The sequence below is a fragment of the Pipistrellus kuhlii genome, unplaced genomic scaffold (assembly GCF_014108245.1).
Source record: "Pipistrellus kuhlii isolate mPipKuh1 unplaced genomic scaffold, mPipKuh1.p scaffold_m20_p_1, whole genome shotgun sequence".
NCBI lineage: Eukaryota > Metazoa > Chordata > Mammalia > Chiroptera > Vespertilionidae > Pipistrellus > Pipistrellus kuhlii.
In genome coordinates this window covers 25,721,341-25,843,236 of record NW_023425404.1, presented here as the reverse complement: position 1 = coordinate 25,843,236, position 121,896 = coordinate 25,721,341, and the positions used below count along the sequence as shown (strand labels likewise).

Here is a 121,896-nt window from a genome sequence, read left to right as displayed (position 1 = left end):
TTTTTCTTCTTTCATATTGGGCTAATATCTCTTGTATCTGAACCCAGGTCAGAGTTCTGGGCCCCTAGTTGCCAGGAGACTTGACCCTGGCATGAACATCATCCTGAGCAGTGTGATGCTGGGTCCATGCTCGGAGGGATCCATGCTGTCCTGATTGCTCTTGCTCACTTGCAAGGGGAAGGCATTTCATGTGTTTGTGACTTTTTACTGCAGGCCTCAAATGAGATTTAAAATGGATGTTTAAAGATTAACAGCTTATCAGATATGTGGTTTGCAAATATTTTCTCACATTCATTAGGCTGCCTCTTCAGTCTGTTGTTCCTTTCTTTCTTTTCTTTTCTTTTCTTTTCTTTTCTTTTCTTTTCTTTTCTTTTCTTTTCTTTTCTTTTTTTTTTAATATGGCTTCTTCGATTTTGGAGAGAGAGAAAGGAATGGAAGGGTAAGAGAAAGAGAGAGAAAGAGAGAGAGAGAAACACTGATTGGCTGCCTCCTGCAAGCCCCTACTGGGAGATCACTCACAACCCTGGCATGTGCCCTGACTGGGAATTGAACTGGTGATCTTTTGGTACACAGGATGATGCTCAACGGACTGGGTGACACTAGCCAGACTGTCAGTTGTTTCTTTTGCTATGCAGAACCTTATAGGCTTGATGTAAACCTGCTTATCTGTTTTTGCTTTTGTTGCCTGTGTTTTGGGTCTCATAGTCAAGAAATCATTGGTAAGTCCAGGAGCGTTCTTACTATGGTTTTTTTCCCTTTTTTTCTTTTTCTACTTTTACAGTTTCTGGTCTTATGTTTAAGTCTTCAGTCCTTATTTTGAGTTGAGTTGATAAAGTAGGGACCCAATTTCACTTTTTTTTGCAAGTGGATATTCAGCTTTTCTGGCATCATTTATAGAAGAGCTTATCTTCTCCACATTGTGTGTTCTTGTCACTTGTCAGAGATCAATGCGCTGCATATGCTTGGGTTTGCTTTTGGACAGAATGCATAACACTGAAAGTGTAGAAATCATGTAAGGGAAGAAAGAGGGTTGTATTCCAACTTGACAAAATGGAGGTCAGTGCCACAAGTAATAATTTAGGAATGAGTCGGCAGGACTTTTGAGGTGATATCAAACTTCAAACTTTAACATTCATAACTATTACTTATTAAAAGATGATTATTCTCAGTATACTCTTCCTCCCCCCCCCCCCCCCCCCCCCCCCGCCCGCCCCAATTCAGTCCAGGAGGTTTGATGTGGATCACAAGTAATTTCTGAACTACACTTTGAGAAATGTTGGCAAAAATGTGGCAGGTGCTGCATGTCTTTGCTTTTTTTAGATTATTCTAATATAATTGCTTTAAAAACTATGTGGCTTTACTAAGGGTCAATTTATAATCCATTCAATTATATAAAAGCCAGACCCCCAAATCTCTTTGAAATAAGCTTTTATCTACCTTGGATTCTCTGTGAAGCTGCTGAGGGACGATGGCCTTAGATTCCTAGAAGTCCTGCTGTTGAAGCAGAGAAAGCCTGAAAGTTAGACTCTTAAAATCTTTAGAAGGTCTCTCTTCAAAGATCTATGAGATACCACTTTAAATCTCCTTTACTTTTTAATAAAAGGTCTTAGAGCTCTATCCTAGATTTTATTTCTGTTCCAAAGCCACTTGAGAATTGTTTGTCACCTACAGTAGGTTCCTACAACCGATGGGACAAGATTAATCACAAGATTTATGAAAAGAAACTAAAAAAAACATTTAGGGATCATTCAAACTTGAAGCTTTGTGATGCTTTAGCTATTGATTTGAATTCCCTTTAATCCAAACATTTTTTCTCTCTTCCAGAGATATCTGTTATTTCTCTTTTCTCAATACTAAATCACTTTTGACAAAAGTCTTTATAGAACTACTCAGTGGAGCATGAATGCTTGGATCTGGGTTTTTTACTAATGTTTTGTGTGTTTTTTTGTTTTGTTTTTTTTAAATCTTGACATTATATCCTCTATTGTCAGGCTAGAAGCTGAAAAGAGTTTGTTGCTGTTGATCTTTGTGCTCCTGTAATCTTAGTTGCTTTTCAATCTCCTGAACCATGGAAATTCAGGTTCTCATTAACAGTCTTAATGTACTCAGAAAATAAAGTTATGAAAGAGTAAAATTTAAAGTCAAAGAAGAAAAAAAGTAATAAATTTTTTTTTTCCTTTCTTTGGCCTTTAGCTGACAGTTGAAATCTCATTTCTTTCCTGGCAGTTTCACAGGAGGTGGATTCTGACAAACCATGGCAGGAGCTTCTAAGCATGATGAATAATTCTTGGTTAGCATTTAAAAACACATTTCATTGCTTCTGCAAATCCTGCTCTTCTTCATTGTCCTTGAGAAGTTAGAAGAACTGATTCATAAAAATAAAACACAAGACTAGTGATATTCTTACCTCTTATTTGGTTGAAAGTAGTACCAATGGAGGTTTTGAGAGAGGGTATTGTTTTACTTCATTTGTTTCTGACCCGAAATGAAATGAATGTTAATCTTGAGTTCTACTCTGTGATTGGTGCTGTGGGCCACGTCTATCTGCAAACAGATCTTTTGACAATTGTTGATGTCATTTCCCAAGCACAATAGAAAATGAGCCTGATATTCAACACTTAGAGGACCAAGATCCCTCATTAACAAACCCTCATTGAGTAATGATTTTTTATGAGATGCTGAAGAATACTGAGCCTTTTCTATGTTTTGAAAGTAAGCTCACACTCATTATGCTAACAAAAAATAAACTACTCTCTGGATTAAATGTGCAAATGTAATTTTTGGTCAGGTAAGGAGATGAATGCTTGGTTGGCATGACACATCATAAATTAAAACAAAAAAATGAAATTTAAACAATAGAGCATTGAAAGCAAACATGATGGATTTGGATTTGGATTAGGTGATTTTTGTGACCTCTTCAAGATCTAACATAAGGTTTCCATAATGCTGGAAAAATTAAAATTGATGAGAATTCACACACACACACACACACACACACACACACACACACACACATACACACACACCCATATCCTGGAGAATATGGGAAAATCTGAGCAGAGTATAAGTGAGCTGAAACATGAGTTACTTGGGGCTTTCCCTTCTACTTGCCAAAGAAGCATAACTGTCCTCAAAGGCATGTAAGTCACTGAAGATGATGTTTGTAAGGATAAGTGAATGAATGAAAGGGCAAACCATTGTTACTATCAACATTCCTCCCTGGGATGCAACATAAGTTTGGATGTCATCAAGGATATATTTTGGCAGGGAGAGAGGGAAGTAGATTTAGCTTGACATAAACAATATCCAGTCCTCAGCAAATTTACTGAATGCTGTCAATGTCTCAGGAGAGTAATTGGGTGACTAACTGTCCCAGTTTGCCTAGGACTGAATGGTTTTCTAGGATGTGAGACTTTGAATGATAAACCTGGAAAAATCTTGGACAAATTGATACAAGTTGGTCACCCGAGTTATGAGAGAACTAAGCAGAGGTCAAATTGCCTTGGCAGTACAGATCATCACCCCAATTAGTAGTTATATCTCTTCTCTTAGTACCTTGAGTAGTTGATTCAAAGTAAATATTATATCTTATAGAAGAGCACCCATTGTCTGTCTCTCATTTGTCACCCAATTGGGTCTTTGACAGCCATTCCAATCATTCTATGGTGTCAGCTACTTCTAGTGAATAATTTGGGCCTTAGCCCATTGCATCACTCTTTTTGCTGTGAAACGAGTTCCTTTGTCAGAACGATATTGTCTGGGATTCCGTGACAGAGAATAGGCATTCAGTAAGTTCATAGATGGTGGTGATGGCAGGAGCTTTGTAGGCAGGGAAGGCGAATCCATATTTAGAATGAGTTTCTATTCCAGTGAAGACCAATCACTGCTCCCTCCATGATTGAAGGTATTTAATAAAACCAACCCGCCTTTTGATGGCTGCTATTCTGCCTAGGAAATGGTGTGTACCAGGGTTCAATGTAGGTTTCTCCTGTTGGCAGGCTGAGTACTTAGCAGTGGTGGCAGCTCGGTTAGTTGTGGTAAGAAGAATCCCTGTGTTTGAATTCCTGCCTAACTTCCATATCTGCTGCTATGGTCACTTTGTTCATGAGCTCAATGAACAAATTGCAGGTTGGCCAAGGAAAGAGGTTGGAATACCCACAGTGGCTCATCTTGCCCAACTGATTATAGAGAACTGCAATCATGCCCAAGATGAGCATTCACATAGGAAAAAAATTTCCTCACATTCTGTGTCTATTATTAAGTGGGCACATCCACATGTCTCTTTTCTAAACTTTCTTATTAGTTATTTAATTTTGTATCTTTTAAAAATATATTTTATTGATTTTTTACAGAGAGGAAGGGAAAGGGATAGAGAGTTAGAAACATCCATGAGAGAGAAACATCGATCAGCTGCCTCCTGCACACCCTCTACTAGGGATGTGCCCACAACCATGGTACATGCCCTCAACTGGAATGAAACCCAGGACCCTTCAGTCTGCAGGCTGACGCTCTGTCCTCTGAGCCAAAGCGGTTAGGGCTTGTACCTTTTAAGTACCTGACCATCAAGCCTAATTGTTAGCTCATGAATTTGTAGACCTAAATATATGGCTATATCTTCTTCTAGGCCACGTAAACAGCTAGATTTATTTCCCTCTATAGTCCTTCAGGGCCATCCGTGACTAGGATTGTGATTCTACATCAGTTTGCTCTCAGCAATTTGCATTTCTAAACCAGGCTCACGTTTTTTCTTTCTTGATCAGATTGAATTCTTATGAGACTATAGGTGTACGTGAAGGGGAGGTGGCACTGAAACTCATTTTGTGCCTTCAGAACCTGCTCAAGGTAGATCTTCCATAAATCGTATCTTTTTGATGATGACCATCTTTCCCACACCCAAGTTTCTGGGTTGATGGGTCAGATTACACTCAGTTCATGATGGGCAGCTCAGGTCACCAGGTCATTTGGTGTTCTTTGGTCAGGCACTTGATCTTGATTAGGACGCAGTGACATTCAGCATATCCCCAAACCTAGAAAGCTGCACTACGATTCTCCTATTGAGACTTGCCAGAGGCTTCATACAGTGTTTTCACTTTCTATAGATGCCTCCAGCCCATCGTTGAATCTGCTGGATGATAAGGCTCAATTGATAACAGGGTGCACAAGCCACGACCTGCTTCAGAGTTCTTTCTTGTTCTGGGTCCCACTCAACATGAGCAGCCTAACAAGTTAGTCATTAAATGGGTTAGAATAGTATATGCTTTAAATGAGTTAGAATAGTATATGCTGCTTCCAGATGCCATTGAGGACTAACTTTATGTATCAACTTGTCTAGGACATAGTACGCAGATATTTGGTCTAACATTATTCTAGACGTTTCTGTGAAGGTATTTTTTTTTTGAAGAGGAGATTAACATTGAACTCAGCAGACTTTGGGAAAAGCAGATTATCCTTCACAATGTAGTGGACCTCATTTGAAGGCCTTAATAGAGAAACTTCGACCTCCCCAGAAGAATAGGGAATTCTGCCAGCAGATTGCCTTGGGACTTGAACTGCAACACTTCCCTGGGTCCCCTGTCTGCCTGCTCACCCATAAGATTTTGGACTTGCCAGCCTCCACAATCACATGAATTAAGAAATCAGAAATTTGCCAAAACCGGTTTGGCTCAGTGGATAGAGTGTCGGTCTGTGGACTGAAAGGTCCCAGCTTTGATTCCGGTCAAGGGTATGTACCTTGGTTGTGGGGACATCCCTAGTGTGCAGGAGGCAGCTGATCGATGTTTCTAACTTTCTATCCCTCTTTTTTCCTCTCTATATATATAAAAAAAAAAAAAGCAATAAAATATATTTAAAAAAAATGAAATCAGAAATTTGTTAAAACAAACAAACAAACAAACAACAAATAAATAAATAAAATCTCTCAATACATATATATCCTATTGGTTCTGTTTCTCTGGAGAATGCTGACTACTAGAGATGCCTTTTTCTTAGCGGTAGGTGTTGCAAATTGCAGCAATTCGGCCTTCACTAGGGGATACACGTGATAAAACCAGAGAGGGACTGCAAAGTGAGAAAATAAAAGGTACAAGGCTGATACCCTGAGAAACATCACCAAAAAAGAGACATAAAGAGAAAATAAAGTCACAAGGAGACTGAGAAGGAGCTTTAAGCTAGAGAGAAGGAAAAGACAAGAGAGTGGGCAAAAAGAGCCCGGTGGGTGTGATCACTGAAGTCAAGGAAACTGAAGCATGTCAAGAAGTTATTAGTGGTGTCATATGACAGAGAGGTTCTGCCAGATAGACTGAGCAGCTGCACTGCAGTTAGCAGCAGGAGATCATTGACTTCCACTAGAGGACCGGTGTATGACAATTGTGCAGTGGGGGTGGGAGGGTGGTTCCTCAGGCTGGCCTGTGCTGTCGGGGGAGGTGGGTTGCTCGCCAGCAGGCCCCGTCCCCCCTCACCCCCCCATCACTACTGCCTCCCTCTCAGGGGGCAGACACTCAACACAGGAGCTGCCCCCAACCTCCTGTGTTGAGCATCTGCCCCTTGGTGGTCAGCGTGTGTCATAGCAACTGGGCCGTTCTGTTGATTTGCATATTAGGGTTTTATTATATAGGATGAGGAGTGTTTCAGAATCAAACTGTGGGTGCAGAAGCGGTTCTAGAAGAAAGAGGAGTGAGTGAATGGATAGTGTGAATAAGTAGCCAAATGAGTGCTTCTTACCTAACTAATCAATCGACCAACCCAAAACCTGGCTTGGCAGGAGATGGGGTAAATGGTGGTCTGGAGTTTGAACACATCTTTCCCCCTCTCCTTTAAGTGGAGGGGGCCCTACATGCATTAATTGGCTACTAGAGAAGAAAGGTTGAAGATGGAGACAGAAAGGGCATGGCTGATGGAGCAAGGTCTCCGAGGAGGCTGGGAGTGCTGACATCCACATCTCTGTGTCATGAGAGCTGGCATCCAGAGGAATTATTCTACAGCCTTTACAGAATAATGATTTGTAATGGAGCTTGCAATCTGCTTACCTTTTCTCATAAACATTAAATTTCCAAAACAATATATATTGGAATACTAAATGATGGCTTTTAAAAATTGTTGGCCCTGATCAAAGAAAATTGGTAAATTGGAGACATAGTCAGAAATAAATGGAACGAAGCCTGGGAAAGATTAATTACAGGACTGTCATATTACGGGGAGAAAAACACAGGGCAAGGACTGGGTGGGATCTAAGAGTTATCATTTGTTGCTGAATATGAGTCAACAAATATCAGTGTGGTTTAAAAAGCAAGCACCATTCTGGAGGACAAGCATTTTAAAATGCACGCTTTATGTTCAAACACCTAACATGATGCCACGCCTTTGCAAGTATTGCTGACCTGGTTTGATTTGTTGCTACTGATCTGCCCTCACCAGGGCTCATGAGCTAATTTTAAAATCAGAAGAAATTAAATGTTAAAAAACAGGACATTACCTAAATTTTTTGCATGTTCCTTCATTTGGTATTTGCATTCATAACTATAGAAAAATATGCACATATTTTTTAAAATGGAAAAAGAAAATGTAACATACTTATCTCTAAATGTGAGTCTACAGATAATTTTATGTATGTGTGTGCATATAAATACATATATAATTTTACTTTCTCCTATTTATTTTTATTTGCCAATTAGCATCCATTTAAAAATGTGCCCAAGATTGAGGATAGAACATAGAGTTACACAACAGTGAGGGATAGTAAACATTTAAACACTGAAGTAGATGTTTGAGGAAGGATGTTGAGTTAATATGTAAGGTTTTTAGCAGTAAGAGTTCTTTCTTCCTAGCTGGTGGAGGGTAAAAGTGGTTTGGCCTGAGGTGAGAGGAAAGATGTCAACTCTCCCTTTTTATAATGCTGTACAAGAAGGTTATAAACTAGCCTGAAGATATGTGGGGGGGAGTCTGGTAAAGTAGAAGAAGGATGGATTTTGGAGTTTCAGACTCAGCTCTCCCACTTACTAGCGATTTGGCCTAGGCAAGTAACTTGATTTTCTGACCCTGTTTTCACAGTGGTAGATGGACATAATTACATCTCACTTGATTGTTGTTAGAATCAGCAATTATATACAATTGGTGAATAGCTACTATGGGTGTCATTATTCAGATATAATTGGGTTTAATAATGTCTTATTTAATATTTATATTGAGTAAGAACTGGTAATGCTATTATTAAAATGTTGAAAAATACATGATCTCATTTAATCTCACACTAACCCTTAGAGCTACGTCCTCTTATCCTCAGTTAATCAGAGTGGAAACTAAAGCTCCTAAAAGTGAAGTGACTTTTCCAAAGTCACACAGCCAGAAGGGAGTGGAGCTGGGGAGCAAAACCAGGTGCAGTGATTGCAAATTCAATATTTAACAAAATCCTTGTAAGAAGTGTATGAAATCATGAAATCAAGAATCAAAGACGCTGTAAAGGTTGTTTCTTCCAATTGCTAAGTTTACTAGGACAAAATGTACATATTTCAACACTAAATTCTTTTTCTATTAGAAAAGTTTACAAGATGCTGGCTGGCAGCTGATTTAATATTGCTGATTTAATTTAGTGTTATAAATCAGCTAATGACAAAGAAAGATATCATGAGTAAGTGAAACCTATATAAATAAAAACTCACATTTTAATTGTTTGTATACCTAAGGTTAAAACAGATCTGGGTTCAGGTGCTGGTTGTTGAACTCTGTGTCCTTGAGCTAGTACCTTTTTCAGTGTGAGTCTAGAACTAGCCTTTAGGGTTATTTTGACGATTGTGTAAGCTAGCGTACATTCAACACCCACACAACGTAACTGCACGATAAATGTTGGCTCCTCTTTCCTCATTAAATTCACCAGTTTTCAATCTTTGAGCAGCCTTGGAAGATGTGAGGCATGATGGGAGACATGGCGATGGTTCCAATAATATTAAGTTATACCACGAAATAGCTTTGCCTCCTTACCCGTTCCTGACCAGATTTCCTTTGAAAGGCCCCAATGATGTTTTAGGATTGCATGGGCAAAATGGAAACTCCTCTCCACAGGAACAGGACTAATGCTTCTTGCCGCTATTTAGAAGTGGAATAAAGCTGCAAACAATGTATCCCCCCAAACCCCACAAAGATTATATGGGGTCATAAATTCAAACATATTTCACTGGGTGATTTTTCTGCTCCATGTGGTAACTGACTGGGGTTACTTGGTGGTATTTAGCTTGTGGTGTGTATGGACTGGGGTACTGGAAGCCTTCATTCATACATCAGGCACCTCGGTAAGGGCTGCTGGAAGGCTGGGCCCAGCTGGGTCTCTCGTCCTCCCCCTGTAGTAATCTCAGGGTCTTTCCACAGGAGCTCTCAGCAGGGGAGTTAGACTTCTCGAACGGTAGCTCAGGGTTCTAAGATCAACGATTCCAAGCCTGGGCCCAGGACGTGGCAGTGTTACTTGTGATATATCCTATTGGACAAAGCAGACACAGAGCTCTCTCCCAGATTCAAGAGGAGGGAACAAGAATCCCACCACTTTGTGCAAAGAATGGCCAATAATTTGTCTTCATCCTTAAGCTGTGATGAAAACACTTGAATGTCATATGCTTAAAGAGACTACCTGTTCACGGGGACACAATGCAGACCTCTAATAAGCAGTTATTGTTAGAATAGCTGGCTTATTGTTAGGTCTGCAACTGCAGATATTTCTTTCCCCCTCCATTATTTGGGGGACCTGGACTCTTCCTTTTACTTTCAGATCTGTGATTTGTTTCTATCATACTTGCATCTCTGCCATCCTGGGGGTGCAGGAGATGTAATATGTTACTCACACATTACTCACCACTTCTGGGAAGTCTTCCCTGAACAAAACAGGAATAGCCAGCTTTCTATCTGCTAGAGAGATGTGTACTGTGTGTCTTTAAAACACTTCCAAAATTCAGGGAAAAGAGGATTGTTAAACACTAGGAGTCAGAAGGCAGTCTCCAGTAAATTGCACTTTGGTAGATTAAAAAAAAGAGAGAGAAAAAGAGGAGGTCCAAGATGGCAGTGGCCCAATAGGTTTAATTATCAATGGACATAGAGGGAGAAATCCACAGTATATCGATATAATAATTGTACAAGGTTTTAATGTCCTACTCACCTCAAGGAATAGATCATCTGGACAGAAAATTAATAAGAAAATAATGGCCTTAATTGTCACATTAGACCAGATTGATTTAGTTGACATTTAGAGAATATTTTATCCAAAAACTGCAGGATAGATACATATTTAATTTAATTTAAAAAATGTTTTTATTGATTTCTGAGAGGAGGAGAGAGGGAGAAAGAGATAGAAACATCAATGATGAGAGAGAATACGGCCCCCACTGGGGGTTGAGCCCATAATGGGCATGTGCCCTGACCAGAAATTGTATTGTGACCTCCTGTTCCATAGGTCGATACTCAACCACTGAGCCACATAGCCGGGAGGCAGTAAAACTTTTTGACATTGCTCTAAGCAACATATTTTTGGATATGTCTCCTCAGGCCAGCAAAATAAATAAATAAATAAATAAATAAAAGGACTACATCAAACTAAAAAAATTTGCACAGGGAAGGAAACCATCAACAAAGCCAAAAGACAGCTTACCAAATGCAGAGAAGGTATTCACCAATGATACATTTAGTAAGGGGTTAATACCCGAAATATATAAGGAATTCATACAACTTAATGTTGAAAAACAAATAATCCAATTAAAAATGGGCAGAGGACCTGAATAGCCATTTCTCCAAAGAGGACATACAGATGGCCCACAGATATATAAAAAGATGCTGACCATCACTAATCATCAAGGAAATGCAAATTAAAACTACACTGAGATATCACCCATCAGAATGGCCATCCACAATAAATCAATTAATAGCAAGTGTTGGTGAGACTGTGCAGAAAAGAGAACCCTCATACACTGTTGGTGAGATTATAAGCTGGGGCAGCCACTATGGAAAACAGTATGAATATTCCTAAAAAAAAAAAAATTAAAAGTAGAGCTACCATAGGATCCAACAATTTCACTTTTGATATTTATTCAAAGAAAATAAAACCACTAATTTGAAAATATATATGTACCCCTATATTCATTGCACCATTACTAGATGTCCATCAATAGATGAATGGATAAAGATATGCTATTAATTTAATTTTTTTTTTGAAAATCTGGGCCTATTTTATTTTTAAAAAATTTCTTTATTGATTAAGGTATCACATATTTGTTCTCATCCCCCCATTCCCATCCCCCATCCCTATTAATTTAATTTAAAAAAATGTTTTTAAAAATGTACTTATTGATTTCAGAGAGGAGGAATTACCAGTGGAATATTATTCATGAATAAAAAAAGAATGAAATATTGCCATTTGAGATAATATGGATGGACCTAGAGAGTTTATGCTGAGTGAAGTCAGACACAGACAAATATTGTGATTTCACTCATATGTGGACTCTAAAAAAGAAAAACAAATGAATAAATAAAACAAAATAGAAACAGACCCATAGATAGAGAACAAGCTGATGGTTGCCAAAGGCGAGGGCCATGGTGAGGGTAGGGGGTGCTTAAAAAATAAGAGGACTTGAATAAAAGAGAGAAGAGAAAGGAGAGGGGAGAGAGAGGGATAGACAGAGACAGAGACACCAGCCATCTTTAGGTAATAGAATTACACTTTGTAGTTTCAAAATTTTTTATTTCTTTGTTGTTACAACTGGAGGTACCTCAAATGCTGGGAGTGCTAATCCTTTTAGCAGGTTAGTTGCAGGTTTCAGTAACATTGGAGAATAGTGAGCAGCAACCAAGGTTAATTACTTAATGGGCTAATTATATATGTTAATTATAGCCATTGATATTATATTATACTATATTACAAAACTTAAAGGGTACGTCTTAATTCCTAATAGGGCTTACCTTGCATGATAATTCTAGCAAGTCTTTTTGATGTGAATAAACAGATCACTTCCCTTTCAGAATTCAAAGTTCAATCACTCAGGAAAGCTGAAATAGCTGATAAATACTCTTCTTTTGTTTCAAATAATGGAACAGAAAAATAATGGTCCTTGACTATAGAAATAGTATATTTAGGGTAAACATATCCCTAAACTCCACTTAATGTACCCACATATTACTGTCTCTAAAGTATCACTGAAGTTTTACTGAAGTCAGGAAAATGATAGAAAGTTTTATTCTAAACTAAAACCTGCTTTAGTGCTAACCAGAGGAAATAAGATGTTTGTACGCTAATCAAGAGTTCTTAAACTCCACTATAGAAATGATACATTGCCCTTTTTGTATTAAGAGACTAATGGCATCGCTCTTCCATAAAGCTGTGTCCTCTGGCACAGGCTCAGGGACAGCAGTGGCTTAGAGATAAATTGCTTTGAGGGTATTGGAAGCACTGAGGTGCTGAGTAACCCTACTGAGAAAGGAAAAAGAGGACGCTTCTGGAGTTAAAATAAGACCGAATGCCTGTTTGGAGAACATAGTGGATGAAGGCTATTGGAATTCTCAAAAACTCAGGCTACCACAATCTGTTCAGTTTTCATCTGTTCTTTGGAATTGCGCTAGAAAGCTAAGACAATATAAGAATACAAATGTACGCGTTTAGCCAGGGAATTCTCTGTTGGTGTAGAAATTGCTCTGCTGCTCATCCCTCAAGGACTTGCTCCAGTTCCTTCTTGGTCAGGATGCAAGGGGAGGTGTGAGTGACGACTCTTGGTTTTATATGTATCTCTTATTCACCTCTCACAGAATTGGAATCATTTCCAGCTCTCGTAACTTCTGAGGAGACCTTGCAGTATTTTGTGTATGTTCTGGGCAGTGCCTGGAATTCTGCGAGAGGTAAGTAAAGTGATGATGAGTAACAACACATCTTTGCCAGTGGACCAGCAAGGTCGCTGCCCTCCTTTCAGCAAAGAGCAAACTTATTAGCAGGGACTCGGGCCAACTTTTCCTCTTCGCTGCAGCTTCTAGTTTTACTTATTTATTTACTTATTTATTTATTATCCCGGCCTAAAGAAAGCCCCATCAGCTAGCAGCGTCATAAATTTGCACACAATTTATTTGGGTCGGTTTTTTTTTGTTTTTTTTTTTTTGTTTTTTTTTTTTGAAGCTGAGGTTGCCTGAAGGCTAATTCAAAGAGGAACGCAAGGTTTCGTTTTGATTTCTGGAGAGGAATCTGGGATGGGTGCGGTGAAATCGAGGACTATTTGCTTAAGGTTACAAAAAAATAAAAAGTCACCTAGTGTGGAGGTTCCCATAAGATGAAACCAGCTTTGGGGGAAGGAGAGAGAGAGAGACGGAGAAAGAGAGAAAGAGGAGAGGGGGAGGGGTAAGAAGGGGGAAAGAGAGAGAGAGAGAAAGAGGGAGGGAAGAAGGGAGAGAGAGAGAGAGAGAGAGAGAGAGAGGGAGGGAGGGAGGGGGGGAGGGAAGAGGGAGGGAGGGAGGGGGGGAGGAGAGAGAGAGAGAGGGAGGGGGGAGAGGAGAGGAGAGAGAGGGAGGGGGGGAGATGAGGAGAGGAGAGAGGGAGGGGGAGGGAGAGGAGAGAGGGGAGAGAGAGAGGAGGAGAGAGAGAAGGGGGGGCGGGGTGGGAGAGGGGGAGAGAGAGAGAGAGAGGGAGGGAGGGAGGGAGAGAGAGAGAGAGAAAGAGAGCGAGAGAGCGAGCAAGCAGGGCTGAGGAATGAAGGAGGTGCGGCGGAGCTCCAACCCCGAGCTCCCACCCCACCTGCTGCGGAACGTTATCTCGGGAGGGGGGGGGGGAGGGGAAACAGCCCCGGCATCCCGAGCAGCCCCGCGCGGGGCCTCACCCGAGCGCGCGGGGGGCCCGGTCGGCGGGCGCCTGTCCCTTTAAGGGGCCGGTCTCCGGGCTCCGCCGGCCCAGACGCCCGGACGTGCCGGGGCCGCCCCGCCCCGTGCCGGGCGGCGCGACGGCACCTGAGCAACTGCGGCGGCGGCACCTCGGAGCTGGCGATCGGGCTGTCGTGCCGGCGCCGCCGCGTCCTCCCGGCCTCCTCCCCCCGGCGCGCAGGGTAAGGGCGAGCAGGCGGCGTCGGGTCGGGTCGGGGCGCCGGCCGCGGGGACCGACCTCGGGGTGAGGGCGGCGCCGGCCGCGGGGCCCCGGGCGGGAGGGCCGCACCGGTTGGGGGGCGCGGCCGCGGGGCCCGAACACAGCCCGCCGCCCGCCGGGTAGGCCTCGGGCGCCCACTCCCGCCTGCCGGACTCCGGCTGGGGCCGGGCCTCCGCGGCGGCGGGCTCCCCGGGCGGTTCGGCCTCACGGGCCGCTCCCGGCCCGACCCGGGCTCCGCCGCGGCGCCTGCGAGCGCGGCCCAGGTCCCCCCCGAGGACGTCTCTCGAGGGCGAGGTCGGCGGGAGAGGGCCCCGGGGTGACGGAGGCGCCTATTTTTAGCCGGGCCTGCGGCCCCCGGGAAGGCAGGCGGATGACGGCCGCCGGGCCGGCGGACGGAGGGAGCGCGTCCCTGGGCCGGATGGGCCACGCGTGCGCCATGCTGGAATTCCAGCCTCGCCGCCTCCTGGGCGCCGAGCGGCGGCCCTCGCCCCTCCCGCGGCCCCTTCCCGCCGCCCCGTGCGCGCCCCCGGGGGTGGCGGGGGCCGGCTGGGGCGGGGGAAGCCCCGGGAGGGGAGAGTTTGGGGGAAAAAGTCTGCAGATCGCCCTCGAGACCCAGGGAAGTTATCCCTTCCTCTCCTGGAGGGGTGTGTCTTCCTCGCCGCTTTCCCCCTCCCCCTTCGGCTCCCAACAATGAGATTTTTGGCGTTGGGGATCCGGGCGGAAAACCCGGCTGGCAGCCCGGAACAGCCTCTCGGTAATCGGATACCTGGTGCGGGCTGTGCAGCCCGGCGCGGCGGGCGGGCCGGCCGTCGTGCAGGAGCCCGTGGCCCCCAGGTTCGGTTCCAGGCTGGGGCTGTGTGAGCTTAGCCATCCATCCCTGCTGGGAGGAAAGAGTCCAAACTCGTGGTTGGGCCTCTACTCGAAAAGGAATTCCTTAACTGCAGGTATTTGAATAAGCGCTGCTTAAAAAAAAAAAAAAAAAAAAAAAAAAAAGCTGCAGTTGAAGTTATCTGTTCCAAGTTGTGGGTGCTGAAGATGTGTTTGAAAAAATGTGGACACTCATAGCCTGCTCGAGATGAACACACTGGCGTGAACTAAACGCTGCGTTGTGTAGGAATGGACTCGAAGAGTGTGAGTTCTTGCTAATTAGGTGTCACTTGCTCTCCCTGCCTCACCTTGCGGGGCGCTCGGCAAGCCCGTGTCTCCCGTCTGGCTAAAAGCAGCTGCTGATGAGACCGGAGTGATCCTCCCAAGAATAACCCTGGAGTATTCACCGAGCGCTTTTAACCAAGATTTGCTCATTCAATCTGTATTTCCGGTCTGCATGCTTTGCTATAGGTTTTCATGTTGTGCTCTCTTGACAAGAAGGGGCTCCCTTTTGTTCAAGGATTTAGCAAGAAATAGTGGGGGTTTATTGTTTGTAGATTCTAAGAACGATTACTCCCCTCCCCCAACATTAACTTAGAAATGTCTCTTCCGATTTTGCAGCATCAACAATTATAACAGTACTCTGTTAGGTGAGCTTAGGAAATGAGATGTTCTATTTACTCTAACTTTCTGAGACTCACTCTGAAGCGTATAACAAAGCTTAGGGAAAAACTTTCTTAAATGTATTAAGCATTTTTAAATTATAAAGGCTATTCAGTATTATTAACCCTGATGACTCAGGGTCGACATTATGAAGAGCCATTAATACATGATTTTGGTTCTAATTTAATTTTTTCTGTATCCCCCTTTAATATCAGTAGTCTGTTCTTCTTGGTATGTTTTCTCTGCTCTTTCACCCCAAACCTCCTTCTCGTTTGTAAGTGTTAATCTGATTTTAGTAGGGAGGACATTTTAATAACTAGATGCTAAATAACAGTCTGTGGCTTTTCTAAAGGACGTGAGGATTTTTTGAGGCTTAACTTCTAAAGGACCCGTGTTTTAGAATTGTTACTATCATTAAGTTCTTAACTTGATTTTTATTTGAAACATGTGGAATATGTATTTTTAAAAATATGTATTGATTTTAGAGAGAGAGAGGAAGGGAGAGGGCTAGAGATATAGACTAGAAACATCACTGAGAGAGAAACATGGATTGACTTCCTCCTGCCCATGCATCCTGACTGGAATTGAACTGGGAACCTCCTGGTTCATGTGTCGACACTCAACCACTGTGAGCCACACTGGCCAGACTAATTGGTTTGATGTTAAAAAGATAAGAGGCAAAATATACTTTTAGCACTAAGAATACTTTACTTAGTAGAGACTCCAATGGGAAATATAGTGTTGTTCTTAGGAGATGTGTAAGAAATGTTCAACTCTTTTTTAAAGATAAAATTAGTATTTTACATATCACCTTAACTACTATGGGCTGATTAGGAACACCTAGCCTTAAATCTGGTCTCAACAAAGTGGTTTGTACTAATCACTCCCCTCCTTACACTCCCCTCCTTTCAGGGCATTGCTTCTTTTGGTTTCTCTTCTTACTAATTGCTTTGCTAATACTGTCTTTATGATTTCTCTTTTCTTAAGGTTGAAATGTTTAGTCCTTGGTTCACTTTTTTTTAATACTTCTCTGGTGATCTCATCGCATGTTATAGCTTTTAATACCTATATGCTTATGGCTGCCATTTTTATATCTCCAGTTCAGACTTCCCTCCTGCACTCCAGACAACCTGCTCCACATTGGATGTTAAGTATAGGAAACCCTTGATTTTGTGGACCTCAATATAAAGGACTTTGGATTTATCACACAAAATTTCTGGTTCGGATGTGATATGTGAAAATTAATACACTGTTAATTTTTAAGTGCTTTTAACCAAGATTTGCTCATTAACTTAACAGGTTTTTTTTGTTACTAAGTTATTTTAAACAAATTTTAGTGAATAGGCCATGTGAAAAAACAGCGTAATAATTTCACCAATATAAATAAATATTATAGTCTACATATTTAATTCCAAGAATCACTGCTTATAAACAATGATGGGTAACAATTAGCACATGATCACACTGCATAGTGCATGCTAATTGGTTCTATTGTCTCCTGGCTTCACTTTCTGATGCAGTTTTTTTTTTTTTTTTTAATATATATTTTATTGATTTTTCACAGAGAGGAAGAGAGAGGGATAGGAAGTTAGAAACATCGATGAGAGAGAATCATCGATCAGCTGCCTCTTTCACACCCCCTACTGGGGATGTGCCCGCAACCAAGGTACATGCCCTTAACCGGAATCGAACCCGGGACCTTTCAGTCCGCAGGCCAAACCGGTCCCAGCCTGATGCAGTTTTAAGTGATGTTTCCTTCTGTGCTAAGTCACACCACAATCATGACTCTCGGTGACTGGTGAATGCACCCATTTCCTGGACCTATTCAGTATAAATTTAAAATTAAGTAAAAAATATAGAAAACTTTTCTGTGAAATTAAAATTTCATACATACTTAGTTTTAATTACACAAATGTGTCACATAAGTAAAAACAGGTAAACAAACCTAATGGACTTTTGGTTTTAATGGACTCCCCTTGCCTGAATTAGTCCTTTATCTTGAGGTTTTACTGTAGTCAACTAAACTTCCATTTTCCTTTTTAAACCTGCCACAAGTGCAATCTGACTTACTCATTTGATGCTGTTCCATCCAACATTCAGGCAAAAAACCTGTTGAAGTATCCCTGACTTATCTCTTTCACACATGGCATTCTGACTGTCTCATTTTAAAAATGTATTCAGAATTAAATCACTTCTTATCTCCTCCACTGCTCACTAAGCTGGTCCAAGCCATTCTTATCACTTGCCTGGATTTCTGCAGTTAGTCTTCCAACTGGTCTCCCTGCTTCTACCTACACTGGCTCCCTACAGTCTTTTTCAACATAGTAACCAGATCATATCACTTCTCTTCAAAACCCTGTAGGGCCTTTCCATATGCAGAGTAAAAGATGAAGTCTGTATGGCCTACAAAGCCTTCCAGAGCTGGGCATTCCTACTTTCCCCAGAAACCCTTACCTGTCTTAATTTAGCTGCTACTCTTCCCCCTGCTCGTTTCACTCCAGTCCAACTAATTGTCTTAGGGCCTTTCCACTGACTGCTTCCCCTCCTTGGACCATTTCCCCCCCTAGGATATTTGCATGGCTGACTCTCATGTCTCCTTCAAATCTTTGCTTTTCAAATGGTCTATTTTTTAAAAAAATATATTTTATTGATTTTTTACAGAGAGGAAGAGAGAGGGATAGAGTTAGAAACATCGATGAGAGAGAATCATCGACCAGCTGCTTCTTGCACACCCCCTACTGGGGATGTGCCCGCAACCAAGGTACATGCCCTTGACCGGAATCAAACCCGGACCTTTCAGTTTGCAGGCCGACGCTCTATCCACTGAGCCAAACCTGTTTTGGCTCAAATGGTCTATCTTACTTTACTATTTTATTTAAAGCTGCATTCCCCTACATATGATCTATATCTTGCTCTATTTTCTTCATAGCACTTGCCACCTTCCAACAAACTATGTAAATTCTATTTGATTGTATTTATTGTTCCTTCTCTCTGCCCCAAACACATATTATAATGTAACCTCTATGCTGGCAGGACTTTTTGTCTGATTTGTTTATTGAGTGTTTAGGGCAGTGCTTGACACATAGCATGTGCTCAATAAAGATTTGTTAATGACAAATGAAATCCTTATCCTGCAGTTCCTTACTGTGATGGATATCTCATTCTTGGACACATGTAGTTTTCAGTTTGCTCATATAGTTTTCAACTTCAGTTAGTCAAAGAGCAGGAGAAAAGTGGTATTGGAGCTTTTGGGGATCCCTTGGTGGACGGAATGATGTTAGAGTGTGATGGAAACCTTTTCCCCAGCCCTGTGTGGTTAGGTTACTTAAAGCAGGAACTGAAAGTATCTATGCCTTATATATTTTATTTTAACTTAAAACACTTTTATTTGTCTTATTTTTTGGCTCAATCTTTTGTCTTTGAATTGGGAGTTGGGGGTGTCTTCTGATCTTTTTCTGTAAACCACAAGAGGCCCAGTGTATGAAAATTCATGCACTGGAGTGGGGGAGGTCCCTCAGCCCAGCCTGCCCCCTCTCACAGTTTGGGAGCCCTCAAGGGCAGGAGGCGACCCAGTGATCAGAGGAAGACGATGCCCCTGTCACACCTATGCTGCTGCCACTGCTGGCAATACAAGCCTTGGCCAGCCCTGGTTACCTGAGCCTTGGGTGGTCCTGGGTGGCTGGGCAGCCGACATCTGAGGCTTTCCTGTGCCTTGGGCATCGGCTAGGCAGCTGCCATCTGAGGCTTGCCTGTGCCTCGCTGTGCGCCGCCAAATTGTGGCTGGGGGTGCAAACCATATTTGAGGGCGTGACAATCAATTAACATATTCTCTCCTCATTGGCTATGGGCACCGCCATCTTTGTGACGGCGTGATGGTCAATTTGTATGTTACTTCTTTATTAGATAGGATACCCTAAAAGCATTGTTGATGATTTCTACTATTGGTTTCTTTAAAGGGGAATGAAAATGTGGCCACTAGAAACTTTTCAAGTTCAAAGTCAAGTCATTCTAGATTTTTCTACTTCATCAAGGCCTCCCAAAGGATTTAATTTAGTTTTCATAGCAATAACAGCTCTTGTCTTTAAATTCTCATATTTAATGGATTTATAAAAATAAATGATTACAGCCTGGTTGGTGTGCTCAGTAGATGAGTGTCAGCCCATGCATCAAGAGGTTGCTGGTTCAATTGATCAGGGCACATGCCCTGGGCTCTTTCCTCAGTACAGGGTGTGCAGGAGGCAGCCCATCAATGTTTCTCCCTTATTAATGTTTCTCCCTTATTGATGTTTCTATATAGCTCCTTCTCCCTCCCTCTCTCTCTAAAATCAATAAAAACACACATAAAAATAAATAAATGACTACACAGGAGAATAAACTGCTAGCCAGAATCATTAGCTTTTTGTAGACACCAGACCATGTGTTTCTTCCTAGGGAGAAATGTCATTTAATTCAGTGAGGTTTTTTAAAGAGGCTTCCATATGGAATAGGCTTTATAGGAGCAATAAGATCCTAGCTGCCTGTCATTACTAGAGGAGAATGTCACTTATCTACATTTCTTTATTTTCACTCTGAGTAACACCTGTAACTAGTTATCAGAATTTACATGATTTTCATATATATATATATATATATATATATATATATATATACACACACACACATATATATGTATTTATTTTATTTTTTATTATTATTTTTTAAAATATATTTTATTGAGTTTTTACAGAGAGGAGGAGAGAGGGATAGAAAGCTAGAAACATCGATGAGAGAGAAACATCGATCAGCGGCCTCTTGCACACCCCCTACTGGTGATGTGCCCACAACCAAGGTACATGCCCATGACCGGAATCAAACATGGGACTCTTCAGTCCTCAGGCCGACACTCTTATCTATTCACAGAGCCAAACCGGTTTCGGCGATTTTCATATGTATTGATATATATTGTCTTTCAAGAGTCTTAATGTTCTACATGCTCCCTGGAAAATGTGGGGCAGTTATTTATTCTTGCACACAAGTCATTTAAATTGTCAAGGAAACAGTCTTGAAATAAGCTGGAAGTTATTAGTTATTAGGCTTAGACCTTATTAAACCTAAGATTTTTATGCAAGTTTCTTACTGCTCAATTCTTTAATTATATAATGTATGATATAGTGAAAAGAGTGTAGGTGCCAAGGAGTCTGAAGAGCTTGGGTTAGAATTTGGCTTTGCTAATTATTGCCACTGAAAATATGTGTGAATTTACCTATCTTACTTAACTGGCCTGAGGTTCATTTGCCTTGCTTATGTTATCTTACTTAGTAGTTGCTACATAAGTGATGGGTTACATTAGAGTGCTTATTTGCTGTAAGGTTCTGTAAATACTTTATGTACAGTATCATATTTAATTCTCTCAACCTTATGGCATAGATACTATTTGGTGGAATAAAGTGCTAGCAGTTTGAATGGGCTCAACTCTCTAAAAGGAGTAATGAACCACCTCTGTTTTTTTTCACTAAGAGTGTAGTACTTTTAGTTATATCCATTGTATTGATAGTATCAATAGTTAATGCCACTTTATTTCCACATATAGTAGTATTCATGAATATTGTACAATAAAAGTACATATAAAGTATTAATGGTGGCTATTTGGGGGAAAAATGGATGTCTTAAGTTTTTTTCCTCCTATAGCATCTTTTCACATTGAAAAATGGAAGGATGTGTTTCACTTGTTCTAATTACCACACATTTTTCTTCCACAGTGTATTTGAACTGTACCTGATAAGGTAATCAAATATGTGATTTAAACAAATAACCTGATTAGATTTATAGATCAGGTTAGATCTGAAATACTATTTGAAAGAGCAGAGGTTTTGTATATTTAGTTTTTATAAGACTAAGGTTTCTTCTTTTTTTCTTTTAGGCTTTATAGGATCACATTAACAAAAGCATGATGGAGTTTTATGAGTCAACATATTTTATTGTTCTTATTCCTTCAGTAGTTATTACAGTAATTTTCCTCTTCTTCTGGCTTTTCATGAAAGAAACATTATATGATGAAGTTCTTGCAAAACAGAAGAGAGAACAAAAGCTTATTCCTACCAAGCCAGATAAAAAGAAGGCAGAAAAGAAAAAGAATAAAAAGAAAGAAATTCAGAATGGGAATCTTCATGAATCCGATTCTGAGAGTGTACCCCGGGACTTTAAGTTATCTGATGCCTTGGCTGTAGAAGATGAGCAACTTGTACCTGTTCCACTGAATGTGGTTGAAACTTCTAATAGTGTTAGAGAAAGAAAAAAGAAGGAAAAGAAACACAAGCCAGTTCTAGAAGAACAGGTCACCAAAGAAAGTGATGTATCAAAGATTCCAAGCAAAAAAGTAGAACCTGTCCCAGTTTCTAAACAGCCCACCCCCGCCTCTGAAGCAACTGCCTCAAAGAAGAAACCAGGACAGAAGAAGCCTAAAAATGGAAGCGGTATTATAAGCTATTTAACTTTATTAGATGATAGTATTTTTAATAACTTTAGAGCTTGAAATGTACACCTAATAATGTATTAGAGGTGCATATAAAATGTTAAATGCTGAGTCTGAAATGAAATCATTATCCTTTTTACTGTGTGTTTGCCTTCATTAACATTAATTGCTGATAGAAATAATTGGTATTGATTATAAAACAACATTTTTTTTTTTTAAATATATTTTATTGATTTTGTACAGAGAGGAAGGGAGAGAGATAGAGAGTTAGAAACATCGATGAGAGAGAGTCATCGATCAGCTGCCTCTTGCACACCCCCTACTAGGGATATGCCCGCAACCAAGGTACATGCCCCTGACCGGAATCGAATCCGGGACCTTTCAGTCCCCAAGCCGATGCTCTATCCATTGAGCCAAACCGGTTTCGGCTGATTATAAAACAACATTTAAAATTAAACTTCACATTACAAATATTGGAAAGACCTTTAATAGAAACATAAAATCAAACTGTTTTACTAACACTACAAGGGATCTGTAAGTACCAACAATTAGAAATTTACTAAGTTCAACCAATGCTGTCTAATCAGTGTGATAAGAATTAAAGATAAGATAAATCAGATATCTCTTTTAACCCTTGAATGATTTTGCAAATATTTAGTAGACATCTGTTTTATGGTAGGCATTATACTAGATACCAAGACTACAGAGATGAATTGTGCATTTTCAAGGTATTTACATGCTAGCTGTAGATAGAAACATCTATGTATATAAAGGCCTAAGTGACCGTTTGATCATTCAACTTCCAGGGGGCAGACGCTCAATACACAGGCATGGAAACATGGAAAAGACTGATGAATCTCAGAAAGAAGGGGGGAGGAGGATGGGAGGGAGGGCAGGAAGAAATTAACCAAAGATTTTATATGCATACTAGAGGCCTGTTGCATGGATTTGTGCTCCAGTGGGATTCCTTGGCCTGGCCTGTGGGGATCAGGCTGAAACCGGCCTGGTGCTTGGATTTGTATACCAGTTGGGTCCCTTGGCCTGGACAGTCCCGACATCCCCCGAGGGATCCCAGATTGCGAGAGGGTCCAGTCCAGACTGAGGGACCCCACTGGTGTATGTGTCCGTGTACTGGGCCTTTAGTAAATATTATAAAATAAAAAGTTATCTATAATGACCTATGTATATCTAAACCAATGTAGGAGTTCTGTATCAGCCAATTAGTTCATATACTTACTGAAATTAATCTAAAAGGTTGAGTAAGGACTAGCTAGTTTATTTGGGTGGCTGGGAAGGGGTGGGGATTACGTATTACAAGAAGAGGGAAGAAGGACATATAAGCCAATAATAAAATGTGATTTTTATAAGAGATGTGTAAAGTATGGAAGAACAGAGGTCTAAACAAGTATTTATGGAGACGGGGGTGGGGGGAAGCTTTGCAGAGGAGAGAGTGCCTAAGCTGGGTCTTCAGGGTGAATTATGTCACCAAGCAAATAGTGGGGTCTTTTTCCATACTGGCAGAATATTATGTGTAAAGGCATAAAGGCATAAGAATACCGTCTATTGCCCTGTCCGGTTACTTAATGGTTAGAGTAGGGGTGTCGAACTCAATCAGAGAAGGGGCCAAAATCTAAAATCCAGCCTAAATCGCGGGCCGAATGGTTTACTGAACAGTCATAAACTGTCATTGTGATGAAAACGCAGCGGAGTGCAGTGATGACAGCGCGGTGCGGGCCACATTGCAAGGCCTGGCGGGACGGATTTGGCCCGTGGGCCTTGTGTTTGACACATGTGGGTTAGAGCATCGGCCCAAGCATGGAAGTGTCAAGAGTTTGATTCCTTGTCAAGGACACATACCTGGGTTGCAGGTTCAGTAACTGTCCCCAGTCAGGGTATGTGTGGAAGACAACCAGTTGATGTGTCTCTCACATTAATGTTTCTCTCCTTACCCTCCCACTCCTTGCATCCTACTTGATGAAATTAATGAAAAAAAAAGATATCCTCACGATAAAAAGAATGCAGTGTATTGTTGAACCATGAAGTATGAGGTGTAGGGAGTGGTAGGAAACAAAGCTGAAAAGGTATGCAGTGATTAGTTCATGATGGTTTTTCTATACTGTGTTAAGGAACTGGGATGTTATAGTTTAGCCATTGTTGAAGACTTTCAGGCAGGTTAGTTTACACGGTCAGCTTTATGTTTTAGAAAGACATCTTTGGCCAAACGAGAGTACAAATTACATGGGACAGTATTTGATATCAAAGAGATTACTTTCCAAAGTTAAGTTGAGGAAATGAGCTATAGTAGTCACAGAAGAAATGATAGATTAGGAATGACTGAAAAACGGATTATAAAAGCAGCAGCAAGTACTGGAATTCTTAATGAAATTAAAGAGCAAGTGTAACAAAGAAGCTACAATGAAAAGTTATTAGTGAAAGTTACATATCAGAGCTTACATATGAGTGATAAAGCATTCTATGAATTATTTATTAATGTATCTTTTCTGATTATTTTTCTTTATTTTTAATATGATTTCTCATTTATTTTTAATAAAGATGATCAGGATAAAAAGGTGGAAACTCCTATGGCACCTTCGAAAAAGCAAGAATCATTACCCCTCCACCAAGAGACTAAACAAGAAAGTGGATCAGGAAAGAAGAAAGTTTCATCAAAGAAGCAAAAGACAGAACATGGTAAAATGTGTAGATATATTTTTTATAAATACTAATTCTATAGCAGTACGCTATGATAAGGACCCTAGAAACCTCACATACTCTTTAATTTCCAGCTGAATGTATACTATCGTATAATAGCTTTGATACTAATGCATGTCCAGGATTCTCTTTGGCCTTGTGGCTTTGTAGTACTTTGACAGATAGGCAGGGCATAAGTTTGTTATAAAGAAGTATTTATAGTTTAAATATATTCTCATTCTTAACTAAGTTTTGGAAATAGTGAAATGGCATATAAACTCTATAGAAGAAAAGGATTCCTGAGATATACTTTTTAATACCACTTAAGGATTATGCTTGACAACATTAGCTTGATCTGTCATTACTTTATATTCCCAATTATTTCCTAAATATAATTTGCATGTATATATGGGAAGTATCCAATTAAATGTGGTGGTGCAATTTTTTTTTTTTTGAATCTAAGAAAACAATCCTCATTACAATAAAAACAAGAATCCTAAGAAATAAAAGTAGGGGAGAAATAAGGAACTTTTGTAATAATATGAACAAGAAAGATTTATTGAAAAAAAGAAATAAAGAAATAAAAGTAACCACAAGGTGAAAGGTCTATACTAAGAAAATTATAAGGTACTGAAAAAAATATATAAATAGAGGCATATACCATGCTCATGGACAAAAAGAATGCACGTCATTTAAATATCCATCTTTCGAAAGACATCTACAGATTCAGTGCAATTACTATCCAGATACCAATGGCATATTTCACAGAATGAAACAAACAATTCAAAATTGTATATAAAACCACAAAACACCCCGAACAGACCCAGCAATCTTGATTTTGTTAAAAAAAGAACAAAGTTGAAGATATTATGCTACCTGATATCAAATATACTATAAGTCTAAAGTAATCAAAGCAAATATCGGGTCTAGTAATAATTAATGTCGTTTCTAAACATTCGTTTAAAATCTTGCTTGGCGTTGACTTGTATTGACATAACCTTCAAACACGTGGTATCTACAGAACGTGTGAAGTGCAATTAACAAGTTTTGCTTGAAAAATTTGTGTTTGGTTTGGTTTTTGTTGCAAAACTAGGGCTAAGAAGATGGCGGATGAAGAGCATATTCGGCACTGCATGCTTTATGAGTTCCAATTAGGAAGAAAAGCAAGTGAGGCTGCAAAAAACATCTGTAGTGCTCTTGGTCAAGATGCAGTTAGCGCCAGAAAATGCCAGCATTGGTTTGAGAAATTTCGCGAGGGAAATTTTTCGTTAGATGACAAGAGTGGTCAAGGCCGTGTGTCCAATTTTGATCAAGAAGCTCTTCAAGCTCTTTTGGTGCAAAATCCTCAAATTACCCAACAAGAGCTTGTGACAACTTTAAATTGTTCACAAAAAACAATTTCCAATCAATTGCGTGCACTTGGCAAAGTCCAAAAGTTTGGAAAATGGGTTCCTCATGAGTTGACCGACAACAACTGTAATCAAAGAGTCACAATTTGCAGTTCGCTCCTCTCTCGTCAAAACCGTTTGCCGTTTTTAGAGCAAATTGTTACCGAAGATGAACAATGCGTGCTGTATGTTAATTTGAAAAGGCGGCCTCAATGGTTGGACAAAAATGAGGCTCCGCAGCCCACACCAAAACCTGACTTGCATGCGAAAAAAGTGATGTTGTGTGTTTGGTGGAATTTTAAAGGAATTCTTCATTATGAACTTTTACCATCTAACCAAACCATTACAAGTGCAGTGTATAGTGCCCAATTGGAAAGGTTAGCCCAAGCTTTAAGAGAAAAAGAACCCGCACTGATTAATCGGAAGGGCGTAATTCTTCACCACGATAACGCACGACCGCATACTGCAAGAATCACTGCTGAAAAATTGCGCCAGTTGGAATGGGAAGTTCTCCCTCAACCTGCATATTCTCCTGATATTGCCCCTTCTGATTACCATTTGTTTCGTTCTTTGCAAAACTTTCTTCTTGGAAAAAATTTAATAATGAAGAATGCTCAAAAATGCATTGACCGAATTTTTTGCATCAAAATCACAAGAATTTTACAACAGAGGGATTAAAATGCTTCCTGAGCATTGGGCACAAGTAGTAGAAAACAACGACAACTATATTGTTGATTAAATTTTGTTGTATTGTTTAAATAAATTAGATTTAAAAAAGTATTAGAAAACGACATTATTACTAGACCTAATAGATCAACCAACCTCATCCAGACCCCACACAAGGCACTCACAGATCAACACCCCAGCACTATACTAACTCAACACATCCAGATCTAAGCCTTCATCACTTGATTCAGCAGACCCTCAAGTTCCCCCAAAAGTTTCCAGCCATGTCTGAGAAGCAGCCCTGGGGCATGGGCAGGCGAGGAGCTAGCTGCTTTGGGCCTGGCCTCTGTTGCTCTGTTCCGATCCACAATCAGCTGCCTGGGTCTGGCCGCTGCCACTCCGGGCCTGGCTGCTCCGGGCTTGGCTGCTGCTGCTCTGGGCCTGGCTGCTCCCAACCTGCTGCTCTGGGTCCGGCTGCTCCGGGTCCGGCCGCTCCGGGTCTGGCCGCTCCCAGCCTGGCTGCTGCTGCTCCGGGCCTGGCTGTTCCCGACCCGGCTGCTCCGGACCTCTGGTGGTGCAATTTTTATATGTTTAGAATTATTCAGGAGAAACTTAACTATGAAATTTATGTAGTTTAAACAGTGATTATTTTTAAAATATTTTTTTAATTGATTTTTTACAGAGAGGAAGAGAGAGAGATAGAGTTAGAAACATCAATGAAAGAGAATCATCAACAAGCTGCCTCTTGCACACCCCCTACTGGGGATGTGCCCGCAACCAAGGTATATGCCCTTGACAGGAATCAAACCCGGGACCTTTCAGTCAGCAGGCCGAAGCTCTATCCATTGAGCCAAACCGGTTTCGGCTAAACAGTGATTTTTAAGTAATGGGCTGTGGTATCAACTAGTGCTGCAAAATAGTAAAATTGGAAAAGGAAAAAATTAAGTTCTATTGTTTACATTAAAATTACAACACATACCAAGCAATCAAGTATAGAAAAATATGCAAAAATATTTCATAACATTAAACATTATGTTTTAAATAAAAGAACTATGCATGCCCAGTTTTTTTCAAAAAGGTAGGAATATAGAGAGATTCCCATATAAATGTGGAAGTTGGTATCTCTGACCAACAGACACCACACTTTACTGTTCATACTCATAGAGTTCTTCACATTAATACAAAGTAAGAGGCTTTCTTTCTCCACTTAAAAAAATTATATATTTTTTATATTTTATATATAATACTTTATATATATACATATATATATATATATATATATAATATATATATATATATTTGATTTCAGAGAAGAAGGGAGAGGGAGAGGGAATATTTGATTAGCTACCTCCTGCACTCTTCCTACTGGGGATTGAGCCTGCAACCCAGTCATGTGTCCTTGACTGGAATCAAACTGCGATCTTCTCAGTCACCAGGCTGACGCTCTATCCACTGAGCCAAACCGGCTATGTCTCTTCCTCCACTTTTTATGTTGTTCTGAAAGTTTTAACCAATGTAGTAAGATGTGCCATAGAAATTGGAGGCATACCTATTAGAAGTGAGAAGGAAGGAACAATGACTGATTTTTGTACTTAGCAAGTCAAAGGAACTCAATTAGGAATTATCACATATTCAACAAAGAACCAACATAAAGAAAAATTTAAGTTTTTCCTGAGCACTAATTAAATGTAAATGGATCCTTAAAACAAGAAAAATGAGAACCAGCTAAAATGTAAAGGAAGTATAAAAGAAGTTTTCAGATACTATTAGAAATAGATATGCTGCAGAGTTTTAGATAATTTAAATGTTTACTCTACTATGAAATAATATTGAACTGGCACTGTGTTTTGACTTTTTAAATGATAAAATAGGAATTTAAAGCCAAATTAGAGATTTGAAAATAACTGCATTTATCATTAAATGTAAATGTGCTTACATTATATTTAATTACTGCTGTAAAAAAATACTAATTATAATTTTTTTGAATCTAAATTGCAGTTTTGGTGGATGAACCTCTTATTCATGCAACTACTTATATTCCTTTGATGGATAATGCAAACTCAAATCCTATGGTGAAGAGAGAGGTTATTGATCTGATTAAACCTGACCAAGTTGAAGGAATCCAGAAAATGGGGACTAAAAAACTGAGGGTGGAACCTGACAAAGGTAACATACAGAATGATGCAATCTATTGTATTGAAAAAAACACATTTTTTAGGTCTGATGGAATTGAGTACATTTTCTCATAGAAGCAATGAATTTCAAAAGACTAATAGAATACTGTAGTAAAGGATTAATGGTATCAATAGTTTTCTAGTCTAACCTCAGTTTTTGGACACTGGCTTTGATTTGTGCAAGGACTCACTATTTTGATGACTGGTGATCTTTTCCCTTTTATGATTGTCTTATTCAAAATTTCTGTGCTAATTCACAACCATCTTTTATTTTTATTATTATTATTTTTTACTTTATTGTTGAAAGTATTGCAGCTGTCTCCCTGTTTCCCCCCATTGACATTTTCCCCCATCTACTCCCATGCCTTACCCCCTAACCCCCAGGCCGTCATCACACTATTTTCTATGTCCATGAGTTACACGTATATGCATACAAGTTCTTTGGTTAATTTCTTTTATTTTTTGGTTAATTTCTTAATAGACTAATTTTTTAAGAGTAGTTTTAGGTTTATAGTCAAGTTGAGTGGAAAGTACCGAGTACTTTCACCTTGGCCCCACACATGCACACAGTGCCTGTTTAAACTTAATAATGTAGCTGAAACACTAAAAGCCCTGGGCTTTTTTGGGTCTAATAGGTGGCAGTTGCTTTTAGGAAGAGTAAGTTGATGCCTAATATTAGAGCACTCAAGGAGTTGAGATGGGTAAGCCAGATGTCTGATATATGAATTTTTCTAAATTTGGGGATTTCTTGTATTTGAAAAATCAGATTTCCTTTTAATATCCTCGATCTTATTTCCTCACCTGTAAAATTTGGTTTATATGTCACAAGAATTAAGGTTAAATGAGAATATTTGTGAACAAATCTAGTATAGATGCTTTCACATTCTAGAGACTTGAGTGATTGTTTTTAAAGTGAGGGCATATTGGCAGCTTAGCATTAAATTTTTGAATTTAAATGTAGTCTTGGTAGATGAACCAAGTGTTGTACAGTTTGAGCAAATTGTCAGTTAATGTAATTCATTATTCTATATTATATTAAAGATCCTTAAACACTTGCTCTCTCTTGTCTAGAGTATTTTTGTTTGACTTGCAATATAAGTCTGTTTTGTCTTGGTTATTTTCTGGGTTAAGAATTTTTGATGCTTTACTGAAGTTGCTGTGTCTTTTAAATGCCAACTGTTATTTTGTTTTTAGAAAATGCTGAAATGAAATTTAAAGATTTTATTCTGTCCTTGAAGACTATGGTATTTTCTGAAGATGAGGCTCTTTGTGTTGTAGACCTGCTAAAGGAGAAGTCTGGCATGATACAGGAAGCTTTAAAGAAGGTAAGCATATTTTTGGTTATGAGCATATGTGGAAGCAGTGATTAGAAGTTCACCAAGCAAACTTTTGCTAGAGCAATAAGTTATCATCTACTTCCATTCTTCATACCCCAAAGCTTATGGCCACATTTAGAAGTTCTAGAATGCCCTTAGGAGTTATTTCATATACCCCTACTAATCAGTATACTTAGTTTAGTCAGATGTCTGAGTCATTTAATGTTTTGATAAAAGCAAATTGCTTATAGGTAAGATGGTTTATCTCACTTTTAAGTCTTTTGGCTCTTGGCTATTTTTGGATAGCATATAGGGAATATTTTTGTGACTGAAGATAGCACCATTCAAAGAACCTGGGAACCTGTTGCCTGTGAATGCGTATAATACCGTTTTCCCCCGAAAATAAGACATCCTCCGAAAATAAGACCTACTTACAGGTTTCCTTCTGAGTGAAATATAAGGCATCCCCCCGAAAATAAGGCCCTCCTAGGCTAAACATGAGAGATTTGGTCCACTGATTCTGAAAGAAATGGAGTCACAAGAAATTCACCAGGAAATTCAGGAATTGGATTGTTATGATGATGTTCCAGAAGATGATGACATGATTGTCATTGAATAAATGAGTAAATTCTTGATACTGTAGGATTCAAAGTTTGTCTGGTTTGTGTTGAGAACTACCGTACTACCGTACTGTATACAGGTAATAAATTTCCTTTATTTTCATTTAACAATAAATGTGTACCGTATTCTTCATGGAAAAATAAGACATCCCCTGAAAATAAGATCTAGCGCATCTTTGGGAGCAAAAATTAATATAAGACACTGTCTTATTTTCGGGGAAACAGGGTATTACCCTTGTAAAATAAATTATTTGGATAGTGGAATCATTGCTATGACTAAAGTAAGAAAACAACAACACAAAAACTAAAATTTGTGGAGTTAATATTTAATTTCTTATGAGTCTTGCTCACTATATTATGTGTACTATGTCATACTGGCAAAGGTGACAACATGTGTAACATAAGGACACAATTTCTGGTCAGTATTAGATGTAGCCTTAATTGTTCTAAACACGCACACACACACATTACACCCCCTACCCTCCAAAAAAACACTATCTGCTTTAAAACCTTAAGTGGCTTCCATATTTTCTTAAACACCCCCCCACCCCCAACACACCCCATCCAAGTTATCACCTCTCACCTGATTGTCTTCATAGTCTCCTAGGTGATGTTCCTGCCTTCCCTGTTAGTCCTCTAATTTATTTTTTCAAAACAACTGGAAGGTGACCTTTATAAAGCCTTAGGTGCCTTTCTCTTTGCACTTAGAATATAACCCAAATTCCTTAGCAGGACTTCGTCTCTCTCTCTCTCTCTAACCTTACTTCATGGCATTTTCTCCATCACTAACTACATTTTACCATTCTGGGTCTCTTCTGGTTCCTCTAGAGCAGGGATGGGGAATGTCCAGCCAGAAATATTTTGATTTGGCCCTGCCAAGGCATTAGGATGTGTTTGATCAAATATACAGGCTAATTTTAAGTTGATAATTTTGTATGGCCTGTGAATGATGTTCTAAATATACAATGGCCCTTGACGGAAAAAAGGTCCCCCTTGCTCTAGAGCAGTGGTTCTCAACCTTTCTAATGCCTCGATGCTTTAATACAGTTCCTCATGTTGTGGTGACCCCCAACCATAAAATTATTTTCATTGCTACTTCATAACTGTAATTTTGCTACTGTTAATGAATCGTAATGTAAGTATCTGTGTTTTCTGATGGTCTTAGGCTCTACAGCAGTGGTTCTCAACCTGTGGACCCCAACCCACAGGTTGAGACCACTAGCAGGGTCTTCTAATTTGAGAGGAATTTATTCTAAGGAGGAATTTATCTTGTTTTGCTGTTGAGTAACTGGATAGATTGTGTGACAATGGTATTTGTGAACACTTGCAGAGGAAGAGAGAGTAGAGGATTGCTTTTTTTAGGAACTTGTTTTAGGTATCCTTTGGATCATTAAATATATAGAATCATTTCACAATTGAATATATGTTAGTTTTTCTGGAGTTGAAAAAGGATTTTAATGGAAGTGATTTAGGCAAGTAATCTACTATTACCAATACATATGGTGGATGTATGTTAGACCAGAGAGGATATGAAGAGTGGTAAGAAAGTTAAAGAATGAGAAACATTAACATTTAAAGGGCAGGGAAAGCTACTACAAAGCAGGTGAAGGAGAAATACCAGGAGTCAGTGGAATCATAGGTTTTTAGGGAAGATTGAAACTTTAGGGGCTGGGAAGAGAGATTGCATAATTAGAGAGGAGGTATTATGTTGTGTGTGTGGGTGCACTTGACTTGTGTTTAATCTATAAGATACTTGTACTGTATATTTAGAGTGTAGGTTAAAATCCTGGCCCTGGAATCACATTTCCTGCATTCAAATCTGGGCTCTGCCATGTTGAATTTTGTAGCCTTAAATAGGTTACTTAACCTTGGTGCCTCAGTTTTCCCATCTCTTAAATGGGAATGATAATCAGGTTTTGAGAATTAAATGTGATAATATGTAGTAGGTGCTTAGAGTTCTTAGTGTATAGTAATTGCTCAAAATATGTTAACTGTTAATATGATTACCGTAAAAAAATCTTAAAGATTTATTTGATTATTTTAGTTAATAGGTTAGTAGTTTCCTAATATTGGCCTTTAAATACTCTTGCCTCAATAATATAATTTTTCAACTTTAAATTATTAACCGTTTTGGCCCAATGTTATATAATAGGAAATCTGCTTACTGAAGTTTTTTCCTACCTTCTCTCTTCTTTCTTAGCTTTTGTTAATTATAGCATTTCTTTATCAGGTACTTCTAATATTTATTGTTTCTTTTGTGACTATAATTTTCATGTTTGTTTTAGTTTTAATTCTACAGTTTAATGATGGGTTCAAAGCTTGATACCAGTTCTTTTGCCATAGCTTCTGTATTCATCTCTTGGTTGGCTGAAGTTGTTTTTCCTGGAATTTCTTCAAGAAGGGCTCATGGAAACTATATTTCCCAAATTCTGGCAAGTTAAATGCTTCTTTGTCATCTTTATACTTGAATGATGATTTAGTGGGGTACAATGTTTCTAGATGTCACTTTCTTTCCTTTAGAAATTTTCATATTTGCTTTGCTATTCTCTACATTCAAATTGCTGGATACAGATCTGAGATCTGCCTGAATTTTGCATTCTTTTCATGTATTTTTGTTGAACTACACTCACAATAAAAACATCCTTTGGGCAATCAACCAAGTGTTTATTATTTATTGGATTTTTCCAGTATATGCCCTACTGTACAAACATCCAGGGATTCAGTTTCTTTGAAGTTTAGCAATAATTTTACTATAATATGTCTGAGCATTGACTCCTTTATTAATATTACTTGGGATAAAGCATATCTTTTCAATAATGAGATTCAGTGTCCCTAAAAAATAAGTAAAATAATGAGTATCAATTAAGCATATGCTGGATTTTTGTTGTCTTTATCGTTCATATTTTAATTCTAAAATAAAGCTTTTGGTTTATTTGCTTTTTATTTACTTCACCTTGTACTCTATGTCTCTTATTGTATTTTTAGCAATCTTTCTTTTTCTGTTTGTTGCTTCTATTTGGATTATATTTCTGAGATGGTGTTACTTTTACTTCTGCTTTGGGTTTTGCCAGCACATATTTTATCTTATTCTGTGGTCTGGTCTTTTCTCTGAGCTCTTTCTCTGAGCTCTGTTCTTTGCTCTTATTTTTCCAGAAATGACTGTTATACTAGATTTTTAAAAATCATGGTGATATTTTTTAATTACAATTTTTGTCTACTCTTTGACAATCTTTTTCTGGTGATTTTTCTTCTTGCCATTTGTTTTTTCTTATTATTTTCCTTTCTTTTTTTATTGTATTTTGTATAGACCCTATTTTATTTATTTTTGATCAATACTCCTGTTCCACTGAAGGATGTTCTTGTTGGGGGCGGTGTGTGTAATTGAGTTCTTTTAGCCTTTCCTTTTCCCAGATAAAATCTTCATTATAGAGAGTTTCACTAGAGAAGCTTGGTCAAACTCCCTTGACCATGCTTCACTGTAGCTGCTCTGAGTAAAGTTTGTATGATTTCTTCTTCATTTTATTTTTATTTTATTCTGCTTCTTGAGACCTTCTTCCAAGAAAATTTCTACCTTCTATCTTTATACTTGTTCCTGATGTCAAATGGGAGATTATTGCTTTTACTTCTCAGGACATGCCTATTAACTTCAGAGAACTAAGCACCCATGGCACTTCTGTAGTTTTGGGTATATTCTGACAGGGTTGTTGGAACACCTGTGTTTGATTTCCACTGCTTTTGGCAATCTTTCCTGATATTACAGATGACTTTGACATCACAAATGACTTTCATTTGGGTGCATTTTGGTTTCATATTATTCTTTTGATCTTTTAGGAGGAGGAGGGAGAAGTGGCTATATTGACTCACGTTTAAAAACTGGAAGACCTATATAATTCTTTGTAAAAATATGTTTTTTGATTAATATGTATTCTATTATATGCGTCAGAATATATACTGATACAGTGACTTTTCTGAATGATATTTTACTGACTACTAGTTGGCAGTCATCTACTTATATGTATTAATGAACTCTGCATTGGCCTAAGAACACTTTTGATCTGGATATTTCATTTTCATAATTTTCATTAGCTTGTGTTAACTACTACTAATACTGTATTGATTTCTCAATTATAGTTAAGTAAAGGAGAATTGACTGTACTTGTACATCAGCTTCAAGAGAAAGATAAATTACTTGCTGCTGTGAAGGAAGATGCTGCTGCTATGAAAGATCGGTGCAAGCAGTTAACCCAGGTGAAGTCATTCTTGCATTTAGAGTGTATACTTTTTTTTTTTAAGCAAAGGCTATTTTATCTATTTATTTATTTTAGAAAGAAGAAGGGAGAGAGAGAGAGAGAGAGAGAGAGAGAGAGAGAGAGAGAGAGAGAGAGAAAGAGAGAGAAACATCGATGTGAGAGAGAAACATCAATCGTTGCTTCCCACAGATGCCTGACCAGATTCAAATCTGAAACTTGAGTATGTGCCCTGGCTGGAAATTGAACCCCCCTTTCAGTGTGCAGGATGATGCTCCAACCAGCTGAGCCACAGCAGCCAAGGCTAAAGGATACAGTTTTTGAATCAGGATTAATGAAGGATTTTAGAAATTGTCCACAATTCCAGAGTTAATTATTTGTGTAAAAGCCATTTTCATTTAATGTTTGGTGGTGGTGCTGGTGTCTTACTCTTTTGTGTTATTTATAGCCTACAGCTGAATTATGAATTTAAATTAACAGTACTTATAGATATCCTAATTTCAAAATAATGGCAGCATTTGGACATTGTTCAATTGGATCTGACTTACGTTATTCTCTATAGAAGCACAAAACTCAGTGTGATTTTGTTTAAATTATAAAAATTTATAATTTTTAATCATTGAAGTTCTTCAAGCTCTGGAAATTTTACCCTGCGAGGTAAAGAAAGGCCTTTAAAAATTCATGCTAAATGATACAAACTTCTAGATGTAAAGTACAGCATGGTGACTACAGTTAATAATACTATATGTGTATTTGAAAGATTCTAGGAGAATAGATCTTAATAGTTCTTAAAATATTTTCCAACTGTGGTGTTGATATTAACTAGTTTTATTTTTCAATATATACAAATAGTGAATCATGTGTTGTAAACCTGAAACTAATGTAATATTCTTTGTCAATTAAATCTCAAAAAAAATTATGTAGACTGAGAACATAATTGAAAGTCAATAGAAAATGGGGATTCATTCCTTTTGAAATACTATTTCTCATTTTGGGAATTAAGTACAGTAGAGTAAAATGAAGTTTATTTCTGCATCATTCACAGAACTTCTTCATGACATTATGAGAATGGCCTTATTTGAATATAAAATTCTTTATGTGAATTTGAAGTAAATATGTCATTGGAAAAACTTGACCAGATTAAGATTAATTAAAGTTGTCACTAAAATATAATAATTTGTTTAAGATTAAAAACTTCAGTTTTATGTTACCATATTTTTTTTACTATATTTTAAGATTAGAAACTTCAGTATAGTTTTATGTTGCTATATTTTTCTGACTCAATTTAAAAAATTAAAAAAGGTAACTACTTTTTGGTTATTCATTGAGCTGTACACTTCAGATGTGAATACTTTTTTCTAAGTGCTTTATGTATTTCTTTTAACAATTTCTAATGTAAATGAATTAACTCTTGGGCAACCATAAATTACATAAAAACCTTAAATTTTGTTAGTTTCTTACAACAGGGCATGGGCTGATCATAACTGCAGATAACTTTCAAATTGTTTCACTTTCTTTCTTTTTTTTTTTTTTTAAATATATTTTATTGATTTTGTACAGAGAGAGAGAGATAGAGAGTTAGAAACATCGATGAGAGAGAGTCATCGATCAAGCTGCCTCTTGCACACCCCCTACTGGAGATATGCCCGCAACCAACGTACATGCCCTTGACCGGAATCGAACCCGGGACCTCTCAGTCCCCAAGCCGACGCTCTATCCATTGAGCCAAACCGGTTTCGGCTCACTTTCTTTTACTTTGATAATTAATATTTGTTCTAGAAGTTCATAATATTTGCAACATAAAATGAAACCACCCTTTTAAGATTTGACTTAGGAAGTTAATACCACTTTGCTTTCTGATTTTTACTTTTCCCTTATTCCAAACTTCCATTTTGCTATAAACATACCAATCTCTTTCCCTAGGAAAGAGGCTTCTTTTTTCCTCTTCTATGCTATTTTTTCCAGTCCTTTTTTTTGTACCTTAAAAGAGAGCTACTACCTACAAATTATAGAGAACTGTTTTTCTTTTTTCTTCTTTTAATGTATTGATTGATTTTAGAGGGAGAGAGATAGAAGCAGCAATTTGTTGTTGCACCCACTTATGCATTCATTGTTTCTCCTTGTGTGCCCTGACTGGAGATTGAACTCACAGCTTTGGTATTGGAACGATGTCCTAACAACTGAGTTACCTGACCAGGGGAACTGTTTTGCTTTTAAAATGTTCTTTCTTATCAAGTTAGAAGGTAGGATTTATTTTAGGTTCAGCTCTAACTCTTAGACCAAAAAGTGCATTTGAAATAAGAATTAACAGAATACTGTTTATGAGGGAATTGGTGTAAAAGGTGAAATTCAGATGACAGTGGTTTTTTTTAACCTTTTTTTTAAAATTTAAAATATATTTTGTTGATTTTTTACAGAGAGGAGGAGAGAGGGATAGAGAGCTGGAAATGTCGATGAGAGAGAAACATCGACCAGCTGCCTCCTGCACACCCCCTACTGGGCATGTGCTCGCAACCAGTGTACATGCCTTTGACCGGAATCGAACCTGGGACCTTTCAGTCCATAGAACGACGCTCTGCCACTGAGTCAAACCGGTTTCGGCTTTTTTTTTTAACCTTCTTAAAGTACTTATTTCAGAATTCATGATTATTTTACTGACATCATTTTTACTGATGTTAAAATGTTTTTTTTATTAGAATTTTATGTACTTACATTTTTAATAACACATTTTTCATAATATTTTTTCTGGTTTACTCTTCTAGGAAATGATGACAGAGAAAGAAAGAAGCAATGTGGTTATAGGAAGAATGAAAGATCGGATTGGAACATTAGAAAAGGAACATAATGTATTTCAAAACAAAATGCATGTCAGTTATCAGGAGACTCAACAGATGCAGATGAAGGTATATCTTCATTCTTTGTAAACAAAGTGAAGTATTTGCATTGATTTAATTAAATTAAGTACCTAATATGGTAAGGCTCTATGCTGGGTCATGGTATAGTGGCTAGTTAAACTGGCTGCTGCCTTAAGTAAACAACTTTTGTATGTGAGGATGAGGTAGGGAGCTGGAAGCTGACAAGTAAATCATTATAATAGTGGTGTAAGCATTGGGTGCTTTGGAAAATGGAGATGGGAGATGGGAAAGAGAAAGAATGATAAAGAAGACTTGTTAGAAATGATATTCAGACGTTGAATCTTTTGAAACAATTAGGCATGGTCAGCTACTAGTAAGAAGATGAAGGAGTAGGCACTTGGTATAAGAGGTTTTTACTTTGTGTGATTCCTTAGTCATATCTCTAGAGAGGATAATTCATTGGGCCTATATTGGGGCTACTAGAGCTTTTTAATTAGTGTACTCCAGTGTTTCCAATAAAGAATGTTTGGAGATAACAGTTTTTAAGAAATAAAACTTAAATTATTTGGGAGTCAGGGCTGGAATGTAGAAGGGAAGAACTAGAGGACTAAATAGAGGTCCTGACTTAAAGCGCCTTGTATAACTGAAGATTAGGGAGCTGGTGAAATTTAGCAAACTAGAAGTGTTGATGCCGGAGGAATTAAAGGGCCAGACTTCCCAGACACAGGTGGGCGTGAGGCTCTGGGCATGCCACTAAAAGAAGCATTTTCAGAAGCCCCCATGGGAGGATGAAATGTGGAAGGTTTTATTGGGGTAGAGTTATATTTTCTAATTGCAATATCCCATTTCCCCCATGCCAGTCCTGGAAGAGGGGCAGCTGAGAGTTCAGCAGAATCAGAAACAAGGCCAGTGTCCAAAGTTTCTGTTCAACGTTGCAGCCGGTTGTGGTTGAGCATTCAGACCAAATACATTACATTAGTCCATGTGTGGAATCCAGCATGGCCTTGTGCCATGTGGGTACAGCATAGCCTCCTACAGCTAGAGTCCCCAGAGGGCTGGCGTGTGTGTGCGTGTGTGTGTGTGTGTGTGTGTGTGTGTGTGTGTGTGTGTGAGAGAGAGAGAGAGAGAGAGAGAGAGAGAGAGAGAGAGAGAGAGAGAGAGAGGGAGGAAGGGCTGAGCTTTCTTTGTTTAGAAGTTTATATATTTAGATTTTCCGAGCTTGCAGTAGCCACGCTCATCTTGGTCACGAGTTGTTTTCAGGTGTGATTGACAGGCAAGTATTTTTCCATTCACTTAGATCTTACTGGGAATGTGTCTAAACTACCTTTCTCTAGTCTTTTCCCCAGTCAGTGAGCTGGGAACAAACTTGGAGTATTAAGTGCAGCTTTTTGCAAAGCTGAACAAATGTCATGTCTGTACTACTATACTATTCGATTTCCCCTTTCATTCCTTTTATGTTGAATAACAATCAGGTTATTAAAATGGCATCAGTGTTATAATATTAGTATTTTAAATTATTACTCTGACAGTATTGTGAAGAATGGAACAAAGGATAGATCTTTTGGAAAGCTTTGGCAGGAAACCAAGAGAACAGAGTCCTGAAATCAGATGTTGACAATGGAAAGATGAGTTTGAGTCATTTGAAAGAGTAGATAGAGCTTAGTGAAGGAGAGAGGAGGAGAGAAATGATAATGAAGGATAATCCTACAGTTTTGGTTTTGTCTCTTGTTCTTTTTTTCACTTGTCTTCTAGCATTTAAGAAAGTTCAGTTCTTACTGTATATATATATATTTTCTCTGTATTATCCATTTTCATGATTCCAATTAGGTCTAGTTCAGCGATTTTTTTTTTTGTGTGTGTCTTATTTTTGAGATTTAAATATCATCTTTATTGCTAATAAAGAGGGTTTTGGAGAACATGGTTTGGGTCTACTTGCCAAGTGGGCTTATAATACCCTTTTAATTGAACTTCCTGAACCATTAATTTTTTGAAATTATTTTCATTGCTGGCCGATGCTTCAGTTTGGAAGCTCTTATCATCACCTATCTAAAATCATGCTCTTTTGATCAGGTTGTTTTTGTTTTTCAATATTTTGAGGCATTATTATTACTCTTCAGACTTTGACTTTTCTCCCTTGCTCAGTCTACAGTTTATTCTTAAAACCTTAATAGATACTGTATTTCTTGTTACTCTTGCATTTAATTCTTAGACATTACCTTAGTTTAGTATTTCATACTGTTGCCAGAGGAAATGGGGTCCTTTCACAGAGTTGCAAGAAAAGCATTTCGGGAGACCCATGCATGGGAGGATAAGATACAGTGGTAAGGTTTTTTGGGATAGAAATAGAAGGCCGCCCCCAGGTTCCTGATACCTCATTGCCAACCGTCCCCCTGTGAAAAAAGTTCAGCCTTGTCTTCATCAAAACCCAGGAAAATAGCTAATATCCAGAAATTTTGTACGATTTGTTTAGTCCATGTCAAAACTTAGTTCAGTTCAGCTTCTGTCCCTGTCTAGCTTGCATAGTCTGTTCCTGTCTGCACTCCATTTGGCGCTGTGTTGCTTTACCCAGGCTAGCACTTGGTGCCTGCGATTAGAGTGCCCGTGGCTGGCTGGCCTCCTGCCGGTGGCTGCTATGCCCACATGGCTGCTGTGGAGAGAGAATGCATGAGCACATGAATGAATGTATGGTATGGGATGAGAGAAAGAGACAGACAGATTGAGAGAGAAAGAGAGAGATTGCCTTTAAGCTCCGATTGTCTTATCCCTGATTTAGGAAGGACCAGGTACTCTTTCAAACCAACCCCTGTTGGTCTGGATCCTCCCCTAACTGATCCATTTTTTTAGTTCTTGCCTGTTTCTGTGTGTCTTCTCCAATCAGATCCTTTTTCCAGGTAAGGTAGCTCCTCTCCTTTATGGTCTCCATCTTGGCTCCTGTGCATGCCTGAAAGTGGAAAGACCTTCCATTGTACCATCGTGGCTTCTACTGGGCATGTGCCCAAGAGAGGAATTTCTTCTTTGTTGTTTTAGTCCTTCCCTCTTTAGTTTGGGAGAGTGTGCCAATTATATCCAGCGGAGATTGGAAGCCAGTCCTTCCTCCCTATATGGAGCAAGGAGGGGTGTTAATCCTGTTGGTGGGGCAATACTCTGATCCCCTGGGGAGCCTATGAATGCTGCAACTTCCTAGTTAAGCAGGTTTATTGTCTAATTTAGCTTCCTCTTACATTAGGCTTCTCAATGTCTGATTCCCTTGGCTCTCTTTCTTTATTAATAACTAGCTACCTACACTAACAATTCTAACATATTTGTAGCAACTTCTTAATAGGTCTCTAATTTCTGTGCTAACAGGATTAGTACCACATTTATTTTTATAAAATAATATTTGGATCACATTGCTAATGTGCAATTTTTAAAAAATATATTTTTATTGATTTCAGAGAGAAGGAAGAGGTAGAGAGAGATAGAAACATCCATGATGAGAGAGAATCCTGGATCAGCTGCCTCCTGCAAATCCCCCATGGAGAATCGAGCCCACAACCTGGGCATGTGCCCTTGACTGGAATCGAACCCGGGACCTTTCAGTTTGCAGGCCGACGCTTTATCCACTGAACAAAACCATCTAGGGCTATACTGCAAATATTCAACTTATTCTTCACAGCTATCAAAGTACACATGTTTCTTATGGTGTTACACTAATAGTGGAATAGTACAAAAGAAGTGAGTGACTGTTATCAGGTTATTACCCCGTCCACTGCTGCTTTTATGCTTTCATTTGGTCCAATCCTCCATCTTCCCATCCTCTAGTCATTTGAATATTCTTTTCTGTAAGTCAGGTTATGGAAGAACTGATTTTTCCAGCCCCAAGTGATACTTTCTTCTTAATTGCTACTTAATGTTGATTTAAAAATTAGCTAGGTACTTACAGCATCATCTTTTATTGAGGATGAAAGGTGTCGAAGTGATTCATCTTATTTTTTTAATTTGATTGCTTATAGATAGCATGATATATAGATTCCATATAATAAATTCTCTGAAAAATAGAAACATACATTTTAATTTTTCTTAATTAAATAGATCTATTAAAATTATTAAGATTATTTCACATATTAAAGTAAGATATGTCCTTTTGGAGATGTAAGAGTCAATGTTCTTTATCTTTTGATTCTATAAATAATTATTTTAGCAAATACTTTTGTGTAATGAATTTGCCATATATTTGGCTATGGCTCAATTTGCAATTTAGTATAAGTGTACTGAACATATTTTCAACTTCAAAACTTGATTAATAAAATTAAAAAAAAATATTGTGTACATAAAATTGACATAGGATTAAGACAGGCTTAATTCTGTATGAGTCTGGGGTAGGAAAGATATTTTAAATAATTTTTAGTTCTGAAATAGCATCTCTGTGTACTTATTTTGCATTTCAAATATGATAGCAGCTAGCATCTACTTACATTTAAAAAAATATTCTTAATTGATTTCAGAGGGAAAGGTATAGGAAGAGTGTGAGATAGAAACATCAATGATGAGAGAGAATCACTGATTGGCTGCCTCCTACATGCCCCCCACTGGAGACTGAGCCTACAACTCAGGCATGTGCCCTTGACCAGAATTGAATCCGGGATTCTTCAGTCCACAGGACAACACTCTATCCACTGAGCCAAATTGGTTAGGGCTACTTGCATTCTTTTTAAAAAATATATTGTAGTTTTATTGATTTCAGAGAGGAAGTGAGAGTGAGAGATAGAAACATCAATGATGAAAGAGAATCATTGATCAGATGCCTCTTGCATGCCCTCTACTGGGGATTGAGCCCCCAACCTGGACATGTGATCATGATCAGACTTGAACCCAGAACCCTTCAGTCTATAGGCCAACACACCATCCACTGAGCCAAACTGGCCAGAGCTCCTTGCATTCTTGGATTTCTGTGACAGTTGGTATTTGCTTTGCATTCATCACTATCAAAATGTAATTCATCTTTTAAATCCTACATAATATAGAGCTAATATGCTAATTAGACTGAACAGCAGAATGACCATCTGGACGACTTTCTGGATGACCTTCCGGACAACCTTCTAGACGAAGCCAGGGCTGCAAGGGCCCGCTGAGGCTGTGGGGAGCTGTGAGGGCCCGCTGAGGCTGTGGGGAGCTGTGAGGGCCAGCCGAGGCTGTGGGGAGCTGTGCGGGCCCGCAAAGGCAGCAGGGTCTGAGGGCCAAGCTCTTTCCATGAATTTTGTGCATCAGGCCTCTAGTTTCTCTATATTTATTCTTAATGCTTTTTACGTTCTCTTAACAATAAAGTGTCTTTTAAAAGTTAGCTCTGGCAGCCCTAGCCAGTTTGGCTCAGTGGATAGAGTGTCGGCTTGCTAATCAAAGGGTCTTGGGTTTGATTCTTTCTGTTCAAGGACACGTATCTTAGTTGCAGGCTCCTCTCTGGTCCGGGCCCTGGTGGGGGCTTGTGCAGGAGGCAATCAATTGATGTGTTTCTCTCACATTATTGTTTCTTCTTTCCCTCTCTCTTCCACTCTCTCTAAAAATGAATGGAAAAGTATCCTCAGGTGAGGATTAAAAAGAAAAAAGTTAGCTTTGGCAGTCATTGTTTTCTTCATCTTATGTTTGTAAAATAATTTTAGTTCCAGCAAGTTCGTGAGCAGATGGAAGCAGAGATAGCTCACTTGAAGCAGGAAAATGGCATATTGAGAGATGCTGTCAGCAACACTACAAACCAACTAGAAAACAAGTATGTTTCCAATGCTTTATTTTTAATTGAATGGCAGAGTCTATTTTTGAATCTTCAAAGTGATGTTGGATAGTGATTGGTTAGACTTTTTTTTTTTTATATTTGTTTATAAAATCAGTTAATTTTAAAAAACAATTCTCTTGCTCTGTGAAATACCTCTTCTGCTAAACTACATGATAAATACTATACCTCCAATGGAATGGTATATTAATTTATGAGACTGAAGTTTTAAACCACCTGTCCCCCTTAACAGTAGTTATCAAATTTCATAATTCTGAAGAGCATCTAGGCATGTTATTTGAAAAAGCACATTCTTGAGTCTGATCCCTAAAAGATTATGATTTGATGCTCTAAGGTGGAACCCATGAGTATACATATTAAGTCATATTCCACTGATAGTTACATAGTTGGCTCTGATACTTTGAGAAACAGTGCATTAGAGAAGACTAGTAGCATCCTTACTCAGACTAAATCCTAACTTTGATTTTAATACATTTTTCAGAATATCAGTTTGAGGGTGACACTTGACTATGCTTATGAGTGTGGTCATTTTCTTGATTATATTATAGTAATTTTAGAATTTGTATAATTGTCATCAGAATGATTCAGAGGTTACACTCAATATGTTTTGTTTTGAAATATATTTTATTAAGTTTTTACAGAGAGGAAGGGAGAGAGATAGAGAGCTAGAAATGTCGATGAGAGAGAAACATCGACCAGCTGCCTCTTGCACACCCCTTACTGGGGATGTGCCCATAACCAATGTACATGCCCTTGACCGGAATCAAACCTGGGACCTTTCAGTCCGCAGACCGACGCTCTACCACTGAGCCAAACCGGTTTCGGCACACTCAATATGTTTTGCTTATTCTTTATATGAGTCAGTAAAAATGTGAGGTTCCTAATCTAGTTACTGTTTTCAGGCAGTCTGCTGAACTGAATAAACTGCGCCAGGATTATGCTAGATTGGTGAATGAGCTGACTGAGAAAACAGGAAAATTGCAGCAAGAGGAAGTTCAAAAGAAGAATGCTGAGCAAGCAGTTACTCAGCTGAAGGTGATATATTTCCACCCAAATTTATCATTTCATAAATAATGTACACATTCAATTCAGTGTTCTAAATGGATATAAAGGGTTGAGATATGTAGTTTGAGGCTGAATGGGACCTGTAGTACTCTGCCTATATACATGTGTATGCACTTATGTAAGAACTAAATATAGGCTTAAGTTTGAAGATATGAAAAATGAAATGAGCTGATTTATAGGTACCAGGTGTACCAGTTAATTCGGATTTTGTAATCAAAGAAAACATAGTCTGTACTAATAATAGAGGAATATGCAAATTGCCAGGATGCCATAACATCGGATGACCATTCAGCAGGGTGGGCGGGGCTGTGGGGCCATGGGGTGGGACTCTGGCATGATTTTGTTCCACCCAGGCAGACTCCCCTGTTTCCCCGCAGCCGAATCCCGATGTGGACCTGGGTTTTACTAAACTTTACTGGAGCTGCTCCCCGGACCCCTATTCCCTGCCCCAGACTGCGCTGTCCACAGCAGGGCACCCTGATAGCCTCCTGACAAACAGGCAGTGGGTGAGAACCAAGTAGGGTGGGGGTGGCAGGGAGCCATCGAGGGGTGGGCCTGTTGGAGCCAAATTCTCGGGGGTCTGAGGAGAGTGCCTGACGAATTCTGACTGGAAAGAAGGAAGGGGAAGCGGCCACGGGGACCTCTTCCATTCTCTCTGTACGGACACCCTGCCCCAGCCCCTGTACCCCTCGGGAGGGTGGGGAGGCTGACCGGACTGAGAGAAGACATAGCTGCAGGAGTAGCCACAGCCCACACCTTGAACTTCTGATCTTTTCCCCTGCCACCCCTTGTCACCCCTGCTAGGGGTGCCCACAACATTGAGAATTAGAGACTTGGTGCACGAAATTTGTGCATGGGGGCGGGGGGGTAGTAGTGACCCTCAGCTCAACCTGCACCTTCTCCAATCTGGGACCCCTTGAGGGATGTCCGAAACCTAAAAGGGCAGTCGGACATCCCTCTCACAATCCAGGACTGCTGGCTCCCAACCCCTCATCTGCTTGCCTGCCTGATTGCCCCTAACTGCTTCTGTCTGCCAGCCTAATCACCCCCGAACCTCTCCCCTGCCAGCCTGATCAACACCTAACTGCTCCCCTGCTGGCCCAATTGCCCCTAACTGCGCTCCCCTGCTGGCCATCTTGTGGCGGCCACCTTGAGTCCACATGGGGGCAGTCATCTTTGACCACATGGAGGGCAGTCACCTTGTGTGTTGGAGTGATGGTCAATTTGCATATTACCTCTTTATTCTTTAAGATTAAATAGGATTTGTCTTACTGGTGTGTATATTGTTGGCATTTACACATATGGAAGCTTGTTCTCTGGATATAAATAAGTAGATAATGACACTAAAGATTAAAGTGTTGTGCTATACTTCAAATTACAAATTAGGTACCTACTGAAATTTAGCAATAAAGATACCATCTTATCTTTGGAAAGCCTATTAGCTCACGGAAGCTTAATAGAAAACAGATTAAAGTTGAGAGGATCAGATATATACAAAGTAGCTAATAATGATCCACCAGCACAAATATTGTTTTGAAATAATTCTGTATACAGGTGGTGGCGGTGGTGGTGGGGAGGGTAGAATGGCTAAGGTTGATAATATCCATGCATATTATCAGGCTAAACATATCTGCCTATCTTATTAAAATGTAGGAGACTGGTAGTTGGAATAAGCAGTTTTATGATACAACAGTAAAGGTAGAGGATACTTAAAAATAAATGCAATCCTGTGTTTGTCCTGATTTGTCCGTTCTCCAGGTTCAATTACAAGAAGCTGAGAGAAGGCGGGAAGAAGTCCAAAGTTATATCAGGAAGAGAACAACAGAGCATGAGGCAGCCCAGCAAGGTAAGGGGAAGAGGTAGTCATGTAAATTTAGTATATAATTCTGGGTGAAATTTTCTTCCCTTTCCATATTGTAGAGACAGTATGTAATTTGGCATTTTGGTTATAGTTAAATAAAAATAGCTTTTAAAGCACCTTTATTACTCTAACATTCCCAGGGTTTTACAAATAAGCACTCTAGCTCTGTCCAGTGGAGCTCAGCTGGTTGGAGTATAATCCCTACATCAAAAGGTTGCAGGCTCAATACCTGGTTAGAACTGGTATTAGAAGAAAACTGATAGATTTTTCTCTTTCACATTGATGTCTGTCTGTCTGTCTCTGTTTGTCTCTCTGTCTCTTCTTCCCTCTCCCTTCTCTAAATCAATTAGCATGTCCTCAGGTGGGGATTTTTTAAAAAATACAGCCTAAAAGCTTTGTCTGAAGCATTAAGTTGCAAAAAAATTATAGTCCATAATAGGGTAATGCAACCCTTGTTGTGTGTTTCCTTTCTGTAATTATTCCTTTTGGATTTTTGACCAACTCTTCATTTGATATTTTGTTTCTAAGGGTCTCACTTCATATATTGTGAAGAGAAAAACAAGATCATTATTATTTCAAGTAGTTGACTTAAAACTCCCTAGTCCTTAAATACTTTCATCTCTTATTCTTTTTTTTTTTTTTTTTTTTTAATTTTTTTTATTGATTTTTTTTACAGAGAGGAAGGGAGAGAGCTAGAGTGCTAGAAACGTAGATGAGAGAGAAACATCGATCAGCTGTCTCCTGCACACCTCTGCCCGCAACCAATGTACATGCCCCTGACTGGAATCGAACCTGGGACCTTTCAGTCCGCAGACTGACGCTCTACCGCTGAGCCAAACCGGTTTCGGCTCATCTCTTATTCTTAATTTTATAAATATATATGGGAGATAATGAAGCTTATATGTTACTTATGTCTCCACTACTCATTTTCTTATATAATTTTATAATTTGGATCTTTAAAGCTTTGGTTTCTTTTGATTTCTTTTATTTCCCCAAGTATTTCCCTTTGGTTCAGTGTATAAATACTAGAGCCCGATGCACAAAATTTGTGCAAGGGGCTCAGCCCTCACAGCCTGGCTTCATCTGCAGATGAAGGTCTTTGGGATGGTCATTTCTACACTTTTATTATCATAGATACCCAAGATATTGAAGCCCTATTTCTTTATATGTAAAGTTTATGTTAAGATACATTAGCTTATTCTTAAAATTAATATTTTATATTTAATCAACAAAGCACACATGAATTTTGCTAAAAGAATTGTAACTATAAACTTAAATAACTGCCTGGCTGGCACGGCTCCATGTTGTGTGTTGACTTGTGAACCAGGTCACCTTTTGATTCCTGGTAAGGGTGCATGCCTGATTTATGGCTTGAGGGCGTGCAAGAGGCAGCTGATCAGTGACTCTCTCTCATCGTTGATGTTTTTATCTCTCCCTCTTCCTTCCTCTATGAAATCAATAAAAATATATAAGAAAAAAAACCAAAGAAGATAAAAAGTATATATAACTATATGTAACTATAAAGAGAGGCCCAGTGCACGAAATTTGTGCAGGGGGCTGGTGGGGAGGTGGTTGTCACTCAGCCCAGCCTGCACCCTCTACAATCTGGGACCCCTTGAAGGATGTCCTACTGCTCAGTTAGGCCCAATCCCAGTGGACATCCTAAATGGGCAGTCAATATCCCTCTCACAATCCAGGACCGCTGGCTCCCAACCACTTGCTTGTCTGCCTGCTTGATTGCCCCTAACCACTTCTGCCTGCCAGCCTGGTCATCCTCTAACCACTCCCCTGCCAGCCTGATTGATGCCTAACTGTTCCACAGCCCCTCCACCCCCCCAGCCGGCCTGGCCTGATTGACCCCCATCGGGGTGGGTGGGCCAGACCTCACCTGTGTACAAATTAATATTCCAGCCTCTAGTCTTGTTGATAATAGCCTTTCTAACAGGTGGTGTCTCATTGTAGTTTTGATTTCCATTTCCCTAAATAGCTAGTGAAGTTGAACATCTTTTCATATAACTGATAGTTGTCTGTATGTCTTTTTGGGTCTTCTGCTTATTAAAAATAAAAAAAATAATAATTTCAGAGTGGAAGAGAGAGGGAAAGAGAGAAAGATATTGTTACTGGGAAACTCCTGGGTGGGCTCAGGCTGCCCATTGCTATGTCCAGTAACAAAGGGTTCGATCATATAAGGCATTTATTGAGAAGGCTAGCCAACCAAGAAGACAGGGTACCTACAAGCATTCAAATCCTATCTTAGAGCAAGGTGCAGGGGACAGGATTATAAAGGGCATGGGCTAGGATGAGGCTGGGAATGGAATGCAGTTATGTGCAGCCCTGGAGGTCCGCAGATGTCAGCTATTGTCTTTAGTCATCAGGTGATGAGATGACGTTTTGACTCCTGGTGGGTCAGTCTGACCCTGCTTATCGATTCTGCTTGCTGGATTCACAGCCAAGTCACTTCCTCAATCGATTCACACAGGCCTTGCAAAAAGGAAACTTTAAGGAAAACTTAACCCCCTATTCACATAAGTATATATGTTCTAAAACTTAATATCATTATTTTTCACATTAATTCAGGTGCTCTATCAGATTATAAGTCCCTCTCTCAATATCAGTGATGAGAAAGAATCATTGATTGGCTGCCTCCTGCATGCCTTCTACTGGGGATTAAGCCACAACCTAGGCATGTGCCTTGACCGGGAATTGAATCAATGTCCTTTTGGTTCATGGGTTGACACTCAACCACTGAGCAACACCAGCTGGGCTGTATGAGTTCTTTATATATATTTTAGATATTAATCCTTTGTCTGAGTTGTTGCTTGCAAAAAAAAACCAAACATTTCCCAGTTGGTTGATTGCCTTTTTTATTTTTATTTTTTTAAATAGTTTCTTTGCTGCGCAGAAGCTTTTTAGTTTGTAATAGTCCCATTTATTTATTTTTGCCTTCCTTTGCCTTTGGGGTCAAATTCATAAAATGTTCTCTATGACTAAGGTCCATAAGTTTGCTATTGATGTTTTCTTCTATTTATTGTAATTTATTGTTTTAGATCTTATATTTAGGTTGTTGATCCATTTTGAATTAATTCATGTACATGGGGACAAATTAATCTAATTTCATTTTTGCATGTGTCTTTCCATTTTCTCAGCACCATTTATTGAGGAGGCTTTCTTTTCACCATTGTGTGTTTTTGGCTCCTTTGTTAAACTTTATTTGCCCATATACCTGTGGTTTTATTTCTGGGCTCTCCATTCTATTCCATTGGTCGGTATGTCTGTTCTGCCAATACCATAATGTATTGATTATTGCAATTCTGTAGAATGTGAAGTCAGATATTGTGATACCTCCAGCTTCTTAATTTTTCTTAGGATTGCTTTGGTTATTCTGGGACTTTTGTGGCTCCATACAAATCTTGTGATTTTTTGTTTTATTCTTAAAAAAAAAACAACAACACATGACATTGTAATTTATTTATTTAGTTATTTTTAATTTTCACTTGAGGTTATATTTTTCATTGCTTTTTCAGAGAGAGTGGAAGGAGGGGGGTTGTGTGTGTGGGGAGAGAGAGGGAGAGAGAAAGAGAGGGAGAGAGAGAGAGAGGGAGGGAAAGAAAGAGAAGGAGAGAGGGAGAGAGGGAGAGAGAGAGAGAGAGAGAGAGAGGGAAAGAAAGAGGAGAGAGAGAAAGAAAGAAAGATGAATGTGAGAGAGACAAATCCACTGATTCCTTCCCATACCTGTCCTGACTGGGGTGGGAAGGGAATTTTGAAGGGAACCCTTGACTGGGAATCAAACCTGCAAGCCTTTGGTGCGTGGGTCTGACACTAACCACTGATCACACCGGCCAGGGTGTTATTAGGATTTTGATGAGGATTGATTAAATCTGTATATTGTTTAGGGTAATATAGCCATTTTCACAATGTTGATTCTTCTAGTCCATGAACAGAGAATATCTTTCCATTTCATTGTGTGTTTTTCAGTCTCTTATAATAATGCTTTGTCGTTTTCGGTATATAGGTCCTTCACATCCTTTAAGTTTGTTCTTATTTATTTTATTTTTTGGTTGCAATTGTATCATATCTCTAATTAAGCATATTATTTATATTTACACTGCTTTTTAAAAAATTTTTTTTTTTGCTTATTTCTTGATAGGCATCAGTTAACTTTCTGTCACAGGAAATGAGGGCTTAATTCTCTCAGACCATTTCTCTCACGTTTCCATCATCCTCCTGATAAGGCTATGTATACTTTTTCTTTAATTTAATAAATCTTTATTGTTCAGATTATTACAATTGTTCCTCTTTTTTTCCCCCCATAGCTCCCCTCCACCAAGTTCCTATCGCCCCCCTACTTTTTTTTATTTTATTTTTTATTTTATTTTATTGATTTTGTACAGAAAGGAAGGGAGAGAGATAGAGTTAGAAACATCGATGAGATTGAGTCATTGATCAGCTGCCACCTGCACACCCCCTACTGGAGATGTGCCTGCAACCAAGGTACATGCCCTTGACCGGAATCGAACCCGGGACCCTTCAGTCCCCAAGCCGGTTTCGGCCGTCCCCTTATTCTTACCCACCCTGGTCCTCATCCATAGGTGTATGCTTTTTGTTCAGTCTCTTCCTGCACCCTCCAATCCCCTTTTCCCCCGAGATTGTCAGTTCACTCCCTTTCTATGCCCCTGATTCTATTATTATATATTTACCAGTTAATACTGTTCATTGATTTTTAGATTTGCTTGTTGATAGTTACATATTTCTTCATCATTTTTATCATTACCTTTTTCTTCTTCTCTTCTTAAAGAATACCTTTCATCATTTCATATAATTCTGGTTTGGTGGTAATGAACTCCTTTAGCTTTTTTTATTTGTGAAGCTCTTTTTCTGACCTTCGATTCTGAGTGATAGCTTTGCTGGGTAGAGTATTTTTGGCTGTAGGTACTTGCTATTCATCACTTTGAATATTTCTTGCCATTCCCATCTGGCCTGCATAGTTTCTGTTGAGAAATCAGCTGACAATCATATGAGTGCTCCTTTGTAGGTAACTAACTTTTTCTTTTGCGGCTTTTCAGATTCTCTCTTTGTCTTTTGCCCTTGGCATTTTAATTATGATGTGTCTTGGTGTGGTCCTCTGGATTCCTTTTGTTTGGAGTTCTGTGCGTTTTTTTGTTTGTTTTTTTGTTTTTAAATATATTTTATTGATTTCTTAAAGAGAGGAAGAGAGTGGGACAGAGAGCCAGAAACATCGATGAGAGAGAATCATTGATCAGCTGCCTCTTGCACACCCCCTACTGGGGATGTGCCCGCAACCAAGGTACATGCCCTTGACTGGAATCGAACCCGGGACCCTTCAGTCCCCAGGCTGACGCTCTATCCAATGAGCCAAACCAGTTTCGGCAGCGTTTTTTGTACTTGTAAGTCTATTTCTTTCACCAGGTGGGGGAAGTTTTTGGTTGCCATTTCTTCAGATAGGTTTTTAGTATCTTGCTCTCTCTCTTCTTCTGGGACCCCCCATCATTCTGATGTTGGTACGTTTGAAGTTGTCCCAGAGGCTTCTTACACTATCTTCGTATTTTTGGATTCTTTTTTCTTTTCCGGAGGAGTGTTTTTTGCTCTCAAATGGTATTTCAAATCTTTGACTTCTTGCAGTCCGGTCTGCTTTTAGGTCTCTGTATAATATTTTTTATTTATTTTTTAAAATATATTTTATTGATATTTTACAGAGAGGAAGGGAGTAGGATAGAGAGCTAGAAACATCGATGAGATAGAAACATCAACCAGCTGCCTCCTGCACACCCCCTACTGGGAATGTGCCCACATCCAATGTACATGACCTTGACCGCAATCGAACCTGGGACCTTTCAGTCTGCAGACCGATGCTCTATCCACTGAGCCAAACAGGTTTCGGCTGTATAATATTTTTTATTTCAGTCAGTGTATGCTTTATTTCTAGTTGATCCTTTTTCATATTTCGAGGGTCTTACTAAATTTATTGGCCTTTTCTAGGAAATTCTTGAAAAACCTTGTAACTGTGGTTTTGAACTCTATATCCAGTTTTTTGCTTTTCTCCATTTCCTTCATTTGTGGCCTGCCTCTTTAGCTACTTCCCTGAGTTGATGGGAGTTGCTTTGTGTGCTAGGTGTCCTAGCAGGGTCCAGTAGCTCAGCCTCCCCAGTTACCTGATGTGGACACTCTTGATGCACCCCTTTGTGGGCTGTGTGGGCATTCTTATTGTAGTTAAGCCTTGATTGTTGTTGGTATTACTGGGGGAGTTGACTTCCAGGCTATGAGGACAGCAGTGTCTCCACTGGGAGAGCTTCTGTGCTCAGCTTGGATGGGGCAGAGTCTCAGGGTGGAGCAGACAGTCTTGGTTTCCCATTAGCCCCGCCCTAAGAGGGCCTGTGTTTCAGTGTCCTGCAGCAAATGGCTGCACGCACCTCTGAGAGAAGGCTGCTCTTGAGTTTCGCCCATTGCTAGACAGTCCAGTTTCTCCCTGAATGAGTCTGGTACCCTAAGTCTCACCCGGAGCTGGATTTCAGTGCAGTTGGGAGGTTTTGTTTTCCTCCTGAACGAGAGAGCTAGTTGTGTGTTCCCGCCCTCTCCATGCACCCTGAGTAAGCCAGCCTCGTATTCAGCTACCTGCCCTTTTCCTAACACATGGGTGTCCACACCTCCACAGTTCCCCTGAGTCTCAGTGTTCTTTTCTCTTTCCTTCTAGTTGTAGAATTCCACTCAGCCAGCTTTCTGGTGGTTCTGGATGATGTCCGTACTGTCTTCTAGTTGCAGTTTTAAAATTGTGCGAGGCAGCAGTATAGGTGTTTACCTTATACCTCCATCTTGGTTTCTCTGAGGTTACGTATACTTTTTGATCATGTCAGTATTCATTGTTTACATCATTATGACTCTGTACTTAGTGCTGAGCCAAGAAAAATATTAAAACTGCAATTCTTTTCTTGAACAGTGTTATAATTTTCTGGAGCTAATTATTAATTTATGATTTTTAAGTTGCTTGATCTTTGTTTTACCATTTAAGTTTTTACCTGTGGTTAAACTCCCTTTAACATTTTCCAGTCCCCTAGCCTATCAACATGTTAGATAATGGAGACTCTATCAGTTTTTCTTGGATCTATCTGTCTGGAGTACTCAGTCTTCCTGCTTGAGTACCTTACTTTCTAGGTTTGCTCCATACTTATCTTCTTGACACTTAGTTTTGTCTCTTTATCCTGTTTTTTGCATCTTGTATCACTGCCATCTTTCTTGCTTTCTTCTCTCATTTAATAGCAAATGTTTTAGTATCTTCACATGAATAAGCCTTGAAGTACATACGTTTGTATATCTGAAAATGTTTTTATTGTTTCTACAGTACTTTCATGCTTGTTTTATAGTTTGGTAGATGTAGTGTTCTGGGTTGGAAATAATTTTCCCACCGATTTAACTTCTGTTGCTGATAAGAAATATTATGTTCTTCTGAATTCTAAATCTTGACATTATTATTATGTCTTTAATTTTCAGGAGCTCTTTTATGAATTGTGTTCCATTCTGATATTAGTATCTTCTTATGGAAGAAATTTATAACCTTTTTAAAAACATATCTAATGCACACATTCCTTCTTCCATTTCCCTTTCTGTTCTTAGTGGTAGTCAACCATGTTCTGTCTGTGTTATCCCTTCTCCCTGTTTTAGACTTGATTGTGTTATGAAGCCAGGAGGCAACTCATAATGCCTGGTATCATGATTTCCTGAACCTTCTAGGTTTCTAGAATCCTTCTCCTTTCCTCCAATTTAGTGATTATCTCGCCATTCATTTTGTCTTAATTTCTTGTGACTTGGAGTTACATTTACTTATGATTGCATCAAGGATAGTTTCTCGTCCCCCCCCCCCCCCCCCCCCCCCTCTCTCGTCTATCTGTCTTGGGGTTATTAGAAGAGAAGCAGACAGAAAGTTTTTACTTCATCTTACACCAGGACATTTGTCAGCTTTCAGTATCTTTCTCTGCTTTCCAGGTCGAAGAGTACAGGGAATTTAGAAGAAATTCATTAAATAACTTATAAAGTACTTACTAAAATGTGTTTGAAATCAAGAAATGGTATAGCCCTGACCAGTGTGGCTCAGCTGGGCGTCATCTCATACACAGAAAGGTTGCAGGTTCTATTCTGGGTCCGGTCAGGGTACATGCTAGGGTTGTGGGCTCAATCATTGGTAGAGGGCATGCAGAAGGTACCAGGTTGATGTTTTTGCTTCCCCAGTGATGTTTCTCTCTCTAAAAAAGAAAATTAGAAAAGAAAAAAAGAAATGATATAACAGTTTTAAACATCACATATGGTTCAATTAACACATTTATTGAATATGTACCGTGTGCCAAGCATTGGTCACAGCTCTGAATTCAGAAAAGGTAATCTCTGATTTCAAAAAGCTTGGTGAAAAGATGAATTAGTATCATGTGGCAGGTACTGTGATTAAAAGTAAGCACATAGGCTGTTCATATGCAGGCAGGAAGGAGGGAGTAGAGGAGACATTCAAGAAGGAGATAATGCCTACACTAAATAAAGATGAGTATCAGTAACCAGGAAAGGAAGAGACCTTTGTAAAACACAATGCTTTGTTACAGATTTACAGAGTAAATTTGTGGCCAAAGAAAATGAAGTACAGAGTCTGCATAGTAAGCTTACAGATACCTTGGTATCAAAACAGCAATTGGAGCAAAGACTAATGCAGTTAATGGAATTGGAGCAAAAAAGGGTGAATAAAGAAGAGTCTCTACAAATGCAAGTTCAGGTATCTAGTTTTCTCTCTCTTAAAAAATAAAGGTGGGCAGGAATTGGATGTATCTGAATAGAAGAAGGGAGGATAGTCTGCCTTGTCCTAATTCTGGAGTGGTGATGAATAATTAAAACTTAATCTTTGAGCATTTGTCACAGTATGTTGTTTTTGAATATATACTTAAAGATGTCCTCACCCACAGTCTTAGGCTTTTTGTATTAGATTAGGAACAACACAACATATTCTTAATTTCTACCTTGTAAATTAACTCTTTTAGAAGAATGCCTAATCAGTATTGTTGTAAAATGACGTCTTTTGGAATCAAAGAATGCCTTTCTAAAAATAAACCCATGTACCTCTAACTCACTTTGTTTGTATGCATTGGTATATTTAGTAACAACACACTTTCCCCTCTCTCTTTTTTGGTTTCTGTTTATGAAAGGATATTTTGAAGCAGAATGAGGCTTTGAAAGCTCAAATTCAACAATTCCACTCCCAGATAGCAGCCCAGGTAATGATGCTCTCTTACTGTTTATCATTACTAATAGCTTCCTAGCTGTGTAACTAATCCTCTGAGTGCCTGTTGAGTGTTGAGCACTGGATTAGTCTTTGGGAGACTAGTATCAGCATTGATGATCTTGAGTGCTAAACACTCTAATAATCATAAAAAGAAACAATAAGAAATTCAAATTCAGCTAATTGAGAGGTGAGTTAGAGACTTTTTGCCATATGAAGAAAAAATGTCCACAATTCTGTCATAAAACAGGAGGAATTGGCCAAATTGTGTCAAGAATAGTCATTTGTCTATTAGAAGTGTTCTCTACTATTGACTTGCCATAAAGGAAAACTTTATCTTCAGGTGGTAGCAGTATGCTGATCATAACTCTCACATTATATATGCAAAAGGATCATTTTAAGATTTATATTTCAGTTTAGTGAGTGGAGAAACCTTCCAAAGACCTGTTTTTCTTTAGCAGCATTTTAATGTAACCCATCTAGATATTAACTATTTTCCTGTTGAAATTAATGTTTGATCCAAAGAATTGACTATTTTTGAGCTATCAGAGGAACAGTTAAAATACTCCTAATGTGCTAATTTGGTTTAGCTTTCTACCATTTAATTAAAAAAGAATATATCTTTTTATTATGGTAGATATGTAGATATAGTCTTTGGAATATAAATAATAATATAGTGAGAAAAAAAGAAAAAATTTCTGAGTATTTAATTTGTTTCCATTATATACATATTGTGAATTTTAATTCTTCAACTTTAAAATTCTAAAAATTGTAGAAAAAGGATTCACCTTTCTATATAAAAAGTAGTTTTCACATTTAAAACTTGTTTTTAAGGTTTAAGGAAAATTTAAAGTCCTAAAACTTTGAGATGGCAAACATTTCCTCCCATCCTCACCCCCTATTTCCTTTCTTTGTAGAAACTGTAGCCTAAAATTAATTCGGAAGAATTATTTAATATAGGAAAGGATGTTTGTGTGTTTATGGATGTGTATGTATATATAAATTATCAATTCATATTGATTAAAATCAAAGTTATTAGCTGAAAGAGAGCTCTAGAAAATTTATCAGGAATTAAATACTTAGAGGATGCTATAAATACCTTTTAAGAAGTAAAGATGTACATAGGTATTACCAAAAAGTTTACCTTCATCATGAACTGTATCATTTAGTTAGTATTAGAAATCATTACTAAGGAAAAGAAGTACAGGGATGAAAAAGGAACTTTCTGGCTATTTTCCTGATGTTTTGTTTCTTTGTTGGTTGTTGGTGATCAAATTTGCCTTCAAAATAATAGCTACTATTTAATGAATACTTGTTATGTGCTAGATGATGCCTCAATAATTTTATATACTTTAATTTCTTTTAATTTTTAATGATTATTGTAAAACTTAAACTTTGTCCTAAATGCTTTTTGTTGACACTGTTTTTCTTTCTTAGACCTCTGCTTCAGTTCTAGCAGAAGAATTACATAAAGTGTAAGCCTGCCTGTCTACATTTTCTTGTAATTGCTTAGTCACCATTAACTTATTACCTGTTAGATTCAGTACTTATGATTAAATTTATATTCTAACTTGTTCAGAAAATGCAACTAAATTTGGAGCAACTCTCACCCTCTTGCCTGTCCTGCTCCCGCTTAATGATTTGATTCCTGAAAAGTTAAACGTTCTGTGTTTTTGTCTTTATCATAAAAAGATTTGGGGAATTTTTTTTATTTGGGCTTGAGCATTTATGTGGGAGAGATAATTATGATTTGAGATCAGTGGAAGTTAGTTTTTGTGTGTAAGTAATTGCAGGTACTCTGTATCTAACTTTACAGTGGTGGCCAAAACAAAGTTCTGTGTTTTTGTGTAATTGAGTTCAGAAGCCCTAAACTCAGGTTTTCTTTCTTCTTCTTTTTTTGTATAGTAAATGTGGAAATTTATTAAAGAACAAGTACAGACTCCCACGTGGGGAGGGGGGAAGAGCCCCTCGAAACTCAGGTTTAGACATTGCCAGGCTTGTGAGCTTTAGAAAGTTATTTTACCTCAACTTTTAAAATAGGGGTAGGTATTTTAAGGAGCTGTAGTGTGTATGACAGTTATTGCTACACTGAAAGGGGGATTACAGAAATTAAAAAGTACAGTTTATGAGAAACTGCTTTGATTTGTGGTTTGACTTCTGAATATTTGTTGAATGCAAATGTATTTTCCATTAAAGGATTGCAGAAAAGGATAAACAGATAAAACAGACGGAAGATTCTTTAGCAAATGAACATGATCATTTAACAAGTAAAGAGGAGGAACTTAAGGTACAGTAATTATTATAAACTAGAGGTCCGGTACACAAAATTTGTGCACTGGGGAGGAGTCCCTTAGCCCAGCCTGCCCCCTCTCACATATTGGGAGCCCTCAGGGGATGTCCTACTGTTGGCTTAGGCCCGCTCCCCACTGGGAGCGGACCTAAGCTGCAGTCTGGCCTCCCTGTGCGGGAGGCGATGGGTGCCAGCCCCATCACCCTGCTGCTGCAGCTACCAAGATATTTTCATCAACACGGACTCTAGTCTCTTCACCATGAAAAAATGATAACTTTCTTGCCAAAACTGGTTTGGCTCAGTGGATAGAGCATCAGCCTGTGGACTGAAGGGTCCCAGGTTTGATTCCGGTCAAGGGCATTTACCTTAGTTGCAGGCACATCCCCTGTGGGGGACGTGCAGGAGGCAGCTGATCAATGTTTCTCTATCATCAATGTTTCTAGCTTTCTATCCTTCTTCTTCCTCTCTGTAAAAAAATCAATAAAATATATTAAAAAAACAACAACAAAAAACATGACAACTTTCTTTAGGCATTTTCAAGATGTGTCTTTCATAAGATATGACATTTCTTTCCATTGATTTTTTTCCCCCTTTCCCTCCGATCCCAATCTTGGCCCCTTCCCAAACCTAAAGCCTCTGCCCCAGGCTTTAGGCTTAGGAAGAGGTTCCCCCCCTTCCCCCCCAACCTCCGATTGCAGTCTTAGTCCCTCTCCCCGCCCATGGCTGGCTGGGAGTGACCTGGTGCGGAGGAGGTTCCCGGGACCTAGGTAGTACGCAAGTTAACCGCCATCTTTGTTGGATTAATTTGCATACTCTGATTGGCTGTGGGCATAGCGGAGGTATGGTCAATTTACATGTTTCTCTATTAGGTAAGATGGCTGCAATATTTTATAGTCATTGAGTTACCTTGATCTTGTAATCAGTATATGTGTTTATGAAGAAGAAAATACTCTAGTCCTAGTCAATTTGGCTCAGTGGATAGAGTGTCGGCCTGTGGACTGAAGAGTCCCAGGTTTGATACTGGTCAAGGGCACATGCCTGGGTTGCAGGCTTGATCCCTGGTAGGTAATGTGCAGGAGGCAGCTGTTCAATGATTTTCTCTCATCTTTGATTTTTCTATTTCTTTTTCCCTCTCCCTTCCTCTCTGAAATCAATGAAAATATATTTTTAAAAAAATAGAAAATACTCGAATTCATCTGAAAAGTGTCTCTTTTCTAAATGAAATTCTTTTTTGCCCTCGAAGAGGAAAAGTTTAAAGGTTTTTTTCTCATGATATAATTGACAATAATTCGGGAAATAAACAATAGGAATTGATGGTTTTCTCATGATATAATTGACAATAATTCGGGAAATAAACAATAGGAATTGATGGTTTTCTTTCTCATTTAAGAAATTATAATTTGAGACTTTGCTTTCAGACATTTGCTTAAGTAGAAGAGTGTTTTACAAGCTTCAAAGTCAATTATATTAAGTCTTTCTAATTCTGTTTTTCCTTCTTGTTCTAGGATATACAAAATATGAATTTCTTACTAAAAGCTGAAGTGCAAAAATTACAGGCTTTGGCAAATGAACAGGTAGATCTTTATTGCTTTTTAAGCATTTACCTCAGAATTTCAGTTTGTCTATATTTATTTTTATTGGTGTTGCAAGATCTTAATTTTACTCATGTGGACAATAAATAAATATAATGGTTACTCGGGTCTGGCTCATGGTATGTTGTTGAAAGACTTTTCTATTTTATACCTCTCACAACCCATCTAGATATTAAAATTAATGTTCGAGCCAAAGAATTGACCACTTTTGATATATCAGAGGAACAGTTATAACATTCTTTTTTTTTCTTCTTTTTAAAAATACATTTTATTGATTTTTTACAGAGAGGAAGGGAGAGAGAGCGAGAGAGAGAGCTAGAAACGTTGATGAGAGAGAAACATCAACCAGCTGCCTCTTGCACACCCCCTACGGGGGATATGCCCGCAACCAAAGTACATGTCCCTGACTGGAATTGAACCCGGTACCTTTCAGTTCGCAGACCGATGCTCTACCACTGAGCCAAACCGGCTTCGGCAGTTATAACATTCTTAATGTGCTGGTTTGTTCTAGCTTTTTACCATTTAATTAAAAAAAGGACATATCTTTTTATTAGGATAAAGATTGATCAATAAGAAGTACAAAATATTGGATAGTAAAGTGTATTGATATTGCTTTAATTTTACTTACTCCAAATATATATAAAATGTAACTTTTTAATATGTAAAAATAAGAAAAAAAAAATTTAGAGTATTGCTTGAGAAATGACATAATTCTCATCTCATTCTAAACACAGGCTGCTGCTGCACATGAACTGGAGAAGATGCATAAAAGGTAATTAATGTATTGTTGAACATGGAGTCATTCATACATTTATGTTCAAGTATAATTACAGGAAATATTGCTGCTTATAACATAGTTGTGCACATAATTTATGTACACTTTCTCAATATATTACCTGTTTTAATTGATTTTTTTTCTCATAGTATTCGTGTTAAGGATGATAAAATAAGACTGCTTGAAGAGCAGCTACAGTGTGAAATTTCAAACAAAATGGAAGAATTTAAGGTGTGTGATTAAGCTTGTCATCTCTGCTTTATTTGAACAGTTTTGTAATAGTTTTCAGTTGAAGTGAATCTAGAAATACAACTTTCATGTGTAATGACTCTAAAGCAGTGTTTATAGAGTTTATTTGAGGACTTCTAAAGCAATGAATTTTATCAGATTCTTCTTGCCTAGATTATCTTATTTCTTCTTGTAACAAACTTTTGAAGTTTGTTTCCCTCTAGCCTTTTCTCTACAGTTTTCAGTTGGTGGTTTGTGATGGTTCTGTCTGCCTTTATTGTTGATGCAGTGATAGTTTCTGGCCAACCAGCTTGAGTGCTGTACATCATTCTGATTCCCAGGGTGCATCTCAGTGTAGTATGATTTGCTTCTTGGGGGCTTTTATTTACTAGTACTCACTTATGAAAGTACGGTTCCCCAGATTCCATTGGCACAACTGTTCAGCTCTTTGAAATACACATTAAAGCAGATCAAAGCACAGTGTTAACAGTGTTTTAGGATAAACTACATGACTGAAATAGGGTTCGGTAGAATTTGTTTTAGAGATTATTATAAATGTACTTTATACTAGCACTGGAATGTATTCATTAAAATTGGAATGTATTCATTAAAACTGGAAACTGGAGCCATGTGAGATTTGCATTCTTATGTACATTAGGATATAATTCCCCTGCCACTTTATTAGTACTTAAAGCAATAATATGGGTTTGATATTTTTTTAAATAACTTACTCAAATTATTGCATTGTTACCTTTTCTTAATTAAACGGTAAATTGAGATTCTTTCTTCCAGATTTTAAGTGACCAAAACAAAGTATTACAATTAGAAGTTCAGAGGCTACAGACCCTTGTTTCTAAACAGGTAAGGTTTTTCATGAGCCTTTCTTTTTAAATAGTAACCAGTTCATTTACTTTGGAAAATATTGATTGTATTTTTATTGTTCTTGTGTTTATCAAATATCCAAACTAAAGAAAATATAACTTTTCTTCCTGATGCTAACATGCTTATGAACATCCCTCCTCCCGCCCAAAGGAATGAAAAATGTAATAGTATGCATAAAAAGAATGTTTTGAGTTATCTTGATGCATTTGGTTCTGAGGATAAAAGTTTTCAGACTCGGAACTTCACATTCTTTAAGGCATCATGGTTCCCTAAAAAGAGAATGGGTTTGGCTCAGCCAGTGTTGCTCACTGGTTAAGTGTTGACCTATGAACCAGGAGATCATGCTTTGATTCCCAGTCAGGGCACATACCCAAGTTGTTGGCTCGATCTCCAGTAGGGGATGTGCAGGAGCCAGCTGATCAATGATTCTCATCATTGATGTTTCTTTCTCATTCCCTCTTTCTCCCTCTCTTAAATCAATTTAAAAAAAAGGAAAAAAAAAAAAAAAAAAAGAGGAAGAGAGAGAATGGGTTTGAAACCTAATACCAGCATTTAATGCAGTGATGTTGATCCAATTGCTTAACCTTTCTGAAACCTGTCATCTGAAGTCTTTCACATTTTATTTACATCATAAGCTTGGTAGATTTAAATGAGTAAGTTTATGAATAGTGTTTAGCCTAGTTCTTTGCATATATTATAGTAGTTATTTTAGGCCTTCATATCTTTCCCTTAGAATATTTGTTTTTTCTGTTTCATTTCCACCCCATACTGCCATCATACTTTTTTCTATATTTATACCAAGTCATCAAAACTACAGCAGCCTGAAAAAGCATCCTATATAATAAAAGCCTAATATGCTAAGTGTCCAACCTTTCATTCAGCCAGTTGCTGTGACATGCACTGACCAACAGGGCAGATGCTCCAACTAGCAGGTTAGCTTGCTGCTGGGGCTGGCTGATCAGGATGGGCGAGATGGGCCGGACATGCTTTGGAGATGTCCTTGGTCCCTCCCTGGCCCTGATCGTGCATTGGTGAGGTCCCTTGGCCTGGCCTTCTCCCTCTTGCAATCTGAGACCCTGTGGGAGATATCCACAGGCCAGGCTGAGGGACCCCACCTGGTGCCTCTCCTCGCTTCATAACCTAGAGCCCCAGGCAACATTCATTTTATGCCTGTTCCTGAGGGTTGCCTTCATACTCTTCTCTTATACAATTCTTCAATTTTCAGTTTTAAAAAATATTCTAAAAACTTGGTATTAGATGACACATTAAAATAGAACACACTTATTAGAAGCTGAAATGTAAGTTATTGAAAATGATAGCACTTCTTTCAGCAGGCGTATGCTTTTTAATTTTATAATCCACATTTATGCAGGTATTAAATTGTTGTAAGTAGCTGTGCCAAGTACTGTGGAAGTATTGTTAATATCTTAACAAGTATAATCTACTTATTTTCCTCTTCCCTTCAATAAATACTTTGCTTAATCTTTATTACTTTATATATTCTTTACCCCTGCAAATTAAAGTTAATAGAGAGAAAATTCTGAGCAGATGATATTTAGTGCAGCAATATGACTTCATGCCTCTAATCCTAAAGTGGTATTTAAATCCTATCTTAAATCTTATTATTATTTTTGTTTTGTTGAGGTATAGCTTATAAGAGATAGGATATTTCATCAATTGTAAGTTTTTTTTCTACTTATTAATTTATCATCCATTTCTGAAGTCTGGTTGTATCTTACAGTCTCTGGTTACAGTTTAGTTGGCAGCATTTTTAATTTTTAGTGCTTCATAAAATATCAGTTGTGAGATGCAACGTTAATGACTTGGATTAGATTAAATATAATAGGTAGATATTTTTTATCCTCACCCCAGGACATTTTTTTAACTAATTTGAGAGAGAAAGGGGTGGTGCATGTGTAGGGGGCGTGGGCAGAGAGAGAAACATCAGTTGGTTGCCTCCCTTATGCACCCTGACCGAGGATTAAACACACACCTAGGTATGTGCCCTGGCAAGGAATTGAACCTGAAACCTTTTTGGTGAATAGGACCATGCTCCAACCAGCTGAGCCATTCTGTCAGGGCATGTAGATAGATGGTTTTTGATTGTGTCAATTCTTACCCAGGAAAGTAGAATGTCGTTTACTGTGAACTTTTTGTGTGCATTTAGGTATTGTTAAAATAACTCTTAGCATGAGATGAATTTTTTTTAAACGAATAATAGTTTTATGAAGTTTTAGCAGTAATCCTCAGAATAAAATTTCAGTCACATTTTTAAAAATTTATTTAAAAGAATTATTTGATAATTGTGGAAACTCATGGTACTAACTTAAGATTTGCTCTTTGATAATTCTTAGAATTTTTCTCTTCTGAAAAGTCTTTTTTATTTTAAAATATTGTACAAAGTATATGACTGGTGTTATGTTTTTTGGTTGTAGTTCTGACTTATCTTGACAAACCAAAGGACTACCTCTTTGACTTTTTTTTTCTGGCCATTTCTTTGTTATTGCCAAGAAAAGATTAGTATAATTTTTTATTTTTACCTTTCTTTAACCCCTTTCTACCAGGCAGTCAGAATTCCGAGTGACAGTTGAGAGATGAACAGTTCAGTTATTAAAAATAAAATGTAGTCCTTTTGCCCCAAGGATTTTTATCCTGGAGGAAAAGATTGACCTTACTGAAACATACCAACAATGGTCCCAGGTTGTTGTTTCTTAAGGTGTAGGAAGCAGAAAGACAACAAACACCAGGTAAGGGAAACTGTCTATACACTAAAGAAGTGAAATCTCCATTTATAGATGATGTAAGTAAATCAGTTACAAAATCTAATTTATTCAGAATAAAATAAAACTTTCTGGGGATGAGGGTTCTTACATGTCTTTTTTTTTTTTTTTTTACAATATTGACTTTTTAGTAAAGGAACAGCATGACATTTTACTTTATTCTAGTAGATATTTAAGATTTAGTGATCAAGATTATGAAGTAAAAACTATGGGAATAGGTAATTTTTAACTCCTTGCCCTGATGCCTGGTTGTAGTTTACTGAAGACTAATTTATTATTATATAAGATATGCTTTTGAAAGTCATATAGGGAGGGAAAAATTGGATTATATCAGATCAATAATGTATTAAGTAAAAATGTTGGATAGATGCTAATTGGGTCAGTTTGTACAATTGAATAGTGAATGAGCAATCAACCAAGAGTACTTGTTAAACTGTGACCTCCTTAAAGGAAATTTCACTTTATTAAATATTTACTAATTGAGTATATGCTAGAAACTATGCTATATGCTGAGGCTACACAGATGGATGAGAATTGGTTCCTGTCTTCAAGACAGGCTTAGTGTGAAGGTATATAACACAGAAAAATGTGATGAATAAAATTCTTGAACAGGTTAGGAGGAGGAGTAATGAGTTCTATTTTGGAGGAGGGTGAGGGTGAGATACACAGAAAACAGGGGACAGCTAAATGTGATTTTGAAAAAGGGCCATGAATTTGCCAAACAGTTAAGAGAACCATTCCAGGTCTAATGGATATAATATTAAATATCATGGCAGTATATGGTTAAATTGGTGGATTTAGAGCATATTAGAGAACTGCAAAGAATGAGGTGTAAGGAGTAGAGTCAGTAAGGCCTAATAATGAAGAACTTTGTATGCTGTATAAGGACCATGAACTTGATTTAGCATATAGGAATGCCACCAACGGGTGTTGTAAAAATAAATAAGCATTTTGTCTAGCATTTTAGATAGATCACTCTGGTGACAGTGAGGTGTTTGAATTTACATAGGGGAGAAGTATCTAGGACTAAAAGTAAAATACAACTGAACAGTTAAGGTAAAGATAACTTGGACTTAATAGTATTTTCTTTTCCCCCCAATTTTCATCAAGGACATGTTTTTCATTGATTCTAGAGAGAGAGGGGAAAGGATAGGGAGAGAGAAACATTGATCTGTTTGCCTTCCGTACATGCCCTGACCAGGGATTGAACCTGAAAACCTTTGGTCAGTGTATGGGGATGACACTCCAACCAATTGAGCCACACTGGCATGTGTGGTGCATCCTTCCTCCCTCCCTCTCTCCCTTTTTCTTTCTTTCATTTTAAAACAGAGCTATAATTGACACTAACATTATACATAACATAGTGATTTGATATTTGTGTATATTATGAAAAGATTACCACTGTAAGTATGGTTAAAATCCATTACCATGCATAGTTACACATTTGTATTAAGTCTTTATGTGAGACCTAAGATGGGCAAAAATCATCTTGACGAAAGATGTAAACTAATTGCATGATTTATTTTTCACAGTTTATAAAACTGATTAGAGGCCTGGTGCACGAAAATTTGTGCACTCGGTGGGGGATTGGGGAGGGGTCCCTCAGCCCGGCCTGCACCCTCTTGCAGACCAGAAGCCCTTGGGGGATGCTGCAGTCTGGCCTCCCTCTGCAGTTGATCTGCAGGCCGATTGGGGGACAGCGCTGGCTGGCAAGCAGTCTGCTCTCCCCCCCCCGCCTCTGCAGTTGATCTGCAGGCCGATTGGGGGACAGCGCTGGCTGGCAAGCAGTCTGCTCTCCCCTCCCCTCCCTGTTTGCCACTGCCAGTCACTGCTGTCCCTTACCTCTGCCCTCTGGCATTCGCCTTGGCTGGCCTGGTGCCGCCCTGCTTGCTGGCCCTGCCCCCAGCCAACTGCTTGTTCCACCTTTTGGTTGATTTGCATATTAGGCTTTTATAATACAGGATTTAATATATGTTTGACAACTCTTACCTTCTTTCTGATGGTAGGAAGAATTTTTTCCATTTGGAAGTTTTTGTGTACTTCTCATAAAATAATCCATATGGATTAGAAGCTGGGAGAAGAATTAGGATGATGTGATAGTTGAGAAGAGTAAAACTGAGAGCCTAACCTATGGCATAGCAGAAAAGGGGGTTAATTTTAGAAATATGTAAGAAGCAGAATCTTAGGATTTGGCAATGGACTTTGGAAAAATTAATAGTGTTTGTGAAAATGGCTGTAATAACATTGGGAAAAAATTAAGAAACTAGAGAAATTAGGAAAGAGCAGGTAGAGATGGGTGGAAGACCCTAAACCTGTTTTGAACTTGCCTCTATAAATATTATACCTTAGCTGTCTGAAGGCCTAGGGAAATCACTTCTACACAATAAATTATGACTGTAAGGACTTTTATATGTATGGGGGGATGGCAGGAGGGAGGCCAATGTCAGGAGTCATTTGTATTTTATTGCAGACTAATTCATTATTATATAAGATATAGTTTTGCAAATCATGTAGGGAGGGGAAAAATGGATTAGACTAGACCAGTAATGTATAAAGTAAAAATGTTGGATATATGTTAAGCTGTGTCAGTTTTGTGCAATATTGAATGAGCAATTGACGTGTTGCTTCCCATAGGTGCCCTGACCAGGGATTGAACCCGAAACATTGTAATGTTTTTTTTTGTTTTGTTTTTTAATATATATTTTATTGATTTTTTACAGAGAGGAAGGGAGAAAGAGAGAGAGCTAGAAACGTCGATGAGAGAGAAACATCGACCAGCTGCCTCTTGCATACCCCCTATCGGGGATGTGCCCGCAACCAACGTACATGCCCTTGACCGGAATCGAACCTGGGACCCTTCAGTCCGCAGACCAACGCTCTACCACTGAGCCAAACTGGTTTTGGCTTGTTTGTTTTTTTAAATGTATGTTTTTAAATTGATTTGAGAGAGAGAGAAAGAGACGGGAGTCGGGGGGAGGGGAGAGAGAGAGAGAGAGAGAGAGAGAGAGAGAGAGAGAGAGAGAGAGAGAGAGAGAGAGAAATCAGTGTGAAAGCAAAACATCAATTGGTTGCCTTCTGCATGTACCCCAACTTGGGACTGAACCTGCATAGTGGGTATGAGCCTTGACCAGGAATCATAGCCATGACCTTTTGGTGCATGGGTTGATACTCAGCCAACTAAGCCACACCGGCCAGGACTACATGTCATATTTTAATGATTTACAAGGAGGATGTGTTCATATGCTGCTTCTGCAATTTATAATCAGTTTTATTGGTCTGGGTGGTAGTTATATATATAACCATATACATGTTAAAAGATTCTTGAGTTGTACATAGGAGTTTTGAACTTGCCTATATAAACATTATACCTTAGTGTTTAAAAATCCATTTATAAAAAGAAAGAACAAAGCCTTCTTCCTTGGCCTGTGAGGCCTTAGAACCTTTGATTTTTTTTTTTTTTTTTTTTTTAATATATAAAGAACTGAATTGATGAAAAGGAACTAGGGCACATTCTCTTCTTATCCTTAAAATTTTCTTTTGTAATAATTGAAGAATTATTCATAATATACTAACTCACTTTACTAGTCCATTTTATATTTCACGTTTTTCTGTTTTGTGCAGCTGCTTCTCTTTTGTGTTGTGTTTGTAAATTATTAGCAGTCTTCAAATATGGATCATCTTACTAAATTTTGAATGTAATTAAAACTAAACAATTTTTATAGAATCCTATTTCAATGTTTAACAAGTTTTACCTCATTCAAAGTTGGTAAATTAAACTTTTTGGTGATTTTATTTTAGCCTAATAAAGATGTTGTGGAACAAATGGAAAAATGGTGAGTTTAAAATTTTCTTTAGATATTTTAATGAATCACTTCTACCAAATTTGAGATAACAATTATCTTTACTAATAAAAGGATAATATGCTAATTAGACTGGATAGCCCTGACATCTTCTGGATGTCCTTCTGGACAAAGGCTGTGAGGGCCGAGAAGGGCCAGTAGCCGCGGTGGCCGACAGTGGCAGCAGCAGCAGGATGATGAGGGGGCGCCTTCTCCTGATAAGCTGGTTGCCTCCCGCAGAGGAAGGCCAGACTGTGGCTTAGGCCCGCTCCTTATGAAGAGCAGGCCTAAACCATCACATCCCCTGACGGCTCCTGGACTGTATGAGTTGGCAGAAGAACTCCCCCTCCCCTCATTGCACGAATTTTCATGCACTAGGCCTCTAGTCACTGCTGTCTATGACACACACTGACCACCAGGGGCAGACGCTAGTGCAGGAGCTGCCATGATGCGCACTGGCCATTTCCAAATAAATGGCACCACAGACCTGGTGTGCTGACAAACCAACACTTAGCTTCCCCCAACATAGACCCTGCCACCACCCTGGAAGGACACTCTACCAAATCACAGCCAATGCTGCCAAGACCCCATGGCACAAAATGTGGCCCACAGCCCAGAAATGGTCGCTGTGGGTGCTGGGTAATGACATCACATAGCAATGTCTGGCTTCCTCTCCCTAGTGAGTAGCCTTATTGGAGTTTCTTCAGCCCAGGAACACTTCTTGCTTTATAGCTAGGTACAAATATTTTACACTTTAACCATATGTCTGTGAAATGTTTTCACGTGCCTCATCTCATTTGATCCTCACACAAGACCTGGAGTAGTTAGATAGGAGACTCGGTGAAATCCTCTTTTCTTTTCATTAGCTGGAAAACGGAGATTGAGAAAGTTTAGAAACATGATCGGACTGAAAAGAAATAAGAAATGGTGGACCTTGAAAATGACTTCACATTTTCTACTGCACAGAATATAGTCAAACTCTGCTGCAGTTAAATATTTTACCCTTTGTTCTCCCTGTGTGATCTACAATAATAATGTGCTTTGTGTTGATATTTATTGCTGTGTTGCTAACAATTACCTAAAAGAGAAGTTGGGGTGCTTCTGTGGGCTGGAAAAAGTTTAGCTAAGTCAGAAAGCAGATCTAATTAAGCAAGTTTATTCTGTATATATAAAAGGCTAAGTGGACTCATGATTGTGCAATACATATAAAGCTCTTGCTGGTGCCAATTGCGTACATGTGTTCTGATCTATCATTATCAATCGTGAATTTGGTTGGCACTTCTAATAGAGAAGGGTGAATAGTGATATTAAAATATTTCTTCTGATCAATTTCATTTCAATGTTCACAAATCCGTGCACAGGGACACTAGTTAACTATATTAATCAAGATTCTCAGAGTTCTTTTTGTATTTCACAATGGAAGAGAGTTGTATACTATACTATTGATTGATTTGGGATTACATTAGGTTTGTGGGTGCCATGCATAGCAGTGACTTATTTGTTTAGGCTAGCATGTAAACATGCATTATTTGAACACATTTTACTTACTGGTAAAGAAGAAGTACCCTTAGACAGTAACCAAAGATTCTCAGAAATGTTTCTAGAGTTAAATTTTATAAGGAACAATGACAAAGGAGGTAATCCATATAAAATATTTAGGAATGACATCATTCATTTACCTTAAAAAATAGTTCATACATATGTTTTAAATTTATAATTTCAGCATTCAAGAAAAAGATGAGAAATTGAAAACTGTGGAAGAATTACTTGAAACTGGACTTATTCAGGTGGCCACTAAAGAAGAGGAACTGAATGTAAAGCACTTTTAGAGTTATTTTCCATGTGGTTATTCAGTGAAGGGGTTTCACTATAATTAGTGTAAGATTTTTCCCATAGCTTTTAAACTGCATATGAGTTAACCACATTTTATTACATTTATGATTTTTTCATTAAATTTAAGATTTTATTAAAAATACAAAAATGCATAGTTGATTATAGTATGCATTGCCTTAATGAAGTAGATACTGTTGTTTTGGTTTGTAAAATAGCTCTTCCACCTCTACCCATGCTCAAATTATAACCAGTGCTAACTAGCAGACTTCATAATTTCAGGAAGTAGTATTAGAGGCCAGAGAAAGGAGAGATTGTAGTTCTGTTTTATGATTATCATTAACAAACTCGACTAGGATAAGTGGTGGTGCTGGAAGAACTAAAAAGTTGTATTTGAGTTTAGGTGACAAGTGGTATACTGTGTGGTTGTGTGATTGTGTAAACATAAAGAGAAATAATTGTGGGGATAATTGAATTAAAAATCTATTTGGCTAGCTCTAGAAGTTATAGAATTGTAGACGTGGAAGAAGGGAGATTTCTGGGCCTTCCAGAGAAAAAAAGAAGCAGCTAGAGTAAAAATGAGAAGCTACTTTATTTTGTAGCAAGCTATTTTTCCCTAGAAAATAAAAGTATGTTCTGCTTATGTATCTTTGAAAAAGGCAATAAGAACAGAAAACTCATCTTTGACAAAAGAAGTTCAAGACTTAAAGGCAAAGCAAAATGATCAGGTAAGGAATTTAATAGATTCTGCAACCATTTTCTTTAAAACAATGGAAAGGCCTGTCACATTCAAACGTAGCCATTCTGTTGTTTGTCTCTTCCTTCCTTCTCCAAAGTGGAATTTGTCAATTGTAGTGTTTTGTGAATGATTAGTGATTTGATTATCAGTAATAGAGTCAGCAATTTTATTGGATGCTGACTTTATACCAAGTACGAGGTAGAGTACTCCAGATAGGAGGTCATTACTTTTTGTGACAGGATAAAAGGGTTGAGTATACAAAAAGAAAGTGAGACTATAAATCATGGGTGGGGAACCTTTTTTCTGACAAGGGCCATTTGGATATATATAACATAATTTGAGGGTCATACAAAATTATTAACTTAAAAATTAGCCTACTAGTTTTGTTCAAATATTTAATTAACTCACCCTAATGCCTTGGCAGGGCCAGACCAAATGATTTCTCGGGCTCTATATGACCCTTAGGCCGGATGTTTCCCACCCTGCTCTAAATAATAGTAGAAGGGGTTACCTGATTAGGTAATTTTTAAAGTCTATTTCCTCTTATCTGGTTAAAATTATTCAATAATTTTAACATTTATGTGTTGATTTTTCTTTTGGCGTATACTTAGCCTTAAAGCTGCTTACTTTCAAAGTGCTTTTCATTTTCATAATTATGTTAAAATCTAGTAAAAATTAATTCTTGGGTTTACTTTCTTATTTGGATTTTGGTATAGTGGAAAATTTAAGGGTAACATACTTTTCTATTTCTGACCCATTTGTATTTTGAGCAAATTACTAACTTAGGATGCCTTCTTATTTCCAGGTTTCTTTTGCATCTCTAGTTGAAGAACTTAAGAAAGTGTAAGTGGTGACATATTAAACTGGTCTTCCTTTTTTAGACCATTGGTTAGTCCTGATAAATCTTGTTTTATTGTGTATGTGTGTTTAACTTTCACTCTAGAATTTTTTTATTGATCAGATAAGTTGTAATTTCCCTGGTACAACGTGATTGTTAAAAAATGTATTTTCATAATTGTTTGCATTTATTTTCTTAACTTACAGCATTACATTGTTAATTTTCTGTTTCTGTGGTAGGAACTATTAAAGAATAGGTTTTATTAGAAGGGGAGATACGTTCCTTGCTTGTCTCCTTTCTGAGATGTCTATAAAGTTTGATGTCATAATTGCGAATAAGTTGTATCAGAGCTTTTGCAGCCCTAAGAGCCAATATTAGTGAGAGGAACTTGATTCTCTCTGCTATTCTTCAGGGTACACCTCATAATCTCTGTGTACTTCTGAAACATGTCACTAGCTTCTCCTAATGTACATAGGCTTCAGTCACTTGATAGTTGCTGATTATTTCTCATTTAGAAAGAGCTTTAAGTATTATTTCGCCTTCTGTCTGATACGTTGCTATTTTACTTAAAACGGAGAATTCATTTGGTGAGCTTATTCATGACTTGGTGCAATTCTTAGTTGGTGATGGTTTCTATTCAAATTTAATACTCCATTTCTTTATCTAAGAATTCATGAAAAAGATGGAAAGATCAAGTCTGTGGAAGAGCTTCTGGAAGCTGAACTTCTCAAAGTTGCTAATAAGGAGAAAACTATTCAGGTATTGGAAATGAGAAAACTGTGTGCTTGTCTATTTGTTTATCAACTTTAATGAATACCACGTAATTTCATGTGTTTGTCTGTACATTGCATTTTATGTCAATTTCTGTGTTTCCATTGTCCAATCTTGTCTGTTTTATCATTGTCAAGGATTTGAAACAGGAAATAGAGGCTCTAAAAGAAGAAATAGGAAATATCCAGCTTGAAAAGGCTCAACAGGTAACAATCCCAGAGCCATAGCATGACAGATTTGTTAGTGTATGTGTATTTACGAGCTACTTGGTTTTCTTCTTGTTGATTGGAAAAATCTTTTAGTAGTGTGATGTAAGTATACTGGGTAATGTGCTTTTTATTGTTTTTGCCTGATTTGAGATATTTAATCAATGAGTCTTCAAACTGTTAAAGATTCCTTTTCAGAAAGTTTTCTGTATTAATGTTTCACCTTAATTTTTTAACTTAATACATGAAGCACTTTTTTCTTAACTGCATGGACTGTAATGTTTTGTTATAGATAGAATATATATTGCTCAACCTTAGTCTTTAGAGCAAAGTACAGATTTCATATTTCAGAGGTAAAAATGGTTACTGGAAATAGATGGGTTTTGGTGAATTTGATCCAATAAGACTTCATTGAAAAAATGGTGAGGCTCTATGGAAGAGATTCCAAAAATACAATAGATTGTATTTTTTGAGTTCCTCCTACTTGTCAAAAGAATATGTTAATGATTGAAGATAATGTGTTGAAGGAAATGGGGTATGATGAAAAAATAAAACTCCTCTAAATATAGATTGAGAGATCAGGAAAGTTTCCTCCTGAGGAATTGTTATCTAAGCCAAACTCTGAAGGGGTTATGGGGAATAAAAGGTACTATAGAACTGTGTCTGATAAGAAAATGAGATTAAAGAAGGACATTATAGAATGCTGTTGAATAGTTGGCTTGAAGACTGAGAAGGAAGAGCTCTGATTAGGTAGGGAGGTATGTGGATAATTTAATGTTCTAATTTTCACAATTACAGAAGTATCACATTATTTAGAGTTAGTTATTCATAACTGTATTCCTTGTCACCACCTGCCTGCCTACTTTACATTTTTAATTTGTTAGTTTTACTATGTCATTTGAATCAAGAGATGATAAAATCAAAATGCATCTTATTTTGGCATGAATAATTCAACTGGGATCTTTGTAATTTAGAATGTATCTGTGTTTATCATAAAGCTATCATAAGGTAAGTTGAAAGGATTATGAATGCTTTTTCTCTGCTTTTTTCTTTGTATTTCAGTTATCTATCACTTCTCAAGTTCAGGAGCTTCAGAACCTGTAAGTACCATTTCTTTAATTTCTCTTTAATTTCTCTTTAATATTTCTTTTCAACAAGTTAAATATAATTATAAAAAAGTGGAGCTTCTTTTTAATTGATTTTAAGTACTACTTTAGGGAATATCAAATTATACCTCAAAAAGACCTTAAGATCTTAAGTTTTCATTAGGATTTAACCTATAGGTTTTTTTGTTTGGTTTTATTTTTTAATGGGAATGCGGATATAGTGGAAAGTTTTATTTTTTTTATGATTTATAACCTTAATATGACCTTAAATTGAGATTATCCTCTTTGCCCATTTTCATAGCCACTGTGGAACTGGCTATATATTTCAAAACCAAACTATATACTTGTAATAAGCCATCTAAATTTGCTGGTATTGACTTAAATAGCATGATATGGAGTGGGACTACAGCTATCCTAGTTTAGTCAATATCTGGATTTTCAGTGATAGATGGGTTTAATCATCCTATGCTTTTTAATATGTTATCTCCAAAATCTTGCATGCTTAATTTTTAATTTATTTAAATTAGCTTGGGGTATAAATATAACCTAAAATATATCTTTCCCAGTCTCCATTATTTTTGCTTTGTATATAGTCTTGTAACATTTTCATTGATAATTCTTCTTAACTTACTGTCAGATTAAAAGGAAAGGAGGAACAGATGAATACCTTGAAGACTGTTTTAGAAGAAAAGGAGAAAGATCTATCCAATAGCGGGAAATGGTTACAGGTGAGAAGATAAAGACAAAGAAAACATCTTTTTTATACTTGAATATTATTTCAATTCATACCTACTCTTTTTCAGGATCTTCAAGAAGAAAATGAATCTTTAAAAGCTCATGTTCAGGAGATAGCACAACATAACTTGAAAGAGGTATAGTATAAGTAGACAATCAGAATATTACATAAAAATGAGCAGTTTTTATTTTACTGTATTAGAAAGCAAAGAAGGTAATCTGTTCTCTGAACTTATTTGCTTAAAAATTATTATTGTAAAACTCATAGACACAGAACAACAGTATGGTTACCAGAGGGAAAGGGATTATAAAGAGTAAAAGGAGTTAAATAAATGGTGAAGGAAGAAGATTTGACTTTGGGTAGTGGCACACAATGCAATTACAGATTATGGGGTCATAGAACTACACAGTCAACACCCCTGTAATCTTATTAACTAATGACACTTCAATAAATTTACTATTTAAAAAGTTGGTAGAGTTTATGACATTACTGATGTGGAGTCAGAATGTTACTTAATTTGGTATTGATTAATATAGATTTTTTTTTTTTTTAATCTTTAAACAAAAATTACGTATCAAAGACATGTAGGGAAGTAACATACCATTGGGATCAAGAGATTGGTATGGATTAGAAACTCAGATCATTCCCTGTGTCCTTAGACAACTTTCTTAGCCTATTCTCTAATCCTTTAAAGAAATGGATATTAAAAATCAAGTTAGAGCTTTGTAATTTTTAATAAATTATTTTGTAAACTTAAAATTACTTTAGAAATCTGTTAAAAAAAAAAGCAAAATCTAAGGGGGGAAATTAAAGAAAACTCATTCTATCTTTTATATTTACCACATATAATTATGTTTTCATTTTATTGGTGAGGTATTTTATAGTGCCTGATCTTTTTGATGTTAGAATTGAAAATGTGAATCTGTTTCTTAGGCCTGTTCTGCCTCACGGCATGAAGAACTTGAGACTGTGTAAGTATATTTTTAGCCAACATTTAAAGAGAAAGTTTTCATTATTTTTCAGAATGTGCTTGAATATTATAATGAGTTTCTTTTAAATCATTAACTTTCTGGTTAAATAGGAATTGTAGTTCAGAGGCAAATAAGCGGAGTCTCTGTTTGGTATATTAAAATATGGGCTCTTCAGAAGAGGGAACTCTTGTAACACTGCTGGTGGGAATGCAGATTGGTGCAGCCACTGTGGAAAACAGTATGAAGGTTCCTCATAACATTAAAAAAGGATCTGCTGTTTCACCCAGCGATCCCACTTCTGGGAATATATCCCTATATTCATAGCAGTGCTATTTACAATAGTTAAGATCTGGAAGTAGCCCAAGTACTCATCAGTATATGAGTAGATAAGAAAGCTATGGTACATGTACATCAGGGAATACTATATGGTTGTGAAGAAGAAAGATCTCTTACCCTTTAAGATAGCATGGAGGGACTTGGAGAGTATTATGCTAAGTGAAATAAGCCAGTCAGAGAAAGACAAATATCTCGTGATCTCACTCTTATGTGGAATCTAATGAACAAAATAAATTGAGGAACAAAATAGGTCCAGAGTATGGATGCAAGGAACATAATAACAGACCTTGGGGGCTAGGGGTGGAGGAGTGGGAGGAGGAGGGGATAGGAAGAGGTTAACCAAAGAACATACTATATAATATTATAAAAGCCCAATAAGCTAAGTGTCCATTCATCCGTTCAACCAATCAAAGCGTAATATGCTAATGATATGCTAAGGCTGCTCAGCCACTCGCTATGATGTGCACTGATCACCAGGGGGCAGTTGACTGGTTGACCAGTTGCTATGACATGCACTGACCAACTGGGGACAGATGCTCCGACTGGTAGGTTAGCTTGCTGCTGGGGTTTGGCTGGTTGGGACTGAGCAAGACAGGCAGGACATGCCCTGGAGCCCTCCCATGGTCTTTCCCTTTTTGGCCAACCTCCCGTGTCCCTTCTGGCCCCAATTGTGCACTGGTGGGAGTCCTTTGGCCTGGCCTGCACCCTTGTACAATCTGGAACTCCTCAGGGGATGTCAGAGAGCTGGTTTCGGCCTGATCCAGCAGGCCGGCCGAGGGACCCCACTGGTGTACAAATTCCTGCACTGGGCCTCTAGTATATGCATCACCCATGAACATGCATAATAGCATGGGAAAGCTTGGGTGGGGTGGTGGTTGGGTAGAGGGTGCAAAAAAGGAGAAAATGGAAGTCATCTGTAATATTAGCAACAATAAAAAAAAAGAATAAGTAAAAACTAAATAAACATGGCCCCTTTAAATATTTTCAGATACCTGGAGACTTTATCTTTTCACAGCCCTTCAAACTATAATTTTCTGAAATACTCTTTCTGCTTATTATTAACTGGTGTTAAGTTTGTTGTTGTTTTTTAAACAAAGTATGCAATTATTGTAAAGAGAGGTAAGAATTATTTTAAATTAAGATTATTTTAGTATTTGAAAGAATAATATGTTTTAATTAACCAGATGCTAATTTTAATCATAACTTGATAATAAATATTGACTCTTGGAAAATGGTATCTATTGTCATCAGTATGCCCTGAAGAATAATAAAAATATTGAATGTTTTATCTTATAAAATTTTTTTTAGTTTATAAAGTTTGTTATCTTAAACTGAATCAGTTTACAGTGGTGAGAAGGGTACCTGGACTTTATCTTTTTGGTTCCCTATAGAATTCCCTTTAAGAGATTTGTTTTGTTGTTATGTCATCGGTTGGATTAGGGAGAACCAGATGAAATTATATGTAGCATTTCTTTAGTACAAAGGGTTGGGAATAAAGTTTTAGGGCTAAATATCAATAATTATGGCTTTTTAGATTTTTATCCTAGATAAAGCCATACTTGCCTAAGAACTGTTAAATATGAAATAAATTGTGTTAGGAAGTACTTGACTTTGAGTTGAATAATTCTGGAAATAATTATCTTTTAAATTTATAAGTTGATGTAATATGGGAAGAAAGCTGGTAGGCATTGTTTCTGCTATCTTTTTTTATCTTATATGTGGTATTGGAGTCTGCTTATTCTTTTTTATGTGTATAACTAAATATAAGGTGTTTGTAAAAATTCTAGGTTGAAAGAAAAGGAAAATGAAATGAAGAGAGTGGAAAATATGCTAAAAGAGAGGGAGAGTGATCTTTCTAGCAAAACAAAGCTGCTACAGGTGAATGTTTAATCATTGTATGAATTATGTATATGTTTTAAATACAATTTTAACTACTACAGAAGAAAACAGAATACAGAATGACCCTCCCTCCCACACAGCTGCTGGGTCCCATTTCTCAAAGATGACTTGCTTTATTCATTTGTATATCTTTTGAGAACATTCCATGCATATGTATGTATTCTTGTCTTCCATATTTAACCATTCATACTTTTGTGTTTACTCCCCATCCTCATTTAATAATGTTTTTGAGATCTTTTCACATAAACACTTTTCTGTCTTTAATTTTTAATGGCTTCATGGTATTTTATGATATAATTTTATCATCCTAGTTTATGGATACCTAGATTATTTACAGTTTTTTGTTACAGCAGTTCTACAGTGAATATCCTTGTTACAGCAATTCAGTGAATATTCATTCTTGCACACACATTTTCAATACTTTTGTTAGTATATCTCTACCTAAAATTCCTAGAAATGAAATTTGGGATCAAAGAATTATGTGGAGTTGTTTTTCTCCTTTCTGAAAGTGATAGTTGAAATAGAAAAATCAGTGTATCCTTACCCTAATATAGTTAATATTGAAAGTACTTACAAAACATTCATTTGAAGTGATAGCATCCTGCATTGTCTCTCACTACTCCTGTTCAATTTCTTGCTCAAATGGTTGGTTTTGTCAGGTTCCTTCTCCCTTCCAAGTAGATTAATTTTAAATTTGTTTGATAATACTAAATCATCCTCCAAAAGCATTTTTACTGATCTACCTTCCTACCCTGTTTCCCCGAAAATAAGACAGTGTCTTATATTAATTTTTTCTCCCAAAGTTGCGCTAGGTCTTATTTTCAGGGGATGTCTTATCTTTCCATGCGCTAGGTCTTATTTTTGGAGGATGTCTTATTTTCGGGGAAACACGGTACCAACTGAGGGTTTTCTTTTTATCCAACAGTGACAAAGATCAAGACATTTGGTATGGTGCTTGGTAGATGGTCAGATTGTTTTAATTTGCATTTGATTGTGTGAGATGTTAAGCACTCTTCCTTTGTATATGAATCTGCATTTTAATTTTTTCTACATTTTTTCTCCATGTTAACTTTTTCTTACTAACTTATGATCCCTTTCAACATATAAGGGAAATTAATCTTGTCATATGTGAGATGATTTGTTCTAAGTTTTTCTTCTGTGTTTTTTTCCCCTTCTCTTTTGGAAATTTAAAACTTTTATGTACTCCAGTATAAGTAATTTTTTTAGTTTCAGGTCTTGGGATGAAAGGTATCTCTCATGCTATGATCATAAAAATACGTTTACATGTTTCTTTTAATACATTTATGATTATATTTTTGTTGAAATGTTTTATTCATATGTAATCTTTCTGAGCAAGTTATGAGTATAACATTTCAACTTAAAAAAAAAAAGGCTAGCAGCATTGTTCAATAATCCATGATGATTATTTTAATGTATTAGTTCTGCCCCTAAGGGGACATTTAGCAATATCTAGAGACAACTTTTATTTGCCACAGCTGGTGGAGTGCTATACCTAGTGAATGGAGACCATGGATAAAGCTAAACATGCTACAATACATGGGACAGCCTCTTGCGACAAAATAACAGCTAGCCTAAAATATCACTAGAATTTGTCCTTTTGGTTTAAAATGTTACTCTGTACTAAATTCTTACAGGTATTTGGCTCTGTTTTTGGATCTGATTTTCTTCATTGAGACATAACCACTTTCAGACTCTTACTAAATAATATAATTATTTTCATTTTATAATTAGGGCTTATTATGCCCCTTTAAAATTATTACTATTTTAGAATTTTACTGGTTTCAAAGTAAAAATAAAACTATCCAGTTATTAATGTTTACTTTTTGTTTAAATAGGAGGTACAAGACAAGAACAATTTGTTTAAATCCCAAATTGAACAGCTGAAGCAACAGAACTACCACCAGGTAGGTACTATGAGATGGCTTGCCAAATATTTATGTGGTGAAAAATTATATAACCCATGATGTGCTGGGTAATATTCTTACCAATTTGTCTTTTCATTGAGAACTAGAGGCCTTGTGCATGTAATTCATGCACGGGGGTGAGGGGTGTGTCCCTCAGCCCAGCTTGCACCCTCTCCAATCTGGGACTGCTTGATGGATGTCCGACTACTCGTTTAGGCCTGATTCTACTGGTAGAATCTCTCACAATCCAGAACTGCTGACTCACGACTGCTCGCCTGTCTGCCTTCTGCCTGCCAGCCTGGTCACCCCCTGCCAGCCTAATTGATGACTAACTGCTCCCCTGCTAGCCTGATTGCCCCTGACTGCCCTCCTCTGCTGGCCTGGTCACCCCTAACTGCTTTCCCCTACAGGCCTGGGTCCCTCCTAACTGCCCTTCTCTGCAGGCCCAGTCATCTCCAACTTCCTCCTCTGCTGGCCTGGTCACACCTAATTGCCTTCTCCTGCAGGCTTGATCACCCCCAACTGCCCTCCCTATAGGCCTGGTCCCTCCCAACTGCCAGCGGATCTTGTGGTGGCCATCTTGTGTCTACATGGGGGCCATCATCCTGTGTGTTGGAATGGTGGTTAATTTGCATATTACTCTTCTATTAGATAGGATAGAGGCCTAGTACACTGGTGGGGGCTGGCTGGTTTGCCCTGAAGGGTGTCCCGAATCAGGGTGGGGGTGGCCTGGGTGAGGGGCCTATGTTCGTTTACAGGCCAGCCATGCCCCCTGGTGACCCAAGCGGAGGCCCTGAGTATCTGGGATTTATTTATCTTCTGTAATTGAAACTTTGTAGCCTTGAGCGGAGGCCAGGGCTCCGAGAGCTTAGCTTCTTCCATTGCCAGGGAAACCCAAGCTTTCTGCTCACTCCAGCTATATTGGTTGGGTTAATTTGCATACTCACTCCTGATTGGCTTATGGGTGTAGCAGAGGTATGATAAATTTGCATATTAATCTTTTATTAGATAGGATATTTATAAGTTTTTATTTATAAGTGTTTTATCAAATTTCCTGAAAAAAAAGAGAAAGCAATTTGCTATGCCATATCCAAGATAAAATCTATAAAGTACAGTGTATACACAAATAATGTGTATTCCACATCTGTTATGTATGGCTGTGTGTATTTTCAGATTTTCTAGAAGACCTTTTTTAGTAACTCAGTTTAAAGTCCTATGAGTTCACTTTTAACTTACGTGTATATACTCTACTACCCCTTAACCCTAAATGAAATGTCTATAATTGGGGAAAAACTAAAAAATATGTAATATAAGTAACTAGAGGCCTGGTGCACGAGATTTATATATTGGGGGGAGGTGTCCCTCAGCCTCGCCTGCACCCTCTCCAGTCTGTTCCCCCCCCCCCCCCCCCCCCATGTCTTAACTATGGGATCAGGTCTAAATTGGCAGTCAGACATCCTTCTTACAATCTGAGATTGCTGGCTTCTAACTGCTCGCTCGCCCGCCCACCCACCCGCCTGCCTGCCTGCCTGCCTGCCTGCATGATTGTCCCTAATCACTTCTGCCTGCCACCCTGATCGCCCCAAACCACTCCCCTGCTGGTCTGATTGACGCCTAAGTGCTCCTCTGCTGACCATATCTCATGCCCAACTGCCCTCTGCTAGCCTGATCTCGCTCCCAACTGCCCTTCTCTGCCAGCCTGGTTGCCCCCAACTACCCTCACCTGCCAGCCTAGTTGCCCCTAACTGCCCTCCCCTGGAGGCCTGGTCGCCCCTAATTGCCCTCCCTTGCAGGCCTAGTCCTCCCCAACCTCGCCCCCAAATGCCTTCTGCTGCTGGCCTGGTTGTCCCAACTGCCTTCACCTGCCAGCCAGGTCACCCCTAATTGCCCTCCCCTGCAAGTCTGGTCCCCCCCAACTAACCTCCCCTGCCGGCCTGATCTTGCCTTCAACTGTCTCCCCTCCCCCCCCCACCCCCCCGATGGCCCCCAACTGCCCTCCCCTACTGGCCTGGTTGCTCCTAACTACTCTCCCCTGCAGGCATGGTTCCCCCCAACTACTCTCTCCTGCTGGCCTGATTGCCCATGAGGGCGTCACGCCAGGGCCACCTAGGCTTTTATTAGTATAGATAGTTTACCACTATTTAAATAACTTTTGAGATATAATTCTGCTTGGTTAAAATTTTAAAATGATATTAACAAAATATTCTTTAATCTATGAATGTATATGAATAAACTAGAAAGTTTTTTCAGGGACAAGACAATTAGTTTCTGATGACAAGCTTATAGTAGTTTAGTTTGAGATATTGGAGTCATAAAGGAATAAATATCACATGTGAAGGGCTGTATACCTTTACATATTATGTAAAATTAACTTTTGGTACATGCAAGTTAACTCTTCCTAATTTTTATTTTTACTTCATTTATGGTATTGTTGACCTTGGGAACTTAGTACAGTCAAATAGGAAATACACCCAATGAAAATTTGAAGGTATTAGCTCCATGCTTTGCACCTAGTAGGAAATTGATAAATTATTAAATGAAGAGTTTAAGCATGTAGTGACAATAAAAATTCTATTTAGGGCTCAGTACATTTTAAAAATTTGTATAGTTTTTATTAAAATTACTTGGAAACATATGGAATATATGGCATGTTCTTTGGTATTGTCTTAATTTATGTCTAAAAAGTTAATTTTTAAAAATCTTCTGGAAAGCTGTGTTTTGAAATAACATTTAACTCTTTTTAATAGGCATCTTCTTTTCCCCCACATGAAGAACTATTAAAAGTGTAAGTAATAATTTTGGTTCTTAATTTGAGAATTGGTAACTTTTTATGTGCTAAGTAGTTATAAAACAAGCAATTTGCTGTCATTGCAAATGGTCACCAAATTTTTGCAGTTCTTGTTTGGATTATTTGAACTGCAGATCAGTAGAGTTTACCTGTGCCTTTGCTTTGGTACATTTAGCTAATGTACCTTTTTATAGTATTTGGATTTCTTTGAACATTTTGTTGAAGGAAATTTTTACTTATTTTTTGGGGCATTCCAAAAGCATCCAATAAAATATACTTTGAAGGCTTTTTTAACTTAAATTTTGTCACTTATTCTATCATTATGGAATTGAATGATGAAAATTTAGTTTTGTTTATGCATCAAAAACCCCACACCCTTATCTATATGGTTGCTCTCTTCTGAGGAGACTTTTTTTTTTTCTCTAAACTAAAATATATTTTTTTAAATTCTTGACCTGTACTTTTCTCTAAAGAGGCTATATTTAAGGTCATTTCAGATACATTGGTATATTTCAAAATATTAAATGTCAAACACATTTATTATTAGGTGATATAACTAATCTAAATAAACATAAATCTATACAAATATAAATAAATATATATTAATTCTTTAAAAACAAAATTATCTCTTAGTTTGAGGACTATACAGAAACAGACTGTGGGGACAGACCCAGAGCCCTAATTTGGCCAAATCCTTATATAGAGCTTTATTCTTAGGAAAGATCTATTTGTAATTTAAGTTTCTATTCAAGCTGCTGTCCACTATAACAGAATTGAATTGTGAGCCTTTGCCATTGCTTTCCACTAATTCATTAGATAGAACCAGAAAAACAGGAACCTCGAGACTGTTATAAAAATTATAAGGGAACACCTACCTTACATTAACTGCATACTTTTATTGTGGGTTAGCCACTTTAAGAAATTCACAACTGATTTTATTATCTTCTGGAAAAAAGTAATATTTAAGAGAGTGCTTCCACATCATTTTCACTCTTCTGGAAATATAGCAAATCATTGTTTTTGTGGACCTCGATTTAATGGACTTTGGATTTAAGGGATAAAAATTTCTGGTCCATGTGTTATATATCTGAAAATTGACATTGTTAATTTTAAAATGCTTTTAAACAAGATTTGCTTATAAATAAATTAACAGGTATTATTTTGGTTATTACTTCACTGTTATTTTTAACAAATTATAGCAAATAGGTCATGTGTTAGAGAACACACTATAGTAACTTTGCCAACATAAATAAACATTACATTTCTACAATTATAGTCTACATATTTAAATCCAAAAGTCACCACTAATTAACAGTGTTCAGCAAATGATTAGCACATGATCACACCTCATGGCTCACAGGAATAGAGTCTGTTGCCCTGTGGTGAGACTTTCTGCAGCAGTTTTAACCCTGTAGCTGATGTTCCCACTTGTGCTAAGCCACACTCCAGCCCTGTGCATTTGTTTACATGTGACTGGTGAATTTATGCACTTACTAGATCTATATACATACATACATATATATATATATATATATATATATATATATATATATATATATATAAAAGGCTAAGTGACTGAACATCTATCCATTTGATCTTCCTACTGACTGACTGGTACATATGATGCTCATTGGCATTCTAATATATATAAAAGTCTAAGAGACTGTTATGACCGACCTGTCAACCAGTCGCTATGACACACACTGACCACTAGGGAGCAGATGCTCAAAGCAGGTGGTCATTGTGCTTCCCCAGCCAACCTCCCGTCACCTCTCCCCCACCCCTTCAGCTGGCCCTCTCTCCCCCTAATGCCCTGATGGAGGAGGGGAGCTGGTTGGCCTGCCAACCTCCCAGGTTCCCTCCCCCTAGCCGCCAGCCCCCTAATAGGCCTCAATTGCCAGCCAGGCCAAGGGATCCCACCTCTGCACAAATTCATGCACCTAGTCTCTATTTTAGAAATAAACATTGACTCGTACATGCATGATACATGTAAAGTGCTCGCTGGTGCCAATTGCATGTGTGTGTTTTGATCTGTCATTGTCAATTGTAAATTTGGTGGTTGTTGACATTCAACATGAATCATCTCACGATTTATTCATCGACCAACTGACTGACCAACAGGCCGGTACATATGATGTGCACTGGCAATTTAAAAGTAAACGTTGACTTGCACATGTACGATACTTACAAAGCTCTCTCTGGCGCCAATTGCGTGTGTTTTAATTTTATAATACTATATTACATATACTATTTTGACATATAATTTTTTGCAGTAACCTAATTACCACATGAATCTTCTAATTAATTTCCTTTCAATGTGCATGAATTCGTACATTGGGCTACTAATTAGTATAAAATTAAAATTAGAGTAACACATAGAATACTTTTCTGTGAAATTAAACTCTTCTTACATACTTAATTGTATCTAATTACACAAAGTTATCTATTCTAAATAAGTAAAAACAAGTAAACTAATTTTAAAATTTTTAACATACACACTTGGAAAACCTACTAATGGACTTTGGCTTTAACGAACACCCCTGAATTATTGAGATTTTACTGCTACTTCATTAACTTACATAAAAATAGAGAGAACTACAACTGTAGCAGTTTATGTGTTCATGAATTATTTCTTTTTTTAAAAAAATCCATATAACTTTTTAAAAAAAATACATTTTATTGATTTTTCTTACAGAGAGGAAGGGAGAGGGATAGAGAGCTAGAAACGTTGATGAGAGAGAAACATCGACCAGCTGCCTCTTACACACCCCCTACCAGGGATGTGCCCGCAACCAATGTACATGTCCTTGACCGGAATTGAACCTGGGACCTTTCAGTCCGCAGACCGAAGCTCTACCGCTGGGCCAAACCGGTTTCGGCATGAATTATTTCTTAGGGGATTGTTTAACACAAATGTCAGCATGTAGTAGTGTAAAAATTTATTCATAGATGGCTTTCTGTGGTAATTAAGTTTAAGAATTTGGCCTGTTAATGCGTTTTTGAAAGCACCATCTGCCTGAGGTTTTTATTTTGTAGTAACAAATATTTTATTCACGGTTTACCCAAAATATTTCTGTGAACATTTATGTCTGGTTTAGAATTTCAGAAAGAGAGAAAGAAATCACTGGTCTCCGGAATGAGATCGATACTTTGAAGGATGCTGTTGAACACCAGAGGAAGAAAAACAATGTAAGCAAATCTTGATCAGAATAAAGCTTTTCGTTTTATTTGTTCTCTGAAATATCACATTTCAGAATGTTTTAAAATCTACTTTTACTTGAGATATTTTTCTTAGTCTTTTTAAGTACTATTTTGTGTATAGGATTTTTGAGAAGTATTGGGCTAATTTTATTGGAGAACAGACTTTTTAAAATAAGTGAAAAGACCACTTTGTACACTTTTGAATATTATTTAAAATGTTGAAGCTATGATTATTACATCTTCTGATTAAAAATATTTTAAAAGTAAAATGCAGTTTGTTTTCTGTTAATTTTTTATTTGGGAAAATTATTTTTTCAAGTTCAACATTTTAAAATCAAAGCTATTTCCTCTTACTTTGAGTGGGCTAGCTTTTTTGTAAACTAAAAGTAATGTTGGTATTCATTTTAATAATTAACTGTATTCAAGCCTTCTGGAATTTTTCTTTTTTAACTGAGATAGTTCAAATTTTTGGAATTAATAAGCATGTTATCAAGGTCTCTTAGGACTCTAGAATACTTTTATGCTAAAATGGGAAGGGATAATGCCCTCAGAAGTATAAATCTTAATATTTTTTATTAAATAGATAAAGAGTAAATTAAGATGATTTTTTTAAACTTCTTTTTGACCAGAGGTGACAACTGTGAGATTACAAAGATTTTTGGCAGAGAAGGAATTTAAAAAATATATATATATATATTTTATTGATTTTCCACAGAGAGGAAGGGAAAGGGATAGAGAGCTAGAAATGTCAATGAGAGAGAAACATCGACCAGCTGCCTCCTGCACACCCTACTGGGGATGTGCCCGCAACCAACGTACAAGCCCTTGACCGGAATCGAACCTGGGACTTTTCAGTCTGCAGACCGACACTCTATCCACTGAGCCAAACCGGTTTTGGCAAGAGAAGGAATTTTTGCACACAAAAGTATGATTGCTAAGTTGTAAGCAAGGTTACAAATGCTGTTGAAAACTAGGGGCTATTGGTAATAAATTGATATGTGTTTTCTAGTGAAAATAAAAATTTTCAGTTTGCATTAATTTGTTAATTTAACAAGTTGAAATGTTCTGCACCCCTGATTTTGTCAAAATTAGGTATGTGAATTGCCCTTGTATGTTTCTGTAATGTTACTAACAGCATTGCTTGGCCACAAAACCTGAATTAAATTGCCACTCTACTGCTAATATCCTAGCTAGAGCATAGTAAATGCCATTCTAATGCAGCAGTGCTAGAGGCATTGATGTGTGTGAGAAAAGCCAGGATACTAGAGGCAAGCAGATTGCTAGTTCTGCCAATTCATTTGCAGTGTTCACTTGACCAAATTCCTAACCTACCTGAGCTGTGGATTCCCTGTCAATGCAGTGGGAATAAATACCTTTTAGGATTGTGAGAATTAATGAGAATTTCTGTGAAGCGCTAAGTGCAGTGTTGGGTGGGTACATAAGTAAGCATTCAATAAATGGTGATTATTGGCTTTTTATTTTTTGTTTTTTATCTCTTTGGATTTCTGAATCTGAACAAAAACTGAAATATAGCAGATTGTCCTTTTCTGTACTTGCTAATAAAATGCTGTGAAATAGATCTTTCGGAGTTCAGTGTCCAATGACCTCTATTTCTTTTCCAAGAGAATGTGTTTTATAGTTTCCTGTCTCCTGGTTTGCCTGGATCGAGTAGCTCATACAGTTCATGTCAGGTTGCTTTATGGCATATATATTTGACCATGCCAAGAAAGATACAGAAGCACAGTGAGTTACTATGTCATTCCTAGGTAGACTTGAAATGTGTTAATTAAATTAAACATATTTAGAGAAAAAAAATGTTAGGTTGCAGTGTAATGTCCCATGAGTGATAGTGGTTCTTGTTTAAAAATCAAGCTTTTAGCAATTTTTGTGTATTTGCTCTGTCCTTAATCCTTTAGTTTTAAATGCTTTCTTCTTTATCACATGTGCATAGTAATTACTTTAAAGCTGGCATATTTGACATGTATACTAAAACATGCAAAGTGGGCATCTTTGTTTTCTCATTCAAATTTCTAAACATTGCTTTTTATTTTTTTTTTGCTAATGTACATATTTTCCCATTGAAATAATTTTGCAGTAACCAGCATTTAAATGCAGTGCAAAATACTGATGAAATAAAAAGCAAAAATCTTTCAATAATGGATAAACTGAAATCACTCTCTCTGAAAATGATTAGGACCTTCGGGAGAAAAACTGGGAAGCAATGGAAGCATTGGCATCAACTGAAAAAATGCTGCAGGACAAAGTGAACAAGACTTCCAAGGTTGTAATGCTAACTCCTAGAAACAATCTGCTGAACAGAGAAAATCTGCAGCTTGTCTTGAAGTCAGACTAAAGCATTTAATTATACTGCATTTTTAATATATAATCTCCTTATCCATCCACATTTATCATTTTTGCCATCTCTGCTTTTTTTTCATCTACTCCTTGAAGCTTTAATTTTGGGCTTGCTGGTTTGTTGTGATTACCTGATTGTTGAGCTTTGGTGATTACTGCTTTAAGCTGAGGAATCTCAGGAGCCTATGCTGCCTCCCCTGTAAGCCTTGTGAGACAGTGTGTGTCTCTTGAGTTAGCTAAGAAAACTTTGATGAAAATTAAACAAAAACAAAAACTAACTGAAATAATAAACATATTTGGATAACTAGGATGTACCTACAATGCACAGTGAACTTTCCTAGGTTCTTTGGGGCACACCAGGACAACTCAGACGAAGTGGAAAATAATAGAAGTCTTAAGTTAAGGGAAAGGATCACTTCTTGGTATATTATTGGGGATGGTTCCTTAAAAGAGGTAGAATTAAAATTAAACTTTACATTTTGAAATGGTGGACAGTAATCACGTATTATGTTCAGAATGGAATGTTACTATAAGGGATAATTTTCTTGACCAGAATATGTATAATACTTTTTTTTTTTTTTAATATATTTTATTGATGTTTTACAGAGAGGAAGGGAGAGAGATAGAGAGTCAGAAACATCGATGAGAGAGAAACATCGACCAGCCGCCTCCTGCACATCCCCCATCAGGGATGTGCCCACAGCCAACATACATGCCCTTGACCGGAATTGAACCCGGGACCTTTCAGTCCGCAGACCGACGCTCTACCACTGAGCCAAACCGGTTTCGGCTATAATACTCTTGAAGAATATCTCTCCCTGTCTTCAACATGATAAAGGATATTCTTAAGTTCAAATTCCATGGGCTTAAAGATTTCTAATGAATTAAAATTAAGAAGTTGTTTTAAAAAGATTGAAAGAAATGAATGTGCCAGTTCAGTCAGGCATTTTGAAAATTCTTTCCAAGAATAAATGTGGAACAGAAATAATGAATTTTATAGATGGGTTAATAAAGCTCATTAATTATGTGATTCAGTTCAACATTCTATAGGTATTTTGTGTGCCAAGGTAATCTGTTGAATTTTAAATGTAAGTCTTAGTGATATTTGAAGGACTTTTTTTAGTAGAATTTTTATAAATTTTTAAGGATATATTTTTGTAGTTATAGTTCCTTTAATGTAATGGAAATTTACCTAAACTTGAGACTGCTGACAGATACTGGGACCAGAGAAATTTAGGCCCAGGAATAGAAAAATCTAGGCCAGGGAGGACATTGTTTCATTGTGTGTGGTTGCAGTCAGTTCTATCAATAATGGGGGTGGTTGTTTTATAACTTTGTCACTATTAAGAGGTACCTTTTAGCTTTTGTTTTGATAATGAGACTGGGTATCTACAAAATACTAATCCTACATAATAAAACCCTAATATGCAAATTGACCGAATGGCAGAATGACCAGTTGCTATGATGTATACTGACCACTGGGGGCAGATGCTCAATTTAGTAGCTCCCCCTTGGTGGTCATTTTGCTCCCACAAGGGGAATGCCTCTCAGCCAGAAACCTGGCTCATGGCTGACAAGTGCAGCAGCAGCGGCAGTGGCAGTGGCAGAAGCCTCTCCCACCTCCACTGCAAGTGGGTGGTGAGGAGCAAAAGGTCCTGGACTGTGAGAACCCCAGGCTGTGAGAGGAATGTCTGACTGCCGGCTTAGGCCTGATCCCCTAGGGCAGGCGTCTTCAAACTACGGCCCGCGAGCCACATGCGGCCCACAGAGGAGTCTGATCCGGCCCGCCAGGTTTTTTGGGCAGTGAGCGCAGCCCAGGTGTTACAGTAGGAATTAGTAGTTTATATAGTCTGGCCCTCCAGCTCTCTGAGGGACCGTGATCTGGCCCCCACTTTAAAAAGTTTGAGGACCCCTGCTAGGGCCATGGTCAGCAAACTGCAACTCGTAAGCCACATCTGGCTATTTGGCCCCTTGAGTGTGGCTCCTCCACAAAATACCACGGCGTGGGTGAGTCTATTTTGAAGAAGTGGTGTTAGAAGAAGTTTAAGTTTAAAAAATTTGGCTCTCAAAAAAATTTTAATCGTTGTACTGTTGTTATTTAGCTCTGTTGACTAATGAGTTTGCCAACCACTGCCCTAGGGGATTGAATCTATGCCGGCAGATGAACATCCCCCAAGGGGTTCTGGACTGTCAGAGGGTGCAGGCTGGTCTGAGGGACACTCTCCCCCCCATTCCACACCCCCCCCCACAAGTGCACAAATTTTGTGCACCAGACCTCTAGTCCCTTAATAATCTTGCAAGAAGTTATATAGGCATTTTGGCATGTTATGATTCCAAAAGAAAGCTAGAGTTTATCCATGTTTCATGTGCTTGGTGATTAGTATAAGATTTTATCCACATTTCCAAACTCACCACCAAGTGTACGATGGCTTCTTGTGTAGCTAATAATCAACAGATAATAGAATTTACAGACTTCCTCTATTTTAATGGAATCTAGTCCTCAGCATAAGTGTAAAGTGATATTGATTGACCAGAACCATAAGTCATGCTGTAAGGAGTATATATTCTTGAGGAGCTACTATAAATGTTAGATTCACATATAAGATACTTTATATATATATATATATTTGTATATATATATATATATATACATATATTACTTGTCATTAGAAATCAAGTGACTTGCCCCTCTAGGAAGTAATATATGTATATGTATATGTACATGTATATGTAATATATGTATATGTATATGTAATATACATATATTACTTGTATATATATACAAGTAATATGTATATGTATATGTATATGTAATATATGTATATGTATATGTAATATACATATATTACTTGTATATATATACAAGTAATATATGTATATATATATATATATTACTTAGACAAAGATACATATATATACATATATATATATATGTATATATATATATATATATTACTTAGACAAAGATAGTAAGGAAATTATAATGATTACTTTCAATTATTGGGTATTTTTCAGGTGTTGCAGGGGAATGGAAATTGTGTCTACAAACTGCTTTGTTAAATGAAAACATTTTAGCTAGAATTAGTACAGATTAAAAGTAACTTCTCATCTTTGTGCCTTTTGGTTAAAAGTTAAACATTTATTTTTATTTTTTAAATATATATTTTATTGACTTTTTACAGAGAGGAAGGGAGAGAGATAGAGAGCTAGAAACGTCGATGAGAGAGAAACATCGACCAGCTGCCTCTTGCACACCCCCTACTGGGGATGTGCCCGCAACCAACGTACATGCCTCTGTCCGGAATCGAATCCGGGACCTTTCAGTCCACAGACCGATGCTCTACCACTGAGCCAAACCGGTTTCGGCAACACTTATTTTCTTTAGATTCATTTTTCCTTGGGAACTTATCAGAAAGAATCTGCTCACAGTGTATCTTTTCCTGAGTGATTTTCTTTAGTGATTGTGTTATCATTTCTATGGTCAGATGCTAAAAATTCAGAGACCTCTTAATTGTCTCTGAATTGGTAGTTAAATATTTTCCGTGAATAAGTATACCTTATTTTATGCAGCCAGGTGGGTGTATTCCTAAAAAATAGTTAACTTTATTGAATTATTTAAAATACTCCCTTTTAAAACATCTATTTTTAAAATTATCCACTAACCCAGAATACAGTAATAACTTCGTGTGTGTAGAGAATATGATTAATCTCTAGCTTTTTATTGTGTGGTATGACTTTAGATTTTCATAAATTGAAGTGTGTGCATCATAAATCTGTAATAAATTTCAAAGATCACATTTAAATGATGAGAGGGGATTGATTGAGTTGAGATGTTGCTAACTTGCTTGTATTTCTGTCACCTGTTGAACTTCACAAGTGTTTTGGGATAATTTTCTTGGCTTGGTTTAGATGTGCATTTTTATAGCTCTCCTTTTTCATCTTACACAGATAGTTTTAGTAGTAGATTTTTATTTTGTGTGTGACTAAGCCATTACCCTAATTTTGACAAACTGTGATTTTGAGTTAATTGATATCCATTAGATTTGGATTTAAATTCACCAAATTTAGACATGCATTTGTAATACTTTAAATTTACAGTGGGCAGAGTACATATAAAAGTTTCAGAATTAGTTTTCTTGATATTTGACATTGGTGAAGTAATATGACATCAGTATTTCCTCCTTCTCTTCTTCTCATATGTACCACCCGTCAAATTTTGATTTATTTTTTTTTTGCTTTGTTTAAAAAAGGCATTTTTACCTGACCTTGAAGGTGGAAATAATAGAACTTGGCATTTTAATCCCCTGGCATTATAGTCAATCGGTGATGCATTTTTTTGTGTGGAGATTTGTCAGGCAGTAAGCCTCAGTTATGTTGCTCAGATGCCTACTTTTTGCATGTAGTTTGTTACATTTCTAGTTTTTGTTTTGTTTTTTTGTTTTTGTACATGCAGTTTAAAATTTTAGCTGCAGGAAGTACATTTTGTTTTTTGGGTTTTATTATATTTGCTTGTTTTTTGAAGTGTTCCTAGAGGGGCAAGTCACTTGATTTCTAATGACAAGGAAAATGTCCATATTGTTAGATATTGCCTTGGCTTGATTAATATAAGACGTTATTTGTTATTTAGGATGCTTTAGAGATTTTGCAGGTTTTTATGGAAGCCATTTTGATAATTCAAAATGGGGAAAATTTGACATTTGTCAATATTGACATGAAATTTTAAGAAATACTTTCACTCTTTCCTCCCTTACAACTTAACTGTAGTCTTTTTTTTTTTTTTTAATTCTATAAACTTGTAAGTTTGATTTGAACTTCTGCTTTAGGAAAGACAACAACACATGGAAGCTATTGAGTTGGAAGCTAAAGAAGTTCTCAAAAAATTATTTCCAAAGGTGTCTGTTCCTTCAAATTTGGTAAGATTAATTTATTATTTTGTGAAGCATGACATCTTTATTACTGTTCAAGAAAGTTATGAGTAAGCAGCATTTGCACTCTTGCTCTTGTTTTCAATAGTGCACCAATTCCTTACTCTTTTCCATTGTTAGCCTAGGGCGCTTCTAAGTAATGAAGATGAGTTACTTAGATTCAAAACTCATTCCTGTTTTTCACCTGATACTTTTGTTGTATTCTATAAAATTTTAATAGGAGACATATATTTAGACGGTCATAAACATTTGGGACAAAATGATTTCTTAATGGTTAATCTGCCAATAATATTCTTAATGGCTTTATTCAAAATAGAACTTTATTTTAAGTGATTGCTTCCCAGTTTTAGGAACATTTTATCTTTTTAATTAAAGGTATTTAATACTATGAGCCAACCTCTCTTTAGTTCACAATGCAAGATTTTGGTCACCTGTTAAGGTTTTCAAGTAAAAGTCTTGAAGATAATATGGAACAACTTTCTTAACTTGAGGTTGTGTGTGTTTTAAGTGGAAGAGAAAAGTTGCTTTGATTCATATAATCAATGCAGTGGATATTTGAGGACAGAGAAAGCCAGTGAATGCATGTAGTTCCCTAAATGTTGGTGTAGATATTTTCATTTATTTTAATGGAGAATTGTATACATATTTCGAATTAGAATAGTACAATATAATGAATCTGATATACCACTTCAACAATTAATAATATGTGGCATAAATTGGTAATACATAGCATCTTGTTTTTCCTCTTACTCTGCACTTACTAGATTGTTTTGAAGGAAGTTAAACATAAGATCATCTCATCTATAAATATTTCTGTATGTGTGTGTGTGTATATACATATATACATATATACATATATGTGTGTGTGTGTGTGTATATATATATATATATATATATATATATATAAAAGATAAGGATTCCTTAAAATAAAACTATTACATTTTTTAAAATCTTTAATTTCACATATTTAGTCAGTACATTTTTCTAGTTGTCATATCAATTGTCTATTTTAATGAAACAATAACTACTTATTGTAGTGTGTTTCAGTCAGGACCCAAGGAAGGGCCAGCATGTGATTTGTTCAAGATGTCTCTTAGATTTTTTTTTTTTTTAGTCCATGAATTCCCTTCGATTTGTTAGCAGTCCCTACCCTTTAAAAAGTAAACACACCACAAAACCTATGTTTTATATGCAGTTACCCTGTTTGGATGTAGCTGACTGAATTCCTGTAGCCAGTGTGTTCCTCTGTCCTTCCTGTATTCATAAGTTGTCAGTAGAGGCCTGATTAGGATGGGTGGGAGCAGGACGACTGCATAGGCAGTGTGGTGTATTTCATCAGCATAGGAGAGATGTAAGCCATGTGACATGGAGGGAGGATTGCAAATTTTAAACAACTAAATCAGTTTTTCAGCTGACTTATTTATATTAAATCCCAGTATTTGAAGCAAAATAGGACTTTAATAGTATCCACTTAGTCTTGGTTCAAATTTATAATGTGAAAATGTAAATTTTGTGCTTTAGGGGCATTATTTTATTTTATTTTATTGTACTATGGGATGATCTCACATCCAGTTTTCATTTTTTGTTCTGACTTGATAGATTGTAGAGAATCCTGATTTAGCATGTAAATAAGCTTTAAATTACATCAGTTAATAGGAATTTCATTTGTTTTCATTTTTTCTTAGAATAAAGTAAACCAAAGACTTAAAAGAGGATTAAGATGAAATTTGATTTAAAGTATCTAACAAATACTCTATTAAAGTATTAAATTTAGATAAGCATCCAAAATGTAGAATAAATTGTTCTAAAATTTAGAATAATGACTAAAACTATAATATAAAACTTATGTATATATATTTAATTTTAGAGGACATTTATTAAAGCTGGGGACAGTGAAACAAGGGAGGGACTAGGGTAGAAGAAGCAGCAGGAGAGAGACTAGGTGGAAAATGAGCCTAGGCTGGGCTGCTTTGGCTTACCGAGAAGTCAGGGAATAGGGGGCCTTCGGGACAGAGTCCGGGGATTAGCCTGGGATGAACTGCTGCTGCCCATTGCTCCCTGGTTGTAAGCCCTGTGGGGTCCCTTAGAGTTTAGGAGATGCATGCCTATTGGTGGAGAAGAAGAAGGGAAAGGGGTGGGCATGCTGCTGGGAGGGCGAGCATGTGCCCATAGGTATATTTTTAGTGTTTATTTTCAAGCCTTGGTTATGTATAATTTTTAAAAAATCTTCACCCAAGTATATATTTTTTTAGTTTTTTAGAGAGAGGAAGGGGGAAAGAGAGAGATAGAAATATCAGTGTGAGATAAAAACATTGATTGGTTGCCTCATACTTGCCTTGATGGGAATCAAACCTGAAACCTAGGTATGTACCCTGACCAGGAATCAAACCTTCAACCTTTTTGTGTACAGGATGATGCTCCAGCCAGCTGCGCCTCCTGCCCAGGATGGTTATATATAATTTATGCATTATATTTATTCTTCTTTGAAATTTTCAGAGGGCTGGAGTTTGTCTATTTAGTTTTCTTTAAAAAAAAAAAAGTTTTTATTGATTTTAGAAAGAAAGGAAGGGAGAGGAGCGAGGAATCCATCGAGAGAGAGAGAGAGAGAGAGAGAGAGAGAGAGAGAGAGAGAGAGAGAGAGGGAGATGTGAGGGAGGAACATCAATCAGCTGCATCCTGCACACAGCCTGGGCATGTGCCCTGACTGTGTAGCTATACCTTTCGGTGCACAGGACAACACTCACCCAGCTGAGCCACACTGGCCAGGGCTATTTAGTTTTCTTTCACAATACATAATTTAAATTAGTTACTTAAAATTGTTTACCTATTTTATTTATATATTTTTGAATATTGTTTATTTTTACTGTTCTCCACAGAATTATAGTGAATGGTTGCGTGGATTTGAAAAGAAGGCAAAAGAATGTGTGACTGGAACTTCTGGGTCAGAGGAGGTTAAGGTTAGTTTAAGAAGTGAAATATCTGTTTTAACAAAAAAATGATTAAATCAGAATTTGTCTTTATGAGCTTTGGAAAGATAAAAGATGTAGTATGAATAGGCTAATGATTTTTTGTTGTTGTTAATCCTCACCTAAGGCTATTTTCTCCATTGAATTTGAGAAGGAGAAAGGCAAGGAGAGAGAGAAAAAAACACATCAATGTGAGAGAAACACAGGGATTGGTTGCCTCCCTGGATCGGGGATGAGATCCACAATCTAGGTACATCCCCTTGATTGAGAATCCAACTGGGGATCCTTTGGTGGGCGGGCTGTCACTCTAACCATTTGGTTACGTCAGCCAGGGCAGAATAATGATTTTTTTTGAGAAAGCATAAGGTGATTTCATTTTGTGTAAATTTTGGTGAAAATGCTATAATATAGGTCTTCCTTGCATTTGATTTATATACAAAGTTAATGTTTACTATTTCTTTAACTGTACAACTCAGTTCTAAAACTGAATATTTATTTCTTACTCTCTTCTTAGCCTGAATTTAAAAAGTAAAGCTCAGTTGAGGTAGGTAGGTAGAAACTGACTGGTTTGCTAATGCAATCCCAGATACATCATTAGACGTGTTCAAATCCTAGATGTGTTTTTATCCTTGCCTACTGAAATTTGGGGATTGACTTTTCTTTGTATGTCAAGTGGCATGATTCAAATCCTCTTTTGTGTATAGCTTAGGTATTATGACTTTATTTCACATATGGATTTGCTTTGATTTTACCATCCTGCTAAAGAGTGATGAACCCACCCAATAGAGGGAAATGCTAATTGACTGTTACAGTCAATTAGCATATTCCCACAGTCAATAAAGAGGGAATATGCTAATTGACTGCCACACCCTCACAAGATGGCAGTGCTCACAGCCACAAGATGGCAGTGCCCAATCCACTCAGCCCTGCCTCATCCAGCTGGAGTCCCCCAATCCCCTCAGCCCCACCTCATCCAACCTCAGTCCCCCAGTCCCCTCAGCCCCACAGAGGAAGGCAGTTGGGTATGATTGGGCAGGCAGGAGAGGGCAGTTAGAGGCGATTGGGTTGGCAGGGGAGGGCAGTTGGGGACGATCTGCCAGCAGGGAAGTGGTTAGGGAGCTATCAGGCTGGCAGGCAGAGTGGTTAGGGTGAATCAGGCAGGCAGGCGAATTGGTAGGAGTCAGCAGTCCCAGATTGTGAGAGGGATGTCCAACTGCCTGAGGGGTCCCAGATTGGAGAGGGTTCAGGCTTGCCTGAGGGACACACCCCCACACCCCCTATGCATAATTTTTGTGCACCGGACCTCTAGCCATCCTACCTAATAAAAGAGTAATATGCAAATTAATCATCACTCCACTACACTCACAAGCCATACCCCCAGCCAATCAGAGCAAGTATGCAGATTAACCCCAACCAAGATGGCTGCCACAACAGAGAGCACGGGGAGGCTTGGGTTTCCCCTGTAATGGAGGAAGCCAAGCTTTCCACACACCCTGGCCGGCCCAGGCTTCCACTCAAGGATACAAAGTTTCAATTATAGAAGATAAATCCCAAGAAAAATGACAGCAGCCATGGAGCTGGAGAGAGCAGTCTAGGGTTGCCCCCGGCAACGGAAGAAACAAAGCTTTCCACCTGCCCTGGCGGTCCTAGGCCTCCATTCCAGGCTACAAAGTTTTAATTATAGGAGGTAAAATCCTAACAGAAATGGCTGCCACCATAGGGCGAGCAGAAGGATTGGCTTTGCTCCAGGCTACAAAGTTTCAATTGTAGAAGATAAATATATCCCAGATACCAGGGCTTCTGCTTGGGTCACCAGAGGGCACGGCCGGCCTGCAAATCACCAGAGGCCCCTCGCCCAGGCCGCCCCATGCCCCAAGGGAACCCTCACCCTGATCCAGGATACCCTTCAGGGCAAACCCACCCACGTATCAGGCCTCTATCCTATCTAATAAAAGAGTAATATGCAAATTGACCATCACTCCAACACACAAGATTAACCTGTTAACCGGGGAGTTCCCTTTTTAATTACACAACCTGTTACTAGTGCATACTCTTTCACTAGGACGTGTCAGTACGTCACACCCGGAAGATATAATTTCATATTATTATTATTTTTTTATTTATACTTAATTAAAATAAATGAAATATATATTTTTCGTTTATATATAAAGCACAAAGGAAAATACAAAATTATAAACAAATAGAAAAGAATACCAACAAAAAAAATGGAAACATCGAATTAAAAAATTACAAATTTTACAGTTATAAAGATTACAAAAATATATACCGTCCCTCTCAGGGCGCAACATATATTTCAAGGACATATTCATACATCCTACCCGTTCCTGATAATGTTTACGTTTGACGTATTTATAGGTCCTGCTCAGTTAACAACTTAAGATAGCTGCCCCCATCTGGACACAAGATGGCCAGCAGGGGAGGGCAGTTTGGGGGAACTAGGTCTGCAAGGGAGGGCAGTTGGGGGCAATCAAGCCTGCAGGGGAGGGCAGTTGGGGGCAATCAAGCCTGCAGGGGAGGAGTTAAGGGTGGCCAGGTTGGCAGAGGAGAAAAGTTGGGTGCAAACAGGCTGGCAGGAGGGCAGTTAGACATCAACCAGGTTGGCATGGGAGTGGTTAGGGTGAACAGGCTGGCAGGCAGAAGTGGTTAGGGGTAATCAGGAAGACAGGCAGGCAAGCAGTTGGGAGCCAGCAGTCCTGGATTGTGAGAGGGATCCCAGATTGGAGAGGGTGAAGTCTGGGCTGAGGGATACCCCTTGCCTCCATGCATGAATTTGGTGCACCAGGCCTCTAGCATATAATAAAAGGGTAATATGCAAATAGACTGAATGGCAGAATAACCAAAGCATAATATGCTAATGATATGCTAAGGCTGCTCCACCACTCACTATGATGTGCACTGACCACCAGGGGCAGGAAATCAATAGGTCAACCAGTCTCTATGACATGCACTGACCACCAGGGGCAGATTCTCTGAGCAGTAGATAAGCTTGCTGTTGGGGTCCAGCTGATTGGGACTGAGTGCAATGGGCTGATCATGCACTGGTGGGGTCCCTCAGCCTGGCCTGTGCCCTCTTGCAATCCAGGACAATTTAATGGGATGTCAGATTGCCGGTTTTGGCTGGGCCGAAATCAGCAGTCCAACATCCCCCAAGTGTTGTAGTGTGCTGGGAATGCACTGACTACCAGGGGGCAGCTCCTGTGTTGATTGTCTGCCCCTGGTGGCCAGTACGTGTCATAGCAATTGGTCAACTGGTCTTTCGGTCGCTTAGGCTTTTATATATATAGATTGTGTAATATATTTTGTAATAAACAGACTCGGAGAGTTTCATTAGCAAAAACCAAATGACCAAAAAGGTCATTGTACTTTATTGCTCTTTAAGAAGGTTTAAATGAATTGTTTCATTTTAAAACAGTTAGAAACTATTTGTCACAATATACCAGTAAATAGTGAAACAAGTTTGAAGCACAAAACTTTCTGGTAAAAGCAGGGAATTTTTCTTTATGTCACTTTTTCTTCAGGTTCTAGAGCACAAATTGAAAGAAGCTGATGAAATGCACACATTGTTACAGCTAGAGTGTGAAAAATATAAATCCGTCCTTGCAGAAACGGTAGGAAATGATTTTTAATCTACATTTTGGTTTCATTTAAAAATCATTAACTTATTCCTTAGTGGCTTAAATAGTTTATTTTAGCATCAGAGCATGAATTTTTCATAACTATTCTTTTGTCCATAGGAAGGTATTTTACAGAAGCTACAGAGAAGTGTGGAGCAGGAAGAAAATAAATGGAAAGTTAAGGTCGATGAATCACAAAAGACTATTAAACAGGTACTGTATTTTAAAAAGGAAGAGCTTATTTAGAACAGTGATTTTTAAAAGCATATATTTTTATTGACTTCAGAGAGGAAGGGAGATGGAGAGAGAGAGAGAAACATCAGCGATGAGATAGAATCATTGATTGGCTGCCTCCTGCATGCCCCCTACAGGGGATAGAGCCCACAACCTGGACATGTGCCCTTGACCAGAATTGAACCCAGGACCTTTCAGTTTGCAGGCTGATGCTCTATCTACTGAGAAAAACCAGCTAGAGCAGTGATTCTTAAAGTGTGGGCCCTGGACCAGCAACATCAGCATCACCTGGAAACTTGTTAAAAATGTATTCTTGAGTCTCACCCAAGACTTAACTGCATCTGAAACTGTGGGGCCAGCAGTCTGCTTTAAAGAGCCCCTCAAGTGATTATGATTCCTACCCAAGACTGAGAATCATTGGTTTAGAGTACAACTAAAGGATAATAATAAAGAATATAAAATGCTTTGAAATTGACAGAACTACTATGCAGTGACATGAGTTAAATTATTTGGAGTTCCAAATTACTTTTTTAAAAATAGGTTTTTATTGATTTCAGAGAGAGGAAGGGAGAGGGAGAGAAAGATAGAAGCATCAGTGATGAGAGAGTTATTGATCAGCTGCCTCCTGCATGCCTCCTACTGGGAATCAAGCCCACAACCCTGGGCGTGTGCCCTAACCGGGAATCGATCTGTTACCTACTGGTTCATAGGCCAATGCTCAACCATTGAGCAACACTGGCCAGGCAAAAATGACTTTTATACCATTATGTTGTGACCCATGACATACAGTATTCAAGAAAAAGTAAGTTTTTACATTCTTTATGGACCTGAATGTTTTTGTGCAATATTAATTTCCCATTTACTTGGGTGTGATAAAGAGTGCCATCCATTGCTTGCTTGTTTTTCTGGACCAATCTGGGCAGAATTTAGGGATGCTGATGGTGCTCCATGTTAGTGCATTTGGGGACTAAATACAGTCAGTTGTCAGTTAATTATTTAAAAAATGTAAGCACTTCTGGCAAGGCCCAGTATAATAACATGCAAATGGGGTGGATTTTTACTGCAATTTAAATCAAGTTAACTGTGACACTCATTTTTAAGGTCTTTTAAAATTCATTATAGCTTTAAATGAGGTGCATTTCAAGAAATTGGTTTAAAATTCTAGAAGATAGAAATCTATATCTTTGGTGGTTTAGTTGGTCATATAATTGTTTCATATTTCAGATGCAGTTATCATACACATCTTTGGAACAAGAGCTAGAACAATTAAGAAGAGAAAATAAAGATAATGAAAATGTATGTTATTTCATTGTTTGACTTTTTAGCATTAAGTATATGTTTTTTTTTAAGATCTGTTAAGACTTTAAGAATATCTTGTAGTTTTTGAGATAATAGTTTTTTATTCAGAAGTGTCATAACTCTTCATTTAGAGAAGTATCATGAAGGGAAATCGTAAATGTGTTTGTTAACTTTTCCTTCTTTGTTGCATTGCTAGCTGAGAAGAGAACGAGAGAATTTGGAAATGGAACTAGAGAAGGCAGAAATTGAACGATCTACCTATGTCACAGAAGTCAGAGAGGTACTTATAGTAGATTTTTTTTCAACCTTGCTTCTCTACTAAAATTAAGTTTATAACAGAGTAGTAAAATATTTTAGTGTAAGTTGTTTGTGGCAGAGCTTCCAGGTTGCATACATAACATTGGCTACCATAAGGAGATCAATCTTAAACTCTAAACTTCATTGCAGCTGAAAGATCTGTTGACTGAATTGCAGAAAAAACTTGATGATTCATATTCTGAAGCAGTAAGACAGAATGAAGAGCTAAATTTGGTAAGAAGCTTGTTCTCCACTGGGTATCAAGTAGGCTCTGAAAACACTTGTGTTGACATGTGGAGAAACCATCCAAACTTTTTCTCCTTGCTAACATCTTCAGCTTGGCAATTTTGTAAGTTTAAGATAATCTTCATATTCTATTGACTCCTGAGGTGATCTTTTCTTTTCTTGATTCCTAAGATGATCCTTCTTTTCTTAGCTTCTAACAATAGCATGTTTGGCTTGCAATTCTTTTTCAAAGAAATTTTCCATGTTTTGTGAAACCTAATTTCTTGAATTGCGTTATGGAATAAAGAAATGAAATAGAGTTGTGAAGATTCTCTTCTCAGAGTTACCATAACTAACTAGACCTCTTATTTTTTGACCTGGAAGGAGGAAAATATTAAACGTTGAAGATGCAGCCTCTTCATTCAAGTGCAATAATCCAATCCAGCTTCTTATTTTAACTGGACTTTCTATAGATTACTTGTGGCCTAGTGCTTATTCTTGCACTGGAAGCTGTGGGAGGGGGAGGTGTACCTCAGCCGGGCCTGCACCCTCTTGGAATCTGGGACCCCTTGGGGGATGTCCGACTGCCGACTTAGGCCTGATCCCTGGGACCCCTCGTTCCTTACCACTCGCCTACTCACTCCTAACTACTCAGCTCGCTGTTCCTTAGCGCTGCTGCGGAGGCGGGAGAGACTCCCACCACCACCGCTGCTGCTGCACTCACCAGCCATGAACCTGGCTTCTGGCTGAGTGGTGCTCCCCCTGTGGGAGTGCACTGACCACCAGAGGGCAGCTCCTGCATTAAACATCTGCCCCCTAGTGGTCAGTGCGCATCATAGCGACTGGTTGTTCTGGTTGTTCCACCTTAGCGGTCACTTAGGCTTTTGTTATACAGATAGTTATCTAATAAAAAGCTTGTGAAATTCTTTATCATCAACATATCATTTAGGCATAGTAGTCATGATAAAGATTTAACTAAAGTTAGCTAAATGTCTATAGACATAGAGTACTCCCATTATTAAATTTCTGGAAATTTATACTGATTGTGTCAGGCTTAGTTGTTAGATAAATATGACTATATTGTAGTATGTTTTGAAAACAATTGTTATGTCTTTCCGTGACTTAAAAATTGTTATAGCAAGTGATTAGATTTTTTAAAAGTACCATAATAAACTCTAGGAAGATTACAGTAAGTTTTCTTACACCAAGTTAATCCTACCCTGTTTGGAATTTTCTTATTAATACTGCTGTAGATACCGTACCAAAAAAACCTTATTAACTTATCCATTTGTGGTTGATTTTCTGTGTTATGTTAGTGATTTATGGGAATCAGTTTTCAGAATAGGGCTCTATGGAATATACATGTAGAGCCTTGCCCTTCTCCCCCAAACTCATACATGCACACAGCAACCTCTTTAGTTTTTAAATAAAAATTTTCCTTTATTTTACCTTCATTTTATTTTAATTGAATCATTCCCACTGCAGAGTGAGACTAGTTTTATACATATGTTCGCTATACATTGATTGTTCAAATCAGGACTGTGCTATGCTACAGCTGTAAGCCTTACTCTATAATGTGTTTTTAGAAAATAATTTATCCTACTGTTGTTGGAGACACTGTTGTTAACTTTGGTGCCTGGTGACTGACTCTAACAGTGGCATCAAACCCACAGGATTATGGTTGAGTCTTCATTCAGATTGATGTTCTCTTTGATTATTTGCTCCTCAATTTCTGTCAGGAGGCCTTTTTTTTTATTTTTAATTTTATTGATTTCAGAGAGAGGAAGGGAGAGGGAAAGAAAGATAGGAACATCAGTGATGAGAGAGAATCATCAATCGGCTGCCTCTTACATGCCCCTTATTGGGGAATCGAGCCTGCATCCCGAATATGTGCCTTGACTGGGAATTGAACTGTGACCGCCTGGTTTATAGGTCAGCACTCAACCACTGAGCCATTATGGCCAGGCAAGAGGCCATTTTCAGTGGGGTTTTTTTCACATCGAGTTTATAATCTTAATTTTAGTTTTTCTGTTTGTTTGCTCAGGAAAACTGTTGCCACATTTTAAGATAAATTAAAATAATTTTATTTGTCTATCCATACATTGTGTGTTCTTGGACCAAAGGAATAACCTCTCTGGTGTAGTAAAGGAGCAACAACTGAAGAAGTTGGGATTTAAATATAATTTCCAAATGAACATCCCCCATTAATTTTCCCTCCAATTTGAAATGTCAGTATCTTGTATTTCCCCCTTTTGCGTCTCCAAACCTGTTTGGAATGTTGTGCCTCTGGGTGGGAGGCTAAATCAGTTAACTTGGTGAGTCTAAATAAGGAAGTTTTTTTTTAATACTGTTTTGACAAGTTGGTTATTGAGAAGTATGTCTTAAGACATTTCTTGCTGCCATTATTAGGCCAGTATGGTCTTGCACTGATTTCTTCAGTGTCATCTTAAAGGATAAGCAATATTAAAATTTTTGGAGTTATCAATATAATTTTATTGGATTTGCAATCTTTTGTTCAATGTCTTTTAAAATATTACACAGTTGACTTTTCTTAACTGTATAATCATGAAAGTCTTCAAAAATTAGTAAAATTTCTGACTACTTGCCTTTTATTTATTTTTTAAAATACATTTTTATTGATTTCAGTGAGAAAGGGAGAGAGAGATAGAAACATCAATAAGAGAGAATCATTGATTGGCTGCCTCCTTAATGCCCCCTATTGGGGATCAAGTCCGCAACCCTGGCATGTACTCTTGACAGAATTGAACCCAGGATCCTTAAGTCTGCAGGTTGACCCTCTATCCACTAAACAAAACTGGCTAGGGCCTACTTGCTTTTTAATTTGAATAATTTAAATATGAATAAATTATGAATAGTGAATAGGAATACTTTTAAAGGCACTTGATTAGAATTTGATGATTTTGTTTTTACATTTACAGTTTTCTTCTCTAGTTTGTTTCTGTAGCTTTTCTTACATTGACTTAGCTTTACAGATGGGATCCTCCACTGCTTAGCTTCTCTATACATCTGGTGCAGCATATTGGCTAATTCACTGTGCATAACTGTTAGAGATCCCATTCTTTCTCATTCATTCTTCAGTCCTAGAGATCTCAGCATAATCAAAGAAGGATGACAATAAAATTAATTATGGTGTTCCTTTATTTTTACAGTTAAAAACACAGTTAAATGAAACACTCACAAAACTTAAAACTGAACAAAGTGAAAGACAGAAGGTAGCTGGTGACTTGCATAAGGTAAGACACTGTTGTCCAGAAAATGTTATTGTATCATGCAATGTTGTGCCTTCTGCTGTTATTTTGTGTGTTTTTTTGCATTATTATATTAATTTGTTTATAAATTCAAACTATTTGTTATATAGTTTTTGGAACTAAACTTTTTGGCTTGTTTTAACATTTTTAATTTGCTTCATCATTTCATTACATCTGTGTAATTAATTGCTTTATAAAGTATAGAATAAATTTAATTGAAGTCATTCTTTTTTAAAAACTTATTTACAGCCATATATTTTTTGAGGGGAGGGTTAGATTATATAGTTGTTTATCTTCATGGATCTGAAAGATGTATATAGACCTCTTTGCTCCTTTCATTTATTACCTGTAAAAATACATTTTTCTTAGTCTCATAAATAGGCAGTTTCTTAGTCTCATAAATAGGCAGTTTTTAGGATTACATTTTTTAATTCTTTGCATTAGGTTGACAAGTTATTTTAATTTTGAGATATTTTTCAAAGTGTAATTCATGTGTGCTTATTATCAAAGTTGCTTTAGAGCTGTGATTGTGTTCATTAGCAAAACAAATATGTCACTTTTTCAAAAGTTGAAAGAAATGTTTTTGTTAGTTATGTATGATGTTATGCAAAAGTATAGGACTTCAGAATTGCTTCAGATTATTTTGGTGTTATTCTTATCAGAAAATAAAATGTGAACTTGGGAAGTTTGTTTTAGAGCTCAAAACTTAGGTACATGATACAATTGTCCAGGCTGAGCAGTCTAGTTTACTTTAGTATGTGGTAATTTTTTACCTCTGGACCAAATATATAAAACTTGTAGTTTTAGCTTAGCAATTTAGTTTCTCAGATATACTTTCAGGATATTAAACAGGCACTCAAAGATACTAGATATGCCATGTTATTTGTGATGGCTAAAATGGCAATAATAAGCAACAGTGATGTGCCCATATCTATATAGAAAGACCTGAAGTTGATTGGAAATACACATAAATATTTATTGACATGAAAAAGTTAACGAAATACAATGTAAAACGAACAAGTATAAAACAGCATGTGTGTTAAAGACCATTTATACATTTTTTTTTTTTTTTTTTTTTTGGCCAGTTTTCTGTTTGCCCTTATATGCACAGAAGAGGGATCTAGACTAGGGGTCAGCAAAACCACAAACTGATTTTAGGATTTGTGGGCCACATATGACTTCCTCTCACCTACTGTTCTTTGTTTGTTTGTTTAACATAATCCTTTACAAATTTAAATACCATTCTTAGCTCATGTGCAGTATAAAAACAGGCTGTGGCCAGACTTGGCTGACCCCTGACCTAGCTAATGTTAAACTAAATGTGTATTGTTTGAACTTTTTAAAACAGTGAGCCATGTGTTTTTATAGTCTGGTGGGGGAGGAAGCTGTTTTCATTTTGGAGAAAAAACTGAATAGGTTGGCTTTACATTGTGCTTTTAGAAGAGCTTTTTACTTGTACAAAAGATGTAAGAAAATCACTCATTGCTTTCTTGTCTATATTTAATTATCAGTTGTAGTATATGGAGGCTACCATATTGCTTTCTTTCCAGGCTCAACAGTCATTGGATCTTATCCAGTCAAAAATAGTAAAAGCTGCTGGAGATACTACTGTTATTGAGAATAGTGATGTTTCTCCAGAAATGGTATGTCTTTTCTTTAACTTCAAATCTCAGGGCTAATTACCTTATAAATTAAGTGAAGTAAAACATGTACAAGATCCATCTATGACTTAAAAAATGCCTTTGTAGTTCTGGGTGGGTTCCTTAGTTGGTTAGATCATCCTACATACCAAAAGGTTGCAGGTTCAATCCCAGTCAGGGCCCCGTACATCAGAAGCAACTGATCAATGTTTTTCTCCTCTCTCTCTCTCTCTCTCTCTCTCTCTCTCTCTCTCTCTCTCTCTCTCTCTCCCCCCCCCTCCCTCCTTCCCTCCCTTCCTCTCCTTTCTGTTTCTCTCTCTCCCTTTTCTTCCTCTTCCTCTCTCCCTCCTCTCTTTCTTCTTCTTTCCCTTCTTCCCTCCCTCTCTCCCCCTTCCTCTCTCTCTCTCAAATCAATTATTTTAAAAATCCTCTGAGGATAAAAAAAAAACAAAAAAAAAACCCTTTGTAATGTACTTCCATCAGTCATGTTGCTCTTTTTAAACTGATAACCTATCTTTGAAATGCAGTGTTTTTATTAATGTTTATTTTCCTTTAGCTTAGTAAGATGTTAATCACGGTTTGTGTTGGCAGGTATTTTGGTATACTGTTTAAGAGTATAGACTGCGTGTGTTAGAATCCTGCCCCTACTACTTAGTAGTTGCGAGACTTCAGGCAAATTCCTTAGCCTCTCTGTGGTTTAGTTGCTCCATTTGTAAAAGGTAATTATAATAGTAACTATATTGTAGGATTGTTGAAAGGAATATTAGTTACTATATAAATCAGCGGTCGCCAATCTTTCAGACCTCACGGGCTACCAATGGTCCGTGGACCACTGGTTGGCAACTGCTGATACAAATCACTTAAAATAGCTGGTAACTCAGCAGTGCCTAGCACTTGGAAAAGCTCAGTATATGTTTATTGTTTTTTTTACTGTTATTATGAACGTTCTCTTCTTTGGTGCCCCACATATTTTTTTCCTGATCAGAGAAATGAATTCATATCTGACATTCAGAGATTCTAGGTTTTTCCCTTTGTGGTCCAGTGACATTTATGACAGCTTTCTTTGGTGCAAACGAATTTGCATCACTAGGTATCAAACACTCTTTCTCTATGTGGTTTTTACTGTTGATTTTCATGTCACCTTTCAGATTTTTCATGTTGCATTTAAAACAAAAATGTTCTGCCCTTTTCTTGTATTTGGAGTTTTTCACTACTTTCTTCCATCTTTGTTTTAGGAGTCTTCTGAGAAGGAGACAATGTCTGTAAGTCTAAATCAGACTGTAGCACAGTTACAACAGTTGCTTCAGGCGGTAAACCAAACGCTCACAAAGGAGAAAGAACACTACCCAGCAGCAGGTAAGAATAACTGAATTGTTACTGTCTACCCACTGCTGTGGGTAATAGGCATAGTGTGTATATGTGAGTGAATGTGTACTGTGTGTTTATCATAAATACAGGAGCTGTTACTGCCCTAGCAGAAATATTTCCTCTATCTCTTTCAGAACCTGCAGTAACAGCTTTAGCTTTTTTGGAGCTTTATTACCATTTTGTACATATTTTGATCTTCCAGCTTCAGGGAGGGAAAAATCTCTTTATTTTTACCTGCCTTGACTTTTGTATGAAACATACACTCTTGTAACTTGTTTACCTAGGTTTTGTTCATTGCCATAATGTCTGCAACTCCTTTACTTTATTCTGATCTAAGTTCTGGTAAAGTATCTCTGCATTTTTTTTTTTTTTTAATGACTTGGTAAAATAAAGTGACTGTGATGTTTTTACCAAGTTAAGATTCTGAGCTGAAAATCAGGTCATCACAATTTCTTCAAATTGAATGCTGGATTTTTTGTTTCTTTGCTTGCTTATAAAGCTAACCAGATCCATTTTTTATCTTCTGAAGTGATGGTCATAATTGAAGATAAATAAATCCATCACTAACCAAACCATGTTAAGAAATTTTATTGCTCAGACTTGCAGGAATGTAACGTGCAGCATAGGGCATATGGTCAGTAATATGATAACTATGATTGATGACACATGGCTGATTGACTTATTGTGGTGATCACTTTGCAAGGTATTAAAATGTGGAATAACTGTTGTATACCTGAAACTAATATAATATTGTGTATCAGCTATAACTAAAAGTAAGTTTAAAATATATATGTATTTTTTAACTTGTGTTTTAGCTGGTGAATAAGATTAATTGATTGGTTAATTCCTGGGTTTTACCAGTTTTCAGAATGATTTAAGCCATATTAACCTTGGGTAATTAGGATATTACAATATGCATGAAGTACTTCAGATATTCTTCTTTCAAAGCTGTTTGTTCTAAAGTAATCATGGTATTTGGGGATGAGTGGAGTGGCTTATACAACACAAAGGGGCCACTCATCACAGAATTGTCTCTTTCAAAACCCTTACTTAAGACTCTTTAAGTCTGTACAGAGACCTCAGGGTAAGTTAGGTGTCCTGGAAAAGCTGGAATGGACAGCTATTTTTTTATTTTAGACCTGGGTTACTTTTATTTTTATTTATTTTATATCCTATGCTTTAACTTTATTTTTTTTAATCTTTATTGTTGAAAGTATTGCATATGCCCCTTTTCTCTCCCCATTGACCCCAACCACACCCTCCATCCCAGGCCATCACCATCTTGTTGTCTGTGCCCATGGGTTATACATGTGTGCATATAAGGTCTTTGGTTGATTACTTCCCACACACCCACCCTCCCCCGCCTTCCCTCTGAGATTCCGCATTCTGGTCCATGCTTCCATTGGACAGCTATTTTTATTACAGGGGCATTCTGTCTCTTTTCTTAATCCTCACTCAAGGGCATTCTTGTTAACTTTTAAGAGAGAGGGGAAAGGAGAGAGACAGACAAGAGAGACATTGATGTGAGACAGAGGCATCAGTTGGTTGCCTTCCTACACTCAGCCCAGCCAGGGATCAAACCCACAACCTAGGTGAGTGCCCTGACTGGGAATTGAACCCCAACCTTTCAGTGTACGGGATGATGCTCCAACCAAATGAGCCACCTAGCCAGGGCCTGTCTCACTTTTATAGAATGATTATCCTCTGGCCTGCCTTAGCATATGCTCTTCTTTAAAATGCTATTTCTGGCCAGTTGCCTTTAAGAAGACTTTCCAAATAAATCCAGTTCATTCTTTTAACCTGTCAGCAAAATAATTATTTCGTAGTCTTTTAGCCTTAGGATGTTGACCTTTCAGTTACCTAGAGTTACACCTCTGTCATATTACCACCTTCCAAAAATAGGAAATGCCCTTACTTCCTGCTTCCCATGCCTTAAGCCCTACTCTTCTCTCCACGTGCTCCTTCTGTTCAGTCTTGAAAACCTGCTCAGATGTCTTATTTTAACTGAGCACTTCCTTCAGGTTACCAGCCTATTTTTCCTTTTACTTCACTGTTCAACAAAATTCTTAAAATAAGAAACTATTCTCATAACATCTACTTCTTGATATTAACTTGTTCATCTAGTCTAGAACAGCTTCTTTTCCTGCCTTTCCGATGAAACTTTTTTTTTGCTGAAGTCATTAATGATTTCCTAATTGCTGAATCTAATACATATCCTTTGTTTGCATGGAAGATACTGAAATATGCTAAATAGGCTGAAGTCAGTCCATAGGCCTTTGTGTTATAAGGGAAGGGCTCACTTCCAAGAGCTTAAAAAGTTATGAGATCACCGATTACCCTTGTCTTTAGACCTCATCAGTAGTACCTCTCCAGCATCTCAAAGGTGTTCTTGAATATTTTATTTCCCCCCCACACACATGGGTTGCTCATATTAAGTCTTGTGAACCATCTTTGACTTGGCCTTTTTCCACATTTGCCTTAATCATTATTAAATTTGACATTTATACTGATCATTGGTAATAGCACTTTTATTTTTAAAAATTTTTTGATCTTGATTTATCAAATTACAGTACCTTGTTAAATAAATATCTGTACTCTGGAACATAGCTAAAAGTGAACTGTTTGGCAGGCAGCTCCCGTAAGTGATAGCTCAGCAGTTTCTTGTCAGCTGATGAGCATAAGTCCCTCTCTGGCAAGTGGAAGGGAGGGTGGAGCTGAACAGTGGTACAGAGAGGGATAGGATGGGGGTGTGAAGGTGGAGGGCCACCAGGCCCTGAGGACCTCCTTCCTCTGTGTGTTCTACCAGCACTGACAGCTGCTCCTCCCACACATTGCTTGGTTCCCTCAGCTCTTCCTTAACTGTTGGTGTCTCTCTCAGGTTTTTAACTTCAGCCATCATTTTTGTGCAATGTTTAAATCATCAGAATGTAGGTAATAGGTTAAAACTGATATCAGGAGACTTGTTTTTAATATATATGAATTGTTTAAAATAATGCTGTACATTATCAGTATGGGAAAAGCTATTTTTAAAAGACAAATGAGAGGTGATAGTAATTTAGTGTTCTAAATCCTAATACACAGTAAGTAGTTAGGAATACAAGTATTTACTTATATCCTTAATTGGTAAGACCTTAACCTTCTTTTCTTCTGGATGTCTTCCTGCCCATCTGCTATTCCTTTCTCCCTGCAAGCCCCCAAAAGAAGGCTATCAGACCCCTACTTTAAAAAAAATAAATAATTAGTTAATTATCTTAACTACTAGTATTTTATAATATACTTTTTTTGTTCCCAGATAATCTACTCTTCTTTATGTTTCCTATTTGCCTGCCTTTGTGTTCTAAGTGTGTACCTGTCTATATCAGAAAACTTCATCACCCCAGTGTTTTGATCTGTTTGGACCACTATAACAAAACCCCACAGACTGAATGGCTTAAACAACAATTTCTCACAGTTCTGGAGGCTGGGAGTCCAAGATCAAGGTGCCAGCTGATTCTGTTTCTAGTGAAACCTTCCTGGTTTAAAGGGGGCCATCTTCCCTTTCTGTCCTCACATGGCAGGAGGGTGAGGGAGGTCTCTGGGTCCTACTTATAAGGGCACTGATCCCATTCATGACAGTGGAGTCTTCCAAAGACCCCACTTCCAAATACCATTTACATTGGGGGTTAGAATCTCAACCTATGGCTTTTAGATGGACACAAAAGATTGAGCTTCCCTGACCTTGGAACCAGTTTGTGGAGTCACGTGGAGGGAGGATGAAAACTTTAATAGCTGACGCTTCATGAGTGTTCCTCCAAGCATGAGCATGCTTCTAGCACATAGGCATTGTCATTCATGCAATCTTCACAATATCCAGCATGGTGGATAGGTAGGTATTGTTAATTTTTAATTCCCATTATATAATAGACCCAGAATTGATTCTGTAACTTTCTGAAGGTCACACAGCTAGTAACTGTTGAGCTGGGTTTTAAATCAAAGTGGTCTGGGCACAGGGCCTGTGCTCTGAATCAGTACTTTTGTTCTCCCTGATTCAGGCTCTGTGTGCTTTCATCCCTTCTGTCACTTCTTCCTTTTCTCCTCATTTGCCTCGTCTTTTGTTGCCAGCTTTCTAGAGTTTCTTTTGTTAATTCTGACTTTTTCCTAAAGTTGGTATGTATTTGATAATGAATGGGAGAGGCTCTCAGTGTTATCCAGAAAAATTGGGGTGAAGATGTATGTGCTTTCCCTACTCTCATTGACAAATAGATTATTTTATGATACTACTGTCTCATGTTTCCGGGGAAGAAAGAACTAATTGAACTATTGAAGTATAATATTGACGTTCCAGATAAAAACTAGCTTTTATTTCTCCACTTTACACTTGATCAGGTTTTCATTTTCTGTAATGTGTTTACATAGCACTTTATAGTTTAATATATGTACTTTTTGACCAGCTGTTAATCTTTAGATAACATGATAGCCTGTGATAACTTTTACTTTCTAATTGCTTCTTTTCCCCCTCAAATTTTTATTTTGAAAAATTTCACCCAAAGGAGTGTTGAGTGAATAGTACATTCACGTAGCTTACCTTCTCTCTCTCTCTCTCTCTCTCTCTCTCTCTATATATATATATATATATATATATGTGTGTGTGTGTGTGTGTGTGTGTGTGTGTGTGTGTATATATATATATACACATATATACATATATATGTTTATATATGTTATATATATGTATATATATGTATATATGTATATATATATATATATATATATATATATGTATATATGTATATATATATATATATGTTTGCTGATGTCAAACCATTTGAAAGTAATGATGACATTTTATCCCTGAGCACTCCGGTGTGCATATTCTAAGAACAAACACATTCCTTTACAAGTCCACAGTATCGGTATCACATCCCCAGAATAAAACAGTAGTTCTATATCATCATCCAGTATTAGACCCATGTTTAAGTTCCCTCAGTTATACCCCACATAGCTTTTATTTTTCCCAAACCAGCATCCTATAAAAATTCACATGATGTACTTGGTTATGTCCTTTGAAGGTAATTTCTTTAGTCATTTTATCAGTCTTGGAAAGCTTCATATGACCTCAGAAAGACTCTGAACCTATTTACACATGAGTGGAAAGTTGTAAATTTCAGTCCCTCTTTTCAGGGCTACTCACTCACTGGAATAGCTGTAGAGGGCTCTTGAGTAGAACTAACAAAAATGGATTCTGTCTTTGTTTCCTTAAATGTTTTTAATAGTGTTTTAACACCCTTGCATTATTCTAAGTTTGGTATGAGGTTTTGACTCATATATCTTAAAATCCATGTAAAAGTTTTCCGAATTTTTCTCTTGGATTACCATTAATACTAATTGCTTTGATCCTAGTTGAAAGGACCATGCTAGTTCAAATGGAATATGTACTTCTAGTGGTTGTCAGAAGTTTCTGATTGCCTTTGTTTCTTTGTTTTAAAATGAATTTATTTCTGATCTTTTACAGAGTGAAGTAATTGAGAAACTGTTCACTCAAGAATAACAGGAGGCGTTGTATTATATTTTGCCAAATTAAAGCCTTATTTATGTTTTCACCCTTTCTACTTCGTCAGAAACACTGAACAGAGTTTCATCTTTTCTAATCCTTGTTAGACTACTGATTTAAAGAGAGCAAAAAAAGCCAACTCTGTAGACACCTTCAGAGTTTAGTTTTATAATAAAAACTGTTTGAATAATTAGACCTTTACATTCCTGAAAATAAAATAAACATGTAATCTTTTTTCTTATTTTGCTCAATAAATTGTTCAGAAGATCAAAAGTAAAGACAATGTAAAATTTAACATTTTAATACTGATGTTGTGCACTGTTTTACTTAACATTTTGGGGAATAACTGCCTCTGACTTCCACTCAAGAAAACACTTTTTGTTGCTAATGTAATCGGTTTTTGTAATGGCATCAGCTAATAAAGGGATGCTTATTATCAGACTTGTTCTAATTTTATTAAGCCTTAATAGATTTTATTAGCATTACAGGCCAACATAGTTAGTAATTTCAACCTTCAGACAAGATGAGATAGGCATTGTTGATTATACACCTCTCTGCTGAGCCCCGGTCTTCTCTGGGATTCTGTGCAACGTAAGTCTTATCCAGAAGAGCTGCCGGTTACAGAAAGCACAAGCAAATATTTAGGGTTTCATGCTTACCACCTCCACTTCAGGTTGAAGAGCTCCACTTTATTTTTACTATTACTATCAATATTTTATTAAGTAATAATAATTATCTTTTTAAATTTCCTTCTTGCCAGGCACTATGCTAATCTTTTTTTAATCCTCACCCAAAGATATGTTTTCATTGATTTTTTTAGAGAGAGAGGAAGGGAGGAAGAGAAACATCGATAGGTTGCCTCCCAAATACACCCTGACTGGGGATCGAACCCACACCTAGAAGGTATGTGTCCCAACCAGGAATCGAACCCCAAACCCTTTGGTATCTGGGATGACACTCAAGTAACTGAGCCACCTGGCCAAGGCCATGTGTTATCTTTTTTTGTTGTTGAAGAAGCTTAAAAAAAAAAATCGGTTGGCCTGGTTGGTATGGCTTAGTGGTTGAACTTACATCTATGAATCAGGAGGTGGTGTTTTGATTCCCAGTCAGGGCGGATGTGCAGGAGGCAGTCTATCCATGATTCTCATCATTGATGTTTCTCTCTTCCTCTCCCTCTCTCTGAAATCAATAAAAACATATTTAAAAAATGATAATTGGATGAAAAACAGCCCTTCAGATGCTAAAAAACCACTGACAAATGTCCATGCCACTGAGTATTGAAGCATTAAAGTGCCTGGCCTCCCTGCGGTTTGTCATGCTTCTGCCATGGGGCCCTCCACTGGTTCTCTTGTATAAAACTTACTGTTCTTGACTTGATTCTTCACTATCCTGAGATCTGTTTAAATGTCACCTTTCTCATCAGCTCTTTCTCGATCATCCAGTATCCCCCTGCCTATAACATTTATAATTTTCAAATAAATACTTGGTCAGTCCCCAAACCCTACCAAGGAGAGTTAGCTCCATGAGGGCCGGAATCGCCTCTTTTGTTCTTTGCTTTATCCCCAGCCCGGAGAAAGTGCCTGACATCGAATTGTGCTCAAATATTTAAATGAATGAAAGTGAAATTTATTTTTATAGCTTGGAGATTTTTGCTTTCCAACCATTTCACTTTATAGCACAGCTATCAAATAATATTTCTAAGGGATATGACCTGGGATGCCTGCCTAGGGATTTGGGATTCCCCAGGCCTTACCTGGCTGCTTTCAGAAAACCATTGGGAAATTGATCTGAAGGCCAGATGCTGTGTCAGCATCTTCTCTCTCTTCCTTTGCTTTGCTGTAAAGCTACTTATGTCTTTGCCACCTGAAAACAAACAGAAATCTTGACTTCTGTTTTACAACCTTTCCTTGCTACTCTTCTCTCCAGAGTTTGGTTTCTAAGAATTGTATAATTGTATTATTTTTTTAATCTTCCTCTATGTTGGAATTTTTTAAAAATAAAATAATTGTAAGAGACTCAGAGGACTCCGTCTGGTGTCTTATTTGTGTCCTCTTCCTCAACATTCCAACCCAAATTCACCTTTTTGCCTCTGAAAGGGCAGGAAGTCAATACTGCCTGTTCTAGTTAGGGGCTAATGGTTATTTAATTTTATTAAAAGTCTATTCCTGTTACTTGCATCAATTTTTCTTACTTCCTTACTCCAGAAACTTATCACACTCTCATTTGGTTACTTTTCAGATATGCCAAGATAGTCTATGCTCTCCAAGTCATTCCTTCTAGGTTAAATATTCCCAGTTCTTAGTTGCTCTGAATATGAAGGGCCACACTAGCCTGCTTGCCTCATCCATCTCCAACTGCCCACTGAAAGTTTACTCACTGGGGGAGGAAGGGAGCATCAAAATGCAGAGGGAGCTGTGTGTCCTGGGTCTCCAGTGGCTCTCCTTGCCACTATTGGAGCCAGTTGAGGTAGGAAACCCTGATTACTCAGATTGGGGAGAACCTACAGGGAGCAGAGAATGACCATGTATTTGGGAGCTGAGTTGCCCCCCAAAAACAATGGAGAGAGCTGAAAGGGAGGAGTGAGGGATGCCTGGAAGCAGGCTATAACCTTGTTCGGCATGGCAGAACTAGTAAGTTTCCTGGAGGTCGGTGACCAGTGTAAAGCAACCAGGCTGGAGCAGCATGCAGGTGGTCCCCTAGCAGCTTGTAGGTGTGCAGCAGTTGGCAGAAGCTGTATTGCCCACAGTTTGAGCCAGGGACAGATTTTTCCAGGTGTCTTGCATCCTAGGACAGACTGCATATGGGCACCTGCCACTCATGGGATCTTCCCAGGATGGTGTGTATAGGAAAAGAAGTGACCATCAGCAGAGGGCTGGTCTTGTAACACCCCAAAGGCACCTGGTGGAGCCGTTGATTCTTGACTCCATGAAGTGGAGACAGAGGCCCATGCTAGTTAGGAGGGCGGCCCGGGTGACTCTTGTGTCAAAGGTGTTTGCTCAGGAACAAGCTGCTTGCTCTTCATCCTGACATCTGCTGGGGCCAGGTGCTGGAGCTATTTTAGGTGGCTGACTACAGGAGGTTCCCACCTTCCCCAAGCAAACTCCACGAGCCTATAATTGCTCTGAACCTGTGTGCGTGTGTGTGTGTATACATGTACTTGCATGCTTTATAAGCTTGCCAATGATAAGCTTGATTTAGAGTTCTAAAGAGCTCCATATGGATTTTTCTGTCCTTTCTCAAAGCAACTGGGTCCTCTGTCCACTAGGTGATAAAGTCTCTGAGGAAAAGAAGTTCTGCATGAGCCTGGGTGCATGTGGTCTTCTGGTCAAGCTCAGCTCCCTGGATTTTGGGGGTGGAGAGAGCTGAAAGGGAGGAACTGAGGGAGCCCAGGGAAGGGTGTCCTGTGGGTTTGCACACGGCACTGGGCTTGAGACCAGAGCAGAGGGGCGGCAGGATGGGACTCCGGTAACACCAAGGTTCTTTAGAAGTGAATGGACGGCAGGCCATAAGCCTGGGAGCACTAACCAGAAGATACAAAAACTGAACAAAAGGAAGTACATTTTAAGTTAAAGGGACATGTATTTCAGTTAGATACAGGGAAGAAATGCCTCCCAGGAGGTCCAGAAATCTTGAACGGGTTTCTAAGGAAGTGGACAGCACTCTTCAAAGATGCCGTGAGCAACAGAAATAGCAGCCATGTCCCTCACATTTCTACAGAACTCTGGCTTCTACTCACCGAGTTCTTGCAGCCTCAACCATGTATCACCCTCATGGGAGAGGAGGTTCACATTTACTGGCTGGAAATCACAAAGGGATGCTTGAAGGCACCAGGCTGCAAATGCAGATCCGACTCCCAACCTCTAGGCTGTTCTCTTTTCTCCAGTATTTTATTATTTTATTTTATTTTAATTTATATTTTTATTGATTTCAAAGAGGAAGGGAAAGGGAGAGAGACTGAAACATGTTTCAGAGAATCAACAATTGGCTGCCTCCTGCATGCCCCCCACTGCGGGGAGAGCCCCCAACCCAGGCATGTGCCCCTGACTATAATTGAACCTGAGACCCCTCAGCCTGCAGGTCAACACTATCCACTGAACCAAACTCTATCCACTGGCCCTTGGTTATTAGAGGAGGTTCTCAGGATGAAAGCGCGGGGACTATGCTAGGACCCACTTCCAGGCAGCCCTGAATGTGAGAAAGGCAACCGAGATCATTGGGAAACTCCTTCACACATGGAAGCTCAAACAACACTGTGCCTCTTTCTCCAGTTTTAATAATAGACTCGAAAGCAAGGTTGGAGGTTTCACAGGGCTGTTGTCAGGACACAGAGGTTACACGTGTGAAAGCACTCAGGAATGGGCAATGCTCTGCAAATATAAAAGACATTAACCATATCCATGGATTCTTAGTGTACATCATATATGCAATCACTAGGGGGAGGCATTAGACAAGTCATATAGGCAAACTTGGTTTTGGAAGGAAAGTGTTTTTTCCCCTAAATGATGCTCAGAGATTTAAAACAGAAAAGCAAAGGTTTGTATGAGGGACTGGCTGCCATTCTCATCCAGGTTTGATATACTTTTGATGAGGTGTTTCCATGAAGGTATCTTAGTCTATCATGAATAGTTTGGATGAATAGTGGGTGATGTCCAACAAATGAATGAAAGATACTCACAGTTGAGCACAGTCTCTCTCGTGTTTCTTTTTGCCTTCTGTTTGCTCTGTGATCATTTCTGTGTTTGTTGAGGTTCTGTTTCTACTTTATTGTTTCCACTTCATTTCTTTTTAGACCGTGTTTGTTCATGTTAGGCAGAGCTAGTAAGGCATGTTCCTGACCCTTCATATCCCTTTCATGGTGTTATGAGCTGGCCCACATGGCTATTTTATCCAGGTCATTCTAGGGCTATTTCTAGGTTATTTTCTTCCCCACTTTTTCCTATGTCGATTTGTTTTTTTCTCTTTTCCATTCTTCTAGAATTCATCATTATCCTTCTGCTAGCCGCAAAGAATGTTGGATTAGGAAGTCAAGTCTCATGAATACCACTAACTAGCTGTTGACCAGAGACATTGCAGAATCCCAGGGAACCTTTGTCTTCAGGGATAATTATAATTTCCATGTTTATCATCCATGTATATTTATTTTGTATAGTAATCTGGCTTTTGCCTCTTCTGTGCATTTAACATTATCCAAGCAGTCCACTTTCTTTACCACTTAAAGTATTTCTGGGGTCAGTTTCCAGGTCCTCATGAAGTCTCCCCTGCAGTGTCTGCTCTGTTCTGTCAGATGACCCTTTGGCCAGAGCAGGGCAGTGCTGTGTGCGCTCTGTTGCCGAAGGAAGAGTGGTTCCCTTGCTTTTGTATTACCACCTGCTAGAAGGGCCCCAGCGCAGTGTTGTTGAGCTTCCATGTGTGATGGAGTTTCCCAATGATTTCAGTTGCCTTTCTCACATTCAGGGCTGCCTGGAAGTGGGTCCTAGCATAGCCCCCACGCTTTCATCCTGAGAACCTCCTCTAACAACCAAGGGCCAGTGAGTTGTGCTGGCCTCCCTCTCCTTTAGGACGAGGCCCACCTTTCTACACTCCTCTGAAAACAGGTTATGGGCCAGACATAATGAAAGTTACAGATCCATCAGGGGACACATCTTGAGTTCTTGGCCAAGGACTTTCCTTGTGCAAAGACTGTTGTCAGGCTGATGCTATGGCTTCTGAACATGTTGGAGCCTCAGCGGTGCACACAGGGAGCTCTGGCTGAAAATGACATCTCTGTTTTAGTTGAAGAAAAGTTGCCATAGTCACCATGACTACCCTCTTCTTTGGTACTTCATGGTTCTTCCTTCTACATTTCTCTTAATCTCTTTTCATTTTAAATGCCATCATAATGTGTTCCAAACTGAAGAGGGCATGTCCAAAGGACACAGGCACCCTAGCCGGTTTGGCTTGGTGGATAGAGCATCAGCCTGCAGACCGAAGAGTCCCGGGTTCAATTCTGGTCAAGGGTACATGCCCTGGTTGCAGGCTTGATCGCTAGTGGGGGGCATGCAGGAGGCAGCCAATTAATGCTTCTCTCTCATCCTTCCTCTCTGAGATCAATAAGAATATATATATATTTTGCTTAAAGGGACTCCCCTGATCACATTTGGGGCAACTTGAGCATAAAAATAATTTACAGCAATGGATAATAGCACATTGCATTAAAAAAGAATCCACCAGTTTACATTTATACTAAAAGAAGGGAGAAGGGAAAGGTTTTTTGTTTGTTTGTTTGTTTGTTTGTTTTTTTAGAAGAATGCCAATTAATAACCAGAGAGAAATGATTAAAAAAACATTTTTTAGCCACTATAGTAATTCAGGTAAGAATTATTAGTGGATGCTGAAACCACTGGGTAAAGGGTTTTGGGGGAAGAGAATAATATAGTCTCAAAGTATTATCCTCTATATTACTTGTTAATTAAAAAGGCAAAAGGGCACTTTTATGATGGAGAACTCTGGCAGACACTACCTTAACTATGTGATCAGACAACACCAAGGATGTACAAATTGACACAGTGGCCTTGGTGAGACATATAAGGACACCTGTGTGGGATTCTTGCCAGAAATGTTGAGCCTGCATGGAATCAAGAAGAGATAATCAAACATCCAAATCTGGGAACATTCTGCAAAACAACTGGCCTGGATTCTTAAAAGGAATTCAATGTCCTAAAAGACAATATGTCTGGAAACTATCCCAGATTAAAGGAAATTAATGAGACATTTCAGTTAAGTGCAGTGTGTGGTCCCTGGATCCTGGATATGGGAGAAATCAGACCCTAAAGGACAGCATGAGGATATTTTAATATTGATGATAATAGGACTACATCAATGTTAGAAATCATAGCTTGTGTAATAAAGGAAAAGTAAATGAAGTATCATTTATTTTGTATGCATGAGTGTTTCAGAAAAAGAATCTTTGTGTTTTTCTAAAAGTTTTCCCAATATTATGGACTAGTAAATAGTCCTGTGACTCTGACTTGCTTCTTTTCTGATTTCCTCTCCCAATTTTCTTTTCTGTGTTTTTCAGTTAGAGCGATCTCACAAAGAAGAGGGAAAATCAAGAGATGGCAGTTGAAGGGCACCATGACGAGCTGGTGTTTCCTTTTGGAACAATGGTGGGGCAGCCACAGACCTGGAGAGAAGGGGCCACTTGTTTTTGTTGGACCAGTGGTTGTATAGCACTGGTGTGGGGGCAGAGGGGTGAGACATTTTACTTCCTCTGGGTCCTAAAGGTGGCTTATTTTCTTTGCTTTTTCTAGCTCAGCACCCAGGGCAGGCATCTGGAACAAAAGAGGCTCCCTCAGAGAGACTGTGCATCTTGTAGCTCTCTGGACTACACCAGGGGCCAGAAGCCCACAGTTCTTTCCCGAGAGGAGAAAAGTTGTTGCTCTTTAAAAATTATCATCATCATTATTATTGTTATTATCACTGTTATTGTTACTTAAGTTCCCAAAGTGAAAAACAAAAACAAAAACACGAAAGAACATAAGGTGGACTTCATGAATAATAGAATTTGGAAAGAATGAATAATTAAGAACAGTCTTTCCTGCCAAACAAACTTTTTCTTGGCTTTGGAGAATGTCTTTGGTTTTGTGTTTTTGAGTTAAAGAAGGAGATAAATTGAATTTGACATCAGGAGTATTTCAGAGAAAGGATCAAACCATCAGAGACAAGCACCAGGATGGGGAGATGTTGGTAGAACCCTCAGACATGTGTGGGTGACCCCAGAGCAGGGATGACTCTTGCTCTATGTGGTGTCCACAGGGGCAACTAGGGGTCTGCCAGGGGCCTCTGAGGTGGCCTACTGGAGTCCTGGCACCCATCTTGGTGCAAAAAGAACACCCAAGGTCCTGTGTGCCCTGCAAGGGCCTGCAGGGCGGGACTGAGAGAGACCCAGAGTGGGGCTGGGGAGGATCTGGTGCATGGACATGTATTTAAATTTGACAGTTAAGTCCACTGCCATCAGCACAATGGGGGCTCAGATACAGAAGTTAAACTGATTTATGTAAAATTAACATCATATCTTGACAGTCTGAGTCAGAGGTGGTAACATTCGAATGACTGTACCTATTTTGTTGGGCTTAGCTGGGGCCTGAACAAATGAGCAGGCCTTGTTCCGGTGTCACTGAGTGGGCGGGATTGGAATTTGTTTTGCGTATTTTGTTTTTGGATTAAATGGTTTCCCAGGACTACGAGGCCAAGCCCTTTATTTTAGCCCAGTTTCCTGGTCCCCTCCGGGATTCCTGACGCACAGGGCCCCGGGTGGTCTGCCACGAATCTTCCTCTCCCCGCCTCCCCACCTCCTACCTTCCAGCCTCAGTCTGCACCTGGTGGCCTGAGATGAAGGAGATGGCTGTAAAGGCTGGGAACACAGGGCCCACAGGAGAAGCCACCAGCAGCTCCTAAAAGGCA

The 121,896-nt window shown here is 38.0% G+C and overlaps 1 protein-coding gene across 16 annotated transcripts; it reads left to right on the top strand.

Moving 5' to 3' along the window:
• Positions 1–13,900: 13,900 nt before the first annotated feature.
• KTN1 (kinectin 1) lies at positions 13,901–113,895 on the top strand. Of its 16 annotated transcripts, none has more exons than XM_036435861.2 (44): positions 13,901–14,045; positions 21,513–22,065; positions 24,618–24,755; positions 28,808–28,975; positions 30,178–30,308; positions 35,051–35,167; positions 37,929–38,069; positions 43,658–43,764; positions 44,688–44,820; positions 46,609–46,696; positions 55,312–55,478; positions 55,906–55,974; positions 57,417–57,454; positions 58,176–58,266; positions 59,775–59,843; positions 60,596–60,633; positions 60,786–60,867; positions 61,657–61,725; positions 68,325–68,359; positions 70,089–70,179; positions 70,855–70,923; positions 71,740–71,777; positions 72,441–72,531; positions 72,681–72,749; positions 73,812–73,849; positions 74,493–74,583; positions 74,659–74,727; positions 75,525–75,562; positions 77,686–77,776; positions 79,654–79,722; positions 82,470–82,507; positions 85,609–85,699; positions 87,906–87,992; positions 92,890–92,979; positions 95,868–95,948; positions 99,497–99,586; positions 99,713–99,805; positions 101,051–101,122; positions 101,322–101,405; positions 101,573–101,656; positions 104,818–104,901; positions 106,467–106,559; positions 107,792–107,912; positions 113,416–113,895. In XM_036435861.2, exons 2-44 carry the CDS (start codon positions 21,540–21,542, stop codon positions 113,418–113,420), a joined length of 4,074 nt encoding a protein of 1,357 aa, XP_036291754.1. In that variant the 5' UTR covers positions 13,901–14,045; positions 21,513–21,539; the 3' UTR covers positions 113,421–113,895. The 16 variants fall into 16 exon arrangements, with proteins under 16 accessions (XP_036291754.1, XP_036291816.1, XP_036291762.1 ...); XM_045580302.1 differs by having other exon boundaries at positions 13,928–14,045; positions 21,522–22,065; XM_045580301.1 differs by lacking the exon at positions 13,901–14,045 and adding an exon at positions 14,242–14,372.
• The last annotated feature ends 8,001 nt before the right edge of the window (positions 113,896–121,896 follow it).

Coding starts and splice junctions, on each gene's coding strand:
- KTN1 (XM_036435861.2), top strand. CDS start 21,540: ATGATGGAGTTTTATGAGTCAACATATTTTATTGTTCTTATTCCTTCA. Junction 28,976..30,177: donor GAGGGTGGAACCTGACAAAG/GTAACATACAGA, acceptor TTTTGTTTTTAG/AAAATGCTGAAATGAAATTT. Junction 87,993..92,889: donor AAGTGAACAAGACTTCCAAG/GTTGTAATGCTA, acceptor CTTCTGCTTTAG/GAAAGACAACAACACATGGA.